Source organism: Polypterus senegalus, chromosome 9, assembly GCF_016835505.1.
Source record: "Polypterus senegalus isolate Bchr_013 chromosome 9, ASM1683550v1, whole genome shotgun sequence".
Lineage (NCBI taxonomy): Eukaryota > Metazoa > Chordata > Cladistia > Polypteriformes > Polypteridae > Polypterus > Polypterus senegalus.
The window spans coordinates 87,224,969-87,345,470 of NC_053162.1; the positions used below are offsets into that span (position 1 = coordinate 87,224,969).

Below are 120,502 nucleotides of genomic sequence, written 5' to 3' on the forward strand. Positions count from 1 at the left end.
TCTTCATCGCTGCGAAGCGCTTGGATTTTGCTATAGGCAGTATATATATATATATATATATATATATATATATATATATATGTACTGTAGATATATATGTATGTATGTGTATATATATATATATGTAGATATGTATATATATGTGTATATATATGTGTGTATATATGTAGATATGTACAGTATATATATGTAGATCTGTATATATATGTATGTATGTGTATGTGTGTATATATATATGTATATTTATCTGTATGTATGTATGTATGTATATGTATGTGTGTATATATGTTGATATGTGTATATATATGTATATATATGTAGATGTGTATATGTATATATATATATATATATATATAGACTAGCAGAATACCCGCGCTTCGCAGCGGAGAAGTAGTGTGTTAAAGAAGGTACGAAAAAGAAAAGGAAAAATTTAAAAAATAACGTAACATGATTGTTAATGTAATTGTTTTGTCATTGATATGAGTGGTGTTCTCATATCTATCTATATATATATATATCTATCTATCTATCTATCTATCTATCTATCTATCTATATATATATATGTTGTTCTCATATCTATCTATATATATATATATATATCTCGATCAATCTATATATATATATATATATATACCCGCTTGGCAGCAGAGAAGTAGTATGTTAAAGAAGGTACGAAAAAGAAAAGGAAAAATTTTAAAAATAACGTAACATGATTGTTAATGTAATTGTTTTGTCATTGATATGAGTGTTGTTCTCATATCTATCTATATATATATATATATATATATATATATATATATATATATATATATATGTTGTTCTCATATCTATCTATATATATATATATATATCGATCAATCTATATATATATATATATATATATACCCGCGCTTGGCAGCAGAGAAGTAGTATGTTAAAGAAGGAAAGAGAAAGAAAAGGAAACATTTTGAAAATAACGTAACATGATTGTCAATGTAATTGTTTTGTCACTGTTATGAGTGTCGCTGTGATATATATATCTATACTAATAAAAGGCAAAGCCCTCACTCACTCACTCACTCACTCACTCACTGACTCACTCATCACTAATTCTCCAACTTCCCATGTGGGTGGAAGGCTGAAATTTGGCAGGTTCATTCCTTACAGCTTCCTTACAAAAGTTGGGCAGGTTTTATATCGAAATTCTACGCGTAATGGTCATAACTAGAAGCTGTTTTTCTCCATTTACTGTAATGGAGATGAGCTTCAACGCCGTGGGCGGGTTTCGTGTGACATCATCACGCCTCCCACGTAATCACGCAGTACATAGAAAACCAGGAAGACCTCGAAAAAGCGCTGAAGAAAACATGCATTATATAATTGAGAAGGCAGCGAAACAATAAGAAGCGAGCGAGTGACATATACAACCATGTTCATGAGTTCTGCTACTTCGGAAACGAAGCACGATGTAAACCTACACTTTAAATTAAGTTCATAGACAGGCTGCGCTGGCGTTTGTAATTTAGTGCCTGCCCATATAAGGCCGTCCGTCAGCGGCAATCCAATAGCAAACTCCCACTAAATATTCACGGGTGAAGGACTGTGTTTATGGAGAGGAAGATGAGATGGTCAGGGTGGTGTTTGACACAAACTCAGCGAAACTGCGAGAGAAAGTTTTAAGTGCCAGGACTAAGGTAACATTAAATACAGCCATGGACATAGCACGAGATGGCACCAGCACAGCTGGGAACCTTCGATGCATGTACACCGAGCGGCTCACGTGAACTGACGCAGTGAACAGATAAAAGGCAACAGTTCCAAAGAGCTGAACAAAACCGAATTACACAATTGAAAAGGCAGCAAAAAATATGAAGCGTCTGATAAGCATATTCATAAATCCAGCTACTGCGGAAACAAAGCACACGGTGGAAAAAGTCAATGTCCCGCTAAAGGAAGACAGTGTAAAAAAAACCCGTGCATGCAGTGTGTCAGGTCTCAGATAAAGAAGAAGACGAGCTGTTTATTGATGCAGTAAGAAACGAATCGATGAATGAAACCTGTCATCTTTACAACGATTGACAAACACGGAATGTAACTTGAACACAACACATCCTACAAATACAAACCTGATTGAAAGAAATAATGATAATCAAATCATTGATGACAGCAACACTCAGTAACACTCACAAAACAAATACTGTATATTGACAGTCATGTTACGTTATTTTTAAAATGTTCCCTTTTCTTTTTCTAGCTTTTTTAACACACTACTTCTCCGCTGCGATACGCGGGTATATATATATATATATATATATATATATATATATATATATATATATATATATATATATATATATATATATATATATATATATATATATATATATATATATATCTACATACTCGAATAATGGATACTTTATTCACCATCAATGATTGTTTTGGTAAAGCCATACTCAGTGTATTCATTAGATGAACGGTAAAAAGTAACTGCGAGGGAGGATGCAGGCTGTAGTGCGCGTCAACTCTATTTGAATTGCGCGATCACATTTGAAAAATATATCTTTTCAAGTTCTATTTAGTCCATATGTGTCAAACTAAAGGGCCGCGGGCCACATCCGGCCCGGCGTGTAATTATATCCGGCCCGCGAGATCATTTTATATACTGTATTATTGTTATTAAAGCCCGGGTATATGAAGCGCTGGTAACACAATAAACTACAGATCCCATAATGCAGCGCTTCAGCCGCCTTGCCGAACAAGTTATTGCGAAGCTAGCTCACACGATGCTGAAGAGAAAAGTTGATTCTGAAAATAGAGCCTTTAAAAACCGATGGGAGGCTGAGTATATGTTTACTGAACCCGTGTGTCTCATTTGTGGAGCTAATGTGGCTGTAATTACAGAATTTAATCTAAGACGGCACTATGAGATAAAACATCAGGGTAACCTGAATGCAATGCAGAAGATACAGAAAGCAGCATAATTAAATAAGAATCTGACACTTCAGCGGACGTTTTAACCCGTGCACAATCACAAAGTGATTTCAAGTGAAGCTGCTTTTATGGGAGACACAAATGCACCAAGTGCTCCTTGCCCCACTTTCCCTGTTGCCAAGTAATGTTAAACCAAGTCGTCACTACGGTGTTCCCAAATACGCACTTTGCTGATAAACTGAGCGCACTGCGCACTGAGTTTGCACGGCGCTTTGGTGACTTTGAAGAACAAAAAAAGTCCGTCTACATGCGGCTCGAACCTTGTGCATGTTTGGTAGCACAAATCTGTGTGAGAAGCTCTTCTCAGTGATAAAGACTAACAAAACAGCACACAGGAGTTGCCTCACTGATGAGCACCTGCAATCCATCCTGAGAATCTCCACAACACAGAACCTCACACCAAACAGAAACGAACTTGTGGCCAAAAAAAGATGCCAGGCGTCCAGCTCTAAAATGACATATGAGCAAAGACAACTGAATGATTTGATTTGTTATTGCTGAAAGGAACACATTTTATTTATATTTCCAGGTTTTGTTATGCAGCATGTTCATATTTGAATTTGTATAATTTTGACAGGATATATTTTTATGGAGAGCAAAATCTTTTGGGATATTTAAAATCTAAGTTTATTTTTATATAAAATTACATAAGAGTAAAGAAATTTGAATGTTTGTTCTTTTAACGTTTACTTTATTTCTAACTTGTATAATTTAGACAGGATATATTTTTATGGAGAGCAAAATATTATAAGTTGTTTAAGTTTTGAGTTGATTTATTCACGAATAATATTCCTGTCTGTTTTTACCATTCCTACCAAAGATATTTCTGTCGACTAAATAAAAATTCCTTCTATTTAAAATTTAAATAGAACTTGAACAAATACGATAGTTCATAATATACACGCAGACTTGCACGTAAGAGCGGGAGTCATCCGTTTTAACAAATGCAGCGTATTGCACTGATACGAAATAGCTGTGTGTGTATATATGTAGATATGTATGTATATGTATATATGTTTATATATGTGTGTGTGTATGTATGTATATATATATGTATTTGTGTGTATGTATGGATTTATATGTGTGTGTATATGTATGTGTATATATGTAGATATATATGTATGTATATATGTGTATATGTATAGATATGTATATATATATATGTTTATGTGTGTGTGTGTAAATATATATATATATATATATATGACAACAACACTCATCACTCACAACAGTGACAAAACAATTACATTGACAATCATGTTACATTATTTTCAAAATGTTTCCTTTTCTTTTTCATTGCTTCTTTAACACACTACTTCTCGCTGCGAAGCGCTTGGTATTTTGCTAGTATATATATATAGCAAAATACCCGTGCTTCGCAGCGATGTCATGTGTTAAAGCAGTTATGAAAAAGAAAAGGAAACATTTTAAAAATAATGTAACATGATTGTCAAAGTAACTGTTTTGTGTATTTGGCGGCAGCGTCACGAAGTTGTTTTCGGTAGCTGCATCAGAAAATGTACCACGACGTCTGACACGCCTCCTTTTTACTGTTTTCTCACAGCTTGCATTGCTGCTGTCATATATATACACACACACACACACACATACATACATATATATACACATACATATCTTCATATCTACATATATCTATACTAATAAAAGGCAAAGCCCTCACTCACTCACTCACTCACTCATCACTAATTCTCCAACTTCCCGTGTAGGTAGAAGGCTGAAATTTGGCAGGCTCATTCCTTACAACTTACTTACAAAAGTTGGGCAGGTTTCATTTCGAAATTCTACGCCTAATGGTCATAACTGGAAGGTATTTTTCTCCATTAACTGTAATGGAGTTGAGCTGGAATGACGTGGGGGGGCGGAGTTTCGTGTGACATCATCACGCCTCCCGTAATCACGTGAACTGACTGTCAACGCAGTGCGTAGAAAACCAGGAAGACCTCCAAAAAGCGCTTAAGAAAACATGCATTATATAATTGAGAAGGCAGCGAAACAATAAGAAGCGAGCGAGTGGCATATACTACCATATTCATGAGTGCTGCTACCTTGGAAAGAAAGCAAGGTGTAAACCTAAACTTTAAATTAAGTTCATAGACAGGCTACCGCTGGCGTTTCACATGCCCACAGGTAATGCGGGATACAAGTTTAATGATAGGGCGCAGGATATAAGCGAGAGTTTTGATCACTTTATAACTAAGTTAAAATTGTAGGTGAAGGGGTGTGCTTATGCAAATTCGAGACTGTGTTTGTGGGGATTGACAGTTAAGGCGGTGGGGAGTCACGTCATCATCTCCCCTCCCATTCATCTCATTTGGCTCTGAGCTGAGCTCCGCAGCTAACGCCGTCTTCCGAAGCAACTTCGTCAGACTGCCACCAAATACTCACAGAAAAATCCACAAGTTAATACACACGCTGTCTCTATAGAGTTTCTCCACACTGAATCCTCCAGGCACTACTTACAAAAGGTTACATTGACAATCGTGTTACGTTATTTTTAAAATCTTTCCTTTTCTTAGCACAAGCACAGCTGAGAAGCTTCGATGCATGTGCTCCATAACGTGTTAAAAATTAATGCATTTAACCACACTTTGCATTACAAGCAAAGGGAGCTTTGTCAATGCATGATTTCCTGGTACTGTACACCGATTACATTGATCAGCGCATCCCGATTCATTTTACCCTCGCACCACCTTAGTTTGAGAAGAAGTATGAAAAAATATGAGGTTAACACAGAAAAACATCACCAATTCAAGCTTTATGAATAATCGATTCGCCATCAATAATTGTTTTGGTAAAGCCATCCTCCTTCCATTTTATAATTTTTCCCGCCACTAGCCGTGATTAAATGAACGGTAAATAAAGTAAGAGCAAAGCGAGGGTGACTTATTTAGGCAGGCATATATATGACAGCAACACTCATGACAATGTCAATCATGTTAAGTTATTATTAAAATGTTTCCTTTTCTTTTTTATTACTTCTTTAACACACTACTTCTCCGCTGCGAGGGGCGGGTATTTTGATATGTATGTATGTATGTATGTATGCGTATGTACGTATGTGTGTGTGTGTGTGTGTGTGTGTATATATATATATATATATATAATGTAGATAGGGGTGTTTGTGTATATATATATATATATATATATATATATATACACATACATACATATATATATACACATACATATACTTGTGTGTATAGCTTTTATATATGTGTGTGTATAGCTTTGGTCACTGAGTGCAAGGGAAAAATAATAAAATATAGTCTATAAGTTATTAAACAGTAAAACATTAACGTTTTAAGAAGTACAGGTACATTGAGCACTACTGGAGTGGTTGTGGGTAAACTATATTTTAAAGACTGTGTAACACAACAGGTAAGTAACTAACAGCAGCTAAAATATATATGGATCATCTCTCGGTAGTAGATCCCTTTTGAAAGGCGCTACACGACGGCTGTGGTATAGAAATTACATTTTCTATGTGAACGTTCAAATTTGTGCCTCTGGTAATGTGCCTTACCGGCATTTAAAGAAAATTAGTTTTGTGTCCTCTGCAGTGTTAAGAGAGAAAGGCTTTGGTTTGGGATAAAAGGAAAAAGGTGTAAAGAAAGGAAAGTTGCCTTTTTCTTTTATATAGTATAGAGATGTGTTCGCTGACGTTATGATCGCCTTTTGGGACAGTCGCGGTGGGTCTTGTGTAGACTGGTGAGACGTCCCGCCATTAATCGGCTGTGATGGCACTGTCAGTCCTCCACTTGTGTGCGTGTCTTCATAATCCGGGTGAGAACCTCATAATCGTATAATGCAAAAGAAAGTGTGAATCGCCTTAATATTATTTTGCCGTGGTGTAGAAAAGGGGTCCCGTGTTTGCACTTGTCTGGGCTATAGCGCAGGGGGAGGATGAAAAAAATTAAAAGTGCTCACTTTGACTTAAGGCAGAAGCGCAGTCAGCGTCTCAAATCCGGCACAGCTATGCACGCTGGCTGCTCGACTTTTGCTGGGCAGGAGACACCAGTTTTGCAGACACGCTCATGATATCAAAAGTCTCAGCGCTCTTTGGAGGTCATTCACCCGCTACCTGCAGCGAGAAGTAGTGTGTTAAAGAAGTAATGAAAAGAAAAGGAAACATTTTAATAATAACGTAACATGATTGACATTGTCATGAGTGTTGCTGTCATATATATGCCTGCCTAAATAAGTCACCCTCGCTTTGCTCTTACTTTTTACCGCTCATTTAATCATGGCTAGTGGCGGAAAAATTATAAAATGGAAGGAGGATGGCTTTACCAAAACAATTATTGATGGCGAATCGATTATTCATAAAGCTTGAATTGGTGATCTGTTTTTCTGTGTTAACCTCATATTTTTCATACTTCTTCTCAAACTAAGGTGGTGCGAGGGTAAAATGAATCGGGATGCACTGATCAATGTAATCGTGTACCAGGAAATCATGCATTGACAAAGCTCCCTTTGCTTGTAATGCAAAGTGTGATTAAATGCATTATTTTTAACGCGTTATGGAGCACATGCATCAAGCTTCTCAGCTGTGCTTGTGCTAAGAAAAGGAAAGATTTTAAAAATAACGTAACACGATTGTCAATGTGACCTTTTGTAAGTAGTGCCTGGAGGATTCAGTGTGTAGAAACTCTAGAGACAGTGTGTGTATTAACTTGTGGATTTTTCTGTGAGTATTTGGTGGCAGTCTGACGAAGTTGCTTCGAAAGACGGCGGAGCTCAGCTCAGACCGAAATGAGGTAAATGGGAGGGAAGATGATGACGTGACTCCCCCACCCGCCTTAACTGTCAATCCCCACAAACACAGTCTCGAATTTGCATAAGCACACCCCTTCACCTACAATTTTAACTTAGTTACAAAGTGATCAAAACTCGCTTATATCCTGCGTCCTCTCATTAAACTTGTATCCCGCATTACCTGTGGGCATGAGAAACGCCAGCGGCAGGCTGTCTATGAACTTAATTTAAAGTTTAGGTTTACACCTTGCTTTCTTTCCGAGGTAGCAGCACTCATGAATATGGTAGTATATGTCACTCGCTCGCTTCTTATTGTTTCGCTGCCTTCTCAATTATATAATGCATGTTTTCTTAAGCGCTTTTTGGAGGTCTTCCTGGTTTTCTACGCACTGCGTTGACAGTCAGTTCACGTGATTACGTGGGAGGCGTGATGATGTCACATGAAACTCCGCCCCCCCACGTCATTCCAGCTCAACTCCATTACAGTTAATGGAGAAAAATACCTTCCAGTTATGACCATTAGGCGTAGAATTTCGAAATGAAACCTGCCCAACTTTTGTAAGTAAGCTGTAAGGAATGAGCCTGCCAAATTTCAGCCTTCTACCTACACGGGAAGTTGGAGAATTAGTGATGAGTGAGTGAGTGAGTGAGTGAGGGCTTTGCCTTTTATTAGTATAGATCACAGAAGTGTGCCTCACAAAATCAAGAGCACACGGCACGGCAGCAGCAATCCAGCAGCTGATTGAGCAAAGAGGAGGTTAAAAAACAACCTCATGTGTTTCCCATTGTATTACCGTTTAAGAGGGGGTGTCAGAGGTGCAACTGCGTCTCCTTGGGGGGCTCTTGACAACATGAGCGGCAGAGATGTGAAGTGGTTGGCGTGTAGCGCAGGTGGGGGGAGGAGAAGTCTCCTAGTATCATTATATATTGTCAAAAGCTAAACATATCTTCTTCATTTGTATAGTACCAGAACAAGAGGTGGCAGTAAAATGCTCCTGTTATACAGAGAAACAGTCTGCAGGCCACTGAGGAGATCCCAAATGGGTCTGACCCTGTGAATATAAAATCCACTGGCATACAGAAATACTTAGGAATGCCTGACTTTCACAGGTTTCTCCTGACCTCACAGGTGGTCCCAGGGTTTTCTCCAGAAGTAATCTTTGAATGAGATTTAAAGTTCACCGTGGAACAAAAATCCTGAGGAGGATTCTGGAGTAAATGCCTGTGAAATGGAAGAAAGAATTGAGGAGATATGTTTACTTCTGTACACATTCCAGTTTGACCAAAATGTCACATAACTACTTAAACTTTACTCTCTGTACACGGAGACAATTTGGATAACCATATATTTTTTTTAAAGTACCTCTATACATTTCTGCCACTAAATTACGCTGTAACCTAGCACAATTTAAGGTGAAGCAGATCACTTAATCATGAATTGTCTGCCTACAGGCAGGACCTTCTCATGGGATGCTGCCACTTTTCCTATCTTGTGCCTTCTTCTTCACACTATGGTAAATTACATTCTCTTTAAGATTATCCAGTAGTATAATTCCTCTTGTTCTAAGTCACATTTTCCCCTCTAAGCTCCCTTTAAAATCTCCTAGCAGCCCATCTTTCTTCACTACATTTCCCAACTGCCTTCTCTGTCTTATGGAGATTGTTCTAATCAAAGTTCTTTCTTTGCTTGTTCTTCTCAGTGCCTCATTACTCACTCCTTCTCTCCAGCTTATTCCCTCCATTCTTCTCTAAAACCACATATCACATTCTTCTCGATTTCACCTGGGCAATTTCCTAAGACAACGGGCCTTAGTTACAGTACTGAGGGATAATCAATTGTATCAGAAGGATTATATAAGTAACTTAATACTTTTTTTTTTAAACACAGGAGCTAATATTATTAGATTGCTGAAGTTTGTTACTTTTGAATATGCTGCATATGATTGGCCATGAGTGAAATCTTCGTGCTATAGATAAATTCTGGCTTTTCCAAGTGTCTTGGCTTTTGATGGTGGTCATTGCAAAACAATATTTAGAGGAAACTGTGTTATTTTGAATTCAAACAGGTAATTAGTGGGAATAATGGGATTTTTGAGCATAAATATAATTCCTTCCTGCAGCAGGTCCTGTAAAAGTGTAAGACCTTCAGTTAAATTGCAAGATCTTCAGTGAGATTTGAATGTAACACTTTGACCTGTAATCTTGTACAGTACTTGTACAAAGATTTAGAGGTTTCAGATCAAAAGCAGTATACACTGAAACGTGATTTGCTTTACCTTATTACACACAGCACTGACATAAGTCCCATGGAATGAACTTAATGTTATAAGCACTGTACAGAAAAGAACAGGTCCAAAAAAATAATATTGGGAACTATGTACTATGTCCACCATAGTAAGTCTGTGAGGAACAGAATGAAACAGTTTGTAAATTAAATGGTTTGTGAATAAAATAGCAATATGCCTCTTGTGCATATAGGCTTTAACAAAATTTCAGTTTTGATCGGCACTTTTTCCTATACTCACTCTTTATGATTTCAAAATGGCCAAGATGGGAAGATATGTACAGGAAGTGTGGTATCCAACCTGAACCCATCAGGGGATGTTTCATAAAGCTTGTTGAAATGCCAGTCACTTGTTATCTTAATTGCTGGAATACGTGACCTTATTTTGATACCCCATCCATCAATCATTTCATTAACATACCTTTGTGTAACTACTTAATGCTCAATGGTTTGGCCACTACTAATTCTAATCTTTACTATTGCATTTATTGTTCTTATACCCCATCTGAATCCAAGTTGGTCTCTGCTGATGTACTTTTTCCACTTCCTTCTCCACTCTGTTGTTTATTACCTTCAAGTAATTTTGAAGCATGATATAAAGCTATAAAATGTGCATCGATCCTCACACTTGACTACATTATATTTCTTTTTCAGTTTATTATAAGGCTTTCCAAAAAGTCATCTGACCATACTCTCTTTTAATAATATATTCTTACAAGGCTTAACCAGTTCATTTTCTCCTTCCATTTCCAGCTGAAACTTCATCCACTCCTCCTTCCTTTCCTTCAAACACTGGCCAGTAACTTAAATGCTGTGAGATGTACTGGAAACATACAGTATTTGCATATATTCCATCTTATGTTTTGACAAGGGGCAAAATGAGGGTTGGTGAGAAACTGTAGAAACTGGAGAAGCTTAAATGACTTCAGTAAGGCAGAAATGCAACTGGTGTAATCATTAAAATACATCATGGGTAAATTAATGAAAGCAATTATTAAGGGAAACTTTGAGCATTACCTTGAGAAAAGGTATATTAGCAAATGGTAGGCATGGGTTGAAATGAGAAAAACTGTTTTACTAATATGCCAAAAACCTAGCAGTAACAAGTAAAATCTTGTGTTGAGGGAGGTAATATATTTTTTACCTTTATTTTCAGAAGGCTTTTGATAAGTTACTACATGAGAAGCAAGTGTAGATTGGTATAAAATTAGCTTAAAGACTAGGAACAATGGGTTATAATGAGGGGAATTTTTTCAGCATTAGGTGATGTTAAAAGTGGTAGCTCTTAGGGAACAGAGCTGTGGTGAGTTCTCTTTCAAATATACTGTATATAAATGATGTGGATAAGAATATGCAGTTGTGCTTGAAAGTTTGTGAACCCTTTAAAATTTTCTATATTTCTGCATAAATATGACCTAAAACATCATCAGATTTTCACTCAAGTCCTAAAAGTAGATAAAGAGAAACCAGTTAAACAAATGAGACAAAAATATTATACTTGGTCATTTATTTATTAAGGAAAATGATCGAATATTACATATTTGTGAGTGGCAAACATATGTAAACCTTTGCTTTCAGTATCTGGTGTGACCCCCCCTTTGCAACAATAACTGCAATTAAACGTTTCTGGTAACTTTTGATCATTCCTGCCCACCGACTTGGAGGAATTTTAGCCAATTCCTCTGTACAGAACAGCTTCAACTCTGGGATGTTGGTGGGTTTCCTCACATTAACTGCTCGCTTCAGGTCCTTCCACAAAATTTCGATTGGAAAGGTCAGGACTGACTTGTCCATTCCTAAACATTAACTTTATTCTTCTTTAACCACTCTTTGGTAGAACGACTTGTGTGCTTAGGGTCGTCGTTTTGCTGCATGACCCACCTTCTTTTGATATTCAGTTCATGGACAGATGTCCTGACATTTTCCTTTAGAATTCTCTGATATAATTCAGAATTCATTGTTCCATTAATGAAGGCAAGCTGTCCTGGCCCAGATGCAGCAAAACAGGCCCAAACCATGATACTACCACCACCATGTTTCACAGATGGGATAAGGTTCTTATGCTGGAATGCAGTGTTTTCTTTTCTCTAAACATAACACTTTTCATTTAAACCAAAATGTTCTATTTTGGTCTCATCCGTCCACAAAACATTCTTCCAATAGCCTTCTGGTTTGTCCACATGATCTTTAACAAACTGCAGAAGAGCAGAAATGTTTTTTTTGGAGAGCAGTGGCTTTCTCCTTGCAACCCTGCCATGCACACCATTGTTGTTCAGTGTTCTCCTGATGGTGGACTCATGAACATGAATATTAGCCAATGTGAGAGAGGCCTTCAGTTGCTTAGAAGTTACCCTGGGGTCCTTTGTGACCTCGCCAACTATTACATGCCTTGCTCTTGGAGTGATCTTTGTTGGTCGACCACTCCTGGGGAGGGTAACAATGGTCTTGAATTTCCTCCATTTGTACACAATCTGTCTGACTGTGGATTGGTGGAGTCCAAACTCTTTACAGATGGTTTTGTAACCTTTTCCATCCTGATGAGCATCAACAACTCTTTTCTGAGGTCCTCAGAAATCTCCTTTGTTCGTGCCATGATACACTTCCACAAACATGTGTTGTGAAGAGCAGACTTTAAATAACACAGGGTGCCCACCCACACCTGATTGTCATCCCATTGATTGAAAACACCTGATTGTAATTTCACCTTCAAACTAACTGCTAATCCTAGAGGTTCACATACTTTTGGCACTCACAAATATGTAATATTCGATCATTTTCCTCAATAAATAAATGACCAAATATAATATTTTTGTCTCATTTGTTTAACTGGTTTCTCTTTATCTACTTTTAGGACTTGAGTGAAAATCTGATGATGTTTTAGGTCATATTTATGCAGAAATATAGAAAATTCTAAAGGGTTCACAAACTTTCAAGCACAACTGTATCTCTCTTATTATAATGAAAAAATCTTGGGTCGAGACATGATTTTCTCAGAGACACTTAAACATCGCGTGAGACAAGGCAGTGAGACAAAAGTCCACCTGCTGTACAGGCTTTTAAATGTTCGATGCGCTGCGTGACAGGCAGCATGGCACAAGTAGCAGTGGCAAGCCAGCTGATCACGCATAGAGGAGGTAAAAAAAATGCATTTCTTTACCATTGTATCACCTATTAAGAGGGGGTTTCAGAGGAGCAGCCACATCTCCCAAGTGTGTGTTCAGCCCACCTCTTCACAACGCGAGAGGCAGAGAAGAAGGGAGGGGGAATAACTCATTCACTACAGCTTTATTACTGGCAAATATCAAAAACATAAAAAATTAATAAAATGAAAATAATCTCTTTAAATAGTATCTCCGGTTAACCAAACCCAAGGATGGGCGTGAATCGGGCACGGGCGGAGCACCCTAGTACTAAAATAGGCAGAAGGTTAGATAATGTATAATTATTATGGAGGGACTCACACCACGTAGGTTTGGGCCAGTTTGTGGCAGATGAGATTTAAGTAGATATATGTTAAGTATAAATGTTAGATTTGAATACACAAGGGAAGTATGAAACTTGAAACTATACCTTGCAAAAAGAACCTAGGAGTCACAGTAAACTCTCTCCCAATCTACATTCACAGTGCACATAAGTGACCAAGAAGTCTGTCTACAAATAGGATGTTAGATTATATAGCACGGTGTGTGGAGAAAAAGTCAAGGAAGGTTAGGGTTAAAGCTCTATATTGCACTAAGTGAGGCTTCATCCTTAGTACTGTGTACAGTTTTGGTTTCCTTATTACAAAAGACATAGCGATGCAAGAGAAAGGTCAGAAAACAGCAACTATACTAATTCTGTGACTGAGAGGTATAAGTTATGAGGTAAGATTGAAGGGGTTCAGCCTTTTCAGTTTGAGTAAACAGAGATTAAGAAGTGGCATGAATGAAGTGTTTAAAATTCTTAAGGGAATGAGAACAGTGGATCTCTGCTGTTGCTTTAAAATAAATTCAACAAAAACATGGGGACAGGTTTGAAAAGTTAAAAGCAAATTTTACAATAATGTTACCAAGTGTTTCTTCACACAGATGCATGGAATAAATTATCAAATAATGTGGTAGAGAGTAGGATTTTAGGGACTCTCAAGTTTCAACTTAGTCTTATTAGGAAGAATTTAGATAAACAGGATTGGTGAGTTTGTTGAACTGAATGGCCTGTTCTCATCAAAATTGTTTTAATGTTTTAAAGTTGTCATTAAGGCTCACTTTTAGAAACAGAATCCTTTACTAACATACTGGTGATATAACTTTCAGTACTGTTTCACGGATTCCTCTTTTCAAGTTTTAAGTTTAACTAAATATATATTTTTTGATTTTATATCATTCCATATATACAGTTTTCTTGATGGTTTCTCTATTTTTCTTCATACAGTGCATCCGGAAAGTATTCACAGCGCATCACTTTTTCCACATTTTATGTTATGTTACAGCCTTAGGCCAGATACTTCACGCGATGCGACGCATGCTGCAGCTGATGCTCCTGCTACGCAAGCGTTGTAGTGTTTATACTTGCGCGCGTACTTTACGTACAGTACAGGCCAAAAGTTTGGACACACCTCCTCATTCAATGTGTTTTCTTTATTTTCATGACCATTTACATTGGTAGATTCTCACTGAAGGCATCAAAACTATGAATGAACACATGTGGAGTTATGTACTTAACAAAAAAAGGTGAAATAACCTCAGGTGACTACCTGTTGAAGCTCATCGAGAGAATGCCAAGAGTGTGCAAAGCAGTAATCAGAGCAAAGGGTGGCTATTTTGAAGAAACTAGAATATAAAACATGTTTTCAGTTATTTCACTTTTTTTTGTTAAGTACATAACTCCACATGTGTTCATTCATAGTTTTGATGCCTTCAGTGACAATCTACCAATGAAAATGGTCATGAAAATAAAGAAAACACATTGAATGAGGAGGTGTGTCCAAACTTTTGGCCTGTACTGTAAATCTGGAGGAATCCACCAGGTGGCAGTGCCTGTGTTCTTCTCTGTGTTTTGAATTGCCTAGAACACTCATTAAATTCCGATGACACCTTACCACAATATCTCTGAAAATTATGTTTATTGATTAAATCCATCAATCCAGGGATGTGTCCATTCCAGCAAGCATTGGGCACGAGTGAGAAACAATCCCTGGACGAGGCCTCAGCTCATCGCAAGGTGAATACAAGCACTCGCATACACTAGCGTCATTTTAGTGGCACCAAATCCCCAAATCTGCATGTCTTTGGAAGGAAACCGGAGCACAGTGTGGAATACCAGCAGGAAATACCAGCAACATAACTCCCTGCGAGACAGCAGTGCTAATGCTCCACCACCGTGACACCCCCATGTGTGTAATTATTAACAGTATTTATTATTTAAACGAAATTATATGTAAAATGTAACATACACACTTTAATCAATTTCATCATGAAAGTGATATCAAGTTTAAATCTAAAGATTCTAAATGTCCAGAGAGTTGGAATATCATACATGTCATGTGTTCTGTGTGGCGATCTATTGCTGCTTGCCGCTGCTGTCAGGTCCAAGAAGCTCATAGCAATTAAAAACTGGGATGACATTTACGATGGTCTGCTTTAATGATAAAGTAAACTACGAGGTTAAAGTGGACATTTCGAGATTAAAGCCGAAATTTCCACTTTAATCACAAAATACACGTTTTCACTGTGTCCTTTATTGTTTTCTCAGTGGCTCAAATACAGCGCCATACATTATATTGCTGTAAAGTTGCAAAAATAATAAAAAAAGACGGCACAAAAGATGGTATGTGAGACTTTTAAAATGTATCGTTTCATTACGATCAGGAATATGCGACGCTTGAATATAGAAGCACTACGAATGCATCTGTATGTCGGGATTTAGCTTCTCCACATCAAAGCATTCATCAAATTGCGAAACACGCACATCGATCCCCGTAGGCTCTGCATAGAGGCTTTCTGTCACATGTAGATAGTAAACAGAGACTCTGACGTCACGTTCCGACTTTTAGCACACTGCGCCCCCCGACTTATCGCTGGTACTGCAACTAGTGCGAGCGAATTTCTGAGGACCTGCTCAGAGGACGCGTGAAATGAACACTGAGAACGCGTGTATGCGTTCTGAGCGTGAAGTATAAACCGTCCCTAATTCCAAAATGGATTAAATTCATTTTTTTCCTCAGAATTCTACACACAACAGCCCATAATGACAATATGAAAATAGTTTACTTGAGGTTTTTGCAAATTTATTAAAAATAAAAAAATTGAGAAAGCACATGTACATAAGTATTCACAGCCTTTGCCATGAAGCTCAAAATTGAGCTCAGGTGCATCCTGTTTCCCCTGATCATCCTTGAGATGTTTCTGCAGCTTAATTGAAGTCCACCTGTGGTAAATTCAGTTGATTGGACAGGATTTAGAAAGGCACACACCTGTCTATATAAGGTCCCACAGTTTACTGTTTATGTCAGAGCACAAACCAAGCATGGAGTCAAAGGAATTGTCTGTAGACCTTCGAGACAGGACTGTCTCAAGGCACAAATCTGGGGAAGGTTACAGAAAAATTTCTGCTGCTTTGAAGGTCCCAATGAGCACAGTGGCCTCCATCATCTGTAAGTGGAAGAAGTTCGAAACCACCAGGACTCTTCCTAGAGCAGGCCCGCCATCTAAACTGAGCGATCGGGGGCGAAGGGCCTTAGTCAGGGAGGTGACCAAGAACCCGATGGTCACTCTGTCAGAGCTCCAGAGGTCCTCTGTGGAGAGAGGAGAACTTTCCAGAAGGACAACCATCTCTGCAGCAATCCATCAATCAGGCCTATATGGTAGAGTGGCCAGACGGAAGCCACTCCTTAGTAAAAGGCACATGGCAGCCCACCTGAAGGAAACCAGGCACCGCTCATCACCAGGCCAATACCATCCATACAGTGAAGCATGGTGGTGGCAGCATCATGCTGTGGGGATGTTTTTCAGCGGCAGGAATTGGGAGTCTAGCCTGGATAAAGGGAAAGATGACTGCAGCAATGTACAGAGACATCCTGGATGAAAACCTGCTCCAGAGCACTCTTGACCTCAGACTGGGGCGACAGTTCATCTTTCAGCAGGACGACCCTAAGCACACAGCCAAGATATCAAAGGAGTGGCTTCAGGACAACTCTGTGAATGTCCTTGAGTGGCCCAGCCAGAACCCAGACTTGAATCCGATTGAACATCTCTGGAGAGATCTTAAAATGGCTGTGCACCGACGCTTCCCATCCAATCTGATGGAGCTTGAGAGGTACTGTAAAGAGAAATGGGCGAAACAGGCCAAGGATAGGTATGCCAAGCTTGTGGCATCATATTCAAAAAGACTTGAGGCTGTAATTGCTGCCAAAGGTGCATTGACAAAGTATCGAGCAAAGGCTGTGAATACTTATGTACATGTGATTTATCAGTTTTTTTTATTTTTAATAAATTTGCAAAAACCTCAAGTAAACTTTTTTCACGTTGTCATAAGGGGGTGTTGTGTGTAGAATTCTGAGGAAAAAAATTAATTTAATCCATTTTGGAATAAGGCTGTAACATAACAAAATGTGAAAAAAGTGATGTGCTGTGAATACTTTCTGGATGCACTGTATATTAGCAACTAATGACTTACTTCCAGCATCATGAGTTACAGGAATGTTCATTGCCAGATACATACTGTAGCAGTTTAAAAACCAAACCAGGCTAGCTAGGTTCAATCTGCATTACTTTAGAGTTTAAGATTTCCAAACTATCTGTTACAACTTAATCATTCTGGAATATGTATACTGAACATAACATATCTCTTAATTTAAAAGGGGGCAACATCAATCTATCTATTAATTTTTTTAATTCACTTACCCTCTTCAGTCAAATGTGTTCAGCCAGTGCACTGTCCTTGGCTCAGGGAATAACTCGCCCTATACAGACTATGTGCATCATGAAGTAAAAGAACAAACATAAATAATCAAATGTAGCTGACAACAAAACTCTATGCACTGACTTTTGTGATACTGTAAAATATACACGCCTGACTTAAATCTGCTTAAGAAAATTATGATCATTATAAAAATGTATTTGGTTATAGGTATTCCTAGCATAATTTTAATGATGCTAATACATATCTACATGATGTATACAGTGTACATCTTATCCTTTAAAATGAGGATTCTTCTCCCAAAGTAGTAAATGAATTACAGCTTTAAATGGCACAGAACACCTTAAATTTTCAATTTAAAATATTTAATTTCCCTTTACTTAAACAAATATTCAGCATTTATTCAGTTTTGGAAGAAAATGATGACAATTTTTTCTAAGAAAATGCATGTTTTAAGTTACTTAATGCTGCATAAGAAAAGTGTGTTCCCATTTTCAATATGTCATTATGTGCATTGGTAAACTCAAAGAGAATTATCAGGCATATTTGTTAAAAAAACAATCCATAGTCCCTGAGGCAGTATTTTTCTTTATTAGTTGTTTTCTGCAATTATTGTCTCTGGGTTTTCTGAAAGCTAAGTGTTTTTGGATTGCCTCTTTGAGCTTTGGCAAAATCTACCCAGATACTGCTCCCATTGATCATAAGCCCCCTGAGAGCATCCACGGTGTTCTGGGCTAATGCCTTGTTCTTGTAATCAAGAAAAGCTCTGCCCTGAGCTCCTTGCCAGTTGAGACGCTGAGGTGTGGCTTTATGTTCTTTCAAAAACACCTTAAATTCACTGACTCTTAGACTAGGAGCGATGTTGCCAACATACACAGTTGTGATTTCATCTGCTATTGCAGCTTGTGACTGCAAGTCATTATTATTTTTACAGCCTTTTGCCAAACTCTGAGGTAAATGCTTCTGACTTCCAGCTGCTTTATCCTGTTTTACAGTAGCATTAGGTAATTCATTCTTTAATGTGACATCTTTTCCAGCCTGTTTCTCCATATGGCGAAGTTTTCTCAGAACAGGAATTTTGTCTAACACGTGTGCATCTATCTGTAAAAGTAGAATGAAGAAAAAAAAACTAATTTAAACAATTAGTAATGAGAACATAAGAGAACTGACTGAAAAATGACATAAACAAAGAAATCATTGAGTGTGATGACTAAGCAAACTCCTAAGACAAAAAAAAATCCTAGCTACCAGTACATAAATCCTGCTATTGTAAGAATGTTCCTCTCACTAATTCAGAATAATAAAACAAATATTATATATATATATATATATATATATATATATATATATATCCCCACAAATGTTTTATTCACAAATAAAAGAATGTCATTCAAGCTTCTAAATTACCATGAATAAGAGACCAGGGTATATTTGTAGTGCATATAAACAGAGTGTTGAGTTGCTACCATTTCTTTACACACTAATGATAACAAAAGTCTGAGATTTAGTACCACTAGTAAACCAATCTGCATGTTTAAAGAAATTCAGCATAAGTGCAGAGCTCAGTTTAACATCTCATTCTTTTTCTTGTTTTCACTGTATACATTTTATTTAATATATTCTATTAAGATATCTACTTCACTCTAAGAGACAAAAAGGGTGGAGAAATTTTTCAGATTCTGTGTTTATACGTCCATTTTGAAACAGACCTTTCTGTCATTCAAGGCTAGACTGCAGAAACAAGCAATGGCCTACCAAAATTCCAGCACTGGTGTGTCTCGTGACAATCTGTCAGAGATAGTCACAAGAATTAGAAAAAAACAAAAAAAAACAAAGTTAATCTTGTGTAAGGCATAATTTGACCTCAAGCTTTAATAGCAACTTTAGTTTCAAATGCACAGTACCTGTGTGGTCTTTGGCTGAAGGCACTTACGTTACACCACTCACCAAAACAGACCTATATCCTTTTCAACTTTGTGGGGAAAAAAGCTAACTAAGGACCATGTTCATCTTTAAAGACACTTTGCTATAACACATCTGTTATGAAGAAACAAACACTCTTAATGTGAAAAGTAAAATATCTTGGATGAATACTGTTGGGATTGTCAAGCAGTCACCTGACAGGGGAAAAAGGCTAACTATACATAAATATAATGAACAAGTACAATAGATAGCTAGATCATGTGCAACCTGTAGCTGTTAATATACAAAATAAAAAGTATCATGGTCCTTAAGACTCTGCTTATTTCAACTTCGGTTTAATGAAAAATAAAACAATGACCTGCAATTTCAATAACAGTAACACAGCAACCCAACAAAACTCACAATTCACTTTACTCTGCATCACCACAGCAATCCCTCCCACCTGTCATGATATATCATCATGTCCATTAAGACAAATTGTGATTTTTAAAAAGGAAAAGGATATAGCAGGGGATTGAGAATATGTTAGCAGATTGCTGCAGTTGAATATGAGTTATTTACTGTCCCTTTGACCTTTATAGGCAGTGCTTCTACAATAACTAAGTTATATTTAAATCCACAAATTCAAAATATTTATTGTCTTATATTTTATCAGATGATGCTTCTGGCACATGCTCCATTCAATCCAATTCCAGATATTGTTAATTAGGTTCAGTGGGTTTCAAAGACTCAATGGAAAGGTAAATATACCAGCAAAAAGTACACAATGATACTATCAAAAATGCTAAGAAATCATTTCTTAGGTGAATCACCTTCATAGTTGAAAGAATGAAATGCAGCGGCAAGGTTATCCCCCACAATCCTGAACTGAATCAGCCATTTGGAAAATTGATGAATACATTCTTATATTCAATATACTGTTAAATAATGAGTCTGAGAAAATGAGTGTAATTTTGCTTTCATAATGCATGTATCATACATATATGGAATTACCTTCTACAAAATCTGAGCTGCATAATTAAATAACTTTCTTTCTGTAAGCATATGAAGTGAGCCCTCAAGTTTGTATATTCCCAAAATACTTCACTTTTGTCTCATAGAGCTTGCATACTTCCTTCATGCATGGGTAACTTTAAAATCCTAAAGGCATCCCAACTTCTGGGGCTGGTTAAATTAAAATTTCTTCTTTGTCATAATACTTAGAACTGGCTGTCTTTTCATATATAGGGTCTTGACAGCAAAGTACACTTAATCAAACATACCACAAACTCAAGTCTGTGTGCATGCTGGTTTTGTCTTACATTTAGAAAAGTTTAAAGTCAGACAAATTAAAAAAAAATAATAATAATAATGTTTTGAAATTGTAAATTGATTTTGAATCATACATGGTAAAAACACTGTTCTGATTATGTGATTTCTTTCATTGGCAGGCCTACTATCAGACATGATAGCAAGAATATGGCATGACACATAAGCTTAGAGAAGATATTGCTTAAACTTAGTAGCTTTAACTAAATTAAAACACAGTATATGAAAACAAAATAAAAGGTGTTAAACTAAGTTTGAGAAAGAGCTCAGCAGCTGGTGATTTACATTTATATGCTAAAAGTATCCTATTAACTTAAATATTTGCCCAGTTATAATGTGACTTTCCTTATTTTATATATGTCTTAAGAATACAAAAACTCCTGATGTCAAATTGTTAAACATACATATGTGCACATAATGGTAAATATTGCTTTAAAGAAATTAATACAAGCAAGTAATTACTAAATAATTGTTTCCTCTATTAGCATAATTTTATAATTATAATTTATAAAGGTTAATACCCAAAACAATAAAGCAGGGGTGTCGAACTCCAGGCCTGGAGGGCCGCAGTGGCTACAGGTTTTCATTCTAACCATCTTCTTCATTAGTGGCCAGTTTTTGCTGCTAGTTAACTTTTTTTGCCTTTGTTTGAATTAACTTGACTCAGACCCCTTAGTTCTTTCTTTTTCCTTAATGAGGAGCCAAACAATAATGAGACACAAAACAAGCTGCCACATCACCAGCTAACCAGGTTATATGAACATAAAAAAGGTGAGGGCCTCAGTAAGGTTGATCTCTCAGGTCACCAAAACATCTTGACGGTGTTCTTAGACAAAAAAAGAAAATCAGCAGTTTTAGAAATGTCTGCTGTGGCAGAATGAGAGCAGCAACAAGCCGTGGAATTAAGTAATTGGTTTAATTAACAGCAAGAATTGGCTTCTCATTAAGGAACTGGTTGGAGTGAAATTGGCAGGAGTTTGAAGCCCCAGTTTAGCTGGTCATCCATTGGCTCGTTTCACGTCTCATTTGTGTTTGGCTGCCACTTAATGAAGAAAAGAATCAATTCAGAGGACTTATTCCTTAAAAACAGGGAGATTAACACGAAGGGAAAAGAAGTTAACTAGCAGTAAAAGCTGGTCACTGATTAGGAAAAGGGTTAGAATGAAAACCTACAGCCACTGCGGCCCTCCAGGCCCAGAGTTCGACACCTGTGCACTAAAGAACAAAATATTGCAGTCTCTGCTTAATACTATAACTGATGTCATGAATTAAAAAATACATATATTTTAACTGCTTTTCAAGTTTACTTACTTAATACAAAATATTAAATGTTTGTTGTGAAGGCACAGAAACCTGTTTAGGATCTAGTTGTTTACAAGTATCAAAATGAATGCATCCCAGGGCCATTAAAATACCGAAGTAGAATGGACAATAACCAATAATGACTGTTGGATTTTGACTGATCATTAAAAGTAATCTTACTAAATTTTCTTAAACAATATAAAAACCAAATTTAAAAATATATCAAAATATAAAAAATGATCTCTTACCTTGAACCAAAAAATACCTTGAGGCTTAGGATGCCTACATTCAGTTTTAATAACTTTAGTAGGTGTAAGAATATAATCCACTGTTAAATCATGACTATCAATCAGTTCGTCTGGTATATCAACAACCTACAAAATGAGTAGCAACTACAATCAGTCCCTTTAATCACTACTTGTAATTTCTTGAAGATTAACATTATTTACTATATATTACAACAAGTTCTTTAAAATACACAAGAGAAATACTTGTATAAAACATTATTGGACTGCTTCAAATACTACCAATATACTATTTTAAAATCTAAATTACACCAAATTATATATTTTGAATACAAGTGGAAATCATACAAAGTAATTTGTGGTTAATAGAGTTCAGTGCTTATTATTTGAGGAATCAATGAGGGAAAAAAATTCAAGCCTTAAAAAACATTTTTAATCTAGCTCCTAAATATTTTATAAAACATTTACAGTATGATGGGTTATTTTATTTCTCTCTTTCTTCTAGTAATGCTATTGTAGCTTATTCATTACTACACTATAAAATGCTACAGGATAACTCAGACAGCCTACAGCAATTATGTTGTACACAAGAGCATGATATTTATAAAACAGTTTTGATAAAAAAAATGTACAAGTAAATTACATAATATTATTAAACACAATAAAACTTGAAATAAAAGTATTTTTAATCATGAAACTTGCAATTCAATTTTCACAGTGCTGGATTTACCTGACAGTCATGTACTACAGTTACAACAACTGTAGAATCATTCACAGCTCCCATGGCAGCTATCATAGCATATTCCATGTCAGCAAATCCCTCTCCTTTTCCAAGTCTCCACCCTGACAGAAAACCAAAACCGAAAGAAAAATTAGAAAGTAAAAATTACAGCGATAAATTAATAACAAAGTTTCTGTGATTGCTGTCAGTTAAAATCATGAACAACAATGTTATTACTGCTTATAGCCTGTAGAGGGTATTTCACAACCCCAAACACCAATCAAAAAGTCCAAAATGACAAAACAAATACTTTAATAACAAAATCTAAATAAGTGATACAGGAGAATAACAAAACCAAAACAGAAAAAATAAACTCCTCTGCTACCCCTTTACTTGTCTGAATCTCCTTCATCTCCATATTTCCCCTGCTCACCTTTAATTATTTGGATCTCCTTCCTCCCTCTGTCCAGTTGATATTATGTCACTAGCTGTATCCAAATACTAAGCTCTCTGAGCAGATGATGCAAGGCCCATTAATACCGTGCCCCAACTACCTACTAGGTACTCTACTGTAAGCACTTCCAGGGTCTCAGCTGACATCTGTCTCAGGTGTTTTATAGGTAGAATTCAGAGATTCCTGCATATTAGCTCAACTTCAAAGATGTACTGGAGAGGGCCAAATTGATTGTCCTTCCAAGTACGCATATGAGGCCACCACACATCATCCCCTAGCATTCTGAGGAACTTCAGACCCTGTAATAGGGTGTATATAAGGACCTCCTGGTGCTTGAAAGATCCCTTGCTGTGAGGGTAGTATTCCCTGATGGTCAACTAAGGTACCGCTATTCAGCTTAACTTCACAAGTCACACAGATGTATATTAATATAATTACACAACTCTTACAAATTTGAAACAGCATTCCATTGCAGTATATTAAACAGACAAAGTCAGCTTTTCAAAGAATTCAGTTTATGCTTAGACAGACAGACAGATAGATAAATACTTTATTAATCCCAAGGGGAAATTCACATAATCCAGCAGCAGTATACTGATACAAAGAAACAATATTAAATTAAATAGTAATAAAAATGAAAAAATGAAAAAAATAAATAAAAATAAAATTAATGTTAGCATTTACTCCCCCGGGTGGAATTGATGAGTCGCATAGTGTGGGATATATATATATATATATAGGCTTATGCCAATAAATCCACCTTACCCTTTTCAGATACTGCTACAGATCCAACAATTACTAAATCTACGTTAACCTTGGCATCCAAACCAACAGGAACACTGTAGTCCTTCACACCCTAATTGCCAGGGAAAAAAAAAAAAGAAATCTAAGTTACAACTTAACAATTCAACAAATACAGACTACAAGGTGATAACACAGCTATTTCTGCACATGCTGATCGAGTTACAGACATATCTTAAGAACATTTGTTTCAGGTTGACTCTTCAATGGTCATAACAACTGGTTTCCCTGAAATTCATAAACAAACATCATTGCTTTCAGGAAATGATGTTGAGGCTGTCTTATCAATCTTTAACTTACACATAATGCACACTTTATGGAAATGTTCTTCAATAAATTTTATTATCTGAAATACTTTAAAATGTTTACTTAAAATTAAAAAGTTAACCTAATAAGTAACATCACTATGGTTTTTACCCATCTGCAGAACTGATGGCCTTTCAAGCTTTCACCTTAGATGTTGAGCAAATTCTTAGGACATCCTTGGTTGCACCTGTTGGTGGTACAATCCTATTGAATAACCCAGTCCTCAAGCGTGGAGTTGGGACTAAGAGGGTTTTTCCTGCCTGAAAGCATGAATAAAAACATAAGTTATGAAAACAAGTATGAATCAAAGGATTTCAATTGGAATCAATTGGATAACGATTCCTTGAGAATTAGTGTGGTGTAAGACAGACCTTTTAATGCAAATTACTGACTTCTATAACTGTAAACAAGTTATCTTTGTGATATCAATTTTTTAGATAGAAATTCAAATTGATGCAGTCAAAATAAATACATATTTTCTTCCAATATAAAAGTATATCAACTGCTAATAAAGGAGTTGCATTTTATATTAAAATATCAGCCAGGTGAGGATCTACATACAGACATGTGCAATGTTCACACAACAAAGAAAGTAATGTCTGTAATGTATATATGTGTACTGATCAGTTTTGTTAACCGGGGTGTATTTTCAACAGGCATTTCAACATTTTCTGCAGGCAAACAGCTTCAAATTTCATCCGTATTAAGAAGTCAATCTCAATGTTGCTTCAATTAAAAAGTGAAAATAAAAACTATGAGCTTATTTTACAGCATACAATTCTGCAGGTCAAAAATTAATTCCAATGCATCTTCAAAATATGAATCAACTTGACCTCTTATTAAAAATTGTATTAGATCTAGTTTGCAATACCTCCCTCAGAAATTACTGATATTTATTATTTCCACCACTGTAGAACAAACTTAGGCAGAATACACTAACATTTGAATGTAAGGATTGTTATCCTTGTACATATTTAATTATTATTTTAATTTTAAAATGGTCAAAGCTGTCAATTAAATTTTTTAAATGAATACATGAGTAGAAAATCAAGATATCCATTTGAACCAAGTTTATTAAAGCAGTTTTAACAACATTAACTCAAAACAGAATCAAAAATTTAAAAAAAAAATGTAAAGTGTAAAAAAATACAAAAATACTTACTATACTGAATTTGTAATGCTACCAGTGTAAAATAAAAAACAAAACAAAAAGGAATACAGACTCCATACAGTATATAATCATTTTGATTTTAGTATATGTTATAACTTGACACTTTGCTTGTACTAATGCTATATTGTTGATGAAAGCTAATTCAAATATCAGGTCAGGTCAGGTCAGGTTGTGAAGCATGCACTAGTATAGCACGTTGCCAGACCGACTACATTACAAAACAGCTCAGGATCCTGGTTGGCAAACCCCAGACAGAGACACAGTTCAGTCCCACCCTCCAGAAATAACCCTTTATTGGCCACAGCCAGGAGTTATGTGGGCGTCGACCTTGGCCAAGTCCAGATACTCTGGTCCTCAACAATGAGGATCCTGCAAGCTGGATCACCCTCTGGGAATTGTGCCATGTGGCCGTAATGCTGTAACAGACGCTCCCTCACAATACAGGTAATGTGCCTCATTCGGGAGTCCATGAGCAATCGCTCATTCAACACAAAGTCAAACCAGTGGTACTCAAGGATTCTCCGAAGAGACACAGTTCCAAAGGAGTCCAGTCTTTGTCTCAGGTCACTGGATAGCATCCATGTCTCACAATCATATAACAAGACAGGAAGCACCAGGACTCTAAAGACTTGGACCTTCATCCTTTTGCATAGATATCGGGAGTGCCACAGACCCCTTTCCAGCAACCTCTTGACCCCCCATGCTCTCCCAATCTGTCTACTTACTTCATAGGATGAATCACCAGAGAAATAAATGTCACTTCTTAGGTAAGTAAATCTCTCGGCAAGGTCAACACTCTCTCCACAGGCAGACACACTGCTGATGGCTGTGCCCAAGAGGTCATTAAAGGCCTGGATCTTGGTTTTCATCCAGGACATTCACAAGCCCAGACATTCAGACCCCTTGTTCAGTCTCTCAAGAGCCCTGATCAGTGCCTCCATTGACTCAGTGTAGAAAAAAGCATCGTCAAAGTCAAGATCCGTGAATCTTTCTTCACCAACAGATTCCCCAAAGCCGCTGGACCCCATGACTTTGCCCAAAACCAAGTCCGTACAAGCATTGAACAGAGTGGGACCAAGAAGACACCCCTGACAAACCCCAGAATCAACTGGGAAAAAGACAGAGGTTCTACCTCCACTCTGCAGAGCATTCACAGTACCATTGTACAGGCCGGTTATGATACAAAGTATGAAAGTGAGTAAATCAGATTAAAAAGAAGAAAGTGCTTTTATAATTTTATATATATGGATTATTTAAAATATGTGCCAAGCGACTAGAGGTGAACATCTCACTATGCTTCAGGGTATCACCACAAAAGTTAACATAATCTTAAAATATTCTTACGCCTCTAATACAACACAGAGATGGTACACTGATGTGGCCATTAAGGCAGCTGTCTCACAAATATTGAATACTGGGTTCAAATTTCAAATACAGCCTTTGGCCATGAGGAGTCTGCACATGCTCCCCATGACCAAGTGGTTTCCTTACATAGTTCCAAAGATATTCAGGTTGGGATAACTGGAGATTCCAAACTGGTCCTGTGTGAGTGTGTATGATGTACTGATACCATGGCCAGGGATATTTTGTAAAATGCTCCCAGTGTTAACAGAATAGGCTAAGGCTACCCGCAATTCAGAAACACATTAAGTGGCTTTTAAAATATTATGTTCTATATCACATTTTTTTTTGGTTGATATTAGCAAGCATGTTGCTAACAGAAAGGGCATAAATGCAAAACAGACACTGTGATACATAACAGCTCTTCAAAAAAAACAAAAAAGCAAAAATGAGTAGTGTTACCTTTAAATAGTTTCCTTTCGAAGATAAGGAAATAAAGTAATGCACATTGTTCTCATTGTTGAAGCTACAGTCATTGAAAGGCATTCAATTCAAAAGAGTCTGGGCAGTGTACGATCTGAAGTGAATTTGCAAAAGTAAACAAACTAACATCAATATGCATAATATGGATCATGTATGCTGCTGTTGAAGATGGTTCATGTGCTACCACTTCAGTTTGACCTAAATCCATAACTGTTTATGTTAAATATTTTATTTTGAGCCTCTGTTTACTATATAACTAATACAATTTTTCATTTCTAAATATTATCTACCAATTGTATACTTAATACGTCTGTTCTAATAATAGACTGGACCATTCCTTTCACACTCTTTAATTTTCTGCATTAAATTTAGGATGTGGTTGAAGGTGGAACTCTTCCTCTTCACAAAATTTCATTTGAGCACCACTTTATCTGAAGTTTTAAAAATTTCTGTTTTTGAGTTCCTTTACTATAAGAAGCCTTCTCCATAAAACCACACTTTCCTAAGGGATATGCGACTGTGAAGTCAATAAACGTAAGCCAATAAAAACAATTAACAATTAAATAGTTAATGAAAACAATTAATACTGGCAATGCTGTTGTAACTTTAACATAATGTTTTGGATGAGGTATGGTTATTTATGTGAACACACATATTAATCACAATTAAAACAAAATATTCTTAAAGTGTCACTATTTGAAGAAAACTGTCAGCTAAAATACTTAGATAACCTCTGTTTATTCTTTTCATAAGTTGTATTAATTTTTAAACTAAATAGCCATGTTATATTAGCACTGAACACTGAAAACCCAGAGAATTTAATGTCTCAAATCTCAGCTTTGAATACAATGAACAGATGTAATATAAAAATTAAGTAATACATTTACATGTAACCTATACACAAAACTTTAACTCTAAAGCAAAATAACTATACAGTGGTATTATTTAAGAGTCATTATTTGCAATGAATATGATTATTTTTCTAATACTTGCCTGAAATACAAAATATCATTTTTTAGAAACACCAATATCAAAAGGGCATCATGACAATGGAAAAAACATATTTGACAATGTATTTATTTTTTAAAAATATATTTATTTGCTTCAGCCAGTGGTTTGTTTTGAAATTCTTTTAATATCTGGATGTTTAACAATCAATTACCTGTAATGCAGCTAATCGGACACCTTCTAGAGGTTTATCAGGATCCACTTTTACTTCCCTGGATTTTCTGAATACATCAAGTCCTTTAACACTATCACAGGCTAGGTAAGACCCCTGTAGTTAAAAACAGAAATAAAAAAGGGAACAGTAGTACTTACTTCCAACACAAGATATCGGACATGCTGTTGGGGCTTGTCCGGATTTACTTTAACAATCTTGCTGCATTTGAATTCATTTAAACATGACAGACTTGATCCTGCATGAGATGCACCCTGTTTGTATAGAATGGAAAAGGTTCTACATCAGGGCAAAATTTATTCAGTAGGAAATACACTGCAAATAAGTTATTTAGATAAAAAAATGTGTACAATTTTACTTTATAAGCAAAATGTATATATACACAGGAGGATACTTTAGACAAATCCAGGCTATTAAAAAATATAGTTTTTAATAGTGACCCTAACTGAACTTTTAACAGAATTACCATCAAACTTTGGAATTAACTTTGTAAAGTTCACCAATTTTATATCTGTTTATCTATTTATTTCCGTTGATGGAAAGGACATCCGAGAATTAAGCTGCAATAAAATGTTTGTTTTGTAAGCTATTTAATCAATTCTTTTTCGTTGGTGCAATGGTGTATGCAACTTCAGCAAGAGTTCCTCAGTGATACCAATTTGAAAACACCTTTCTCTAAATTAATGAACATTTTTTAATGTTTCACAAAAATTAATTTCTCCATAACAGTCCAAATCAATCACACATTCAAAGTCAAGGCTATTTATTGGTAGACGTTGAATATAAACGAAGGGTAAGTCTGCGACCCTGCTGTAAGCGTTTTAATGATCACCAGGTTTAATGATGCTAGTTTTAATCTTTTAGTTATCATTATATACAAATCTAGCTGCTTAAAATATTTTAAATAGTGATATAACTACTGCATAGTGAGTATTTATATTTCTGATTAGCTGTTATAATAACATAGTGTCTGTCAAAAGAGCAATAGAACCACTTCACATCGTAAGAAATGACAAATTACCTTGAAGTTTGGTATTCGGTGATGCACTGGTCGAGGAAAGTCTGCTAAATTATTGTCTTCAATATAATCCCAGATTTTCTGTCTAATGTCCCACTTGGTGACACCTAAAAGATTCAAGTGCTTGTAAAATAGTAATAACAAAGTTCCATATTCTTGAAAGATTTAGAGATTTGGAGGTAATTTCCAACGTTCCATACTAAAGCAACGTTAAAATAATAAAATACTAAAAATGTAAACATTATCGTGGATCAGGTACAATATTGCCACCGTGGTACTTAACTTTATAGTCTAACAAAGAGCATAATAATAATAATAGTAATATTAATAATATTAATATCACACCTGGGTTTATCTTGATTAAATGACTCATTTTGAAAAGACTCAAAAGCACGCAGTGGTGTAAATACAAAATTTTCTTTGCTGAGGTCTACTTTTGAATAAACATTTTTAGACGTTTGAAAATGATATTTTAACCTGTTCAATAATATAATCTGAACTCTCCCAGTTGTATTCTTATCTAAAGTATGGACATTCCCCCAACTAAAACTTCTTGCAAAATACACGGCAATCTGCTAAACACCGAAAGGCGAAAGCCATCATGGGCTGACCTAGAAAGACGGCAGGTCGCAAAGGACAAACTTCATCTCAGCTTGCGCGGTTCTAGACAGATCCGCTAAGGGACACATTACGGGCATAGCTCGATATTGTAAAATCAAGCGTCACACATTTCTGTGTAAAGATTTGAAGATCCATTGATTCAGGCATAAAGAGACAGAATACCTTGACATTTTGCTTGTAATGTAATGCTATATTTTTGAAGAAAGCTGGTTGCAGTATGAAAGTGAGTAACTCAAATTAAAATGAAGAACTGTCATACAAAGAATTAAGTGCTTTTAACAATTTTGTATATATGGGTTATTTAAAGTATGTGCCAAACGACTATGGGCAAACTTCCCACTATACCTTATGTCCTTCTGTTTATTTGTACTTTATGTTCTCTAGTTTGTGTTTAACACAACTACAACATGTTCTTGCCAAATAGCAGTACTGACTCCAATATACAGGCTACAGAAACACGGTAAAGAAGCAAAACGTATGATATAGCTTTTTCACAGTCCAAGGTGTTGATTCCATTAGCAGACGTAACAGATTATTATGATGTTGAAAAGGACAATGTAGGATGTCATGGTATATTTCTGTATCAGGTTTTTTGTGTGTGTGTGTGTGTGTGTTAAAGACCAACAGACACTATTCACTAATAAGAAAAGACGTACAGTAGTTGCTTGTAATGCTTGAAAGTACAATAATTCATAAAATACATTTATGATCCCAAATGTGCCAATGTCTATAGGTCACAGACTTATTTTATGTATTTAATAAGATGAAATCAGTATGTTAGATTTTCATAAATCCAAAAATGAACTGTGGCACTAATGTAGATTAACCAGACATTCTGATTTTAGATAGATAGATACTTTATTAATCCCAAGGGGAAATTCACATAATCCAGCAGCAGTATACTGATACAAAAAAAAAAATATTAAATTAAATAGTAACACAAAAGCATGTAAAAGCAGACAATAACTTTGAGTAATGTTAGCATTTACTCCCCCGGGTGGAATTGAAGAGTCGCATAGTGTGGGGGAGGAACGATCTCCTCAGTCTGTCAGTGGAGCAAGACAGTGACAAAAGTCTGTCACTGAAGCTACTCCTCTGCCTGGAAATGACACTGTTCAGTGGATGCAGTGGATTCTTCATGATTGACAGGAGTTTGCTTAATGTCCGTCGCTCTGCCACAGATGTTAAACTGTCCAACTTTACTCCTACAATAGAACCTGCCTTCTTAACAAGTTTGTCCAGGCATGAGGCATCCTTCATCTTTATGCTGCCTCCCCAGCACACCAACGCGTAGAAGAGGGCACTTGCAACAACCGTCTGGTAGAACATCTGCAGCATCTTATTGCAGATGTTGAAGGATGACAACCTTCTAAGAAAGTATAGTCGGCTCTGACCTTTCTTACACAGAGCATCAGTATTGGCAGTCCAGTCTAATTTGTCATCTAGCTGCACTCCCAGGTATTTATAGGTCTGCACCCTCTACACACAGTCACCTCTGATGATCACAGGGTCCATGAGGGGCCTGGACCCCCTAAAATCCACCACCAGCTCCTTGGTCTTGCTGGTGTTAAGGTGTAAGTGGTTTGAGTCGCACCATTTAACAAAGTCTTTGATTAACTTTCTGTACTCCTCCTCCTGCCCACACCTGATTCAGCCCACAATAGCAGTGTCATCAGCGAACTTTTGCACGTGGCAGGACTCTGAGTCGTATTGGAAGTCTGATGTATATAGGCTGAACAGGACCGGAGAAAGTACAGTCCCCTGCGGCGCTCCTATGTTGCTGACCACAATGTCAGACCTGCAGTTCCCACACATATTGAGGTCTGTCTGTAAGATAGTCCACGATCCATACCACCAGGTGTGAGTCTACTCCCATCTCAGTCAGCTTGTCTCTATGGAGCAGAGGTTGGATGGTGTTGAAGGCGCTAGAGAAGTCCAAAAACATAATTCTTACAGCACCACTGCCTCTGTCCAAGTGGGAGAGGGATCGGTGTAGCATATAGATGATGGCATCCTCTGCTCCATCCTTCTCCTGGTATGCAGAACTGTTTTTCCACATCTCATTCCATTTTATGCCCTGCATCCAGTAATTTAACAAAATATCCCATTTGTCCCATGTCCAGGTGTGAACAGGACCACCCTCCTGAACTTTAATTTCATGTGTTTTTTTACAAGGTGCACGATACTCCATGGTGAATTTCATTTGCAATTTTACAATGTGCAGGATACTCCATGGGGGAACACCCTAAAGGACTCCCCCAACCGGGTCTTCAACTATTTTTGCACCTATACACACTTACTGGATTAATGAGATGTGTCCCATTCTGGAATCATGACAACCTGGTTGGCCCACAAATGTCCCAGTTAGGGACTTTAACAAAAAGATAGCCGTACACTAAGGGCATGCACAACAAATTCCCCATTGTCAATTAACTCTTATAGTGCTAAAATAACTCTCAAAAGAGTGGACTCACAAATGCACTCAATGTTTTCTCTTAACACTGTTTAATGTTGTTTGTGCCAGGGTTTCTTCCATGGCTTCTAGTTATTTTCATCTCTATTTTGTTGTTGTTTCTGTTACTTTTTAATTATTATTATTATTTTTCATATATTATGTTGTTTCTGTTATGTTTATATTTAATACAGTTAGACATAAATGACTTGGAGTATTGGACATTGGGCACAATCACCTGCAGTGTACTGAGGACTGTCGTTTTATTTATTATTAAATAAAAAAACACTTGTTCAGCTGTTTATCTAGGAAATGTAAACTGAGTGTAGGGATAATTAATGTATAAGTACAAAACTGCTGTGGCTATAGGAGTGTTTGGATACAAATTGCTGTAGTTGTAAGAGCTAATCTTAGAAAGTTAAAGTTTTGAGTTAAACTCATATTAATGTTTGCTTAATCTGAATAGAATATAAATTCCTTTCATAGTCATAACTTATGGTATAGTCTTTTCCCCCTATAAGTTAGCAAGAGATAGAACCTTCTTACTGTAACTGAGTAACAGTGTGATAATAAGCTCAGTTTGTTTAGAACAGGTCCCAGTAAAGAGGGACTTGAAAGACCCATTTTAAGCTTAGAAATGGGATAAGTATACAGTTTTCTGACCATTTTGAAATGGTTCAGAAATGTTAAGTAAATAGTAACGATTTGAGATGTAACAAGATTAAGCTTAGAATTGAACTTTTCTTAACATTAATTTTTCTTTTTTTGCTATTTTAATTTCCTTATTTTTATGTAAACTGTTTTACTTTAAAACTTAACTAAACTTTAAAAAACGAAGATACTTTGTCTGTGGAATCATTTCTGCGCGTCAGGCTTTGTTGAATCCCATTTTTTGAGTTGAAGCTGCAGAACTTTGATAATTTTGGGAAAAACGCAGCTACGTTTTCGTCAGAAAACTTTGCCATCTGAAGGGTTTCAACGTGAATTGGAATCTACCATCTGAACGGAGGACACTTCTGCTCCAGAACTCGTCAATGAAGAAAAAGAAGTGAATCATTCAGAAGGTACTGTGCTCTTATCTACTACCTTCGCATGATCGTAAATGAAGGCAAGGTCGCCGTACCTTGAGAAGATTTGAGAGACTGTGATACTATAAAAGACATTGTGGATGATCGGTTGTGCTTTTGCCTGAGTCCTGGAAGCCTCACTGTAAGGAAGTAGTCTGTTGTCAGTGTTCGACTGTGACATTTGTTGCTGTCAGGAAACGTGCTGTCAGTTACTCGTGCTGCTGTCATGGCAACGTCTAAGCATCGGTCAAGTGAAGTCGGGAGTGATTTGAGTACGTACTCAAAGCCAGAGAATGTAATTGGAGATCTTAAAGATCATATAAGTAGAAGGAAAGATCATCTTTCCGTGCTTATGACTGAAATCGACAGCCTTAAAGATACTAAAGAAAATCTTACAGAAGTAGCGCAAAAGCTTGGAATCTTTTGTGAGACGCACAGTGAGATAGAGGATCTACATAAAAGGCTTCTATCCGAGTTAAGTAAAAAAGGAGCGATTAAGAAACAGAAAACGACATTCGCCGAAAGCTTTAAGAAATGGAATGAATTCACTGTCGCTTCTACGGCGTGGCTGGAAGACGCAAATAGACTGTTAGCACATAAAGCTGATGAACAGCTAATCAGTTCGAAGAGATGCAATTTCAAGAACGGGTTCGTTCAAAGTCAAAAAAACGAAAGACGTCACCTCAATTAAAACATACTCTTGATGGTAAACTTGATTCTTTAGCTCAGAAAACCGCAGCCACATCATCACCTTCTACAACAGTGCTGATTGAACAATCGACACTTGACAGAATTCTAAAAAGATTACATAAATTAGAGTCTGAAAGGCAGGTTCAGTCATTAACTGCCTCAGGACAGCCACCATTATATGGACCCGGTCTTATTGATATACTTCAGAATCAAGCTGAAAGCCAAAGGGTGGTTGTCGAAGCTACAAATCTGTTAGCTCATCAGTGGGAAAAAACAAATTAAACCCCCAGCGCCACGTACAGAAGTACCAATATTCAATGGTGATCCACTGACGTATTTATCATTCATTAGAGCTTTTGATTATGCTGTAGACAAAGCGTTTGAAAATGAACAAGATAAACTGCATTTTCTAGAACAATACACTAGAGGTCGTCCTCACGAACTCATTCAATATCGGACTTTCGCCTGAAGAGGGTTATCAAAACGCACGACAACTGCTGAAAACCTACTATGGAGATAGTAGACAGATATATAGAGCACACATTAAAAAAATTATGAACTGGCCTCAGATAAAGTCAGCAGAAGATGGAGGAGCATTGGTAGATTTAGCTCTCTTCCTCGGTCGTTGTATGAATGCAGCACCTACTTCAGGGGGAAATCAGAATGAATTCGATATAGGTGAAAATCTACATATTGTCGTTTCAAAACTTCCATATGAACTGAAACGAGAGTGGTTATCAGTTGCTTGCAGTACTGAGGGGAAAGAAAAAAGAGACGTAAAATTTAATGATTTAATAAACTTCTTACACACACAAGCACAGAACGCCTCTCGTTCAATACATAGCACGGCTATACAAAGTTACAAATATATAGAAAAGGGAGAGAGGAATGACAAAGGAAAGCCTTCTGTGAATTTTAGTCTAAAAAAGGGAAATACCTTTGCCACAAATATCACAGAAGATGCTGCAAAGGAAACTCAGGACACATTAATCAAGAGGTCCGTCACAGGCACTTATGCCTTTAAAAAAGCTTGTGCCCTTTGTAGCGACCAACATATCCTTGCTGAATGTAAAAAAATAAAAGAACTGCCACATAAAGAAAGAATTGACTTTTTAAAATCTAAAGGTTTATGTTTTCGCTGTCTCAAACAGGGTCATCTAGGTAAGAACTGTAATGAAAGAATGAAATGTCAGACATGTTCCTTACAGCACCCAGATATCGTGCACATTAAAAAGGACAACGGAGCAGTATCTAAAGCTACGGCTAGTGTGGCAACATCTACTGAAACGGAAACCGAGACTGGAACCTGTACCTTTACAAAGTGAAAGGTATGTAGAAACGTACGCCTTTATAGACCTCGGCAGTACATCAACAATTTGCACTGAAAGGCTCCAGAGACAACTGAGCCTTCAAGGGAAAAGGACGCAAGTATTCCTCAAAACTATGAGTAATTACGATGATGATTCAAAAATGCTAACCCAATGTTCTCTTTTATTAGATTTACAAGTCTGTGGTCTCAATGCTGTTGAATATACTCACCTAAAGGATTATTAGGAACACCATACTAATACGGTGTTTGACCCCCTTTCGCCTTCAGAATTGCCTTAATTCTACGTGGCATTGATTCAACAAGGTGCTGAAAGCATTCTTTAGAAATGTTGGCCCATATTGATAGGATATCATCTTGCAGTTGATGGAGATTTATGGGATGCACATCCAGGGCACGAAGCTCCCGTTCCACCACATCCCAAAGACGCTCTATTGGGTTGAGATCTGGTGACTGTGGGGGCCATTTTAGTACAGTGAACTCATTGTCATGTTCAAGAAACCAATTTGAAATGATTCGAGCTTTGTGACATGGTGCATTATCCTGCTGGAAGTAGTCATTAGAGGATGGGTACATGGTGGTCATGAAGGGATGGACATGGTCAGAAACAATGCACAGGTAGCCCGTGGCATTTAAACCAATCAATCAATCAATCAACATTTATTTATATAGCACATATTCATACAAAAAAATGTAGCTCAAAGTGCTTTACAAAATGGATAGAGAAATAGAAGACACAATAAAAAATAAACATAAGTCAACATTAATTAACATAGAATAAGAGTAAGGTCCGATGGCCAGGGTGGACAGAAAAACAAAAAACTCCAAAGGCTGGAGAAAAAAATAAAATCTGTAGGGGTTCCAGACCAAGAGACCACCCAATTAATAATTAATAATTAATTAATAATAATTAATAATTAATAAACAATGCCCAATTGGCGCTAAGGGGGCTAAAGTGTGCCAAGAAAACATCTCCCACACCATTACACCACCACCACCAGCCTGCACATTGGTAACAAGGCATGATGGATCCATGTTCTCATTCTGTTTACGCCAAATTCTGACTCTTCCATTTGAATGTCTCAACAGAAATCGAGACTCATCAGACCAGGCAACATTTTTCCAGTCTTCAACTGTCCAATTTTGGTGAGCTCGTGCAAATTGTAGCCTCTTTTTCCTATTTGTAGTGGAGATGAGTGGTACCCGGTGGGGTCTTCTGCTGTTGTAGCCCATCCGCCTCAAGGTTGTGCGTGTTGTGGCTTTACAAATGCTTTGCTGCATTGCTGCATACCTCGGTTGTAACGAGTGGTTATTTCAATCAAAGTTGCTCTTCTATCAGCTTGAATCAGTCGGCCCATTCTCCTCTGACCTCTAGCATCAACAAGGCATTTTCGCCCACAGGACTGCCGCATACTGGATGTTTTTCCCTTTTCACACCATTCGTTGTAAACCCTAGAAATGGTTGTGCGTGAAAATCCCAGTAACTGAGCAGATTGTGAAATACTCAGACCGGCCCGTCTGGCACCAGCAACCATGCCACGCTCAAAATTTCTTAAATCACCTTTCTTTCCCATTCTGACATTCAGTTTGGAGTTCAGGAGATTGTCTTGACCAGGACCACACCCCTAAATGCATTGAAGCAACTGCCATGTGATTGGTTGATTAGATAATTGCATTATTGAGAAATTGAACAGGTGTTCCTAATAATCCTTAAGGTGAGTGTATATTGATTTGCCAAAGGTCTTCACACAGGTCTCCATTCCAGTGAACAGAGAAAGCATTCCACTACAAGAAGATATCGATGAGTGGGCATATCTTAAGGAGGTACGTCTATCTCGTATTGAGTCTGAAGTTGATCTTTTAATAGGAATCAACTATCCAGAAGTCTTCAAGCAGTCACGAATCATACCTAGCCAAGGAGGTGGACCTCACACAATGAAGACTGCACTTGGATGGGTAGTTGGTGGACCATACAAAGAGATATACGATCTCGCAAAACAAAGTGGTAAGATGCCTAAATATTCAATCAATCGTGTCTCAATAACAGAAATTGAAGATATGCTGCTGCAACAGTATAACACAGATTTTCCAGAGTGCAACTGTGAAGAAAAAGAGGAAATGTCACACGAAGACATCAAGTTCATGCGCTTCAGAATCTGACTGGTAGGTGGCCACTATTGTTTAAATTTGCCTTTGAAGGATGAAACACTTAAAATGCAGAATAACCGCTGCATTGCTGAACAGCGTGCTATTGGACTCAAAAGAAAATTGAGCAAAGATTCAGGTTTCCACGAAGACTATAAAGCCTTCATGAAAGACATTATAGACAATGGTTATGCTGTTAAAGTACCCAAAAAAAGCCTGAATTGCAATGAAGGCAGAGTGTGGTACATCCCACATCACGGTGTGTATCATCCAAAGAAAAATAAGATTTGAGTAGTCTTGACTGCACTGCCATCTACCAGGGGATTTTACTTAATGAACAATTACTAAAAGGCCCTGACCTAACACTCTCTTTGGTGTCCTTACAAGATTCAGAAAGGAGCCAGTAGCCTTAATGGCAGACATTAAGTCAATGTTCTACCAAGTTAAGATACCAGACAAAGACACAGATCTTTTACGTTTTCTATGGTGGCCTGAAGGTAATCTAAGTAAAGACCTAGAAGAATTCAAAATGACAGTACATCTTTTGGTGCTACTTCTTCACCCAGTTGTGCTTCTTATGCTTTATGAGAACAGCCGAAGATGCCAGAGATACATTTCCTGAGGAAGCTGTTAACACCGTTCTCAACAACTTCTATGTGGATGACTGTTTAAGGTCAGTGACAACAGAAGAACAAGCAATAAAGCTGGCAAAGGACCTCCAAGCTCTATGCCTCAAAGGGGGATTCCATTTGACTAAGTGGGTGAGTAACAACAGAGAAGTTGAAGACAGAGCTCATGAACAAAAGGACTTAGATTTGAGCCACAGTCTCCTTCCCACAGAGCGTGCCCTGGGCATCCAGTGGTGCACAGAAACTGACAGTTTCAAATTTCAGATTAAGTTGCAAAACAAGCCCGCTACAAGGCGTGGTATCCTGTCTGTTGTTAGCTCAGTTTATGATCCACTTGGTTTTCTAGCACCTGCTTTACTGCCAGCAAAGCTTATTCTAAGAGACTTATGTAAAGAGAAATGTGGGTGGGATGAAGAAGTAGAAGTCAAACACATTCAGAAATGGAAAAAATGGATGGATGATTTGAAGTTACTTACAGACTATAAAGTGAACAGATGCTTCAAACCTACTGGGTTTGGAACCATAAAGACAGCACAAATGCACCATTTTGCAGATGCTAGTGAAGATGGATATGGCACTGTCACTTATCTTGTTTTAACAAATGAAAAGGGCAAAAGGCATTGTTCATTCCTGATGGGCAAGTCAAGAGTTGCACCATTGAAACAGGTCACAATTCCAAGAATGGAGCTGACAGCAGCCATTGTGGCAGTTAAAATGGACAAAATGCTTAAAGGTGAGCTTCAAATGCTCTTACGAGAATCTACATTTTGGACTGACAGCACCACGGTGCTAAAATACATCTCAAATGAAAGCACTCGATTCAAGACCTTTGTTGCAAACAGAATCTCCGTGATCAGAGATCATTCACAACCTTCACAGTGGAGGTATGTCACATCTGTCCTTAATCCGGCTGATCAAGCTTCTAGAGGGCTAACCATAGAAAACTTTCTAAAGAACACCACATGGTCAAATGGTCCAAGTTTCTTATTGAAGTCAGAACATGAGTGGCCAAAAAGACCAGATCAACTGAACGATTCGATTTTTGAAGATGATCCAGAAGTTAAAATGTGTGCAGTTAACATGACAAAAATAGGAGAGACAACTGAACCCATCAACAAACTAATCAATTACTTTTCAGATTGGCATCGCTTGAAGAAAGCAGTGGCTTGGTTTCTCAAGTTTAAAGACATACTGTTGCACTTAAGAAATGAAAGAAAAACATTTCAACTAGAAGCCAGTCAGACTAAAGGTAATCCAAAGAACAAAAATCACTCATCACAAAGCTCATGAAAAAGTATAAACAGACTTTAAAACCAAGTCCAATTTCTCTAGATGACTTAGTTAAAGCTGAAACAGAGCTTATCCGTCTAAGTCAACAGCAAGAATTTCCAGAAGAATTAAAAGCTCTAAAGAAAAGACTTGTGTTAAAAAGAACAGTCAGATCTATAAACTAGACCCGATCATACAAGAAGGAATACTTAGGAGGAAGACTCTGTAAAGCTGCAATGCCTGAAGAAGCTAAACATCCCGCAATTCTACACAAGCATTCACATGTTGGTTCTGTCATATTGCAGCACATTCATAAACGAATTGGTCATTGTGGGTGCAACTATGTGCTCGCACTACTTCGCCAGAAATACTGGATACCTCAAGCAAATTCAGCTATCAGAAAAATAATTTCAAAGTGCACAACATGCAGAAGATACAATGCGAAAGCAGGTGAGCAAAAAATGGCAGATTTGCCAGAAGATCGCCTAGCATCAAACCAACCACCGTTCACTAATGTTGGAGTTGATTATTTTGGCCCCTTCCTAGTCAAAAGAGGAAGAAGTCTAGTCAAGAGGTACGGAGTAATCTTCACATGTCTAACAACCAGAGCTGCGCACATAGAGATCGCACATAGCTTAGACACTGATTCTTGTATCCAAGCCATACTCCGATTTACGGATAGAAGAGGACAAGTTAAAATCATGCGCTCAGACAATGGAACAAATTTCGTTGGAGCAGAAAGAGAGCTACGAGAAGCTATTAAAAAATTGGAACATAAAAAAATCAGTGACGCTATGATGCAAGAACAAATCAAATGGATTTTTAATCCACCATCAGCCTCTCACCAAGGTGGAGTGTGGGAAAGACAAATCAGAAGCATAAGAAAGATTTTAAATTCAACACTAAACCAACAAACACTCGATGATGAAAACCTTCCTACAATGATGTGTAGAGTGGAATCAATACTCAATAACAGACCCCTTACGAAGACATCAGATGACCCAAATGATTTGGAACCACTCACACCCAATCACTTGTTATTATTGAAGACAAAACCTGAAATACCACCTAAACTCATTTCAGAAAATGAACCATACCCAAGAAGACGCTGGAAACAAATTCAATACATGGCTGATTTGTTTTGGAAAAGATGGACAAAAGAGTATTTGCCAATACTTCAAAAACGTCAAAAATGGCTTGCACCAAGAAGAAATTTTGAACCAGGGGACGTTGTTCTAATTGTAGATAAAGCTACACCTCACAATTCCTGGGTAATGGGTCGAGTCATCAAGACAATGCCAGATGCCAAAGGTGCAGTCAGAAGAGTTTGTGTGCAGACCAAAACCAGCACACTGGACAGACCCGTGAATAAACTGTGCCTGCTTCAAGAAACAGCCAATGTTTGAAATATGAAATTTTTAAAATGTTTGTTTGCAGTGTTATTGCTAATGATTTGAAAAGAATAGTTAATAATAGTTATGGCTAGTTTTGTGTACAAATTGATTTGGGTACAAACTACTGTGGGTATGGATAGATTTGGGTTAAACTATAGCAGATGCCAGTGGGTTTGATTTTCAGTACCCACATAAAACTCTAGCACATAGGGACAATTTAGCATTATTAAATAAATGCACCTGTTGCTGGGCTAAACTGCTATTCATTGTGTGCCTCTTTACATACTGGGGTTTATTACAACAACAGCAACAATAATAATAATGATCATCATCATCATCATTCTTCACATTTATATAATGCTTTTCTCTCTACTCAAAGTGCCTCAGTGAGAGGGGAGCCACTTCAGCCAACACTAATGCATAGCATCCACCTGGATGATGCGATGGCAGCTGTTTTTGCGTCAGTATGCTCACTACACATTAGTGGTTAGGCGGTGAAGTGGTGAGGAAGATAGCCAATTAGAGACAGGGGATGATTAGTGGGCCAGAACGACAAGGCCGTCACAGGCAATTTAGCCTGGGCATCGGGATACACACTACTCTTTATGCCCAGGGATCTTTAACAAATACAGAGAGTCAGGACCTCGGTTTTATGTCTCATCTGAAGGATGGCACCATTTCTATAGAACAGTGTCCCAATCTCTGGGGCATTGAGATACACATTCAGACCACAGGGTAAGTGTCCCCTGCTGGCCTAGCCAACACCACTTCCATCAGGAACCCAAGGTTTTCTTAGATGGTCTCCAATCCAATGACTGACCATGGGCCCCAGTGTTTTTAATCATTTTATTTCTGTTCCAAAACTGCATGTTGCTGCTTATGACTGGATCCAGGGATGGCAGGTCATTTAGCATGTCTTTATGAATAATCTTGTGGTTTTCTGCAGTGTAAAGAAGTGGCCATGGAGGACAAGGGGAATAAGCTTTTTCTGTCAAGCTCACAATAACACCAGATTAACCTCATGTGATCTTCTCTGTTGTTGAAACTGTAGTAGAATTTCACCAGCTAGCTCTTATACTGATGGTTTAAGCATAGATATTATTTTTAATATGTTTTGGAAATGGCTTTATTGTGCCATTAGCTTGCTAATATATTTTTGAGCCCTGCTTGGATGTTCTCTTTTTCTTGTTATGAGGGACCTTTTCATTGCATACTAGCTAACTTTTGCAGATTACAAGCATCATTGTTCCCACCCATCAGTTGCCTGTTATGTTATGCAACATGGGCCACCAGTTTCCTGATTGTTTTATTTAGCCAAAAATGAACAAAATACTTATTCATATTTTCAAAAATCAAATATATATTTATGTGGCTGGTATTGAGATGGACTGATGAGGTGCCCACAGGAGCTCCCCTCATGGAGCTTGTATTGGTGTCCCCTAAACCAGAGAGGATATAACAATAGATATTTCATAGCAAAACTGTATCTAATCTGGCGTTAATCTGAATATTGTTGTTTATAGATTGGGAGTGATTTTAGATTATGTGCTTCCTGAATGATATACACAGATTTTAAAGTAAAATTGTCTAAGTGTATAACATTCCCAAAATGTATCATCCAGTGAGGTGGGCACTTGTTGACATTATTCACGATTTGTATCTTTTCCCTTTATTCATTTTAGACCAGGGGTGTCAGACTCTGCTGCTTGGACCTTTTAAAAATGGAATGCTTTGTCAGTTTTTAAAAACTATGGCATGCAATGACTGTTAATGTTTTCAAATATTCCCTTCAACGTGCATTTCATATATAGAATATACTAGCCAGATTACCTTTACATCTGTTGATTAAAATGTGTCTCCAGTGTCTGTTGGCATTTATCTGTGCAACATAGCACACCAAAGGTAACAGCTTATAGTTAAAATGAAAACTGGCTGCATGTAATGACTTCATAGAAAAACATGAAAAAAATTATGAGTTACACTGCCATATAGTGTTTTAGCATGATGATGAAGATGTGACAGCATCATGATGGAAACGATAGCTTGACTTCACACATACCACTTCTGCTACTCTGTTCACCTTTTAAAGCTGCACATGTGTCAGGGCTGGTTACTCTTCAGCAGCTTACCTTACTGCTGTCATTGCCTTTCCTGATCCTTTTGTCTTTTTTTGATAATTGCAGATAGAAAATGCATTTCTACTAATGTCCAACGTGACCACTATCAGCTTGTGACCAACTCTGAGTATTGTCTGCATATTCCTTCACAAGCATGTTTATACTAATTTTTTTTATGTAATCAAGTGTCTTTTGAATGTGATGATAAACATTAATTCAGATGTTAATGGATGTACTTTACTTTAGTCATAACTTCCCTGGAGTGAGTGTTTCACTCGTCTTAATTTGTTGACTTAATTTTTTCAGTCAGTGATGATTTCGGTCCCAAGGCTCCTCATAGCTTTCCTAGCCAGCTGCAATGTCCAAGAAAAGAAAAGCTAATGAAGAAGGAAGACAGTTTCAAGTCAAGTAGTCTTTATTGTCATCACAGCCATATACAAAGTATATAGTGAGACTAAATTGTGTGCCACCAGGCCCACAGTGTAAGATGCAACAACACAGAATAAAGTACTACACATTTTACAACAAAGCACAGAATACAAGTCAGTCTAAAAGAAGATGACATACAATAAGACATATAACAAAATTATTAACTAGTGTTAGGTAATTATCAACTTAATTGTTAGGTCATTGAAGAAAATTACCACACCAACTCAGTTCACAGAATGTAGGATTAAAAAGAAGAAAAGTTTATAAAGTTCACAGATTGTCAGGATGCAGCAAAGGCATTAGGGAGCATGACAGCCTGGGCATAGAAGCTGTTCAGCGGTATGGTTGAGTAGACACAGATACTGCAGTACTGTTTTCTGTCCTGATTTTAAATAAATAATTGTGCCAGAGTATGAAGGTTCAAAATTGGATGTGGGTGTGCATGAACACACTTCACTCCAGGGACATTTGGGGTGCCTGGCTGATCGATCACGCATACGTGTGCAATTGCAAGCATGAGTTAGGTGCCTCATTATTGCCTTGGAGGGATCAGCGTCTCACACCCACACTGAATTAGGCAGGTGAAAAGTGGTCATAGAAAGAGATGAAAAGAGATTGGAAAGAGAACAGAGGAATAGCTGTAGAAAGAAAGAATAGATGGAGAAATGGAAGTTTAAAGGATGGGAGAAGAGGGCAGGAACGGGGGAGAGCCAGTGAGAGAGAGGAGGCAGGCAGCCAAGAAAAGAGCCTCTTGGGAAGCATGAGGCCAACAGTTGGGGTTGCTGTGGGTCATTCCAGCTGAGTGGCTCAGGGAGCTGGAGTGATGCAGTGCTCGCTCCCTCATAAGTCTGGGGAGAGGCAACGGGAGCTACAGGTGTAAAGAATGGCTCTTTGTGGAGCCCAGAGGGGGTGCCATGGATGGCCAAGACCCAAGCCTGGCAACAGGAGTCACAGAGACCTGGCGTAGCACCTTACCATGACCACAGATGGCCGCAGGGACCGGAGCCTAGGAGCAAGGAGGTTCGGCGCCACGCCCTGGAGGGAGCCTTATGTAGCAGCGATCCAAACCTGGCGGAGAAGGTTGGCTGTGACTGTCAATTAGGTGTCTCCTCTGCTGCATGGTCCCATTCGGGGTAAGCAGAGAAAATGTCCGTTTTAAAGGGTTGCACCAGGGACTGAATTTTTAAGAGAAGATTCCTGGCTGTGTTTTTAACCTCATTTTAACAGCTAATTTATTGAATTGATTTTAACCTCCACATGCACTTCATTTTGTTGGATTATTTATCTATAGATGAAGATTTTGCACTGTACTTTAATTTGAACACTTTGCTTTTATTTAATTGATGTTTTTTAATAAAAGTACTGATTTACTTTTACACCTACCCTTTGCTGGGTGAGAGTGTGTCCTTATCTACCCAGCTCATCTCAGTTATGACTATTAAGAGGCTCCACAAAGGCAAATGGGAGCATGGAGCTAACCAGGACCATCACAGGGAAGAAGACAAAAAACTGATTTGTGAGGTGAGTGGAATCAGCCATGATGCAGGATGCTTTACAGAGACAGAGTTTATTGAAAACGTCTTGAAGAGAAGGCACAGACGCATTAATGGTATTCTCAGCTGTCCTTACAATCCTCTATATCATCTTACAGGCAGTAGTGCTGCAGTTTCTGAACCACACTGTAATGAAGCACTTAGCACAATCTCTGTAACACCCCTGTAAAATATACAGCCCTGCGGTAAAGATAGAAAGAGGAAGGAAGGGTTGTTTTTCAGCTGTCTCTGGAAAGAAAACAGTTGTTGAGCTCTTTTACCAACAAAAGACTTTTCGCTCCAGGTGAGGTCTTTTGCAATATGAACGCCAAGGAACCTAATACTTCAAACAGTCTCAAAATTGGAGCCAAATATGTAAAGTGGGCTATAAGCAGAACAAATCTTCCTGAAGTCAATAATCCTCTCCTTGGTTTTTTTACACATTAAGAGAGAGATTGTTGCCTGTGCCCCAGGTTGTTAGTTGTTTAACCTATTCTTTGTATGTCGATTCATCATTGTTGCTATTGACACCTAACATGGTTGTATAATTAGCAGTCTTGACAATGTTATTGGAACTAGACCTGTCAGTGCAGTTGTGCATCAGTAGAGTGAACAGGAGAGGAGAGAGGATGCAGCCCAGAGGTGCACCAGTGCTTATACTAGAAGTGAGAGTGCCTATCTCAACTGATTGATGCCGTGCAGTAAGGGAGCCCAAAATCCAGTTACATTGAGGTGCATTCAGGCCTAGTTCACTGGGTTTCACAATTAACTTCTGTGGCATTATTGTGTTGAATGCCAGACTAAAATTAATGAATTGCATTCTTACAAAAGTGTTCTTTTCATCTTTAGCTACTACCATCAAGGTGAACTGACTCCAAGCTTAAAAGGCAAGAGGCATGTAGTGCCTTTCAAGTGCCAGCACAACTTCCAAAGTTGTGAATCTCCACTGAAAATATTGGGTCCATTCACCTAAAGCTTCCTCTGGTGACCAACAATTCTTGTGCAGTCCTGATGTTACATTCTGAATTAAAAGGACATGCACCCCCTGGTAGCTCCCACATTACCTGTATCAGAAAAGATAGATAGAACACACAGCAGAATGACTAAAAAGAAAAACAGTTAAACAGAATGACTAAAAAGAAAAACAGTTAAAAAGAAAGACATTGGCAGTCACAGTCCTAATGACGTTTTATGCAGGCATATTGCTGTTGGTATAAAGGAGCCCCAGTAGTACTTCTTGACACATGTCTGTTGAATAATCTGTTGGCTGAAAGTCCTTAGTGTTACTGTGTCAGAGAGAGGATGTGCAGAATTGTTCATAATGGCACTCAGTTTTGTTTTAATTCTCTTCTTTGCTATGACCTCCAAGGGGTCCAGAGTGTGTCTCATAACATGAGTTTGCCCTTTTAATTAGCTTGTTGGTTAGGTAAGCCTCACTTAATAATAATAATAATAATAATAATAATTCATTATATTTATATAACGCTTTTCTCAGTACTCAAAGCGCACCACAGCATAGAAAATCACACTGGCCATCAGAGAGTTATAGAATATGTAAAGAATGTCACTTCCCACATTAAAGGAACATGTTTTCCTAAGGAAAAAGAGCCTGTTCTGTCCTATCTTATATGGTGCCTCTGTGTCCCAAGACCAGTACAACCTGTCATTAAAGCATTTATAGAACTGGACCATCTCTACTTCCATTCCTTGAATAGTGACAGGACATAGAGCCTCTTTTGTGCAGCGAAAGTCAGTAACCAGTTCCTTGGTTTTGCTGATGTTAAGATGTAGACAGTTCTCTATGAACAAAGTTGTTCACCTGACTCGTATACTCTGTCTCACCCCCTTCATCAATACACCCCATAAGTGCAGAATCATCTGAGAATTTCTGCAAGTTATTTACATGCTAAATCAGCCACTGTGAATGTAATGCTTTCATTTTTATTGATTATAACATAAGTCAGGCAGTGTGGTGTAGGGGTTAAAAGGCTTTTTCACTTTAAACTGTGGTTTCAAATCCTGCTACTGACATTGGGTGTCTATGAGCATGTCACTTGTCCTGCCTGTGTTCCAATTGGAAAAACAAAATAAATTTAACCAATTGTATCATAAATGTTGTAAGTTGCCTTGGATAAAGGCGTCAACCAAATAAGTAAATACTGCTTAACTGTTGCGGCGGCACAGTGGCACAGTGGGTAGCGCTGCTGCCTTGTAGTAAGGAGACACGGGTTCACTTCCCAGGTCCACCCTGCGTGGAGTTTGCATGTTCTCCCCACATCTGCGTGGGTTTCGATCTGGATACTCTGGTTTCCTCCCACAGTCCAAAGACTTGCAGGTTAGGTGCATTGGTGATCCTAAATTGTCCCTGGTGTGTGTATGTGTGTGTGCACCCTGTGGTGGGCGGTGCCCCGCCAGGGGTTTGTTTCCTGCCTTGCGCCCTATGTTGGCTGGGACTGGCTCCAGTAGACCCCCGTGACCCTGTAGTTAGGATACAGCAGGTTGGATAATGGATGTATAACTGTCCTTAAAAAGGAAGTAACAAATTAAGTAACTTAAGTAATTTCAATGAATTGTTTTATCTTTAGATTTCAGTACATCTCACTGTAGTGACTCATTTGAGCAAAAATATTTACCTTAATCTTTGCACTGATAAAGTAATGTGGTTCATTGTTTCTCTTCTGACAGAAACTAGTTGGTTTAAATTTCCAGTCCTGCAGCAGATGTAACTGAAACCATCGAAACTCTATTCACTTCTCAAGAATAAATGAAATAGCATACAGTTAGAGTTAAAAATAGTTCTGAAGGAACTCCTGGAGAAGCAGAGTAACTATTTGTAATGCAAGGTAGTGGTTTATTCTGCATCTCTCTCTAGCCAATAATCCATGTTGTCTTGACTTGTGGAAGCATTACTGAAAGCATTTGTTTAATTTATACATTTTATTATGCCTTTTTTATTGTTCACTTAGAGTTTTATTGTCTCAATATTTTATTAATCTCAATCTTGGAAGTGATATTCAATAAAAAGGCAAATGAATGAATTGAGGGAAAGTGATGTGGAGCAGTATACTCGTGTGTTAAAAAAGGGCCAAATATATGTATCTATAGCAATAATACACATTCCCTCCACTGAAAATCAAAAGTAATTAACATTGTCAATCAGCTGTAATTTATATATATACTTTAATATAAACTGCTCAAAAAAATTAAAGGAACACTTTGAAAACACATCAGATCTCAGTGGGAAAAAATCATACTGGATATCTATACTGATATGGACTGGGTAATGTATTAGGAACTAAAGGATGCCACATTGTTTGATGGAAATGAAAATGATCAACCTACAGATGGCTGAATTCAAAGACACCCTGAAAATCAAAGTGAAAAAATAATGTGTCAGGCTAGTCTATTTTGCTGAAACTTCATTGCAGTAACTCAAAATCATACTCAGTAGTTTGTATGGCCCCCACGTGCTTGTATGTATGCCTGACAACATAGGGGCATGCTCCTAATGAGACAACGGATGGTGTACTGGGGAATCTCCTTCCAGATCTGGACCAGGGCATCACTGAGCTCCTGGACAGTCTGAGGTGCAACCTGGCGGCGTCGGATGGGCCGAAACATAATGTCCCAGAGGTGTTTTACTGGATTTAGGTCAGGCAAGTGTGGGGGCCAGTTAATGGTATCAGTTCCTTCATCCTCCTGGAACTGCCTGCATACTCTCACCACATGAGACCGGGCATGGTTGTGCACAAGAAGGAACCCAGGACTCACTGCTCCAGCACCAAACCATGAACGATATTACAGGCAGCATAACATTCCCCAAGGATTATCCAGACCCTTTTACGTGTGTCAAATGTGCTTAGGGTGAACCTGCTCTCATCTGTGAAAAGCACAGGGTGCCAGTGTTGGACCTGCCAATTCTGGTATTCTATGGCAAATGCCAATCGAGCTCCATGGTGCCAGGCAGTGAGCACATGGCCCACTAGAGAATGTTGGGTTCTCAGGCCACCCTCATGAAGTCTGTTTTTAATTGTTTGGTCAGAGACATTCACACCTGTGGCCTGGTGGAGGTCATTTTGTAGGGCTCTGGTAGTGCTCATCCTGTTCATCCTTGCCCAAAGGAGCAGATACTGGTCCTGCTGATGGGTTAAGGACCTTCTACAGCCCTGTCCAGATCTCCTAGAGTAACTGCCTGTCTCCTGGAATCTCCACCATGCCATTGAGGCTGTGCTGGGAACCACATCAAACCTTCTGGCAATGGTATGTATTGATGTGCCTGCCATCCTAGAGAAGTTAGACTACCTGTGCAACCTCTGTAGTGTCCAGGTATCACCTCATGCTACCAGTAGTGACACTGACTGTAGCCAAATGCAAAAATAGTGAAAAAACAGTCAGAAAAGAAGGGCGGGAAGAGGTAAATGTCAGTGGCCTCCACCTGTTAAACCATTCCTGTTTTGGGGATCATCTCATTGTTGCCCCTCTAGTGCACTTGTTGTTAATTTAATTAACACCATAGCAAATGAAATTGATTAACAACCCCCTCTGCTACTTACATTGACCCTGGCAAATTATTTACAATATTTATTAGCAAAAATGCTACATACACTCTAAAGCAGCATTCTGAAAAACACTTAATCTAGTCCTGAGTTTGGGAGGGCAGAGCCTATTCTGCCAGTACTGGGAGCAAACCCAGACTGACACAGAATCAATTTGCTATCTCCAATCAATCTACCCAGCCTGTCTTTGATGGTGTAAAAGAAACACTGGAGGGCCGAAAAGGAAATGCAGGCATGGCGAGTAAATGTAAACTCTATATGGACAACAACTAAGCATGAGATATGAACTCAGGATATCAGATCAAGTCAAGTCAAGTCAAGCTTGGGAGCATGCACTAGTACAGTGCATTGCCGCACCCACTACACAACAAAACAACTTAGGATTCCGGTTTACAACCTCCCAGGAAGACACGCGGTTCAGTCCCACCCTTCTGAATTGACCCTCTTATGCTGCAGCCAGGTGTTACGTTGGTGACCTCTTGGTCTAGTCCAGCCACTCGGGTCCCCAGCAATGAGGATCTTATGAGCCGGATCACCCTCGGAGAATCGCACCACCTGACCGTAATGCCGTAACTGACTCTCCCTCACAATGCAGATAATGTACCTATTTTGGTACTCCATGAGCAATCGCTCATTCGACACAAAGTGAAACCAACAGTACCCAAGGATTTTCCCGAGAGACACAGTACCAAAGGAGTTCAATCTTCATCTCAGGTCACTGGATAGCATCCTTGTCTCACAACCATATAGCAAGACAGGAAGCACCAGGACTCTAAAGACTTGGACCTTCGTCCTTTTGCATAGATATCGGGAACGCCACACACCCCTTTCCAGCGTCCGCATGACCCCCCATGCTCTCCCAATCCGTCTACTGAATTCATAGGAAGAGTCACCAGAGACAAGAAGGTCACTGCCAAGGTAAATAAACCTCTCAATATGGCCAACACACTCAACAAACAGACACAATGCTGATGGCTGTGCCCAAGAGGTCATTGAAGGCCTGGATCTTGGTTTTTATCCAGGACACTTGCAAGCCCAGACACTCAGACTCTTCACTCAGTCTCTTGAGCGCCCCGATCAGAGCCTCCATTGACTGCGCGAAGATCACAGCATCGTCAGCAAAGTCAAGATCCGTGAACCTTTCTTCACTAACAGATGCCCCACAGCCGCTGGACCCCACGACCTTGCCCAACACCCAGTCCATACAAGCATACAGAGTAGGAGCAAGAACGCACCCTGGACGAACCCCAGAATCAACTGGGAAAAACGCAGAGGTCCTGCCTCCACTCTGCACACCACTCACAGTACCAGTCAGTGTACAGGCCGGCCATGATATCCAGCAACCTCGAGGGGATCCCGCAAATCCTCAGGATGTCCCACAGGGCAGCTCAATCAACTGAGTCAAACGCTTTGCAAAAATGGACAAAGGCTACAAAGAAGCTGATATTCACGTTTGTGCTCTATGAGAACCCTCAGAGCCAGGATGCAGTCGATGGTAGACTTCTTAGGCATAAAACCAGCCTGTTCCGGTCACTGGTAGGTGAGCAAGTGATCACGGTTCCTATTGAGGATGACCCTAGCATGGATCTTACCTGGCACCAACAGCAGTGTTATCCCCCTGTAGTTGCTGCAGTACAGGCAATCACCCTTCCCTTTCCAGATAGGGACAGCAAGTCCCATTTTCCAGTCAGTTGGGATGATGTCAGTCTCCCAAATGGAAGCAAAGATTGCTTGCAATGTCAGGAGGACATCCTTACCACCAGCCTGGAGAAGTTCACCCCGGATACCACAGATCCCTGCAGCCTTTCCCCCCCTCAGCTGGTTCACCACCTGTGCTATCTCAGTGGGATTGGGTGGTTCACAGCTAATTGGAGGATCAGCCTCAAGAACTGTGGACACAGAGATATCCAATGTCCTGGCGGGAGGATCACCTTTGAACAACTACTCAAAGTAGTCAGCCCAGCAGGTTACAACTGCAGTGTCATCCATAAGGACCATTCCATCGGCTGTCCTGACTGCATCTCTCCAAGGAACAGATTCAGATGTGCGTAATGCTTCAATTCCTCCATAAGCAGGACGTGGGTCGCTAGACCACAGATGGTGTGTCACTTGCTCACAGATTCCTCGAACAAACGCCTCTCTATCTGCCCTCAGAGCCCTCACAGCCGTCCTTCTCAGTTTCCGGTACAGACCAGAGCTGCCATTGAGCCGTGTGCTGCCACTCCTCAGATGAAACACCTTCTTCTAGGCACACCAGTAACACCAACACAACCCTCAGCAACCTTCAGGGTCTTGTCACGGAAGGTCTCCCACATCACATTAGGTTTGGCAGTTGTACCCAAATCTGAAAGTTCCTTACACAAACGGCGTGCAAACTCATTAGAAACAGCCTGGTCTTGGAGTCTGACCAAGTCCAGGCTCATTTTCCTGGTAGGTGGCAACCTACTGGACCTAAGCTGGATCCCAAGAGTAGCAACAACAAGTCTGTGGTCAGAATTCACAAACTGGGAATTTCTGTAGACCTTGCATTTTTGCAAGAGCCTCCAGCGTCTGCCCACAAGGAGGTAATCGATCTACTTCACCGCACCACCAGTACTGGAGTACCAAGTCCGATGATGCGGTTCAGGGCACTGGAACCAGGATCCAGCGATTCGCAGCCCCTGACCTTTTACAAAGTCAAGAAACATGGAGCCACTTTCACCTGACCCATGGGGACCAAGAGAATCCTCATAGTCAGCCCTGTCAGTGCCAGTGGCTGCATTGAAGTCACCCATGACCAGAGGAGTGTCAACTGGTGGGCACCCATCAACCACCAAGCAAAGCTGCAAATAAAATGTCTCCCTCGCTGACACATCACTCACTGTGGTCAGAGCATACACTGAGACAACAGAGAAGGCACCCAGAGAGTGCTGAATTCGGAGTCTCATAATACGCTCGTTGAAAGGAGTGACATCGGACACCATCGGAAGAAGCCAATCCACTACAGCAACAGCTACTCCCCAAGTATGAAAGCCATCAGAGCGACCAGACCAATAAAAGGTGTATCCACCTACAGAGATCTGGCCAGTCCCCGGTCTGCGCACCTCAGAGAGTGCCGGCACTATTGGCCTCCGACAGCAGAGAAAGATGATCATCTTGCCAGAGAGACAAGACCTGTATGGGCTGCCTCAAATTGGGACCCGAGTGCTGCCATGCAGAGGGCGATGCGTCAACACCACACCAGTTTCGACCCCCAACAGACCAGGCCCTATTGGCTCTCCAATGGTTTCGACTCTTCCGGGGATGGGGCTCCTGAGGGCTTTCCCCCATCTCCTTCGTGATGCGATAAGCCTTCCTATGGCCGGCAGCAGCAGAGTTACTCCTGCAGAGTGCAAAAAGGAGTCCTTTCAGTAGTCTCAGAGCTTTGTGAAGTTTTTTTTACGGTGTCTGGAGTGCCAATCCTGCCACCAACCCCCATGCAGTTTAACATCATACCCAGGACAAAAACCAGATCTGTGAAGCTACCATCTGTGCCACCCATCAAAAATGCTAACCACTTAAACTGTAATATATTTTAGCCTGTTCATATTATTTTTAATTGTGATAGTGATAATAACATACAGTACATTTAGATTAAGTTAGCTGTCTGGACATTAGAATGAATCTTTCTTTGGTCTACTGCATTTATAATTGGTTGGGACGCAACTGTGTAATGTGAGATTATAGGTTTGTGAAAGTGACAAATGAGCCAGTGAGGTGTTTATGAACAGCCTTTCATTTACCTGTGTAACATTTAATTAGGGCAACAGATATTTACAACTAAAATTAATTTTGAAAAATTAGCTTTCTTTATGACCAATAACATCTAGCTGCAGTGTCGTGCAGCTATTTACTTGTAGTGTGACGTTTTTGGAACAAGGGACAACATTCTATGTTTCAGGCCTTTTGTTAGTTCATAAGATGGTGTTGTAAAACATTGTCCATCCTGTTAGGCAGAGTAGCCTAGTTTTTAAGGCATGTTATTGTAAATCACAATGCTGCCATTTCAACACCAACCACAGACTCATTTTGTGGCACTGAGTAATTGGCTTAAGCTACCCATGCACTTGTACCTGATTAAGTACCACAAATAAAAGCATCAACTCTATAAGTTTATAATTCTTCTTGTTTGCTTTACTACCATATTGTAAACCCAAAACCGTTTATGCCCACAATTAGCTTGAAAGTGCATGATATGATAAGAGACATAAACTTCAAAATCAACATTAACAGTGACTCCTGTCTTTTGTTCATGTTCTCCTTAATGGAGCTTAAAGGATGTATTACTAATGAAGACAACTGAAGAAAAGTCCAATTGGCCAGCCATCAATAACATCAGAATTCTGTGTTGGTTAAATAAACACAAACTGAAAGCTTTTTAAAAAACAATTTAATTTTAAATTCTAATAAATTTTACACAAAATTCAGTATACAAAAACTTTATTTGATTCCCTAAATATATAGTCATTTTATCAGTAATAATAATTAGATTATGTTTTTCTTTTTCTACTTTTTAATAAACAGTATATAAGTGTCTCTCCTAGATGTTCAGAATCCTGGGTCAAGAGAAATTAGACAGAACTATTTTTTGTTTTCATTTTATTTAATCACAGACAGAAATAGTTTTTTTTATAATGCAAAAATGTATTTTAAAAAGCTATTGTTGCAGAATGCAAACTTAAAAGGAAGTCTGAAATATATTACTGCTACCAAGGAATGCATTTTCAATATTTTGACAAAATATGCATGCATTTTGAAAAAATAAATTGATAGTAACTTAACAAAGTAATTTTTCTGTAATTGCATACCGCAATGTATATCTTTCAAGACTTACGAGATCATTTCCAATCAATGTCATTACTTCGTCTTTGCAGTAAAATTAAGTGCTCGATATGTTTATAAGAAACATAAAAAACAATGTAGGCATAATCAAAAGTAAATTCATAATGTTATCATTGTTAATCGGTGCAGCACTGTTACTTGAATTATCATTTTTCATGTTTAGCACTTTCGTCCAAAATGACATTTTATCTTTACTTAATTCATTTCCAACATATTGGCTCAAGCTAAGTCCCATGTATGCTTCATCTAGTTTGTAGACTGGCCATTTCAAATGGGTATCATCATTTGGGTTTCTGCATAAAATAAAATAAATGAGATATTTTCAACTACACATATGTTCAGATTATTATTTTGGTCAAGATAATACTGTAATTCTCTTTAGCTACTGTATGTTTTATACACTTTCTTATTTCAAAGTCTACACTTAGATTATTTTTTATATCTATCTAGCAACAGTCAAGTCAATTCAAGTCAAGTCAATTTTATTAATTCAGTACATTTAAAACAACAGAAGCTGACCAAAATGCTGTACAGTTTCCATAAATACACAAATAAGTATGCAGATACAGTAAATAAACACAACAAAATATATAAATAAATTAAAAAATGATAGACTAAGGCAAAAATACCCAAAGTTGGTGCTGACCTATTATAAAAAAATGTAGACTATTCCAAAGCTTTGGGGCAGCTACTGCAAAGGCACGGTCCCCTCTGAGCTTAAGCCGAGACCTCAGCATGACCAGTAACTTCTGGTCAGAGGATCTCAGTGCTCATGAGGGAGAGTAAGGGTGCAAGAGGTCAGTAAGATAAGATGTGGCGAAACCATTCAGAGACTTAAAAGCAAGCATCAAAATTTTAAACACAATCCTGTAGGGACCAGGAAGCCAGTGAAGAGAAGTTAAGGTTTGTGTGATATGGTTCTGTTTCTGTGTGCCTGACAGAAGCCTGGCCGCAGTGTTCTGGACTAGCTGAAGACAAGCAAGGGATGAGTGATTAACTCCAGGGTTTAAGAGAATTTGTTTTGCTCTGTTTCATTTTGCATAAAAATGAAAAGAAATATCCATTCATCCATCCATTACCCAACCCGCTATATCCTAACTACAGGGTAACGGGGGTCTGCTGGGGCCAATCCCAGCCAACACAGGGCACCATGCAGGAAACAAACCCTGGGTAGGGCGCCAGCCTACCGCAGGGCACACACACACACACACACCAAGCACACCAGGGACAATTTAGAATCGCCAATGCACCTAACCTGCATGTTTTTGGACTGTGGGAGGAAACCGGAGTACCCGGAGGAAACCCACGCAGACACGGGGAGATCATGCAACCTCCCCACAGGGAGGACCCGGGAAGTGAAACCAGGTCTCCTAACTGAGAGGTGGCAGCGCTACCCACTGTGCCACCGTGCCGCCCAAAAAGAAATATATTTTTTTTTAAATGGATCAACAGCATGTGCAATGAAAAAAGAAGAAGCTCCAGAATAGATCCCTGAGGGACCCCACAGGTGAGCGGAGTTAAGGAAGAGGAGAAATTGACCAGGCTGATTGAAACGTTTCTGTCTGTCATGTATTTAGCAATATCTAAACTCAAATATAGTTTTTGATGTACTGCTACCAACAATGCAGCACTATCACAGAAAGTAAACTCAATTATATAAAACTAACATCAATAGTCATAGTTTACCAAAACATTAATCTATCTATATGTAATTGTTATATTTTTCATTCAGCAATTTCTGTACAATCTAGATACCTACATTTCTAGCACAGGTTGCACAATGCAAGAAAAAACACTGTTTCACAATATATCTGTTGTTTGCCTGTACTGTATAATATACACAGTAAATGAGTAAATGAGTTGTGCAGCAGTTTGGGAATTTAGGAGTAAGATAATAAAATAATGAAGAATAATTGCTTGCAACAAAATTGAATTGCATGTCAGCTAGCATCATAACTATACTGCGTGAAAGATACAATTTGTAAAATTTAATTCCAGTTTCATTCATGGATTCCATAGTAGGAAGTCAAAAAACAAAATCAGAAGTGTAAAATTTTATAGTCTTAGACCAGGGCTGTGTGGAAAAGATATCATGAATAATGAAGCTGTATACAATACATTTCTTTTGCAAAACAACATAAGTTCAATTTCAAAACCTTGAATTTAACATGTTCTGAAATTTCCATTACACATTATAGAAACTCATGCCTTTTGTCATTTCCTTTTATATTTAGAAAATCCATTGCCGGCTGTAGTATTTTTTTCTGCCATAGTCAAAAGTGAAAATGTTGTGTCCAAACCATGGAGTCATGAAGGCAATTGCAGATCAAAGAGCTTGACCCCTTGGAGACTGGTGTGAGTCACAAATGGATGTCAGATCAAAGAGTGTCTTGGAGATGGGGGTTCCCTTGGATTTTCACGCGACTTGTACGTGGATACATCGATAGGACTGTGCACCAAAAATCACCTGATGCCACTGGCTTGGTCTATTATAGCTGACAAAATACAAAATCAAACATATTGCTGCCCTAGTCATCCACTCAATTTTTGTATATGATAGATCTGTTCCTGAGTAAACCACGAATAATTTATATAAACAAAATTGTAAGCTGTTTCTCTTTGTTTCGTTTTAGTTGTCTGGTAAACACGCAAAAGCAGCTCAACCCATTTTCACTAAATTTTGCATGTGCCTTGCCATTAATCTCCTACTTAAAATATAGGCTATATGACATATTGGGATGAGTTGTTAGAATGGGAGTGACGCAACTCAAAAAACAGCACTGAAATGGGAACTGTCGTACATGCGCACTAACCAATATCAATTTAGGCTTTTATTTCCTAGCAAACAATCTGAGAAGTGAATGTGAAGAATGAAAAAAAGGGAATTTGTGATTTTAACTAATAAGCGAGTCTAAACACAAAAGATCCGACCACCTTGAGAAAGTTAACTATTTGAAATTGTACAATACAGTACTTAGAAAATTCACCTTCTGTTAAGCATGTGTTCTTTAAAATGGTCTACCTTAAATTTTGCTGTACCACACTTACAAATTGAATCAGAACTTCATCTTACCCATTCTTAGCAAAGTTGGTCCAGTATGCCATAATGGTTTTACTCAATAGTTTTTCTTCATCAGTTGTGCTCTCTGGAAGAATTAGAAAGAATTGTTCTAATTAAAAAGACTGCAATAGATCAAAATGCAAGTTTGAAGTTTACAAACTGTATAGCAGGCTACCAACTTTGTATAATGTAGTGATTAAGGCTTTAGACTTCAAACCCATAGGTTGTGGGTTCAAATCCTATTGACGCTGTGTGACCATGAACAAGTCACTTCACCTTCCTTCACTCTAAAACAAAGAAATGCAGCCAATTGTTTCTCAAACATTGTAAGTTGCCTTGGATAAAGGCATCAGCTAACTGATAAGTAATAATAATAATTTTATCATTCTCTTAGTGACGTCATTTTTAGGTCATTAGGACCTTTATGGCAACATACTGTACAGACTGGAATAACACAAGCAAAGGAAGCCAGCATTATATCTATACTAATAAAAGGCAAAGCCCTCACTCACTCACTCACTCACTCACTGACTCACTCACTCACTGACTCATCACTAATTCTCCAACTTCCCGTGTGGGTGGAAGGCTGAAATTTGGCAGGTTCATTCCTTACAGCTTCCTTACAAAAGTTGGGCAGGTTTTATATCGAAATTCTACGCGTAATGGTCATAACTGGAAGCTGTTTTTCTCCATTTACTGTAATGGAGATGAGCTTCAACGCCGTGGGGGCGGATTTTCGTGTGACATCATCACGCCTCCCGTAATCACGCAGTACATAGAAAACCAGGAAGACCTCAAAAAAGCGCTGAAGAAAACATGCATTATATAATTGAGAAGGCAGCGAAACAATAAGAAGTGAGCGAGTGACATATACAACCATATTCATGAGTTCTGCTACTTCGGAAACAAAGCACGATGTAAACCTACACTTTAAATTAAGTTCATAGACAGGCTACGCTGGCGTTTGTAATTTAGTGCCTGCCCATATAAGGCCGTCCGTCAGCGGCAATCCAATAGCAAACTGCCACTAAATATTCACGGGTGAAGGACTGTGCTTATGGAGAGGAAGATGAGATGGTCAGGGTGGTGTTTGACACAAACTCAGCTTAAACTGCGAGAGAAAGTTTTAAGTGCCAGGACTAAGGTAACATTAAATACAGCCATGGACATAGCACGAGATGGCACCAGCACAGCTGGGAACCTTCGATGCATGTACACCGAGTGGCTCACGTGAACTGACGCAGTGCACAGATAAAAGCAACAGTTCCAAAGAGCTGAACAAAACCAATTACACAATTGAAAAGGCAGCAAAAATATGAAGCGCCTGATACATACAAGCATATTCATAAATCCAGCTACTGCGGAAACAAAGCACACGTGGAAAAAGTCAATGTCCCGCTAAAGGAAGACAGTGTAAAAACCCGTGCATGCAGTGTGTCAGGTCTCAGATAAAGAAGAAGACGAGCTGTTTATTGATGCAGTAAGAAACGAATCGATGAATGAAACCTGTCATCTTTACAACGATTGACAAACACGGAATGTAACTTGAACACAACACATCCTACAAATACGAACCTGATTGAAAGAAATAATGATAATCAAATCCTTGATGACAGCAACACTCAGTAACACTCACAAAACAAATACTGTATATTGACAGTCATGTTACGCTATTTTTAAAATGTTCCCTTTTCTTTTCTAGCTTTTTAACACACTACTTCTCGCTGCGATACGCTGGTATATATATATGTATATATATATCCCGATCTACATACTCGAATAATGGATACTTTATTCGCCATCAATGATTGTTTTGGTAAAGCCATACTCAGTGTATTCATTAGATGAACGGTAAAAAGTAAGAGCGAGGGAGGATGACTTATTGAGGCATGCAGGCTGTAGTGCTTGCCGTCAACTCTATCTGAATTGCGATCACATTTGAAAAATATATCTTTTCAAGTTCTATTTAGTCCATATGTGTCAAACTCAAGGGCCGGGCCACATCCGCCCGGCGTAATTATATCCGCCCGAGATCATTTTATATACTGTATTATTGTTATTAAAGCCGGGTATATGAAGCGCTGGTAACACAATAAACTACAGATCCCATAATGCAGCGCTTCAGCTGCCTTGCCGCACTTACGCGTTAATCAAGTCTAGCTTATGATGCTGCAAGTTATTGCGAAGCTAGCTCACACGATGCTGAAGAGAAAAGTTGATTCTGAAAATAGAGCCTTTAAAACCGATGGGAGGCTGAGTATATGTTTACTGAACCCGTGTGTCTCATTTGTGGAGCTAATGTGGCTGTAATTACAGAATTTAATCTAAGACGGCACTATGAGACAAAACATCAGGGTAACCTGAATGCAATGCAGAAGATACAGAAAGCAGAATAATTAAATAAGAATCTGACACTTCAGCGGACGCTTTACCCGTGCACAATCACAAAGTGATTTCAAGTGAAGCTGCTTTTATGGGAGACACAAATGCACCAGTGCACCTTGCCCCACTTTCCCTGTTGCCAAGTAATGTTAAACCAAGTCGTCACTACGGTGTTCCCAAATCGCACTTTGCTGATAAACTGAGCGCACTGAGTTTGCACGGCGCTTTGGTGACTTTGAAGAACAAAAAAAGTCCGTCTACATGCGGCTCGAACCTTGTGCATGTTTGGTAGCACATATCTGTGTGAGAAGCTCTTCTCAGTGATAAAGACTAACAAAACAGCACACAGGAGTCACCTCACTGATGAGCACCTGCAATCCATCCTGAGAATCTCCACAACACAGAACCTCACACCAAACATAAACGAACTTGTTGCCAAAAAGATGCCAGGCGTCCAGCTCTAAAATGACATATGAGCAAAGACAACTGAATGATTTGATTTGTTATTGCTGAAAGGAACACATTTTATTTATATTTCCAGGTTTTGTTATGCAGCATGTTCATATTTGAATTTGTATAATTTTGACAGGATATATTTTTATGGAGAGCAAAATCTTTTGGGATATTTAAAATCTAAGTTTATTTTTTATATAAAATTACATAAGAGTAAAGAAATTTGAATGTTTGTTCTTTTAACGTTTACTTTATTTCTAACTTGTATAATTTAGACAGGATATATTTTTATGGAGAGCAAAATATTATAAGTTGTTTAAGGTTTGAGTTGATTTATTCAGAATAATATTCCTGTCTGTTTTACCATTCCTACCAAAGATATTTCTGTCGACTAAATAAAAATTCCTTCTATTTAAAATTTAAATAGAACTTGAACAAATCGATAGTTCATAATATCCACGCAGACTTGCACGTAAGAGCGGAGTTATCCGTTTTAACAAGCAGCGTATTGCACTGATACGAAATAGCTGTGTGTGTATATATGTAGATATGTATGTATATGTATATGTGTGTGTGTATATGTATGTGTATATATGTAGATATATATATGTATGTATATATGTGTATATGTATAGATATGTATATATATATATGTTTATGTGTGTGTGTGTAAATATATATATATATATATATATATGACAACAACACTCATCACTCACAACAGTGACAAAACAATTACATTGACAATCATGTTACGTTATTTTCAAAATGTTTCCTTTTCTTTTTCATTGCTTCTTTAACACACTACTTCTCCGCTGCGAAGCGCGGGTATTTTGCTAGTGTATTATATGTATTATATACTGTATATATATCTATACTAATAAAAGGCAAAGCCCTCACTGACTGACTGACTGACTGACTGACTCACTCACTCATCACTAATTCTCCAACTTCCCATGTAGGTAGAAGGCTGAAATTTGGCAGGCTTATTCCTTACAGCTTACTTACAAAAGTTAAGAAGGTTTCATTTCGAAATTCTACACGTAACGGTCATAACGGTTGACAATGTCCGCCATGTTGAACTTTCTTATGTATGGCCCCATCTTCACGAAATTTGGTAGGCAGCTTCCCTGCCCTAACCGAAACCGATGTACGTACTTATTTTGGTGGTATGACGCCACTGTCAGCCACCATATTGAACTTTCCAATGGTCTTTGTTACTTATGGGCCCATCTTCAAGAAATTTGGTACGCGGGTTCCCAACACTAACTGAATCCTACTTACGTACATATGGGTCCCCCATCCCAACACCTCCCATGATGTTGGCTGCCTGCCTATATAAGGCTGTCCGTCGCTCCAGTCTCTACATCCCCTTACTTGCTTCGCCACGAGATTCACATCTCCCTGCTGATAACTACAGCCTTTTTAATTAATCCACGGCTTCTCCGCTGTTTTATTGTTCGTTTTTTACGATTATAGTTATTGTGTAGGTATTTTAGACTTACTTTTCATTGTTCAGGTACCCATTTCCTTTATCGTTCCAACCGTACCCCCATTAACAAGTCTATCAAGTCTACAAACACCCAGGAGGGCTGCCCTCTAGCATCCCAGGGAAGGTATTGCCTCATTAATGCTCTCTCCCCGGGTCCTTCCATTCTGTTGGCATCCTGGCCCATCACAGTATATACATATATACATATATATATATATATATATATATATATATATATATATATATATATATATATATATATATATATATATATATATATATATATATATATATATATATACTAGCTGTGTAAGCCCGTTCTGTAAAAAGCATGAGGTTCTAGAAACTATTGAAATTCGTCAGAAAAAAATTGAAATGTAGAGATGTCAGGTAATTGAAGGGAACTACTTTGGGCATATCCTTCCTAGGAGGTTTCGTGTTGCCAACGTGCTCGCATTGATTTTATATTAGTGTCTAAGCAACTGTCTTTCTTCGGAGGTTTCCTTTTGCTGGCGTGTTGGCCTCACTTGTGTATCCTCAGAGGTGGAGCCCTTACCCCGAATCCATTTCTCACTTCTGGGCCGGACAGACACACACACTTTCACGTGTAGACGTTTATACATAAGACACACACACACACATATATATATATATATATATATACACACATCAGTCTCATTCTGATCTCAATTTGTCTCAATAAGAAGGAATAAAAACTTTCAAGTAAATGTCAGCCTGTGATTAGTATCATCAAGTATAACAGCAAACTGTCAAGTCAGGTTCCCTACTTCTAGAAAACTGATGCCATTATGCTTAAGCTTCTCAGTATGTGATACATTGGAAGTAATCAATGAGTTCTTTCTAAAATATTACAACCTTAAATGTCTTTCAATTACAATTGTGTAACTCTATTAATATTTGCTCAAAAATACAAAAACTTGAATTTCATTTTATATTTTCATGAAATGCCACATACCCAGCATTACAATACTTTCAGTAAAATATGGTGCTCCAAAAACAAACCCAATATCATCCATATGATCAGCTTTTACAAATGGAGGTCTTCTGTCTCCATAAAAAGATGGCCGATGCTGAAATTCATATAGATAAACTGATTTTCCTGCATCTGAATGTAAGGAATAGAGAACAAACATTACAAAAGTTGAAAAGATTTGCATTTACAAATAAAACATTTCAGTTTATTACATTAGTTTCCTTTCATCAATTTTCTAAACACACTTTATCTTGATCAGTATCTTTAGGTTATATCATAAAAATTGTTTAAGTCAAAGGATGTTATGCGTAAACTATATAATGCACTCGTAAACATCATCTGGAATATTGTGTTCAGTTCTGGTCACCCTGGTATAAGAAAAACATAGCAGCTCTTGAAGCTGTGCAGAGGAGAGCAACCAAGTGCATACCAGGACTTAAGGACATTTACCTCTCTGACAGATACAGAGAGTTAAACCTATTTACCCTAATTTAACCTAATTCAGGTCTTAAAAATCCTCAAAGCCATTGATAAAATAAATCCAGAAACATTCTTTCAGCATAAGTTTGAATCACATACTCGAGGACATTATTGAAAATTAAAGGGAATTGCATTTAAAACTGAGATCAGGAAGCACTTCTTTATGCAAAGAATTGTAGGACTCTGTAACAAACTACCGAGCCATGTAATTGAAACTGAAACCTTGACAACATTTCAGAAGAATCTGGATGAGATATTGGGACAGCTTAGCTATTAGCTAAACAAACCGGATTGATGGACAGAATGGTCTCCTGTCGTTTGTCAGATTTCTTATGTTCTTGTTGTGTTTTGGGGAGCTTAGAGCCACACATCAAGCCAATTCAGAAGGTTTATTCAATCAAAAAGATGTCCAGGGACAATTAGCCAAAAACTATGCCTGTAGGAAATGCAGCAAGAATATGCAAAGTTATCAAGGTGTAAGTGTAATAAGGAGATAATGTTTCCTACTGTGCGCTCATGATGTCTACATATTTCAAGCACATTCACAGAATAAAATCAAAAGAAATGTTTACCTATATATTTGTTTGAATATAAATGAAATGAATTTCCTATCAGAAACCACTTCTTACTTCAAAGAATATTTACAGTAGAATTACCACGGCATCAAAAAGACCAGAGATTCTCAGAGGATGTGGAAACTGCAGTCTATTAATCAAGAAATTTTTCCCACTTTTAGTTAGGTATCTCCAATCACATTAAAAGAATATCAAGCTTAGCATACCAGAAGACATTGTACAATTTTTAGAAGTACCAAACTAAGTCCAGTACACTGAAAAATTATTTGGGTCCAATTTTCATGATTTACACTCTTAAATTGAATGTCAAATTTCCATCAAACTGAATCAAGTAACCTTGAAATAACTTTTTATTCTTCTTTGATTTACACAATTGAAATGATTTAGATACTAAAGTTTAACAAAATATTCATATAAAGGATAATGCCTTAGAACCAGGAACTGCCCTTTGCCCTATAAATTTGGAGGGTCTCCCGCATTTCCTGGCAGTTCTATTCAAACATGTTAAGAAATTGGTGAGTTATTTTGTTATTTTGCTGTGCCTGTGTGGTTATTAGCTTTCCAAAGCCGTGCTCAGTTTTTGTGACTTTTTTTGGATAATTCTACAGGGGTTTTGCTTGCCTTGGATTGCCTTGCTGGTATCTCCTTAATGCCTTTTGTGCTCTTTGGAGCATCATTGTAAGAAAGATCACTTTTGTGAAAATAAAGACTGTGTGTTTGCCAGGGTTTGATGGTGATATTCCCCTTTAGTGAGCATTTTTAGAAGTGTTGCTGGAAGTGATTGGAACTTACATGCTTTAGAACTCCTAGTCCACAGCAGCATCAATACAAACAGTTACTGTAAAATATGTAAGGCCATTCCACTTTCCATTTATATTTGATGACTGCATTTTCTGTGTCATTTTAATGTTGCTAACTCTGTAATATAGGGAGCAAAGAAAAAGATGCTTTTGTGATGTAGGATGGGAAACAAATTTATCAATGTATACAAAAATATTATAAATCAGCTTCTACAACCACACATATCCACCATTTTTAAAAATCAATTTACTAAACACTTTAACAAATTTATAAAGGTATGGAGATCCCTTGGACCAAAGTGCAACCAAATGGGAGGATCGTTATAGTAAAATAGGATAGTCACATACATGATATTAGTATGTTTTAAGTTACATCAGCTTAACTCGTCTTGGTTTAGTGAAAGTGGACATAACTTTTTTTGAATATTAAAAAGGTGCTAATTTTGAGTTAGATTAACTTAAAATAGGTAAGTAAAGACAACATTCCCTGAGGCTGATTACATTTTTTGCTAAAAGAAAATAATTTAATGGTTTTGTTTCAACATGATTTAATTGTGTTAATGTGACATCAAAGAAAAGTATACTAACATAACCAGAAACAGCAAGAAATATCACCAAACATTATTATTTTAAGTTATATTAACTTAAATTAGATAATGTTAACAACCCTGTTGGTTTATTTTTGAGTGTACCCTAAAATCACAGATTTTAATCAATGTGATTTATTATTATTCATCTAAAACAGTTCAAATAACAATCCATTCATCCATTTTCAGGAAGAACCATCACAGCGTCGACACACAATGGCTGTACTTCATCTATTAATCATTAATAGAAAAATATTTGGGTGGTTTCTGCAATGTTGTCCATTAAATTCTCCATAAATTAAATTATCTTCAAACACTTAGATTATTGTATACTATTTAATTGTAATGTTGTGTGTATGTTTAAAAAGAATAAAAAGCATTTAACAAAAAATAATAAATATTATTCATTTATAAGTTTAAAATGATCTGAGTTTAAAAGCTTGAAAGCCCACACTTTTGCTTTGGATTTATTAGAGCTAATTTCATACTCTGTAAAAGTCGAGCATTTTTAAATAAATACAATGTAAAGAATTTAATTACATATTAATATAGTCAAAGATCATTTTTGAATGTATTAAAATTGTTTTTTTTTTATTTATGTGGGATTACTTCCACCTTCAATAAAGAACTCTACAAGTGAGTGGGCATGAGTATGTGTATGTATACTCAAAAGAAGTGATTCTTGGGGTATGTTTCTTTTACACAACAAACCAAAATTGATTTTACTCAAAATAAACATATTTTAATATTTTAGATACACATTTGTAGTTCAGCTGACTTAAATTTCTTGTATATTACATTAAGAACCATAATTAATGTAGAAAAAATATTAAAAGATTTGTTTTCTTTAAGTGCCTTTTCTACTCACAGAATTAATTTCTAGGTATGTATTGCCTTTACTCAATTAATATAGGTTGACTTTATTCAAACTTAACATTTTTTAAAATTAATTTTGGAAATGTTCGCATTATATAACTATTGTAAGATAATTTAACTGATAAAGAGCATATTTGTAATCTTTATGCATGCTTTTCTAATACCGTTGACTTCATTTTATTGGATGTTATAAAAATCCAGTTCATTTATTTTTAAACAAAGCAAACAAATCTCATTGACATAAATCATGAGCCACAATAACGTTGCCAACTGTACTGGGTTCCCCAAATCAAACAATTTCATAGTTTTCCACTGGGGGAAAATGGGTATTTTTGTAGACATTTCATGCACATTGTCTGTGCATTTTTTATTATTTGTTTTCCTTTGTAAAAATACATTATTAGCATAAATTTAGTATGTTGAAATAAAGAGGTCACCTCTTTCTGTTAAGACATTGCAAAGACTTTTGGGGGTATCCACCCATTTATATAATGTCATGGAAAAATAAAGACCAGCTATAACAGTAGTTTTTAATTGCAAAATATTTGTGGAGTTATTAAAGTGGCTTGGGGTCAGCACCCTACATCACAAGACCATCTGATGGTAGGAGGCTATCTAATGTATTAATTAAACTGTCTGGTGTGATTGGGTACTTTTAAAAAAATAGGGTGGTTGCCCAGTGGGTTATTAAATTATCAGATGAGTTAAGTTACCAGTTTAACTAATATGTGAAAAATACAATAACAAAGGTCTGTGTTTTGAGTTTGTAATGACCAGTTAAATATCTTGGCTGGCTGCTACACTTCTAGGCCCAAGGCCTGGAAAAAACACAGACCAGGCCAAGTCAACACAAGACTCTGCATACAAGTTTCCAATCTCATTCCCCTAGTCCACAGTTTGAATACAGTAAAACATAAAAGTGAAAGGTGAACATATTGTGAAGAAAGATGAGTATAAACAAATAAATTACATTTAGATATTTACGCATACTAGAAAATTCCTCTATGTTATTTCCTCACCAAATAAATGCAGTGCACAGTACATGTAAAAATATCCCACCAAATAATGATTAACCCAATATACAAAAAGCAAAAACTAAGTTTGTGTTGGAATAGAAACTGAGAAGATGGGGGGTAAATGACGGCAGTCTAAATTCTTGAAGTAAAATTAATGTAAAAAAAAATATTGAAATCATGGTGCCATCCAGAAGTGAATGAAACAGAAAATAACAAAACAATCTTACCAACCTGAGTCCCAGCAAATGTGAAGTATTTTCTAGATAAAAGTCGGAGATAATGCCTTTCTCAAGAAATGTGAACTGACAGATGCTCGAATTCCCTCAGCACTGTTAGCGGTAGAGATTCTAGAAACAGGTGGGGGTGCCTGCATCATTTCAGACGTGTGATGTAATCGATGACATGTGAAGCTGCACACCTCCTGTGCATCACGTGACTGGTTTGGCTTACGAGGTACTGTATCAGTGTATATAAGATAAAGGTGGCATAGATTTGGTATATAAGAGTAGCAAGCTGGCAAATCTGTGCCTTGTGAATGGTATTCTCAAAGGCAGTGGAAATAATTTAAAAAAAGAGAGAGAAATCTTCTCTAATACAGTTAAAAAATGTCTTTTTTGCATGATGCTCCTCATCCATGGGCCACAGAAACACTTTCACTGGGTTCTGCTTAGTTAACGTGTTTCCGCATTTCATTGTAAGCATAAACATCCTGACCCACCAATAAAAAATAAAATACAAACAAATAGTCAAAGAACCAATATTCATGAGCCTGCAATGAATTATTTATAATGTGAATATGTGTCACAGTAATATTGCTGTTATACATATATGATGCTCAGAAAAGTCAAGGCCAGGACTGGGAAGTGTTGGTCCTGGAGAGCCACAGTGGTTACAGGTTTTCTTTCCAACCCTATTGCTTAATTAGAAACCAATCCTTGCCAGTCTCAGACTTTATTTAATTTTATGGTTTGTTAGTCTGCAATGTAAGGTTCTTATATTGTAGATTTTTTTCTTTCCATGGATATCATCCAAATGATTTGAAGCCTAAAACGTATAATTCTCACTCTGTCACATTTTTCTATTAAGTATTTTTTTATTAAATCAAACAGTGCATGATGAACACACACATAAATGGAAACAAGCTAGATGGAGAACTGATGGCTGCTTTGTATTGAAATAAGCAATTAAGGATGTGGAACCTTAACAAGCAAGACCACTAAAATAAAGCATCAAAATGTCACTTCAGCAATAAGTGCTTCATCAGCAATAATTGACTTCTCATTAAGAAACTGGGTTGGAACAAAACCCTGCAGCCACTGCGGCTGTCCAGGACCAGCATTGCCCACCCCTGGTCCAGGCTTACAAAGGTTTTCATTTATTTATAATTCTGACAATGTTTAATTTTAGGACTGGTGAGAGATGGCTTATCAGTGAGTGGGCTAATAGCAATTTTTGCCTGTTTCATATGCTGCCAACAGATGGTGTAGTGTTTATATGAAACATCAAGAAATAAATCTTTTTTTGAACCACTTTGCCAGAATGGTTTGGTGCTTCATGAAGCTTTGTGTCACCATCATTAGGTAGCGGTCATAAAAACATTTTCAAGTTAGTGAAGTTGGCTGAGTATGAAGAAGGAGATCAATATGGAGAGAAAGAACTGGGCTCTGAAGTCCTTGATATAAAAAAAATGACCAGGAAATATTTTAACAGAAACAGGATTTTCTTCATCAAATGTTTGGCAGCTGACAATTAGGCATCATCTTCAATCTCTTTCAATAGTTCAGATGCTGAAACCTTTAGCAGTAAAATGGTGTTGTCATTTTACATTGTTATTAAACCAGTTTTACATGATATTATGCTCCTACCAAACATTGTACCCTCATCAGTCTTATTGATAGATAATCAAGAGAGTAATGACATGCCTTGAGATCACGCCATTTCAACACCTAGACAAACTCTAAGGCAACTCAATATGAGTATGAGGATGATGGTCAATGGTGTTCTCTGGAATATTTAATATCCAAAAGTGAGCAGCATGAAGAATTTCAGTCTCCTGAAACTGCACCTAGCATAACAATACTGGTCAATGATTACAATGTAACAAATGCAAAAATATGATATTTGAACAGCTTAACAGAAAATGATGAATTTCGTGAGCTTAGATTTTTTCAAATCTATTATTTAGGTTAGCAAAGCCAAAATAAAAAGTTAGAATTGTCAAGGGTTCTATTACCTCTAAATAGTCTTGCTGTTTTGATAGTTGGGATGATAAAATTAAAATCACTTATAAGCTCAATTAGCATATCCCTCACATCATAACTGGTGTCTGACCCTGAAAAGTAGTCAATATTCATGAAATATTCATCCTCAATCATTCTGAGAGCTTCTTCACGTATATTCTGAAAGAGAGAGAGATAACTCAAGTTTATTTGTACTAACAGTTATTTTGCTCTTACTGCACAAATAGTACATTGTATGAACAAATAAATGTCAATTAGTTTAATGGATAAGACAATTACACTCGCAGCATTCATGAGGTTCCGTTGCCAGTTTTTAATGCTAAATAAAGTAATGCTAAATTAAAAAGGTGGTCTGATTAATGCTAAATATATAATCATGACAGTGCTGTAGTGATTAACAGTGCTGCCTCTGAGTTCTATTCCCAGTTTGGTCTCTGTTGTATGCCAGGTTAATTGGTGATTCAATAAAAGAGAAATGGTGGACTTGTGTCTGAGTGTGCTCTGTAGTGGAGTGGGTGCCCTTCCAGACAGTTTCTGCCTTCTTGTTGATGCAGTACAGAGCTCATAAATGAATGATTGTAAGTAATGGAAATGTAAAATATATGATAATATTTTATGCTAAAATAGTTGCTAGTTACTGTGTAAGAAAATGCAATTGTCCAATTTTCCCACACTTTTTAAAAAAGTTGGGAAATTAACTAAAGAGGAGGAGTTTACCATGAATCCTTACTTCCACCCTTGTTCTACTGCTCTAAATCATTAAAACCAGAAGATGTGTTCTTCATGAGCTTACAACTGCAGTGGGAAACACATTCACAATACACAATTATGTAACACCATTTTTAATAAATGGTAAAGAAGTGAAATTTACATGTACACTTGGATACTTCATTCATGTAAATTATTTGAAAATTCATTTAAAGTCTAATACTTACTGGAGAGGGAGTCAGTCTGCCTAGTAACACTGTTATAACAGATAGTCTGATACCTTTAACAAACTTATTGAATGGGATCGGAGGGTGTATTAGCATCAATGTGTTGACGTTATGATGTCAATGTATTAGCTCAATGTTTTCTCAGTTAAATAGACTTTCTTCATCAAAAGACTAATGCTAGTAAATTCTTCCTCTCTTTCTGTGGTAAAGCAAGTTATAATTTATAAAAGTTATAAAAGGATCTCTCACTCAACATCTCGGAAAAAGAGTGGAAGGTAGCAATGCATAGAATTCAATTGAGCTCCATATCCGCAAAGCATAGAATTATTCAACACAAAATTATATATCAAGCACATCTGTCTCACTTAAAATTGTCCAAAATGTTTCCAGGGCAAGATCCAACCTGTGAATGTTGCAATCGAGCTCCAGCCTCACTAGGCCACATGTTTTGGTCATGCACCAAATGAACATAATTCTGGAACAAAATCTTTAAATGCCTTTCAGACAGCCTTGGTGTCACAATCCCTCCTAATCCACTAACAGCTGAGTTTGGTGTACTTCCAGATGGGCTTAAAGTAGAGAAGTACAAACAAACTGTATTTGTCTTTACTACACTACTGGCATGTGGACTTATCTTGCTCAGCTGGAAGAATTCTAACTCTCCTATTTTAAGTCAGCGGGCAATTGATGTTACATACTATTTCAAATTGGAAAAAATCTAATTCTTACTTAGAGGATCTGTACAAAACTTTTTCAAAACATGGCAGGATCTAATCAATAACATTTTTAGAATAAACATTGTCACACAAGAGTGACTAGGAGGGAGCTGAGTGGACCAAGTGGAGGTAATTACCCTGCAAGCCATGGGGTGGCAGGGTGTTCTAAACCTACTTTGTTATCTCTGCAGGCCAAATATGTGAAAACCTGCCTGATTTAACATAATTTCCGCCGTGCAGACAGATGGCACTTCTGGTTCACGGTGTGCAGAATGACGTCACTACCGGCTCCAGTGCACAGAATGATGTCACTTCCAGTTCCGGGCAGATGACATCACTTCCGGTTCACAGCATATAAAACCACCATCTTTGAAAACCTCATCAGTTTAGTCCTGGACCTCAAATTGACTACAACAACAACTTGTTTTCTTTAACCTTTTGCAGCCAGGGACAATATACAGGTGGCTGCCCCAAACCTTTCCAGTGTGTTGAGACTCATTCTTTTACAGCATTTAAACTGAGGAAGCAGATTCTCTCTCTCCTGTTTTTTTTAACTCTATTTATTTTTATTAATTTATTAATTTTATTTATTTACTTATTTTTACTAGCTTAAAGTTTTACTCTGTTGGCCAAGCTCTCTTTCTCATGGGTGGGGGTTGATTTGATTCAAACCTATTTTTATAAAACTTGACTTATTTGAATTCAATGTTATTTGATTTTAATAAAATCAACAACATCAAAAAAAAGCAAGTTATAATTTTGATTTGGGAGCATGGCTGGAACTTACCAGTTTATTTAGAAAATTTGCTGCTATGACCATGGCAGTCTGTTTTGAGACTCCATTTTCCCATCCAGGTGATAACATATACTGGAAAACAAGGACATAATTACATTTTTCAACACTTATGTAGATTTCTTTCCCTCACTATGTATTTGTCTATTGACTATTATATGCTCCTATAATACCAAATATATAGAGTGATACAATATTAAGAAAGATAGACCTCAACATCTACTTCTTTGATCAATTACTCCTTTTAAAATCTTGCAAATTTCACATTACCAAAATAAGTTTCCATAATATAATGAGGTTATAAGAAAAATAATACAACATATTCACATAACAGAAGGTTATAACAGGGTAGCCTGAAACAGAGGAGGATGGTACAAAGGAACCAGCATGTGTTTTGTTGAGGTCATTCTCTCTTCACAATAAGAAAGCTAAACAACTACTTTTAAGAATTTCATGTTGACATATTCAACCACCATGTGGTGTTATGGGTCCACAGCTCGTTGAGAAAAGGCCATTCATTTTAAATAATCACCGCACCCGAGGCGGCTTCGTGAGGCGTTGTTAGCGAGCCGGGGCAGTCGTCGATGTGGGCGTTTCTCACCGTGTGCACAGGTGAGGAACTGCCCACTTTCGTGATTGCTCCCGTGGCTAATGCTACAGCTGTAATGGCCCCTCACGTTTTAAAAAGAAGCGCGAGTCGGTTGTGGGGGGAAAAAAGAAAAACGATCGGAGAGAAAAAGGAAAGAAAAGAGAGGACGGAGGTTACAGGGAGCGAGTGTGGAAGCAGGCGGTGCCGGAGAGAGACAGACACGCGGTGCGTGCATGTGGTGAGCGCGATCGCGCTCGTGGGCAGCTGTATGGAAGCTGGGTGTTAGGCCAACACCTAGACGTTTGAGTTGAGGTTGCTCCCGCTGAGTGAGCAGGTAGCGGGAGTGCCTAGAGGAAAGCGACTGGCAGCAGAGAGGCCATGGAAAGGCAGCGGAAGTCGGGAGACTTGGTGCTGGAATCCCCAACGTGGGCGACCTGGCCGTTGGTTGGAAACCAAGTTCTCCGGGACTGGGATGAGTGCCATACCGAAGCCAGGGATCGGGAGGTCTCCAGTCTCGTGCGTGTGATGTAGGAGGGCAGCTGCAGAGAGCGTCTTGCCTGCTGCTTGGCCCTTACGGGATAAGCAGGTGAGACGCTAACAAACGCTAACAGAAAAGAAGCACCGAGCTTGTTTGTTGTTGTTTTAAAGATTGCTTCCACAAGAAGATTTTAACCTCTCGTTTTTAAGGATGTGTTTGTTTTTCTATTTATTGATTTTTAACCTTCACGTGTTCTTTTTATGGATTATTTATTTAATGAACATTGAATGGACTGCACTATTTATTTGAACACTTTTTGTTGGTTTTAAATAAAAGCACTACTCATTTTTGCACCACCCCTTGCTCAAGTGTTTATTTGCCTCCACTGACTAGCTCACTCGGTAACATTATCGACGGTGTTGGGTTCATGTGCTTCCAACAGCAAAGGGAGTGTGGAGCCAGAACCCACATCGTCACACACCAGATTTACAAAATAATCATCACATGAAGCATATGTAGTCATTTAAATTGCAGAGAAGAGCAGAGACACATTCTACCATTAAAAATGGGCCCTCTTAAAGGCAGCATTGCTCATTCCATTATATATCATATACATATATTAGTTTAATTTAACATAACATCTACAGTATCCAAGTTAAATGTAATGTTTGGTACAGATTTTGTCTCTTACATTAGGAATTATCCATCCACCCTCTTGATTGTTAACACCTAGAAGATATGGCACATTGTTAAATGTTTTGGATGAAAGTATCTCAAGAGGATCCTTAGGCAGAAGATTTCCATCTATCACCGGAGTCATTGCTAATTCACACAGCTGGGGAAAAACAAAGGGTATAAAACATATAACATAAAGATCTAACCATTGTAGTGGTTAACAATGGAAAAACACAGCAGCCTATTCACAGTTTAAATATACTGATCAGCCATAACATTAAAACCACCTGTGTAATACTATATATGCCCCACACATGCTATCAAAATAGCTTTTACCCATCGATACATGGACTCCCCAAAACCTCTGAAGGTGTCATGTGGTATCTGGCACCAAGACATTAGCAGCAAATCCTTTAAGCCCTGTAAATTGTGATGTAGGGTCTCCATGGTAGGGACTTGTTTTCCAGCACATCCCACAGATGCTTAATCAGGCCGAGATCTAGGAAATCTGGAGACCACGTGAACACCTTGAACTCTTTGTCATGTTCCTCAAGCCATTCCTGAACATTTTTTTGCAGTGGAGCAAGGTGGATTATCTTCCTGAAAGAGGCCACTGCCATCAGTGAATACCATTGCCATGAAGAGGTATACATGGTCTGCAACAATCTTTAGGTAAGTGATACGTATCAAAGTAACATCCACATGAATGCCAGGATCCAAGGTTTCCCAGAAGAATGATGTCCAAAGTACAATATACTGCCTCCTCTGGCTTACCTTCTTCCTCTAGTGCATACTGCTAACATCTCTTCCCCAGGTAAACCATGCACACCTGGCCATCCATTTGATGTAAAAGAAAACATGATTCATCAGACCAGGCCACCTTCTATTGTTCCATGGTTCATTTGTGATACTCATGTGTTCATTGGAGGCACTTTTGGTGGTGGACAGGGGTCAGCATGGGCCTGCCTCCATGCAGCCCAATATGCAGCAAAATGTGATGCACTGTGCAGTCTGATTCCTTTCTCTCATGATCAGCATTAAATTTATTAGCGATTTGTGCTACAGTAGCTCTTCTGTGGGATTGGACCAAATGCGATAAGCCTTCACTTGTCATGCACATCAATAGACCATGGACGTCCATGAGCCTGTTGTCACTCTGTTGTCCTTCCTTGGACCATGTTAGTAGGTACTAACCACAATTTGGTCCTTGTCATAATAGCTCATATCCTTACTCTTGCCCATTTTTCCTGCTTCTAACAGATCGCCATTAAGAACTGACTGTTCATTTTCTGCCTAATATTTCCCACCAATCAACAGGTGCCATGGTAACAAGATAATCAATGCAATTCACCTCACTTGTCAGTAGTTTTGATAAATGTGCAACCAGTTACCAGTAAAAAAAAATTAATATATAAAAGACATTTTCTTTAGTGAGGAAGCAGTATTAACCTTAGTGCTGTACCATCAGAAACTATTGATTATTATTCACTAGCAGAATACCCGCGCTTCGCAGCGGAGAAGTAGTGTGTTAAAGAAGGTACGAAAAAGAAAAGGAAAAATTTTAAAAATAACGTAACATGGTTGTTAATGTAATTGTTTTGTCATTGATATGAGTGTTGTTCTCATATCTATCTATATATATATATATATATATGTTGTTCTCATATCTATCTATATATATATATATATATATATATATATATATGTTGTTCTCATATCTATCTATATATATATATCTCTATCTATCTATCTATATATATATGTTGTTCTCATATCTATCTATAAATATATATACCCGCGCTTGGCAGCGGAGAAGTAGTGTGTTAAAGAAGGAAAGAGAAAGAAAAGGAAACATTTTGAAAATAACGTAACATGATTGTCAAAGTAATTGTTTTGTGTATTTGGCGGCTGCGTCACGAAGTTGTTTTCGGTAGCTGCATCAGAAAATGTACCACGACGTCTGACACGCCTCCTTTTTACAGTTTTCTCACAGCTTGGATTGCTGCTGTCATATATATACACACACATATATATATATATACATATATATACACATACATATCTTCATATCTACATATCTATATACATATCTACATATATATATATACATACCTATCTACATCATATATACACACATATACATACATACACACACACAAATTATATATATATGTGTGTATGTATGTATGTATGTGTGTGTGTGTGTGTGTGTGTGTGTGTATATATATATATATACATACATACATATATATACACATACTTAATATACTTGTGTGTATGTTTGTATGTGTCTATATGTGTGTGTATAGCTTTGGTCACTGAGTGCAAGGGAGAAATAATAAAATATAGTCTATAAGTTATTAAACAGTAAAACATTAACGTTTTAAGAAGTACAGGTACATTGAGCACTACTGGAGTGGTTGCGGGTAAACTACATTTTAAAGACTGTGTAACACAACAGGTAATAACTAACAGCAGCTAAAATGTATATGGATCATCTCTCGGTAGGAGATCCCTTTTGGAAGGCGCTACACGACGGCTGTGGTATAGAAATTACATTTTCTATGTGAACGTTCAAATTTGTGCCTCTGGTAATGTGCCTTACCGGCATTTAAAGAAAATTAGTTTTGTGTCCTCTGCAGTGTTAAGAGAGAAGGCTTTGGTTTGGGATAAAAGGAAAAAAGGTGTAAAGAAAGGAAAGTTGCCTTTTTCTTTTATATAGTACAGAGAGATGTGTTCGCTGACGTTATGATCCCCTTTTGGGGACAGTCGCGGTGGGTCTTGTGTAGACTGTTGAGACGCCCCCGCCATTAAGCCACTGTGATGGCACTGTCAGTCCTCCACTCCTGTGCGTGTCTTCATAATCCGAGGTGAGGACCTCATAATCGTATACGTGCAAAAGAAAGTGTGAATCGCCTTAATATTATTTTGCCGTGGTGTAGAAAAGGGGTCCCGTGTTTGCACTTGTCTGGGCTATAGCGCAGGGGGAGGATGAAAAAATTAAAAGTGCTCACTTTGACTTAAGGCAGAAGCGCAGTCAGCGTCTCAAAGGCCGGCACAGCTATGCACGCGCGCTGGCTGCTCGACTTTTGCTGGGCAGGAGACCACAGTTTTGCAGACACGTTCATGATATCAAAAGTCTCCGCGCTCTTTGGAGGTCATTCATATATATATATATATATAGCAAAATACCTGCCCTGCGGAGAAGTAGTGTGTTAAAGAAGTAATGAAAAAGAAAAGGAAACATTTTAATAATAACGTAACATGATTGACATTGTCATGAGTGTTGCTGTCATATAAATGCCTGCCTAAATAAGTCACCCTCGCTTTGCTCTTACTTTATTTACCGTTCATTTAATCATGGCTAATGGCGGAAAAATTATAAAATGGAAGGAGGATGGCTTTACCAAAACAATTATTGATGGCGAATCAATTATTCATAAAGCTTGAATTGGTGATCAGTTTTTCTGTGTTAACCTCATATTTTTTCATACTTCTTCTCAAACTAAGGTGGTGCGAGGGTAAAATTAATCGGGATGCGCTGATCAATGTAATCGGTGTACCAGTAAATCATGCATTGACAAAAGCTCCCCTTTGCTTGTAATGCAAAGTGTGATTAAATGCATTATTTTTAACGCGTTATGGAGCACATGCATCGAAGCTTCTCAGCTGTGCTTGTGCTAAGAAAAGGAAACGTTTTAAAAATAACGTAACACGATTGTCAATGTAACCTTTTGTAAGTAGTGCCTGGAGGATTCAGTGTGCAGAAACTCTAGATTAACTGTATTAACTTGTGGATTTTTCTGTGAGTATTTGGTGGCAGTCTGACGAAGTTGCTTCGGAAGACGGCGTTAGCCGCGGAGCTCAGCTCAGAGCGAAATTAGATGAATGAGAGGGGAGATGATGACGTGACTCCCCCACCCGCCTTAACTGTCAATCTCCCACAAACACAGTCTCTCGAAATTTGCATAAGCACACCCCTTCACATACAATTTTAACTGTATCCCGCATTACCTGTGGGCATGTGAAACGCCAGCGGTAGCCTGTCTATGAACTTAATTTAAAGTTTAGGTTTACACCTTGCTTTCTTTCCGAGGTAGCAGCACTCATGAATATGGTAGTATATGTCACTCGTTCGCTTCTTATTGTTTCGCTCCCTTCTCAATTATATAATGCAATATAATTTCTTAAGCGCTTTTTGGAGGTCTTCCTGGTTTTCTACGTACTGCGTTGACAGTCAGTTCACGTGATTACGTGGGAGGCGTGATGATGTCACACGAACCTCCGCCCCCCACATCATTCCAGCTCAACTCCATTACAGTTAATGGAGAAAAATACCTTCCAGTTATGACCATTAGGCGTAGAATTTCGAAATGAAACCTGCCCAACTTTTGTAAGTAAGCTGTAAGGAATGAGCCTGCCAGATTTCAGCCTTCTACCTACACGGGAAGTTGGAGAATTAGTGATGAGTGAGTGAGTGAGTGAGTGAGTGAGTGAGTGAGTGAGGGCTTTGCCTTTTATTAGTATAGATTAAAAAAACTTTCAGGGTTAGGGTAGAAAGGAAACCTGTCATTGTAATCAAATGATATTGGAACAATGGATATAAATATTTGCTTACAATTGTATACAATATATGGCAATTACTTATAATTAAATGTATAATAATTTATCAATAAAGGATCTATCTATTGTCACAGGCAGCTGGGGGTGGAGCCCAGCTGGGACGCACGAGGGGACCGAAGGAGGGCTGGTGCCTCCTCCCGACTACAAGGGGGCGACCACCCTGGTTTTGTTGGTGGCCTCGGGTAGGGGGCTCGGAAGCCCAACCCTGTAGGGGCCGGTGGCCACCGCCAGGCGGTGCCCCGGTGTCTGAAGAACCCTGGAGACCAGCACTTCCGTCACACCAGGAAGTGCTGGGGGGAAGAAGAATGGGGACACCCAGAAGCTTCCGGGTGCACAGCCGGCACTTCCGCCACACTGGGGCGTGTCCGAGGAGGAATGCCGGGAAGCAGCTGGAGCCCATCCGGGGTGTGATAAAAGGGGCCGCCTCCCAACAGTCGAGAGCGGAAGTCGGGTGGAAGAAGGACGGAGCTGGAGAGAGTTCTGGAGGCGGCCAAAAGAAGAGGCTCAAAGGACTGTGAGGCCTGGACTTTTGGGGGATCGGTGCTGGAGGCACTGGGACGTGCACTAAAAATTTGTAAATATTGTATATAGTTGCGGTGAATAAACATGTGTGTGGAGAAACAATGATGTCCGTCTGTCTGTGTCTGGGTCCCGTTCCACACTATCTATCTATCTATCTATCTATCTATCTATCTATCTATCTATCTATCTATCTATCTATCTATCTATTTTCTACTTAGTAGTGGGCCTACTATTTTTCATTCTCATTGTCCACAAAGTGAAGCTGCTTGAAAGACCTAAATTAAAATTTCAATATTTGAAACTATTGTCTGTTGTTCTTATTGAAAATGTAGTAAGTACATTAAATAATTTAAATCTGCATAGTGCTATTATAGGGAATTTGCATAGGGTGAATCTTTCTTATTTACAACAATTTCAGATTAATTTGTGATATATTAAAGAAAACATAATAGTAACATAAAGGAAGCATAATACATACTAAAAAGTAAAGGCAATGCCTTTACTCCTTGATACTAACCATGCATGGTGAAATTTCAATTATTTCCTTTATTGTTTTTTTCCTCAAACATTCAACGATGGATGTTGAGTCAGTTAAAGAACAGTTTCCCATCGCAGCAAGCTTCTGTAATACAAACCAGAATCAGAAAGTACATTTTGAAATGGTGCTTCAATACAGTAGATGACATATCTCTACATGTTCCACCAAAGGACTTCTGCACCAGTGACATGGAAATGTTAGCAAAAGATTTAATATATGGTGATAACCTGTAAAAAATTTTGAAAGGATTTATAAAATCTATAACAGATGAAAACTGATGTCTCTTTGATTGGTGAGACAGATGTTCTTCTTCTTCAAACTTCCTTATAAAATAACCTTTTTAGTTTCCATAGAGCTGTAAGCTAAAATTGGAAATACACTTTACCTTGCATTCCTAAGAATCAATTGGCAATAAAATAAAATCCTCACCTGTGCTTTTTGCTTTGGGTTTCTGTCCAGAAATGTAGAATGTAGAATGACACCACTCTGACTGATGATCCTGTGAAACAGACCTGCTGATAAGGGAGATAAAGCCTAAAACAAAAAATATACATACATATTTATTTATAGGTAATTTTTACTATGGTTTAAATCCATTTCAGTTATTGTAACATTTTATATTAAATGAAAAAAGATAATGAAGCAGAAGGTTGCTTTTATTTGAGAGTGAAGAGTAATATGACAAAAATAAACTTTCGTTTTCAGAGACAATATCAGTGGTGGCTTGCTACAGTTAACACTACATCAATGGCTGATGAGAAATTGCCACTGGTAAACATAACTGAGCATAGTTATTACTTTGGAAAAATGTTCGTTAAACTGATTATGTTTCTTCTCTGTATTTTGAACATTTAACAGAAATTTAGTTTTTACTCTGTTTGCTCAGTTTAAGTAGAATATTTCCTGTGTCCCATACTAAATAATGTGCATAATGAGAAAAACTCTTCTTGTGTAAAATAAGTTAAATATAGTTCAGCAATGCAGTATTATCATGAATTAAGTTATGATGATATATTAACAAATACTCAATATATGCAGTTAGTTACAATACAGATTAATCCTTCCTTCATGTTTGTCAACGATTTTATGCTGACCATGGATTTACTCAGCTGTCATGTTGTTCCAAAAAAGCTTTAGCTAGTGTTTTCTGGGACCAAGCATTTTATACAGTGCATCATATGTTTATTTGTTCTTTATGTTATGCCAGACACTTTTTGGCCACATGCTTCCTTCTCAATACTACCAAGTTTAAACAACTATGTCAGCAAGATTTCTAACTTTGGAAATAAGTCTTTTATATTCTACAGTCATATTTTCCATATTACGGACAATATGTATTTTTATCTCAAATGTGTTATTTTATTCAGATGTTCATAGAACCTTTCCTCTTTCACCAACTAGTCATCAAATTAATAGATAAGGTTTACAGACAAGATAAGATAGATAAGACAATCTGTAGACATCTGTTTTGAAATAGCCCTACTATGTGATGTTTTTTAATTGTCAGCAGTAATGCTGTGCTGAGTTTTCTAGAAATATTTTGCCATATTATAAGATAGCAACACACATGGTACATTTAGATGAGCCACACATACAACCAAGTTTATTATGCCACATGCCAACCTGACAAACCAATCTCCACAATCAGATAGATAGATAGATAGATAGATAGATAGATAGATAGATAGATAGATAGATAGATAGATAGATAGATAGATAGATAGATAGATAGATAATCATTAAAAGTAGTACTTCTTATTGTCCATCTTCGTCCTTTTCCAGTTCTATGTGGAGTTGATGTGCCTGATCAACCTTCTCCAAAAAGCTCATTCCTGTACCTCCTCCCCACTCAGACCCTTTTCCTTTAAATCATCTTTAACTTCACCCATCAAGCCCCACTTTGGCATTCCTTGTTTTCTCTTCCCCTGTACGTCCATTCCCATCACTCTTTTGCCCACGTATTCATTGTTTCTCCTCACCACTTATCCATACCACTTCAACCTACTTTCTTAGATATCTCTCCCATTTTTGTTGTGCTTCCACATGTCTCATTTTTTATTCTGTCCTTGTCTGTAACTCCACACATCCAACTCAACATTGTCTTTTCTGCCACATCTAAATTCTCCTGCTCTCTGTTTACTGTTCATGTCTCAGCTCCATATATCATTGCTTGTCTTACCACTATCTTAAAAACCTGACCTTTAACCTTCACCTTAATTCTTCAATCACGCAATACTCTTGATACCTTTTTCCAGTTGTTCCACCCACACTGCATTCAATGGGTTATCTCTGCATTTAATTTTCCATCTTGGGCTACCACTGATCCTAGATATTTAAATTTATCCACTCTTTTCAATAGTTCACCCTGCAGGCTAATCTCTGGAAACTGATTATATTTAAACCTCTTATATTCTATCTTCTTCCTATTTATCTTCAGTTGTTTTCTTTCTAAAGCCCTTCCTCATTCTTTCAACTTCCTCGCCACATCCAAAACTAGATCAAAGAAGTTATGATTTAAAGATCATTGGCGTAGACCTTCTCTAGTTGGTATCTTGTCTGTGACCCAACTCCTCACTCCCTCATACATATAATGGACAATCATCACATACTTCTCTGGTACTCCTTTATCTCTGAGACTAATACAAAAAAGAAAAATATTTTGGTTCAACTTACATGAATAGATACACTCATAGCACCTGCAGACTCCCCAAATAAAGTTACAGAGTTGGGGTTGCCACCAAAATTTACGATGTTGTCTTGAACCCACCGCAGAGCGGCCAGCTGATCATACAGACCTAAATTTCCAAGTGCCTGGTTATCTCCTGTGCTGTTTTATAAAAAAGAAAAAAACCTTTTTAGCATTTCATATTGTGTGGCTTTGTAAAAATAATAAATAAGTTTTCTTTCATTCATAATACAGATAACATTACATCCTACTTTGCCTGTTTTCCCCCAGTGTCTGTGTGGGTTATTTCAATAGGCAGCTTTAAATTAGCGTCATATGTGTAAGTGAATGTGCCCCATAATGAATTGCTCCTTGCCACGCACCAAGGTCAGATATTTGAAGGCTGAATGTATATAAAAACAATTACTGACAAAAACTGAATGGAATAACAAAGAAAAAATCTAAACGTTCAAAGTGTTTCTAGTGATACAGCATGAGTAGGAAACAATGCCAAACAGCAGTTATCACAACCATCAACTATAAAGGCATATCACCCTGCTAAAAAATCACAGGTTCAGACCTCTAAAGCTACAGTGCCATCACAGTTTATTGTTTCAGATCTGTTCCACTTTTTGCAGAGACTTAAACTGATCTACTTATTTATTAAATTTAACGATGGGATTCTTATAGCAGACTAAAGATAATGTAACTGATTAAAATCACAGAACCAAATGTAGTGTTTATTTTAAAAGGTTAAAGCATATAAAATATTCCTCCCAAAAAACAACTTTGTTCACTTTGAATTTATATTCACATTTTCATTTCACACCTAAAAAAAAGCCCGAGTATGCTGTTTTGACTTATTGTCCTAGTTCCATCCTATATTTCAGAATGCCTTTCACCTTACACTCCAAATTGTAACCTTAGATCTTCAAATGAGTGTCTGCTTATAATTGAAAGAGCTAAACTTAAAAGAAGTGGTGAGGCAGCCTTCTTCTGTTACGCACCTAAAATCTGGACTAGCTTACCAATAGGAATTCACCAGGCTAGTACGGTGGAGCACTTTACAAAACTGCTAACACCCTATTGTTTTTAAAATGGCTTTCTTATAGCTTAATTTTAGTGTAACCCTGATATTCTGTATATGCATTTAATTATCATTTTATCATGACTGTGCAATTTGTACTCACCCCTACTTTCTCTGCTGTTCTTTTTCCGGTTTTCTATGGTGGTGATCTGCACCACCACCACCTGATCAAAGCACCATGCAATCCCTACATTGATTTATTGAAGGCCAGATGTCCACATGACCATTATCATCTAATTCTTCCACGTGAAGCCTGAAAACCATGAGGACTGATTGAGGTCATTTATGTTATGTAGAATGCCTAGAAGGGGCTGTGGGGTCTCGTGGCCTGGAACCCCTGTAGATTTTGTTTTTTGTTTCTCCAGCTGTCTGGAGTTTTTTTTTTTTTTTCTCTCCTCCCTGGCCATTGGACCTTACTTTTACTCTATCTTAATTAGTATTGCCTAATTTTATTTTAATATTTGTCTTTTTTCTCTTTCTTCATCCTGTAAAGCACTTTGAGTTATATCAGTTGTATGAAAATGTGCTATATAAATAAATGTTGTTGTTGTAACTCTATAAATACTTTTATTCAGTGAATGTTGCAATGCCCAACAAATAAACTCAAGGCATTGAGTTTCATAACATATCCGTGTTATGAACAAATATTTATCCACTAGTCCTTAAATTATCCAGAAATTATCAGAAACAAACCTTGGGTGGAACACCAGTTAACAAAAGGGTGTTATATTACACCAAGGTTGTACACCTGCTTGTCAGAAATCTACAATACTCAAAAGCAAACCAACCCAGAAACAAGAAGAATGAGTAAACTCCACATTTACATTACCCAGACTTGGCCCTATGGATCTATAAGGCAGCAGGGCTAACCAGTACAACAGAGTGTTACAGAATTTAGAAAAGCAAAAGCATAAGCAGGTAATATATCTGTTACACATATCCATTCATTAACTGAACTCTGTCCTCACAAGGTTTTCAGGAGATGGTGATTGTACTGTATATCAACATCAGATGCAAGGCAGGAATGAACTCTAGGATATCAGAAGAAACACAATTCAGGCAGCTAAGGCATATCAGGAATTGACATGCAATGGCTCTTCCACATTGGAGCTGGCGATTTGGTTTGCCTAACTGTTGTTGTTGTATATTGTTGTTAAGCAACAAGACAAAGATTGCAATAAAGGCATCACTTCTAGTCAAAAAATCAAGTATGAGGTCATTGAGTATTTTCTTTTTTTTACTTTTCAGAATGAATTATTCTGTTCATATCTACAAACCCTCCCTTAATTTGTAATCAAATTTGTATTAACTTGACACAAGAGTTTTACTTCAGACTGTTAATCTCATTTTGTTCTTTCAAAAGACTACATTTAAGGTGTTTTCAGGAGTCCGGAAAACACTTGGGGATTAAATAGTGAGAGAACTTGTTTGCCCATAATGAGAAATCTGAGATTCTTTACACCAATTGTTGCGTTAAACAAAGATGCAATTTATCTTAGCCTGTTGTGAAACTAGTCTGTTATGGCAAAGGTGTCATCGTTTCTAAGTGCAATAGTAAAAAAAGCTCATGTTTAGGTCAGAACTACAGTACTGTGAAATCAAAGTGGATTTGCAAAAATTTCTCAGAAGCAGCTTTATGCAACTCAGTAACTGAAATTAGCTCATACATTGTGATTCTGGTCATCAAGCAATTAAAACATTACTATTGTGGTGTAAAATGTAATATAATATACTACACATTTTTACACTTTGAATTAAGCACAACATAACATAAAATTCTCAAATCCACGTGGGGTTGCAGGAAGCTAAAGTATCAAATATAAGAAATTAACCAGCCTTGGATGGGTTGTGATTGCCTCAGGGATCAGCTCTCCAACACTCACATTCACTTGAGACAAATTTAAAGTTTCCCTTTGACCTAAAATATACATATTTAAGGATGTGGGAGGATAACATACATAGTTTTAAGACTAATTATTTTATGTCAGAAATATGACTAATGCTCAATCTATATTTGAGTTCAAGGTTATTGTAATTTCTGCATAGTACAATGAAACAATACCAATAAAGACAAATATAAAAAAGTATGCATAGAATGCAACCTAGACAGTATACACACACACACACACACATACGTATATATATATATATACAGTATAAAAAACGGTATATATACAGACACACACACACACACATACATATGCATCTATATATATATATATATATATATATATATATATATATATATATATATATATATATATATATATATATAGTGATGGACAGCCGGGTCCCATGCCCGGCCAGGATGCCTCTTCTGCATATGATATGTTCCGGGGGAGCCACCATAGGCAGCTCAATACCTCCCCCGGGACGCTTGGTGGCAGCCTCCCTGGTCGATGTTCATTCCCCAGTCTCCCGCATGGCTCCATGGGACATGGAGTCCTCCACAACCTGAGTGGGAGCTGGGGTGGCCGCTAGGGGGGGCTGCAAAGACTCAAGGACCCGGCTGGACAAGTCATCAGCCCCACCCAGAGGTGCATTTGGGACCAGGTGGTCAAGCACCTGGATCACTTCCGGGTGGTCTATAAAACGGGCCAGCCTCCACCACTAAAGGGCCAGAATCGGGAGGAAGAGGATGAGGTTACCTGAGAGAAGTGGTGGTGGAAGGCGAAGAATTGTTGTGTTGGTCTAAAGTGCTTTTGGGACTGTGTTAGGCCTCTGGGACACAGGGAAGATGTGTACCCATGGTTAAAGACTAAAATAAAATGCCTGTGTGTTTTGTACACGTGCCTCTGCGTAGTCTGTGCTGGGTCGTGCGCTATATGGCGTCTTTCACTATATATAGATATATATATAGCAAAATACCCGCGCTTCGCAGCGGAGAAGTAGTGTGTTAAAGAAGTAATGAAAAAGAAAAGGAAACATTTTAATAATAACGTAACATGATTGACAATGTAAATGTTTTGTCATTGTCATGAGTGTTGCTGGCATATATATATATATATATATATATATATATATATATATATACAGTATATATATATATATACAGTATATATATAGCAAAATACCCGCGCTTTGCAGCTGAGAAGTAGTGTGTTAAAGAAGTAATGAAAAAGAAAAGGAAACATTTTGAAAATAACGTAACATGATTGTCAATGTAATTGTTTTGTCATTGTTGTGAGTGATGAGTGTTGCTGTCATATATATATATATATATATATATACACATACAGTATATATACACACACATATATATACAGTGGTGTGAAAAACTATTTGCCCCCTTCCTGATTTCTTATTCTTTTGCAAGTTTGTCACACAAAATGTTTCTGATCATCAAACACATTTAACCATTAGTCAAATATAACACAGGTAAACACAAAATGCAGTTTTTAAATGATGGTTTTATAAATTTAGGGAGAAAAAATCCAAACCTACATGGCCCTGTGTGAAAAAGTAATTGCCCCTGAACCTAATAACTGGTTGGGCCACCCTTAGCAGCAATAACTGCAATCAAGCGTTATGATAACTTGCAATGAGTCTTTTACAGCGCTCTGGAGGAAGTTTGGCCCACTCATCTTTGCAGAATTGTTGTAATTCAGCTTTATTTGAGGGTTTTCTAGCATGAACCGCCTTTTTAAGGTCATGCCATAGCATCTCAATTGATTCAGGTCAGGACTTTGACTAGGCCACTCCAAAGTCTTCATTTTGTTTTTCTTCAGCCATTCAGAGGTGGATTTGCTGGTGTGTTTTGGGTCATTGTCCTGTTGCAGCACCCAAGATCGCTTCAGCTTGAGTTGACGAACAGATGGCCGGACATTCTCCTTCAGGATTTTTTTGGTAGACAGTAGAATTCATGGTTCCATCTATCACAGCAAGCCTTCCAGGTCCTGAAGCAGCAAAACAACCCCAGACCAGCACACTACCACCACCATATTTTACTGTTGGTATGATGATCTTTTTCTGAAATGCTGTGTTTCTTTTACGCCAGATGTAACGGGACATTTGCCTTCCAAAAAGTTCAACTTTTGTCTCATCAGTCCACAAGGTATTTTCCCAAAAGTCTTGGCAATCATTGAGATGTTTCTTAGCAAAATTGAGACGAGCCCTAATGTTCTTTTTGCTTAACAGTGGTTTGCGTCTTGGAAATCTGCCATGCAGGCCGTTTTGCCCAGTCTCTTTCTTATGGTGGAGTCGTGAACACTGACCTTAATTGAGGCAAGTGAGGCCTGCAGTTCTTTAGAGGTTGTCCTGGGGTCTTTTGTGACCTCTCGGATGAGTCGCCTCTGCGCTCTTGGGGTAATTTTGGTCGGCCGCCACTCCTGGGAAGGTTCACCACTGTTCCATGTTTTTGCCATTTGTGGATAATGGCTCTCACTGTGGTTCGCTGGAGTCCCAAACCTTTAGAAATGGCTTTATAACCTTTAACAGACTGATAGATCTCAATTACTTCTGTTCTCATTTGTTCCTGAATTTCTTTGGATCTTGGCATGATGTCTAGCTTTTGAGGTGCTTTTGGTCTACTTCTCTGTGTCAGGCAGCTCCTATTTAAGTGATTTCTTGATTGAAACAGGTGTGGCAGTAATCAGGCCTGGGGATGGCTACAGAAATTGAACTCAGGTGTGATACACCACAGTTAGGTTATTTTTTAACAAGGGGGCAATTACTTTTTCACACAGGGCCATGTAGGTTTGGATTTTTTCTCCCTAAATAATAAAACCATCATTTAAAAACTGCATTTTGTGTTTACTTGTGTTATATTTGACTAATGGTTAAATGTGTTTGATGATCAGAAACATTTTGTGTGACAAACATGCAAAAGAATAAGAAATCAGGAAGGGGGCAAATAGTTTTTCACACCACTGTACATACATATATATATATATATATATATATATATATATACATATATACACATACATCCACATATATATATACATATCTACATACACACACATATATACACACAAATACATATATATACATACACACATATATAAATAAACATATATATACATACATATCTACATATATACATATACACACACACACACATGCCTTGGGGACCTGTTACCCCAGCACTTCCGCCACACCAGGAAGTGCTGGGGGGAAGACTTTGGACGTTACCCGGAGAGCTGCCGGGAGGACAGCCGGCACTTCCGCCACGCTGGGGCGTGGCCAAGGGAGGAATGCCGTGAACACCTGGTGCTCATCCGGGTACTGAATAAAAGGGGCCGTCTCCATTCATTCGAAGCTAGAGTTGGGTGGAAGAAGGACGAGGCAAGAGAGAGCTGTGGAGGCGGCCCGAAGAAAAGGCATTGTGTGGCCAGGACTGAGTGCTTTGGGGTTTGTGCACAACTGGGTCTTAGTGGCCATTATTTGGGTCTGTGTGACCATTGAATTGTTATAAATATTGTAAATAAACGTGTGGTGGTTGAGAACAACATGTCCGCCTGTCTGTGTCAGGGTCAACTTCCACAATATCTACATATATACATATACACACACACACACATACACATATAAACATATATACATACATATCTACATATATACATATACACACACACACATATATATATATATATATATACACATATATATATTTACGCATATATACAGTCTTTAGGGTGCGAGCAACTGTTGCTGGGGGTGCCAGAATCCATGAAGGAAGAAAAATGAAAAACATTATTTGTACAAAATCTTAATTTATTTATCCATTCCTAAATAATTAAATGGGCAGGCTATTTTGTATCAGTGCAATACGCTGCTTGTTAAAACGGATGACTCCCGCTCTTACGTGCAAGTCTGTGGATATTATGAACTATCGTTTCTGTTCAAGTTCTATTTAAATTTTAAATAGAAGGAATTTTTATTTAGTCGACAGAATATTATTCCGGAATAAATCAACTCAAACCCTAAATAACTTATAATATTTTGCTCTCCATAAAAATATATCCTGTCTAAATTATACAAGTTAGAAATAAAGTAAACGTTAAAAGAACAAACATTCAAATTTCTTTACTCTTATGTAATTTTATATAAAAAATAAACTTAAATTTTAAATATCCCAAAAGATTTTGCTCTCCATAAAAATATATCCTGTCAAAATTATACAAATTCAAATATGAACATGGTGCATAACAAAACCTGGAAATATAAATAAAATTTGTTCTTTTCAGTAATAACAAATCAAATCATTCAGTTGTCTTTGCTCTCATGTCATTTTATCAGAGCTGGACGCCTGGCATTTTTTTGGCAACAAGTTCGTTTATGTTTGGTGTGAGGTTCTGTGTTGTGGAGATTCTCAGGATGGACTGCAGGTGCTCATCAGTGAGGTGACTCCTGTGTGCTGTTTTGTTAGTCTTCATGACTGAGAAGAGCTTCTCACACAGATATGTGCTACCAAACATGCACAAGGTTGAGCCGCATGTAGACGGAGCTGGAGCATTTGTGCGGAATGGAGTGAATAAACTGTGCGGGCCGTGCAGTATCGTACTTTGCCTTCAGTGTGCCATTACACTGCAGCTCAATCATCTCCATCTGAATCTGCACAGGTGCAGTTTCCACATCGATGGCAAATGGGTTGCGAAACAACTGAAAATTCTTTTTTTGTTCTTCAAAGTCACCAAAGCGCCGTGTGAACTCAGTGTGCAGTTTATCAGCAAAATGCGTATTTGGGAACACCGTAGTGCTGACTTGGTTCAACATTACTTGGCAACAGGGAAAGTGGGGCAAGTTGCACTGGTGCATTTGTGTCTCCCATAAAAGTAGCTTCACTTGAAATCACTTTGTGATTGTGCATGGGTAAAACGTCTGTTGAAGTGTCAGATTCTTCTTTAACTCTTCTGCTTTCTGTATCTTGTGCATTGCATTCAGGTCTTTCAGGTTATCTTGATGTTTTGTCTCATAGTGCCGTCTTAGATTAAATTCTGTAATTACAGCCACATTAGCTCCACAAATGAGACACACAGGTTTACCGGCAATGTCAGTAAACATATACTCAGCCTCCCATCGGTTTTTAAAGGCTCTATGTTCAGAATCACCTTTTCTCTTCGGCATCGCGTGGGCTAGCTTCGCAATAACTTGCAGCATCATAAGCTAGACTTGATTAACGCGTATGTGTTCGGCAAGGCAGCTGAACCGCTGCATTATGGGATCTGTAGTTTATTGTGTTACGAGCGCTTCATCTCCCCGGGCCATTAATAACAATAATACTTATATAAAATGATCTCGCGGGCGGATTTAATTACACGGCAGGCCGAATGTGGCCCGTGGGCCTTGAGTTTGACATATATGGACTAAATAGAACTTGAAAAGATATATTTTTTCGAATGTGATCGCGCAATTCAGATCGAGTTGACGCGCACTACAGTACATCGAGCCTGCGTGCTATTGTGGTTTTGCCTGCGTAAAGTTACCCTCACCTCGCTCTTACTTTTTTACCATTCATCTAATGAATACACTGAGTATGGCTTTACCAAAACAATCATTGATCGCGAATAAAGTATCCATTATTCATAAAGCTTCAATTGGTGATCTGTCTTTCTGCGTTAACCGCATATTTTTTCATACATCTCAAACCAAGGGGATGCGAAGTTAAAATGAATAAAAATGCGTGCGTACATACTCAGTGCATCCCCTCTTGGGAATCGAACCTTGGCGCTAGAGGCAAAGCCTCTACTATTGCGCCACGGCATGTGGTTTATCTATTTGAGTGTAGCAGTGTAATTCGGTTTTTGTTCAGCACTCTTTGGAACTGTTGCTTTTTGTCTGCGCACTGCGTCAGTTCACGTGAGCTGCTGAATATGGTTTTATATGTCACTCGCTCGCTTCTAATTGTTTCGCTGCCTTCTTAATTATATAATGTATGTTTTCTTAAGCGCTTTTTGGAGCTCTTCCTGGTTTTCTACGTAATGCGTGATTATGTGAGTGGCGTGATGATGTCACATGAAACTCCGCCCCCCCACGGCTTTCGAGCTCAACTCCATTACAGTAAATGCAGATAAATAGCTTCTAGTTATGACCATTATGCGTAGAATTTCGAAATGAAACCTGCCCAACTTTTGTAAGGAAGCTGTAAGGAATGAGCCTGCCAAATTTCAGCCTTCTACCTACACGGCAAGTTGGAGAATTAGTGATGAGTCAGTGAGTCAGTCAGTCAGTCAGTCAGTCAGTCAGTCAGTCAGTCAGTCAGTGAGTCAGTCAGTCAGTGAGGGCTTTGCCTTTTATTAGTATAGATATAATTCAGTATATATACAGACACACACACAAACACTCTGGCCATTTAATTAATTAATTACCATTTCTACTGGGTATTAATGCAAATATTAAATCAGCCAATCACATGGCAGCAGCTCAATGCATTTAGACATATAGACCTTATCAAGATGACCTACTAAAGTTCAAGCCAAGCATCACAGAGGGGAAGAAAAGTCATTTAAGCAACTTTGAACATGACTTAGTTGCTGGTGCCAGATGGGCTAGTCCGTGTATTTCACAAACTGTTGATCTAGTGGGGTCTACTGGGATTTTCACACACAACCAGCTCTAGGGTTTATAGAGAATGGTCCAACAACAATTCAAATGACCACTCATTACAACACGTGGAACCTTGAAGCAGATGAGCTACTATAGCAGAAGAACACACCAGGCGCCACTCCTGTCAGCATAGAACAGGCATCTGAGGCTACAGTTCACACAGGCTCACCAAAATTGTACAATAGAAAATTGGAAAAATATTGCCTGGTCTAACGATTCTTGATTTCTGCTGTGACATTTGGATAGTAGGATCACAATTTGGCATTGGCAACATGAAAGCTTGGATCCATCCTGCCTTGTATCAACAGTTCAGGCTGGTGGTGGTGGTGGTGTATTAGTGCTTGGGATATCTTCTTGGTACACTTTGGGCCCCTAACTACTGAGAATTATTTAAATGCCACAGCCCACCTGAGTATTGTTGCTGACCATCTCCATCCCTTTATGACTGCAGTGTACCCATTTTCTGATGGCTAATTCCAGCAGGATAACACTCCATGTCACAAAACTCAGATCATCTCAAACAGATTTCTTGAACATGACAATGAGTTCACTGAACTCAAATGGCCTCCACAGTCACCAGATCTTATTAGTGAAAGAAAAATTAACTGCTTGCAAGCTACTAAGGGTTAATAGCTGACAAAGCCATTTTTCTGTAACGGCAGGTTATTCATACAGACGTCTGTCATAAGACAGGGTGCAGTAAGCTGACCAAAGACAATTTCCAGTTTCTTAGGAATGCATGTATTTGACACAGGAAAGATGACCTTTCATTCTTTAGGGTCTATCTGATCAGTAAAAAAAAATAAGAACAGATGGCCCAGTAGCGTACTAAAATAAATTGCTTAAGTAAATGATATTTTGTTTATTTTTAAGAAATAAGGGGAAGGGGGAAGAAGGAGAAATTATAAAAAGCCAATAGAAAAAAATGTAACTGCTCTTCATGCCTTACAACGTAGAATCCACGTACTCATCTGTGACTGAATAAAAATATAACTGATTGAACTTGTCCTGTCTTCCTATGGGGAGTTTTTTTACTTCCACACAATCCAATACAGCACCTTTGGGATGTGGTGGAATGGGAGATTCACATCACGGATGTGCAAATAACAAATCTGCAGCAACTGCGTCATGCTATCTTATCAATATGGATGAAAATCCCTGAGAAATGTTTCCAGCACCTTGTTGAATCTATATCATGAAGAATTACATCAGTTTTGAAGGCTAAAGGGGGTCTTACCTCGTACTAGCAAGGTGTACAAGTGGCCAGTGACTGTATACACATACTCACACATACACACACACACACATATATATACACATATATAATGTACTGTGTCACACAAGTGCGACTAGGAGTGAGCTGAATGGACCAAGTGGAGGTGATTACCTGCTGGGCCAGGGGGTGGCGGGGTGTTCTAAACTTGTTTCTGTTAATTCTGCAGATCAAATACGGGAAAACCTGCCTGATTCAGCATCACTTCCGGTTCCTGCTCTCAGACCGACATCACTTCTGGTTCCGGCTCCCAGACTGAAGTCACTTCAAGGGTTACAGACTATAAATCCTCCATATTGCCAAACCGAGTCAGTTCATTTTGGGAACTCAAACCAGCATCATCAGTTGTGCTCTAAAAGATCCTTTTGCAGCTAGGAACAATATACAGGTGGCTGCCCCAATCCTTCTTTTAGTGTGTTGAGACTCATTATTTCACAACTGTATATACATAAACGTGTGTGTGTGTTTGTGTGATTCAGTGTTAACAGGTGCATGGAATTAAGTACATAGCCATGCAATCTCCATCAACAAATATTGCCGTTAGAATGGGGTGTACACAAGAGCTCATAGGATGCCACCTTTGCAAGGTCACCTCAGATCAATTGTAAGTGCTCTTATTGTGAAGTGGAAGCATTTAAGAGCAACAACAGCTCAACCATGAAATGGTAGATTATGCAAACTAGGAGAAAACTACCTACTAGACTGTACAGAGACTACTGTAAAGTTTGGTAGAAGAGGATAACAGTCTGGGGTTGTTTTTCAGGATGTGGGCTAGAATTCTTGGTGCCGGTGAAGGGTACGGTTAATGCTACAGCATACAAAGACACTTTTAACAATTGTGCACTTCCAGTTTTGTGGCATCAGTTTCGGGAAGGCACTTTTCAGTTCCAGCATAACTGTGCCCATTTACAGCACACTCAACTAGGTCCATAAAGACATGGAATCTGCAGAGCAGGAACTCAAACTATATATATATAACTTACAGTGTATGGCATAAAAGACATTATATAAACAATGATTAAACTAAATTAAAAATAAACATTTAATAAAATAAACTGCATTTCTATTGACATGTTAAAAAATCAAATTGGGAGGCTAGGCAGAAAAGAAAATGGTACTTACTAACCTTAAAAATCCTAGAATTCCAAGTCTGTACTGGATTATAACAACTACCACATTTCCAAAGGCAGCAAGAGAAGACCCATCAAAGAGTGAAGCCCCTCCAAGCTGGAAGCCCCCTCCATGTATCCAGACCATCACCTGACAAATGGTGCAAAGTGGAAACAATTGTAGATTAGCACTATCTTTGTATTTATGTTCATTTAGTGCATTTCATTTATAAGAAGTTTTTGCCTGTTAAATTAGGAGAAGCAAATTACATAAAAAAAAACAAGTTAGCTTTTTTAGTAATCAGCAATGTGATCCTGAGGGTTAAGGCTTGGTCTAGAAACCATAAAGCATCCTGTGTGATCATCCCGTGTGACCAAAAACTGGACATTTAATTGGCTTGGCATAAACTGTTCACTTTATAAAGAAGAATGAGGCGTAACTTCCAGCAGAGTTAGCCGGTTAAGTCACCATTAAAAAATTATGAGTACACAAAGGTAGTGTGACAAAACGTGAACAGTCACCTTGAAGCTTTCTTTTTGTCATATAGTAATTATTTTTTCATTATGTTTTAGTATGAAGAAGACTTTATTACTGTAATATCCCTTTCTTCTGGTGTATACCTGTACATCTTCTTCCAGTGTAAACATCTGTCAAACCACCCAATTTTTATCATTTTTGGATACTTTTTTGATTAAGTTCAAAACAATTTAGCCGTTTTTAACAGGTGAAACAACACCCTCATGCCCTCCCTCAATTGCAGCCTAGTAAGAAAAGATGAATATAAAAAAATGAAGGGAGGAACCAGGATCTTTGAGATGAAGTGCTACAGACACAACCCTGAGCTAAAATGAAAAGAACAATTACATTTTAAGTCTGGAAAAGCATGGCTGTAAGAATTAAAAGGTCCCCAAATTGCTAATCCTGGCCAGTCAGGCCCATTCCTCTGAGCAACAACTGGAGGACCCATTGATCTGCAACACAGAGCGTTTGAGAGGAACCATGTCATGGAGCGAGGACTTTCAGAGATTAGAAAAGAGAGAAACAGAGTGGGAGAGACTGCAGCGAGAGGCCAGTGCTAACTTGATTTCAGTGGTACCCAAGGATACAAGGTTTTGCTGTATAGATGTGAGAGGTAGAACAACAATACTTTAAAAAACCTTTTTATTCTCTTAATATTCTTTGATGCAAGTATGCATATGAGGTTAATTGGAGCCAGCAGATGAATGCTGTTTGTTGCGCCATGAGTCTGATGCTGCCAGGATATTCTCTGTTTCTTCTCAACCAAAAATATTGATAAGGCAAGTGGAGTAAATGGATAGAGGGATGAATAAATACACTTTAGTGCACATCTTGAGATGTACAGTGTTCAGTGCAATGCTTTTCATAAATGTCATTTTTCTTGCTTTTGATTTTAGTATGTCTTATCCAGTGTGGCACACACTAGGGACAATTTAGGATCGCCAATGCACCTAACCTGCATGTCTTTGGACTGTGGGAGGAAACTGGAGACACAGGGAGAACATGCCTAGGTCTCCTTACTGCGAGACAGCAGCGCTACCACTGAACCACCATGCTGCCCTTATTTCATGTATTCACGGTTCTTACTTTTGGCTTGTTATTTTGATTTCATGACTCCTCCTGATTCCCTTTCTATTTAAAACTGCTGCTACTGAGTGCAGGAAATGCACATTATAGAACTGTTGCTAATTTAACAACCATCCATCTGCTTTTTAGATTTCAGAGTAGTGAAGAGGCCTGTTTACATGCACATAAAAAATCATCCTTGAATCTGTTTTTGAACCTACTTAATCCAGTTCCAGTTAATGCTGCTTGAGTCTCTCCCAGCAGCATCATGTTCCAGCCTTGAATGGGTTGTCAGTTCATTCATGAAGTACAACCATGGACACCCACCCGAGGCCAAGCTTGACTCCCCAATTAACCTAATATACACATCTTTACAGGAAAATTGGAGTATCCAGAGAAAAAAACAAAAGAGACATGGAAAGATCCATTAAAAAACAGGCTGGAAAGGACTGGCAGCAGGACTAACCAAAATAGCATGATCCCCACCTCATAAAATTAAAGAAGCACATTATCAGTAGCACTCTAAAGCACAGGTGTCAAACTCCAGGCCTGGAGGGCCGCAGTGGCTACAGGTTTTCATTCAGACCCTTTTCCTAATCAGTGACCTGTTTTCATTGCTAATTCACATTTTAATAGCCCTGTTAGAAGGATTCAGTCCTCTGAATTGATTCATTTCCTCATTAAAATGCAGCCAAACAGAAATGAGACGTGAAGCGAGCCAACAGATGACCAGCTAAACTGGGGCTTCAAACTCCAACCAGTTTCTTAATGAGAAGCCAATTCTTGCTGTTAATTAAACTCGTTATTTAATTCCACGGCTTGTTGTTGCTCTCGTTCTGCCACAGCAGACATTTCCAAAACTGTTGATTTTCTGTTTTTCATAAGAACATCGTCGAAGTGTTTTGGTGAGTTGAGAGATCAACCTTACTGAGACCTTCACCCTTCTTTATTTTCAGATATTGTGTGATGTGGCAGCTTGTTTTGTGCCTCATTATTGTTTGGCTGCTAATTAAGGAAAAATAAACAACTAAAGGGCCTGAGTCAAGTTAATTAAAAAAAGTAATTAGCAGCAAAAACTGGTCACTAATTAAAAAGATGGTTAGAATGAAAACCTGCGGCCACCGCGGCCCTCCAGGACTGGAGTTTGACACCCCCTGCTTTAAAGTACACTCTTTGAAAGAATCAAGTGACTTACAGGGCGACGGATTTGATCGACTAATGCATTTTCAGGTGAGTATATGTTAAGATACAGACAGTCTTCAGATGATGTCAGCTCAGGGTATTTTCCAAAGTAAAATTCAGAAAACACTTTAGTCTCAGTGAGGTTCTGCACACATCTGTGGAAATGTTTTTTAAGAGAAATCACAAAATTATTTTTTCATGGCTCAAATTTTTTAAAGGATAGCAAAAAAAGTCAAGTACAACCAAAAATATCACCTTCCAGCTTGGATCATTTAGAGATCACTTAGACTTGAATAATTTATCCTGTACATGACCCAGTTAGGCACAAAGAAAACACAACTTGGCAGCCATTTTTTTCTAAAGTTAATATAAAGAAAATGTGAAAAGATTTAGTTTATTCTCACTCACAGTGGAGGGTAGGTGGTTGTATTTCTTATTTCAGTCCAGGATGTGGGAGGCTGTGGTAAAGCAAATCTTACAGGAGGGCTTGCAAAGGGCACTCCTAGGAATGCCAAGACACCTGAGGTCGATTCTTTGACCTGGATTAGCTTTCCCATCACCTTTCCATTAGATGTTGAAACAATTGGGGTACTGTTAAGTCCTGTAAGACGAGAAGCACAAGTGAAGACATGAGCAACAGCACTTTCATGTGACCTTCTTTTATTTGTTCATGCATGTAGTATATTGGGGCAGGTTCATGATGAATCACTTTGGGACTCAGTCCAACATACTCTAAGTCACCATTGTACCACTAGAGCCTAAAATTATATGGGAGGTTCAATAGTTTCAATTGTTAAATCAATATTTCTCTCTTGCATGTTAGATGTGGGTGTGGGACAGATTATGCTGCACCCACATGCTATGAACAGACAAGATGTATAAGTTTCCCAGGAGAAAGTTTCACATCAATGCTCTTTGAAGTGGGCACTCCGACTTGGAAAACTTGGAGAAAGCAATGCTACCCAATTTCTCTGAATGGTGAAATAACACTAACCTTTCACTTTAGTCAATAATATAAGCTTTATAAAAATAATGGTCTGCCAGAAATGGTATTTTTACAGTTACGTGGTATTGTGAACAACACAATACACTTTAAAAGTGTTTAGTATGTTCTTTATATCCATCCATCCATTTTCCAACCTGTTGAATCCGAACACAGGGTCACGGGGGTCTGCTGGAGCCAATCCCAGCCAACACAGGGCACAAGGCAGGAACCAATCCCGGGAAGGGTGCCAACCCACCGCAGGACACACACATACACACCCACACACCAATACACACTAGGGACAATTTAGGACTGTCAATGCACCTAACCTGCATGTCTTTTAGACTGTGGGAGGAAACCGGAGCGTCCGGAGGAAACCCACGCAGAACCTGGGTCTCCTAACTGCGAGAAAGCAGCGCTACTAATTAAGCTTATCTAAATTCATTTTGCACAGATCAAGTAGCAAATCCATAGCAATCTTGTGTTTTGTTTTCCCCAAAATTAATCCAGTTATTCATGTGAATACAACAAAGATGGAAGGTGTGGCGTCACAAGTGGCAACTCTCAAAACATTTTTGCCTTGAGCCTAAAGAGATCATTCATCAGTGCTGATTTTGTAAATGGACAAAGATCAGCTGCTGCTTACTAAAATATGTGAATTCTAAGTTTCTGTCATTTTTGCGCTACAATGCACTAGTTACGGTAACATAATAAATATGAAAATATTTCATATTGCCCTTCCTCTGTACCCTCATGTGTCTTGACCGGTGGTCCCTCTCTCCAGTGCAAGCCTACTTTTCAGACACTTACTGTACATGTTTGCCGCCTATGAATTTGCCTAAAGGCAATTTTCAGAGTGCCTCCTAAACCTTTACTCCATCTTGTGCATTTCATACTCGCACATTCTCTTTCAGTTGCGTCACCAAAGCCAAACTGGCCAATTCAGATTCCCCAAGCTCAGACGCCTGCGTCTGAGCACTTCATTGTGCTAGGCAGGCAGTGTGTTGAAGTTGTTAAGGCTTTGGATTTCAAGCCCTGAGGTTGTGGGTTCAAATCCCGCTACTGACACTGGGTGACCATGAGCAGGTCACTTGATCTGCCTGGGCTCCAATTGGAAAACCCAAAGAAATGTAACCAATTGTATCATAAATATTGTAAGTGGCCGAAGGTTTATGGACACCTATGTGAGCTTGATGGACACTCCATTCCAAAGCCATGCGTATTTAAATGGGGTTGACCGACCCTTTGTGGCTAATGAGAATTTGATACCATTCAGCTAAAAGAGTATTTGTGAGGTCAGGTACTGATGGTGGACAAGAAGACCTGGCTTATAATTGCCATTCCAATTCATCCCAAAGGTGTTCAATAGGATTGAGGTCAGGGTGCTGTGCATAGCCACTCGTGCTCCTCCATGATAAACTTGTCAAAGATGATGTTTTTATGGACCTGGTTTGCTGAAACAGGAAAGGTGCCTTCCCCAAACTGTTTTTCACAAATTTCGATGCTCATAATTACCTAAAGTCTCTAATTGAGACAGAGGTGTCTAAAGTATCTTTGTATGCTGTAGCATTAACCAAAGGGCCTAGTCCAAGCTCTGAGAAACATCCCCAGGCCATTAAACTTTACAGCAGACACTATGCAGTCTGGAAGGTAGCATTCTCCTAGCATCTGCAAAACTCAGATTTGTCTATCAGATTTCCAGATACAGATGATTCATTACTCCAGAAAACTTTTCCACTGCTCCACAGTCCACTGTTGCTGTTTTTTACACAACTATAGTTGACACTTGGTATTTCACATAGTGATCTTAGGCTTGCAAGCAGCTGCTCAGCCACAGAAAACCTTTTAATGAAGTTCTTGTGCTGATATTGCTTCCAGGGACAGTTTGGAACTGTGTTATGAGTGATGCAACAGAAGACAAATGATTTTTATTTACTGTGCGATTCAACACTTAGCCGCCCTGCTCTGTGAGTTGGCATGGTCTACCACTTTGTGGTTGAGCCGTTTTTGCAATTAAATGGTTCCACTTCACAGAAACAGTAATTATAGTTGACTGGGGCAGATTTAGCAGAGCAGAAATTTCACTTACTGACTTGAGGAAAAGTGGAACCCTATGACAGTCCCTGAGTTCCTCAGTGCAACACATTCTAACACCAATGTTTGTCAATGGAGACTGCATGGCTACATGCTTGATTGTATGTCCCTGTTAATAATGGATGTAGCTGAAACACCTGAACTCAGTAATTTAGAGGAGTGTCCACATACTATTGACCGTATAGTGTGTGTATACATTGCAGCATATGTTCCAGGGGAGCAAGCATGGGAAATACAATATCTCCTCCTGGACGCTAGATGGTAGCCTCCCAGGGTTGTAGGGGTGCCTCGGACTCCCCCAGGGCTTCATGTGCAGCCCTGTTGGGTTCTGCAGGTGCCACCAGGGGGTGCTGCAGCAGGAGCTGCTGGACCCTTCTGGGCACTGGTTTCGCCACACCCAGAAGTGCAGCCGGATGTCGGCAATCAAGCACATGTAGCACTCCGGGTTCCCAATAAAAGGAGCCAGTAACCACCACTCAGTGGCCAGAGTTGGTTGGAGGAGGACAAGGTTGTAGTGGTGCAGAGGAACAGTGTGTTACTTTTGTATGTTGGTGTTTTAGGACTGTGTTGTGGCTGGGGGACACGGGGAAGACGTGCCCTCCAGCTAAAGAAAAATAAAAGTCTATTTATTTTATACATGTGCCTCCGTGTCCAATCTATGTCGGGTCGGGGACATATATAGTGCCTTTTTACAACATATAGTCACACAAGTGTGCTTGGAAGACTTCAGGGTTCATCTAAAGTTAATAACACTCCAAGTCAGAGGTTGGCACAATTGCTTAATACTTTTTCTCTTCCTCCTTCCGCAGAACAGATAATTAATGGACAGACCACCTGTGACGCCACTTCCTGTTTCCATACTCCTGCTCCTGAACTTCTCTTCTGCGTTATCATCCTAAAAAATGGCTCTCGTCATATGATGGTTTCAGTGAATATTCTGATTCACATTGGAGAAGATATACTTGTGTTTTTATTTTGTTTACATAATTTCTCATTACTGCGGTGGGTTGGCACCCTGCCTGGGATTGGTTCCTGCCTTGTGCCCTGTGTTGGCTGGGATTGGCTCCAGCAGACCCCCATGACCGTGTGTTTGGATTCAGCAAGTTGGAAAATGGATGGATGGATGAATTTCCCATTATAAGGGGATCACCTAAGTGCCCAAAAAAACTTTATGATCTCTGTTTGTGCTTCGCTCAACAACCACTCGTCTCTTCCACTCGTGTTGTGAATAAGGGGGCTGAATGCACCTCAAGGAGATGTGGTCGCTCCTCCAAAACCCCCTCTTAAACGGTGATATAATGGGAAACAAATACAGTTTTGTTTTTTTTTTTACCTCCTCTCTGCTGGCTTGCTGCTGCTGCCGTGCCACGTGATCTGCATCTCGTGTGGTGCTTCAAACATTTAAAAGCCTCTACAGCAGCTGTCCTTTTGTCTCACTGCCTTGTCTCCCTTGTCCCCCAGACATCCTCTACTCCTGTTGAGGGTGCCACTCCTGAGGTGCGCCCCTTTGAAGAGGAAGATTTTCTATTCTTTTAATTGAGACACAGAACTGTTTTACTATATGGTTGTGAGACATGGATGCTATCCAGTGACCTGAGACGAAGACTGGACTGCTTTGGTACTGTGTCTCCGTTTGTTTGCGCTAATGCAATCTTTACTATCATTTTTTTTGAGAGTTTCAAATTTTCCTACTTCCATTATCATTAACCTGCTCTGCATGTGTATTGCGCCAACGTTTTTGAATTCTTTACGACATTCCACTTTGTCATCTACTCTTTGTCTTTTTCCAGCGTGGTTAAATCACTTGGCACAAAGTCTCGTCTCACGGGACGTGAAAGAGTCTCTCTGAGAAAGTCATGTCTTGTCTCTCTGAACAGGTCTCGCCTTGTCCCAAGATTTTTTATATAATAGGGAGATACAGTGGTGTGAAAAACAATTTTCCCCCTTCCTGATTTCTTATTCTTTTGCATGTTTGTCACACAAAATGTTTCTGATCATCAAACACATTTAACCATTAGTCAAATATAACACAAGTAAACACAAAATGCAGTTTTTAAATGATGGTTTTTATTATTTAGGGAGAAAAAAAAACCTACATGGCCCTCTGTGAAAAAGTAATTGCCCCCTGAACCTAATAACTGGTTGGGCCACCCTTAGCAGTGATAACTGCAATCAGCGTTCTGATAACTTGCAATGAGTCTTTTACAGCTCTGGAGGAATTTTGGCCCACTCATCTTTGCAGAATTGTTGTAATTCAGCTTTATTTGAGGGTTTTCTAGCATGAACCGCCTTTTTAAGGTCATGCCAGAGCATCTCAATTGGATTCAGGTCAGGACTTTGACTAGGCCACTCCAAAGTCTTCATTTTGTTTTTCTTCAGCCATTCAGAGGTGGATTTGCTGGTGTGTTTTGGGTCATTGTCCTGTTGCAGCACCCAAGAACGCTTCAGCTTGAGTTGACGAACAGATGGCCGGACATTCTCCTTCAGGATTTTTTGGTAGATAGTAGAATTCATGGTTCCATCTATCACAGCAAGCCTTCCAGGTCCTGAAGCAGCAAAACAACCCCAGACCAGCACACTACCACCACCATATTTTACTGTTGGTATGATCTTTTTCTGAAATGCTGTGTTCCTTTTACGCCAGATGTAACGGGACATTTGCCTTCCAAAAAGTTCAACTTTTGTCTCATCAGTCCACAAGATATTTTCCCAAAAGTCTTGGCAACCATTGAGATGTTTCTTAGCAAAATTGAGACGAGCCCTAATGTTCTTTTTGCTTAACAGTGGTTTGCGTCTTGGAAATCTGCCATGCAGGCTGTTTTTGCCCAGTCTCTTTCTTATGGTGGAATCATGAATACTGACCTTAATTGAGGCAAGTGAGGCCTGCAGTTCTTTAGACGTTGTCCTGGGGTCTTTTGTGACCTCTCGGATGAGTCGTCTCTGCGCTCTTGGGGTAATTTTGATCGGCCGGCCACTTCTGGGAAGGTTCACCACTGTTCCATGTTTTTGCCATTTGTGGATAATGGCTCTCACTATGGTTCGCTGGAGTCCCAAAGCTTTAGAAATGGCTTTATAACCTTTACCAGACTGATAGATCTCAATTACTTCTGTTCTCATTTGTTCCTGAATTTCTTTGGATCTTGGCATGATGTCTAGCTTTTGAGGTGATTTTGGTCTACTTCTCTGTGTCAGGCAGCTCCTATTTAAGTGATTTCTTGATTGAAACAGGTGTGGCAGTAATCAGGCCTGGGGGTGGCTACGGAAATTGAACTCAGGTGTGATACACCACAGTTAGGTTATTTTTAACAAGGGGCAATTACTTTTCACACAGGGCCATGTAGGTTTGGATTTTTTTCTCCTAAATAATAAAACCATCATTTAAAAACTGCATTTTGTGTTTACTTGTGTTATATTTGACTAATGGTTAAATGTGTTTGATGATCAGAAACATTTTGTGTGACAAACATGCAAAAGAATAAGAAATCAGGAAGGGGGCAAATAGTTTTTCACACCACTGTATACATGCACATATATACATAGGGCATATATATAAAGTATATTAGAACTGTTCTTAAAAAAGTTGAGCAAAATGAACTCAATGTACCTTTTGTGGCTGTCTCGTTCCTTGTATTGTTTTCCTATTCCAATCCTGTTTCTGTATTTCATACCTTTAGGTATAATAAGTTAATTATTTTTGCATGTTTCCCATCTCTTTATACCATGCTGAGTTATGGGGGCTGCATGGGGTGCCAGTCACTTGCAGAGCACAGGTACTCTCCCTCTTATGGGGTTAATTTAATTGGTAACTAACCTGTCATGCAAATCTTTGGGATGAGAGAAGGAGTCCTATGTACCCAAGAGCACCCATGCAGAAACTGGATTAACATACAAACTCAAAATAGTGTGGGATGGAAGCCAAATTTAAGTGCAAGTCTCCTGAAGCTGTGAAGCAGCAGCATTAGCCATGGTGCCCCCCTTTAGCAGAGCAGTGGAGCTCAATTCACCAAGCTCTGAAGAGGCTATTTTGACTTCTGGAGCTCACAATGATTGAACAAATAACTCAGTATCTAGGGTCTTAAGAGAGGGTTTAAACCTGCACCCTCGTACTTTATGGGCAAAGCCCTTGACTGCATCAGATTTGTTTTGAATAAAACAGTTATGCAACCACTAAATGAAGGCTAAATTACACACTATTAACAGTTAGTGCGACCAGTCTGCCAATGATTAGTATTGTCAGTAGGAAAATATGTTACAGATTTACTAAGAATTCATTTGTAAAATAAATGTGATATTTATAAACTGAAACTGTGCAAAATTTGTGTAGCACCATATGCAAGATTACCACCAGTTGGTATGTAGAGGGGTGGCACAGTGGATAGCGCTGCTGCCTCGCAGTTTGGAGACCCGGGTTCGCTTCCCAGGTCCTCCCTGTGTGGAGTTTGCATGTTCTCCCCATGTCTGCATGAGTTTCAAACGGGTGCTTCGGTTTCCTCCCACAGTCCAAAGACGTGCAGGTTAGGTGCACTGGCGATCCTAAATTGTCCTCATTGTGTGTGTGTGTGCACGCCCTGTGGTGGGCTGGCACCCTGCCTGGGGTTTGTTTCCTGCCTTGTGCCCTGGGATTGGCTCCTGTGACCCTGTACTTAGGATATAGCAGGTTGGATAATGGATGGATGGTATGTAGAGGCCATGTTTGAGTCAGTTGCCTTTCATGTGGGCTTTGTTCATCAAAATCAAGAGCGGCGTTTGGGGGTGGCAGGTGGGGCGACCGCCCCAGGTCCCACGCCTAAGGGGGCATCACCTTTGAGGTCCGCGTGTCCCGTTTGAGTGGATTTGTCAAGTTATATTGTCCAGTTATATTTTGATAACACGTGTTATCTTGCAAAAATGTAGCTGAATACTGTAATGACAAAATCCGGTATATGTTAACATAATTTTTATTAAATTCGTGCACAAGTTTATACAGTCCGCACATACCAGTAACAGTGTTTGACATAACCAGCACTGCGTGGGGTTGGTCAGCCATAGGCCACTCACAACCCTAAGGCCACCTCTAGTCAAAATAGTTTAGATATAAAGTTACAGAAGGGTATTTTGTTTAATCTGTGATTGTTGGGTTTAAAGGATTCCACAGCACTTAACTGGATTGCACAAGTAATGAAAATGGAGGGATAGATTTATGTAAAGTGACTTTTCTGTACCTTATTGACAACTAGATGATAAAGAAATTGAATCAGGTTAATGCAATGCATAGATTAGAAACAAGATCACCATGTGTGATAGTGATAGAAGCAAACAAAACCACTTTACAAAGATTATATCTGACAAAATGCTAAATTTTAAAATAAATAAGGAAAATTGGCAGTAGTGCTCTTTGTATGCATAGACAGAACATAAACTCCCTTGAAGTGGGAACAATAGCAATCATTCATCTTCTAAGTCAGAGTTATGGGGAGCTGGAGCCTAACCCTGCTACATAGGGCACAGCGCAAGAAAAAATCCTGGATGGAGGGGCCAGTCAATTACAAAGCACCCCCTAGCTGAAATTAGTTGCCATGGCCAGTTAGCATAACCTGCATATTTTGGATGTAGCAGGCAAACATACATAGACATGGAAAGATCAAAATTATGTAACAGACAGTGACTGAGGTGTGATTTTGGGACTCTGGAGCTGTGAGGCAGCAGTGATAGATAGATAGATAGATAGATAGATAGATAGATAGATAGATAGATAGATAGATAGATAGATAGATAGATAGATAGATAGATAGTTTATTAATCCCAAGAAATTCACATACTCCAGCAGCAGCATACCACACAAATCTAAAATACAGAGCATTAAGAAAACAAGTAAGGCTCTTCTACATGAAGATCATTATTATGGGGGCTGAAGCCTCAACCTACTGCACTGACTTCCCAGTTGGAAACAACTTCAGACCAGGGTACCAGTCTGCCACAGGGCACAAACTTACACACATTTAAATTTAGAATTGTCGTAAAACCTGATCAGCTTGTCTTTGGGGAGATAGGAAGGAAAACTCACAAAACTAGAAGAGAACAAACTCCACAACAACAATGGCATGATATTTCACCTCATGACGCTACATCTGTATGCAAAATAACAAATGATGGAGACAGACATCCAATCACCAAATGTGGTACAATTTGGAACTAGATAAGGAAATAAAATTAGCATTATTTGAAAGAGAAGAATATGGAGGAAAAGAGCAATAAGCTCAGTGCTACCCAAATCAGGAATATACAATAAATGAGAAATTCTTAAAAATAAAAGCAAATGCAACTTTAAATCTGATTACGTTCCTTTATCTTTTTTCATACACCCTTTAATCTCCTAGATCAGCATTAGGAGCAAGCCAGAAAACTACCCTTTGTCTGTTGTAAAAATCAGATTAACAATATTAAATTATAAAGTAGAAATCAATAAACTAATTAAGATTACTTGTTTTTAATTTTTTTGTTGTATATTTCACAATATCATACAACCAAGAGTAGAAAGACTAAATTAACACAACAATGCTTCCTCTATACTACTCACTTATTACACAGTATCTCCTTTTAAAAGTAGTTATTATTATTATTATTGTGCCTTACCTATTACAGGACCACAGTTAGAAAAAAACAAAATGAGGCTGATGTAGAAGGAGCAATTTGTTTTCCATGAAGTAGCCATAGTGCTGCTCCCAAACTGACAATGAGACTGCAAAATTTCTCTCCTTCTTTTAAAGTCTTTTCTTTTCATGGAATACAATACAGCAACAAAGCATTATAGGTGGGAAAAATGCATAACAAAGAATGGTATTCGTACAGGATTACACGACAGGGGTTTATGTGTGACCATAATAGAGTAAGAAATTGAAGAATGGAACTAGTCACACAGCAAGCATATTTACAGACTTCACACAACAACACTTGAAAGCTGTAAGTCTGCTTCTAGATTTTTCATCGAAATTACCGTAATTTAATGAGCCATTTGTAGTAGCAATGGACTGATTAATATAAGGGGTGGGGTGTTCTTGTATCAATACATAGCTTTAGATGTAAAGATAGTAAGTGGTCTTTCATCCAAACAATCATTAATCGTCTAGTACAAAGACACTGGTAGCCAGAAATTATTCTGGCATCATCAGAAACAAGGCACGAACTAAAAATAAATGGAACGTTAGTCTATCACAGGCTACAGAAGTCACCCTTACTCACACTGGCCTTATTAACAGCCAGCACTCAATGTAACTTGCATGTCTTGAAGATGTGAGAGAATATTAGATTAAATGATCTTCTCCAGGCAGCTGACATAGGACTCTTATCAATTCTTGTATTTCTTGATCTTGTGACACCATATCACAACAGACACTTTTGAAACGTCTAGCTAGTTTTGGAGTCTGTGGCCTTATCCATCAATGGCACTGACAGGTGGGAGTTTGTTCAAGCAAAGGGTTTTAAGTCAGAGAACGCAGTCGTTACTCAGAGAGTTCCTTTGGGCTCTGTTTTGGGGCTGCTTCTTTTTCTCATCTACATCTTCCCAATAGATAATATCTTTCAACACCATGGTGTTAAATTTCATTATTATGCTGATGACACACAACCTTATCTATTCACTAAATCCACTTCTGTTTTCCTTCCAAATACTCTTATGGCATGTCTTCAAGACATAAAGTCATGGATGACTCACAATTTTCTTCAATTAAATAGTAATAAAGGGGGTGCTCCTCGTTGTAATAAATGAGGTGCTCCTCATTGATTCTAAATCTACACTCACTAAGGTTAACCATTCTTCTGTTTTAATTAACAGCACTATTACAAACATCTCTTCCCAGGTTAAGAGACTGGGCGTCATTCTAAAGAATCTAAACAGTACCCTCATTTTCTTTCCATATAAAATGATGTTTCTCGGACTGCCTTCTTCCATCTCCCAAAGATTTCCAGACTTCATCTTGTTCTTACACAATACAGTATTAAAGTATTGGTTAATACCTTAATCACCTCATGTACAGATTACTGTAAGGGTATTCTATCTGTCATCCCACAAAAACTTATCCATTGCTTACAACTTATACAAAATTATATAAAGATAATAACCTGCTGTTCTAAATCGACTGAACATATTACACCTACTCTCTCTCAACTTCACTGGCTCCCTGTTAACTACAGAATACAATACTAAATACCGCTCTTAACTTTTAAAGCTCTCCACAACCTCACTGATCTCCTACAGACTGACACTCGTCTCGCTCACTCTGATACTCATCTGCAGCTGTACTTTCTGTACCACACATCAAACTCTGTGCTATGGGAGCTCGAGCATTCTGTCATAGTGCTCCTCAACTGGGGAATTCTCTTCTCTCTCATATCCATCAACTAGACTTAATAATGCAATTTAAAACTGCCCTCAAAACATATCTTTTCAAACTGGCATACCAATTATGAGTTTATCACTGTCATAGCCAGTTACCATTGATGTTTGTTACTACTCTGTAGTTTTATTGCTATTTGATTTACTTGTCCTATTTGTTTTTATATTCATTACTTTTGCTTAATTCATTGTAAGGTGAACTTGAGTGCTAAGAAAGGCACCTATTAAATAAAATGTATTATTATTATTATTATTATTTTATTAATAATAATAAACCCACGTGAACACTGGGATAGTGTGCCCATTCCAAACACCAAATTAACAGTGACTGGCCAATACTCAAACCCAGATTTGCTTTTGCTATGAAGCAACTATACTAACCACTGTGCCACCATTCTACCAAGTATTGTTAGAGCAATTAGAAAAGCATTTTAGCTTGGAAAACACATACTCTCTCTCTCTCTTATCAGTTAGACTGGGGTACAAAGAGATTTCAGGTACTTAGTAATAAGTGTATCCTTGCCGATAACTGAACTTGTTGCTTAACATTCTGGCTTTTTAAAGCATTTATTCTTTCTTGCCAAGTTACTCCTGTACTGCTGATATTTATTTTCTGTAGGATTTATGGCCTGGAACACATGAGTAGTTCTCAGTCCTTCACTTTTTTCCTTTTCTATTTCTTTCCAAATATTTTATAGAAACAAACACTTACCAGTGAGCACAAAGGAATGAATGGAGCCAAGTTAGATGGTGAGCTGCTGTATTTGTGTTACAAGTGATTTGTGCTGTTTAAGGCTAAAAGAAGCCATTAAGGGTTTAATTCTTAACAAGTCAGTTAGCCGCCACAGCCATCCAAGCAGGCAGGCAGGCACAGATAGATAGATACTGTAGATAAAATTTTTAAAATTTTAAACAGACCTTTATTAACAATTATAACAGAATTGCAATCAAATTAACAGCCAAAATTAAACAACATTTAATAACAAAGTTTTCCTACTCATACTTTAGTACTAGACATTCATTTTCCATGGAGCATAAAACATCATTTACAGCCCAGATTTCTCTAAATACATCTAATTGATTAATTAGTTTAAAATATGCAAATTCAATCTTCAATCTCCTTTGAAGGAGGATCTTAAACATTAATAGAGCATCCATGGTTTTCAGAACTTTATCTCTATTTCTTCTTGTTTTTAAAGTTACCATTTTGGCCTGGCCTAACAAAAAATTGTTAAGTAAACATTCTCTTTTACAAATTCTTTACACCAACATTCCAAACATATAAATGAGTTCATTAAATACAATTCCCAAATCCATCAACAATAAAGCAAGGAAATGCATCAGTGGCTGTAATCTGGTACAATACAGAAATAAGTGATAAACTGTTTCTTTCTGAAGGCAAAATGGACACTGATCAGTTGCGCTGGCGCCAATGGTTTTTAAGAATGAATTGGTGGCTACTGCTACATGTAGAATCCTCCACTGCAGGTCCCCAACTCTTTTCTCAGTGGACGGTTTATATAAAGTCCTCAATGCTGGAGATGTCATGTCATGCAGACACAGAGTGTTCCTCCAGAGGGTATCAGTCATCTCCTTCAAATGCATAAAATGGGATACTTTAAGTCATATCAGTCATACAATTCTTTTTTTGATAAATCTTGGAACAAAATTCCATTTGTGATTAATTTTTAAAATTGAGTTATTAGGACTGATAAAATCTTTTACATTCGGTTTAATTGTAATGTCACATTCAGGAGGTTCTGCCTCTTTTATGAGATCTCCCGAGAAAAAAAATCCTCACACAGGGGACCTGCACCCAAATGCACTAAAGAGACTTTTAGTTTGTTAATAATCGACCCCCCAAGACAGACAGACCTAATCCTGAGCTCATGTGCCACAGCTGCCTCAGACTTCTACTGGTTGTTGATTGGATCAATAAAGTCAGCTACCTTAAACAGACAGACAGACAGACAGACAGACAGATAGATAGATAGATAGATAGATAGATAGATAGATAGATAGATAGATAGATAGATAGATCCCCAAGGGGAAATTTGACAAAGTGACAGCCTGGGACGTGAGCCCATGGCTCTTTAATATCATGCAGCAGCACTATAGCTCTGCTAATGTTTAGTGTTTTATTTCTAGTGTTTTCATAGTGAAGCCTTCTCTTAAAAAAATCTTTTTCATACAGGCATTTACCTTCCAAAGCCACTTATTTCTCTGTAGGTATTTTAATTCAATGAAATTGAGTTTTGAAGAATTATAGTGAAAGAAATAAACTGTATTGAGGACAGAAAAGCCATCGCATATGTACACCCTTACGACAAGGCAAAAATAACTAAAATGACTTTTTGAAATATAACAAAAAAATGTGGTTTACATTTCAAGGTAAAAACTAAAGAACGCTCTCAATAAGGTATAGGTGTATGCATGAAAGAAGCTGGGGACAGATTTATAAAACTTGTGTATGCACAAATTTGGGCGCAAAATGTGCATACACAACCTTCCACAAAGAAGTTGAGATTTATAAAAGAAAACCTGACTGGAGAACATGTGTATATTTACAGTACCTCTGACCGATCCGTACTGAGCACTTCAGAGAAACAGGAAAATGACTACACCCTTGATCAAGTAGGAAAATGCAGCCAAATGATGAAATGCATGCATAATAATTAATATCAAGCTGATAACTATAATTTGTGTCAATATGACAAATATTAACCCTTATGAGTGATACATATGATATACAGACTCTATTGTAGAGTCTTTTAAGCGGGTCATATTTATAGTGAAGAACTTTTTTGAGGTTTTCTCACTTAATACTTCTCAGGGAACTGAATAGTTCAGGAATATCTCTGCCAAACTTTACTCCATTCTGCCTGCTGTGCTGGAAGCCATTAACTGACCGGCAAGGTGATACATTAAGTTGTCATATGGTGTGAGTGTACCTACATAAAACAAAACGTGTTTTTGCCAGCGTAAAAAAGCAATTAACAGCAGTCTCTGGTTTTCCTAATGCAATTTATTGCACCCATATTACAATAACAGCACCTAGCGAGAATGAAGCTGTTTTTCGTAAACCGTAAGCAGTTACATATCATTAATGCACAGGTCATTGGTGATGCCAAGATGAGACTGACAAACATCTTGGGACAGTGGCCTGGGTAAACCCCATGATTTATTTATTTTGAGGTGAAATAGGTTTTGGTAGATGTGATGGTACTGTACATAGTGGCTGACTTGTTGGTAAGGTACCCTCAGTTTTTCATATGGCTTGTACTATTCATTGTAACAGAAATTATGCCATTACATGTGCCAGATGATAGTGACTACCCGCTCAGATGCTGGCAATGTATGCCTTTCCTCAACCCCCAGAATTCAGAGGAGAGGCTTGTGGTAATGCGCGGGTCGCGTCTTACCAAATTTAAGTATGTAGCAGCATTTATATTCGCTATATGAAAGTGCACTTACCATTGGTGTGTTCAAGGCGCTGTCGCGGGAACGCGGGGCCGTCTAGCAGGTGAGCGCTGTGAGGCGCGGGGTGTTGGACACATGTGGGGCCGGTATAAGGGCCAGTACGGGCTCCGCCGCATGTGTTCATTTTTACGCTCCGGTGTCCTCGCAGCCTGCCTAGTGTAGGCGGTTTAAAGTGCGGCGCGCCTAAAAGAGAAAGCCGGCATTGGTTTGAATCGGAGATGGGGATCCCATAATGTCAAAAATGGATTACTTACTGGATCAGCAACGGTCGTGCTTGAGCTCAGCATAGCCGTTGGCTGTACTGGAGGGCTTATACGCGCGCGACCCGCAGGAGTTTGGTTTTAAATACATAGTTGCTCGGGGCGTGTCGCGGCGTGTGGCGTGAATGCGCTACCGTCTACCGGGATAGGTGCATGAGGTAGACGTGTTGGCAGATTGGCTGGCAATCTTGCCGGTTATATTTAAAGAGTTACCGGCCAACAGGGGTCGTCAGTGGACCTAAGAGCGAGGTAGGAATAAGCACTGCTGAGCTATTTGTAGGAGCAGTTGTAATTTTGGCGGCTTTTGCATATATTCTTTTGTATATAGAGTTATATATCTCCTAGTGATTATTTTTGGTGGAGGTATATATACTTATTTGGTGCTGGGATAGTTTTTGACTTTTGGTTTGGTGCAATTGTTTTATTTTTGTATATACACACACTTGTTTTTGTGCATATTTCTTTCCTGCTGGAGGAACGTCTTGAACCAGGGATAAAAGAAGACAACCTTCATTATTGGAGCGTGTGTGTGTAGTTTTTGTAGGAGTGCACTGTTTTTGTAAATACACCATATTTTTCCTTTTTGTTTGTTTTTATTTATTTTTGAAGAGTCAGGGTTGAAGGACTGTGTCTTAAAGCCCACCTGACACTACTATATTTCTTTGTGTACAGCACTCTTGTAAATAAATTTGCACCATTCACCCTTCAATTTTTGTCTGTGTCTCATCTCTCCATTTGATCCCGTTCGGTTCATGAACTATCAGATGTCCAGAGTGTAGGCTGGGGCCACTTCTCACTACACGGGATATCACAGTTTGGTGGCAGCGGTGGGATAGATCAAGTTGGAGAGAGAGAACATTTTTTTGAGCACAGACGAAGACTGTGGATACAGTATGGCTCCAAAAAAACAGGTTGGAGTGGAAACTCCTGATCGGGGACATGGAGTTGACTCCAGTACAGCTCAGGCTACAGAGGATACCACCTGGAAACACTCTTGCGTCAGTTCATAGCTGTCCAAGAGGACAAGGATCGGCGGTTGGAACATCGTTTCAAGAGCCTCCAACACCAATTCACCCAGCTCCAGGGACAAGTGGATCTAGTACAGCAGTCACGGTCGCAAGTCTCAGAAGAACCTGCAGAGAGGAGCAGAGGTTCACCAGTGAGAATCATGGATTATCCTCGCCTGATGCCGTTTGCCGAGCCTGAGGACATTGAGCACTATTTAACAACCTTTGAAAGGATGGCGACAGTATGTGGCTGGCCAAAGTCTGAATGGGCAGTCCGTTTGGTACCCTTGCTGACAGGGAGAGCCAGAGCAGCATTTTTGGCCATGCCAGCGGAGGAGTCTTTGAGGTACGACAGCCTTAAAGGGGCCATCCTAGAAAAATTTGAAATTAGCACAGAAACTTATAGAATTAGATTTCGCTCTGTAGAGTGGGAACATGGACAGTCTCCGAAGGAGCTGCTGGCACTCCTAAAAGAACTTTGTACAAAATGGTTACAACCTGATAAACACACTGTGGATCAAATAATTGACTTTGTTTTATTAGAACAACTTTTACAGGTGTTCGATGGCAGACTGCGGACCTGGGTGGAGGAACATCGACCTAAAACCTCCAAGGAAGCTGCAGACCTTGCAGAGGTGTTTTTGGCCGCTCATCGTCCGAGGAATCTGCGAAGAGAAGACAAAGTCAGCATGAAACCTAGACCGATGGAACAGCCCAAAGGTATGTCTCGGGTTGATACGGGTCGTGGTCCAGTTAGTGCAGTCCACCTACCTGAGAGAAGAGTTTATAGGGAAGAAGTGATTTGCTACGGTTGTAACCAGAAAGGCCACATTCATAGGAATTGCCCCAAGAAGAGAGAGACAAAGCTTTGTTTTGAACCCTGTCCCCTGCCCACAAAGACGACTCCTTTAGTAAACCGGGAGAAGATGGTGAGGGTTACTATAGCTGGACGGCAGTACAAAGCACTGATAGATACCGGAAGCACCCAGTCTTTGGTGAGACGAGAGTGTCTGGAGGGCCAAGTGGTTGAGTCGGGGCAGAGCGTAGTTCTGAGGTGTGTTCACGGTGAAGAGGTCACCTATCCTCTGGTAAGGATAAACCTGGAGATAAAAGGTGTAGGTTACGAGTTGCCAATGGGAATCGTTGATAACATGCCATACCCAGTACTTTTAGGGTTGGACGTGCCGGGTATAGAAGACTTGCTGCAGAGTGCTCTGCAGGCAGAGGCACTTGTGGTTACACGGGCTCAAGCAGCCAAGCAGAAGGAGAGATCCCATGACAACTGGGATGAGCTGCCTTTTTCAATAACTGAGAGCACGCGCACGTACCATAAAGCCCGGAGTCAGAGGAGGCAAGAGAAGCTCTGGGGCGTTCCCAGAAGGCTGGTAACTTTGTACCTCCTACTATTCTTCCAGGTGATGCCTTTGACATCCCGAGTGATGTGGCCGCCGCTCAGCGTGATGACCCGAGCTTGCGTGTTTGTTTTGACAAGGCTGCGAGGGACTCCAGGCTAAAACCGGAGAAAAGTTTGTCATAGAGCATGACATACTTTACCACCAAGATGAGAGTGGACAGAGACTGGTGTTGCCGAAGAATCTTAGAGAGCGAGTGCTTTTTCTTAGTCATAGCAGCCCTTGGTCTGGACATATGGGGCAAGTAAAGACATCAGAACGGCTTGCTAGACATTTTTATTGGCGGGTTGGACAAAAGATGTGGCAAAATACATTAAAGAATGTGCCGAGTGCCAAAAAGTAGGACCTGTGAAAAGGGGAGATAAGGTGCCCTTAATACCACTGCCAGTTGTTGAAGAGCCATTCTCCAGGATTGCAGTCGATCTGGTCGGGCCTTTAGAGCAGAGCCGCACTGGTTATAAATACATTTTAGTAGTGTGTGATTATGCGACACGGTTCCCTGAAGCCTTTCCCCTCAAGAAGACCAATGCCAGTAGTATAGCTAGGACGCTTATACAGCTATTCTCCAGGGTAGGGATTCCCAGAGAGCTTCTGACTGATCAGGGGTCCAATCTGACTTCCAAACTGATGAAACAAGTAAATAGTTTGTTAGGAATCAGGGATTAAGGACCACACCCTAATCATCCGCAGACTGACGGGCTTGTAGAAAGATACAATGCTACATTGAAGCAGATGTTGCAAGTTTGTGAATGAGACTGGGTCTGATTGGGACCAATGGTTACCTTACCTGCTTTTCGCATATCGAGAGGTTCCGAGTCATCAACTGGATTCTCCCCATTTGAACTGCTATATGGTCGATACATTCGTGGTCCTCTCAGTGTTCTAAGAGAGACTCTAGAAGGAGATAAAGACAGAGCAGAATCGAAGAATGTGCTAACTTTTGTGCTCAACTTACAGGAAAAATTTGCTTACCTATCCCAGATGGTGAAAGAAAATATGGAGAAGGCACAAACCAAACAGAAGTCGTGGTATGACAAAGCCGCAAGAGAACGTAACCTCGCTGTTGGACAAAAGGTACTTTTACTGCTGCCTACTACTGAGAGCAGCTTACTAGCTAAGTGGCAGGGGCCTTATACGGTGACAGCACAGAAAGGTCCAGTCACTTATGAGATTGAGATGCCTGACCATCCACGGAAGCCAAAACAGACATTTCATATCAATATGTTAAAGGCTTGGCATGAGAATACTAACCCTTCATTCCAGTTTCTCATTCGAAGTGTCTTGGAGGAGGATGAGGCAGAGGAACAGTATTTGCCATCCAGACCAGATGCTGTACTGTTGCCCTCATTGGAACACCTGAGTGACAGACAAAGACAGGAAATCCAACAGATCATTCCAGAGGGTTTGTTTGGAGCTCTGCCTGGTAAGACTGAGCTCATTCAACATAATATAAGACTTACCTCCCCAGGTCCAGTGAGAACTGCGTATTTCCGCATCCCGCACGCTTGCAGGAGGTCTTCAAGGAGGAATTGGAGCAAATGAAACAACTTGGAATAGTTGAACCATCGGTGAGTGAATGGTGTAGTCCTGTTGTACTCGTCCCAAAGAAAAATGGACAAATGCGATTTTGTGTAGACTATTCAAAAGTTAATGCAATATCTGCTTTTGATGCCTACCCCATGCCAAGGGTAGATGAATTAGTGGAGCAGTTGGGTCCTGCTAAATTTTTAACAACTATTGATTTATGTAAAGGTTATTGGCAGATACCACTGACAGAAGAGTCAAAGCCACTTACCGCATTTCGAGCGCCTGGAGGCCTATACCAGTTCACCGTAATGCCATTTGGTTTACATGGGGCAGCTGCCAATTTCCAACGCTTGATGGACAAAGTGCTGCAAGGAGCAGAAGGCTACGCTAGAGCATATATTGATGATGTGGTAGTGTTTAGTCAATCATGGGAAGACCACTTAAAGCACCTTGCTGAAGTTTTCGACCGTCTAAAAGATGCTGGTTTGGTGATAAACCCAGAAAAAACAGTTTTGTGTAAGGACGAGGTGCAATACCTGGGTTACACCATAGGGGCGGTATTATTCGTCCTCAGGTTGACAAAGTGGCTGCCATCCAGAATCGTCTGCAGCCAGCAACAAAACGACAGGTCCGTTCCTTTCTGGGACTAGTGGGTGGTACCGTCGGTTCATTCCGAACTTTTCAAGCATTGCAGCACCCTATCTGACCTCCTGAAAACCAAGCCCCTAGAAACATCAAATGGACAGAGACATGTGAACATGCTTTTAATACATTGAAAAAGTTTTCTGTGAAAATGTATTACTGCACTGTCCGGACTTTTCCAAACCTTTTATTTTACAGGTCGACTCCTCAGGGGAAGGTTTGGGTGCCGCTTTAATGCAGGGGGAAGGAGAAGAAAGGAGACCTATTTTGTTTATCAGTCGGAAGCTATTTGATAGAGAAAAGAAATATGCAGTGTTGGAAAAGGAGGGACTGGCTATTAAATGGGCAATAGATAGTTTAAAATATTACCTTTTGTCAACAGAGTTTGTAGTTGAGAGTGACCATAGGGCTTTGCAATGGATACAGCGAATGAGACATTCAAACGCACGTGTGGCCCGTTGGTATTTGTCGCTCCAGCCTTATAAATTTCAGGTACGCTATGTGTCGGGAAAGAAAAATCTCGTGGCGGATTATTTGTCCCGACTTTGCGACCTGTAATCTTAAGGGGGAGGGTGTGTGGTAATGCGCGGGTCGCGTCTTACCAAATTTATGTAGCAGCATTTATATTCGCTATATGAAAGTGCACTTACCATTGGTGTGTTCAAGGCGCTGTCGCGGGAACGCGGGGCCGTCTAGCAGGTGAGCGCTGTGAGGCGCGGGGTGTTGGACACATGTGGGGCCGGTATAATGGCCAGTACGGGCTCCGCCGCATGTGTTCATTTTTACGATCCGGTGTCCTCGCAGCCTGCCTAGTGTAGGCGGTTTAAAGTGCGGCGCGCCTAAAAGAGAAAGCCGGCATTGGTTTGAATCGGAGATGGGGATCCCATAATGTCAAAAATGGTTTACTTACTGGATCAGCAACGGTCGTGCTTGAGCTCAGCATAGCCGTTGGCTGTACTGGAGGGCTTATACGCGCGCGCGACCCGCAGGAGTTTGGTTTTAAATACATAGTTGCTCGGGGCGTGTCGCGGCGTGTGGCGTGAATGCGCTACCGTCTACCGGGATAGGTGCATGAGGTAGACATGTTGGCAGATTGGCTGGACAATCTTGCCGGTTATATTTAAAGAGTTACCGGCCAACAGGGGTCGTCAGTGGACCTAAGAGCGAGGTAGGAATAAGCACTGCTGAGCTATTTGTAGGAGCAGTTGTAATTTTGGCGGCTTTTGCATATATTCTTTTGTATATATTCTTTTTGTATATAGAGTTATATATCTCCTAGTGATTATTTTTGGTGGAGGTATATATACTTATTTGGTGCTGGGATAGTTTTTGACTTTTGGTTTGGTGCAATTGTTTTATTTTTGTATATACACACACTTGTTTTTGTGCATATTTCTTTCCTGCTGGAGGAACGTCTTGAACCAGGGATAAAAGAAGACAACCTTCATTATTGGAGCGTGTGTGTGTAGTTTTTGTAGGAGTGCACTGTTTTTGTAAATACACCATATTTTTCCTTTTTGTTTGTTTTTATTTATTTTTGAAGAGTCAGGGTTGAAGGACTGTGTCTTAAAGCCCACCTGACACTACTATATTTCTTTGTGTACAGCACTCTTGTAAATAAATTTGCACCATTCACCCTTCAATTTTTGTCTGTGTCTCATCTCTCCATTTGATCCCGTTCGGTTCATGAACTATCAGATGTCCAGAGTGTAGGTTGGGGCCACTTCTCACTACACGGGATATCACAAGGCTACAGTGCTGTGCATGCTTCTTGGCGTGCTTAGTTGTGGAGCCCAGCAGAAGACCAAGTAGCATCAAGACTGCATATGTACAAGGATAATTAGTATAAACCATATATGGCTGTTTCAACATGACAACCAGATAGGGTTCAATGCGTGTTCAAATACACACATTTACAAGATGACTGCACATTACAAAGGCAGATTGCAAAGCTTTAGTGTATTTTTTTGGCTTATATTCACCCTCAAATCAAGGAAAAGCCCCTCGTGTTGGAGATCTATATAAAGAGTATTTTGTATTGTGAGTGAACAATTAATTCTTGAAGATAACTCTGAAAAAGACAGGTAAGGTTAAGTCATTTTTTGTGCCCAGTTTTTAACACAGCATGTGTAAAGACTCTAGCAGCTATATTTCATAAAACTAAAGGTCTGTTCATACTTCCTTAGTAGTCATACTGGAGAAACTGCAAAAATCTGTGGAAGTAAGGAGCTATGGCAATGTCCAAGGTGCCTTGAACAAAAATCATCAATTACAGTATAAGGTAGAGGAATAACTTAACTAGTAGCTGACTTTGCAAGTCAAAGTTTAAAGTATCATTCTTACATACAAGGCTAGTGATGGAGAAGGAAAAATGTTACTATATAAGAAAAGAATAGTGCATCATCTCACAGTACAGGACACCAAATAAGAAGTTACTTCAATTTAAAGGCATTTACTTGTAGAATATATGAAATGAAAGTAATGAACATGAGGCTACTGTAAAAAAAATCTAAATGATGTCTCTGAACCCATTATTTCCTTTATTCCTTTACAGTGTGACAAGCCTGATTATTAAGTTGTGAACATTCAACACTTTAGAATCACATGGCCTCACAAGTCTGCTGGCAGTCCAATGACACTGGCAATCTTTTAAATTTCTCTTTCAGATTTCTTTCACAACAGTTACCAAACCAGGTAAATTCAGAGACTACACCGACAGGAAGGCAAGCAGAGATGCCCAGGATTTCTCATCACTTGGAACTCACCAGATCTTCCTGGGAAAATACCATGCAGACCTAGACTAAGTGAAATGATTAATCCCTCAAGCAATCCTGGTTCTGCCCTTGGACTATACCTACTCAATCTCACACGTGGTGTTCTCTTGGAGAAGCACTCTTGCTAACTGCCTATACCAACTTGACAGGTGGATCCTTAATTCAAGAGGATAGGTGACTCTAATCCAAGGTTCTATGGATTCAAATCAGCAAAGGATTACACCTATTATTCAACATAAATAAGGATATGGAGGTGAGGTGGCAGTTAAATTGAAAGCATCACCTAAGACCTTAGACCTTATTTTAAGTACAGCCGCACCCACAAATGTTTGAGAACAACCCAAATACTAATTTTCACAAAGTTTGCTGCCTCAGTTTTTATGGCAATTTGCATATACGCCAGAAT

General features: G+C 38.7%; 2 protein-coding genes across 5 annotated transcripts; both read right to left on the reverse strand.

Annotated features, from left to right (window-relative positions):
- Nucleotides 1-18,278: 18,278 nt before the first annotated feature.
- Nucleotides 18,279-30,803, reverse strand: mthfsd (methenyltetrahydrofolate synthetase domain containing). 2 transcript variants are annotated; one of them, XM_039763396.1, is made up of 8 exons: nucleotides 30,529-30,803; nucleotides 30,187-30,290; nucleotides 29,148-29,261; nucleotides 25,137-25,250; nucleotides 24,649-24,739; nucleotides 23,439-23,551; nucleotides 22,712-22,837; nucleotides 18,279-19,031 (listed from the first exon to the last, which is right to left on the reverse strand). In XM_039763396.1, exons 1-8 carry the CDS (start codon nucleotides 30,554-30,556, stop codon nucleotides 18,540-18,542), a joined length of 1,182 nt encoding a protein of 393 aa, XP_039619330.1. In that variant the 5' UTR covers nucleotides 30,557-30,803; the 3' UTR covers nucleotides 18,279-18,539. The 2 variants fall into 2 exon arrangements, with proteins under 2 accessions (XP_039619330.1, XP_039619331.1); XM_039763397.1 differs by lacking the exon at nucleotides 29,148-29,261 and adding an exon at nucleotides 29,306-29,419.
- A 24,095-nt stretch (nucleotides 30,804-54,898) lies between these two features.
- Nucleotides 54,899-112,797, reverse strand: LOC120535503 (carboxylesterase 5A-like). 3 transcript variants are annotated; one of them, XM_039763399.1, is made up of 14 exons: nucleotides 112,729-112,797; nucleotides 112,469-112,657; nucleotides 97,953-98,145; nucleotides 97,558-97,699; nucleotides 94,795-94,928; nucleotides 82,770-82,923; nucleotides 80,526-80,630; nucleotides 80,076-80,180; nucleotides 74,430-74,573; nucleotides 72,666-72,746; nucleotides 70,221-70,386; nucleotides 63,636-63,785; nucleotides 58,345-58,417; nucleotides 54,899-55,564 (listed from the first exon to the last, which is right to left on the reverse strand). In XM_039763399.1, the coding sequence occupies exons 2-14, from the start codon at nucleotides 112,596-112,598 to the stop codon at nucleotides 55,309-55,311; spliced, it is 1,833 nt and encodes a 610-aa protein (XP_039619333.1). In that variant the 5' UTR covers nucleotides 112,599-112,657; nucleotides 112,729-112,797; the 3' UTR covers nucleotides 54,899-55,308. The 3 variants fall into 3 exon arrangements, with proteins under 3 accessions (XP_039619333.1, XP_039619332.1, XP_039619334.1); XM_039763398.1 differs by having other exon boundaries at nucleotides 112,469-112,791; XM_039763400.1 differs by lacking the exons at nucleotides 112,469-112,657; nucleotides 112,729-112,797 and adding an exon at nucleotides 107,236-107,316.
- Between the last annotated feature and the right edge of the window lie 7,705 nt (nucleotides 112,798-120,502).

What these genes read in the sequence shown, in the direction of transcription:
- LOC120535503 (XM_039763399.1), bottom strand. Translation starts at nt 112,598, where the DNA reads ATGAACACATGCGGCGGAGCCCGTACTGGCCCTTATACCGGCCCCACA. An exon ending in TTGAAATTTCACCATGCATG is followed by an intron (nt 74,574 to 80,075) that starts GTTAGTATCAAG and finishes GTTTTTCCCCAG; the next exon opens with CTGTGTGAATTAGCAATGAC. An exon ending in ACCAACTTTGCTAAGAATGG is followed by an intron (nt 55,565 to 58,344) that starts GTAAGATGAAGT and finishes TATTTTATGCAG; the next exon opens with AAACCCAAATGATGATACCC.
- mthfsd (XM_039763396.1), bottom strand. Translation starts at nt 30,556, where the DNA reads ATGAGTCATTTAATCAAGATAAACCCAG. An exon ending in TTTAATCAAGATAAACCCAG is followed by an intron (nt 30,291 to 30,528) that starts GTGTGATATTAA and finishes TGAATCTTTTAG; the next exon opens with GTGTCACCAAGTGGGACATT. An exon ending in TGTAGCAGTATCTGAAAAGG is followed by an intron (nt 23,552 to 24,648) that starts GTAAGGTGGATT and finishes GTTTTCTGTCAG; the next exon opens with GGTGGAGACTTGGAAAAGGA.